Here is a 132,474-nt window from a genome sequence, read left to right on the forward strand (position 1 = left end):
AGATACTAACTATGGACCATACAATAGTCAAATGGTGAATAACATGTTTTGTAACAGTGATGGCATAAACGCCCATCCTGCAAGATGAAAAATACCTTAATCGCTATCACTGTAGTAGTCTAAATAGTCATGCATAGGTGAACAAAATCTAACTTAGCTATCTTTCTATTCATTAATTATAGAAGGCCGAAATCGAAATACAAGAACAAATCGATGAGGCCATCAAAAACGGCAATAAACAGCAAAAAGACGACGATAACGATAAGGGAAATGATAAGGATAAACAAGATGAATCCAAGTCTGCCAATGATCGAGGATTTACACATGGTTTTGTTGCTTCCCTATCCATTATTATCATATCGGAATTAGGAGATAAAACATTCTTTATCGCAGCTATTATGGCCATGAAATATTCACGTTTATCCGTATTCGGTGGTGCCATCTTTGCTTTAGCAGTCATGACAATCCTGTCCGCATTTGTTGGCCATGCTGCGGTTTTCATTCCTCGCAAATATACATATTATCTATCGACCTTGCTCTTTGTAATTTTTGGCTTAAAGTTAATAAAAGAAGGGTATTATATGTCATCGGACGAAGGCCAAGAAGAGCTAGAGGAAGTTTCCGCCGAGTTAAAAAAGCGAGAAGAAAATGTAATATTTCTCTTTTCAATTTTACTCTTTGCTTCAATCTTGAAAGTTATTCTAGATCCGTGTGTACAATACTTTTTTCCATTGCTGAACGAATCTCACATCTTATGCAATAATTGAAACGGATCCTACTGTAGATACAACTCATACAACAAAGTTTTGATGGATTGATTGATCGAATCATTCGATCGAGAAAATACGTACCTTACAACTACGACTAATTCTTATCCAAGACTTTTTACCACTTCAATACGTTGAGTCTTGCTTTCTCTAACATTGCGCCAACAGTGATAAACTTGGCGTATTCACAACAAATCACTCTTTTCCGTCAACTTTATGATATTAACCAACAGATTGAAAGAGTGACTTATAATCGAGATTAACTTTACTACTGTTGTGTAGTCATGATATATGTATGCCAATTCTATAGATACTAATGCAGTTATTAACGTGAACTCTCTGTTGACATTCGTTTACAGTAGATTCAATTTACAATCAAATGTTTCATAAGAACTTAGAATCGAAACCCTGTTATAATTGCTTGTATACGTGTTAATTACAAATTAGTGATGTAACAAATTGACTAAATTGTAACTACATTTCAAAAAATGAATTCTTGCTTAGATGAATATTGAAGTTAGTGCTGCATCTACCGTCGATGTTGAATCTGGTGCTATCCGTGGAGCTGGAAGTCGCTTACGAAGGTACTTTCACCTAATTGTGTCTCCCATCTTCATCCAGGCTTTCGTATTAACTTTCCTAGCCGAGTGGGGAGACAGATCGCAAATCATGACGATAGTCCTAGCCGCCAGAGAAGTCAGTACTGTAGACTGCATTAAATAGAGCAGAAATTTGACCTGTGCTATCATAGTAGCTAATTCGTTTACTTTATCTCTCCCACAGGATATTTCTGGAGTAACAATCGGTGGAATCTTAGGCCACATGCTTTGTACACAACTTGCTGTTGTTGGAGGACGAATGCTTGCCCAAAAAATTTCAGTTAGAACAGGTAAAATTTTTAAATGGTAAATACATTTTTAGACGGCTTGGGTTAGCTTTATTGGAAATACTCTCTAAGTATTGTATAATTTGATCAATTAAGAATTAATTGTTATATCAATGGCAACTATCCGCCGTATACTTCTTACACCAGCTAATGGCTGTCAATAACTTTCTTTAGTTACGCTGATAGGTGGTGTCGTTTTCCTGCTATTCGCAGCAACAGCATTATTTCAAGACCCCTCAAAGATTTAAGGTTATACACAAGCTACGCTTGTCGGTATTGACTTTGCAATGAAAATTGAGTTGACTTTAGTTTCTTATCGTATCTTAAACCTCCTAAAAAAATAAATTCAATACAGTGGAAGTAATTTAAAATACGGAATTAAAAATTTTAGAATAACTCATCTGCTCAATAATGATGGGCCTGGATTGCACACCGATTAATTAATTATCGTTCTTATGAATCCGATGCATGTGTACAATTATTCGTGTTAGGTGCAATTAAGTAGAATTACTGTATATTTAAATAGGTACTCAACATGTCATTATTTACCGAATTATTATTGTTGTCCTTGTATTCCTTGTTAACTTCGACCTCTTATCTCAAGATACATTAATCATTTTTTTAATTACCCTTAGCTTGCATATGCTATCAGTTATTGTTAGCGTCCATAGCAACCGCTTGGAATTAAAAAATTTTAATGTTACAAAATTTTATATTAAATATAATGTTAGCAATGATGAATGAAGCAGAATTGTGTAATTATGTAAAGAGAAGTAATCTGCGACTAACAGCATAACTCTAAAAGTCGCAAGACGAGGTAAGAGATGTTATAAAAAGGAGAGGTACATAGGTGTTGAGACATCCACAAACTTCTATTTTTTTGTAAAAGTCAATCTTAGGTTGATACTATCAACAATTATAATACATTGAGATAACAAAAATAAGAACACATTAAATGAATTAGGTTGAAAATATGACAATATTGTAATAACTTGAAGCTTCATGATTTGTTTAGTGTTGCTGTGAATTAACTAGTTACAAAACCGTTGTACTACTTTTGAATTTATCTATCTAAAATGTATGGTGTAGCAATAAAAGGCCTTCTTTATAAAGACAGAGACAACGTCAGAGCTTTCTAAATTATCAAACGATTAGACTTTATTAAAGTAATCATTGCTGTCAACAAGATCGATGATTTGATACTAAAGTAATCGATAGTCTAGAATTATTAAAAGAAATCATACCCTAGTCTAACGTAATTAAAAGGAATGTCATTGAGTTGTCGTATGCAAATAATTCGCTCGTCTATGAAGGCGTTATAGTTCGATTTGGACTGTTCAATTTCAGTGCGCAATTCTTAAAGGAACATATTTCCAATTTGTTGCCTTTCAATGGTAAGGTATCTTTATAAAGTACAATATTTTTCGCGATATCATTTTCTCTCATCAAACTACTAGATAGCAGTATAGTGCAATGTTAAAATGAATTCTAATCAGAACATGGTCTTACCAATTTCGAAAACTATGAAAGCACTATAAATTAAAATATCTAATCTGAATAAGAGTCTCTAATTTTTTTCCCCATAATAGAGCTATAAATGATCATCTTATTTAATTTACAAATACATAATTTATTGATGCACATTAATAGTTCAAATAGAAGAAAATAATTAATTTTTAGTATAACAGTTGTACCACAAGCTTTACTTTAATTTATATAATCTTCAGTAGCGTCTATCCATGTAGGCGTAATTTATTTTTATCCATGTCATTAATGTCAATACTAGAAACTGAAATGAATTATTGTATATAAATTTATCCTTCGGTTTGAACGATCCAAATAAAGAGACTATTTTTGAAATAGCAGCTATACTGTACTCCGAATATCAGGTTATTCAACTGTAGACTAAATTTCGAGTATATCTACAAGGAAACATGTAAAAATATGAATATAAGCTATTTGATTGAGAATATACGTAACAGCGTAATAGACATATACAAATTTGATATTGAGTTATTATTATTTGTAAATTTATTATCAAAATTTGATGGCGAATTAGTTTATGTTGAATGTTTTCGCTTCTACTGCAAAATCGTCCTGAAATTAAATATTCAAATGTTGACCAATGATACTTGGCGCAGTCGTATTTATGCAATTAAATAGAATAGAGAGAGAGAAAAAGTCTGTGTTAGGTATACGCATACGTGTAGATATATAAATAATGCTGCTAATGGTATATAATACAGATATTTATTTATTTAATGAGGCGTCGATGGATCAAGTGTTATTTGCTTCCCAGATGGCTTTAGAGTTGCTTTTGCTAGACACTTCTTTGGAGCTGGCAAGGAAATCTCATCATCTGAGCTAGATATAGCATACTTTATCATTTTATTCCAATTTTTTGCATCTTGAGGTATCTGAGTCTTGTAGTAGACAACACTTAATGCAGATCGACTAGCAAGATGGCATCCACGATAAAGGGGCGATGGTCGAATATCTCGCGGAAGGCAAGATCCTAAGGAAGCTCCAGTAGGAAGTATGCAGTCTATATCTGCTGTGCATCTAACCCATTCGGTTACTAATTTGAAAGCATTATTACCAGAAAATATCAGAATGCGCGTATCAATCATAGGTAATAGTTGATAACTTTTAACGCTTTGATCGAGGGCTTTAATCATTCCAGGGTGTGTGAAAGCTGTCACTGGCTCAAACATTGTTCTACAAATCAATCCTGATGTTGTTTTGTTAGCTTCTCTAATTAATTTGTTGAATGTTCGCTTGACAATGACCTCCGGGTCCACATAAATAACTGAGCCGTAAGATTGCAAGTTAGGCTATAGTAGAGGAATGATCAGGTAATAGATCAGTATGTTTACATCACGTATAAAACTACGCTATAATAGAAGTAATTCGAATGCTTGCGCAAGAGTCGATAATAAATAATTCTTCATTTTAAAATTACTTTTTATCCCAGTATTTATCATATTCTGTGGAATTGAAAAGCAACTTTTCTTTTACAATATTACGAACATGAAATAAAGTCTTACCTTAATAATAACTGATCTCCATGCTTCTAATTTCACATTTCTAAAATGCCTAGGATAGTTTGAGATAGGAAAGTCTACTAACTGAACATTGCAGTAAGTCCTGATCTAAATATCATACAGAAAAGAGCAGATAGTAAACAATATTAGCCTGTATAAATTCGTCAAATTTCTATGTTGTTGCTGATTAGAAAATATTTACAACTTGTTACTATATTAACACAACTGCCAATTCAGTATTTGCAGGTTATCAAATTAAGTGATACTAGTTTGAAGATAAACTATGGTAGTATTGCATGAAAATCAAGACAAAACTTGACTGTTGGCATTCATGGGAATAGATAAAGCATTCGGCATTGTCATATATCACATAATTTCGATTTTAGCTTAATAAACTCTTATAGGTTCTAGCTTGTATCGGATATTACGTTATTTAGGTCAGTCTAGGTCAATCGATCAAGTAAAGATAGTATCAGATTCAATGTAATTTGAAGTATGGTATTATTGATCCTATATAAGTAGAGCACCATATTCTACAAAATATCATTCTCTATATTTATCCGCGACAATTATCATATCATGACACAAATTTTAAATGATAAAAGTTCTAATAAATAGATTGTACTAGTAATAGCAGTGTCTTTCGTCATCTACTCACAACTTGATATAACTATCAGTATATCATTATAGCTTGATCAAGATAGGATAGTCAGTCAGTGAGTTCATTCAATATCTACGATTTATAAAAAGTGCCACCTAATTACGCGCCCTAATATAATATCAATACCTTCGCTTTAGTAGCTGCTTTAAGTCCTAAGTCATAAATGATAATTTCAGTCAGGGGAAGAAATTTTTGGACCGATGCAATTAATTTATCAACCCGATGCACTTGTGATTCATCAATTGCTGTTACAACCGGCGTTAGGGTAGTGCTATCCATATTGGTTGATGAATGATTACTTAAATTGTTGATGTTAGTATTGGTCGTGGACGATTTACTATAGACAAATTCACTGGGATCCCATTTCCTTCCATTTAAAGTAATATTTGCAATACAACCTCGAAAATCGTGGGCTATAACGAATCGATGCAATTTAGAATAGAATCGTTTTGGAATACCACCAACGTAAAGACCAGATGTGCTATCCACTGCATGGACATGATGGGTATTTAATTGAGTTTTAACTAAGCGGATACCATCGACACTTAGCTCGGCAATAGCCCCTAAGCGACTAGCGTTAATCCAATGCCATTGGCCATCAGTCCATTGACCATTACCTGGAGCAGCAGTTAAGAGAACGGTTCCTTGTCCGGCATTGAAGATAAATTCTATTTTTCTCTTCCTTAATTGAATTGCTAGAAAATCCTTGGTTTGCATAGTTTTATCCGCTTCATATAACATAACGCCATTTCTTGAGAAGGTACGAAAATAGAAGGAATGTTGTGAGTAATATAAAGATCGCCAAGAAGTGATACGAATTCGATTCTTGTTAGGTAATACTAAACTTCCAGCACGAATACATTCATGCGGTTTAATTTCAGGATCGCGAATTCTTTGCGGTGCTTTCCATGGAAAAACGTAAATAAAAAATAATATTACCAAGAATGAGAAAAGAATAATCCCTTTACGACGATTAGGTAATGCGATACTATGATTATTATTGGCGAGAAATGCAGAGATTTTATTCTTGGATTCGACCTTATTGGTATTTTTCAGTTTGAAATTACTAAATAACGTATTTGCCCGTGGTCGTGGAGATAATCTTGAATCACTCATGTTTTGATCTTGTCTAGACTTTATTAGCACCACATGTACTCGTAGGGTAGGATTTGATATAAAGGATGAATTCTAGTACAACATTGGATAGTCTTGCTAATCTTTTTTAAGTAGTATCTGTTGCTAGATAAGATTAACTAGTATAGACGATGGCTTATGGTTTTGAATAACGTTGAATAGGTCGCTACAGCGGGATACTGCTGGATAGCATGGCTCTGATCCGGCAAATAGTACATATGTTGTAACCTAAAGCAACAAGTTATTCTACTTTATACCGGTATATACTTTCTTTCAAGTAGCTGATTAGAAAGCTGATTAGATTCAAATCCATATATAATTATAAGACAGAAAGATTGTCATGAATAATGATTCAGTCGTTGTAAAAAGTACGATATTAGACTAACCTTGAGCAGTATTTTGATAGAACTGCTTTAATTAATGATGATAGCACTTGAGGTGATACCAAGCAGGAGAGAAGTTTTCTTACCTTACTAAATAGATTAATAGGATAACTCTAGTTTGGTAAATCTGTTACCGCAGTTTGCATCACTGTAATAAACAGATGATGAAGGTAAGAAATAGATAACCAATAAAACGATAGATAGAAATGACGTTGAAGCAACATATGGAGCTACTAAATAGTATTGTTGAGCATCATTCAATACCGCTTGTATTATTACGATCAGGCAAGATATTCTAATTCATGTTAAATAAAATTAATTTGATATTCTATTCTTTAACAGTGCATCGATTCGTATAGGCTAACCGATTGTATTTGCGGTTAAAAGATAAATATCATTATTGAAAATTTATAAATGTATCTATCCCATGCTAAATATTGATACGCGTTAAATAAATGAATAACAACCAAAGAAGTTCCTATTAATTCTATTTTTTTTAACCTTCTTTAAAGCCTTTATGCCTAATTAAAATTCTATTTATAAACTACTATTCGTACTATGGCACTTTTTTGTAGTCCAAAATGCGTAGGATAAGCACTCCGTCAAAACATACGAATCTATGTGCAAATTGGATGTACCTAATTACGTCATGGTAGAAAAAAAATCCGATTTGGACAGGAAATGGTTTAAGATATATGAAATCGATCGGACGATTCTCCATTTTTTCTCTTTATTTTTCAACCCATTCAAATTATTAATTACGTAGGTCAATATCTCCTCTCTCTATCAGCAAAAACTCACTAAATACTATACGATACTGTGGCCATTTTATCCTGTCAAGAACTTCTATCATTCTCTGCTCATTATATTTATAACTTTACGAAATGTCGGAGAATAGGAAAGTTCTCAATTTTGATGATAGATGCGGTACAGTAGTCTTGCAAACAATTTGAGTCTTTACTCTTGAGTAATAGCTCATGAGTATATAGCGAAATAGCAAAGATTGGATAGTGTAGACGATGGGTTATGGTCATGAATAAATTGTCAAAGTCCATAGGTTAGATCGGCATTACCGTCTATTAGCAGAAACTCACTAAATACGGTACTATGACCATTTCATCCTGTCAAAAACTTCTACCATTCTTTGCTCAATACACTTATGACTTGAAGCTTTCATGGCTATAATCCCAAGCTATTCCACAAATGAGTGACTGTAAGGTAGAGAGCCATTGAATTGTTCACCCCAGATCCCGAAAGATCCCTACGTCAATTCGAAATACTGCAATGGAACCAACAGATGATAATGAAAATAATAGACAATCTTTGCATATATTTATACATATTGCTGAATCAAAATCAAAATCGAATCAATTAGCCTGTAACTTTGTATTAGCGTTTTATTTTTATATTGCATTTGTCTTAGAAGCAAGTAATTAATGGATAACTAGTTTGTCGATGCGTATACTTCTACATATAACTTATGTAAGATAATAATAACTAAGCTTGTAAACATAAATCGCTAATATAAAATAGAACTTATCAAACAGATTACGGTTACTTTGAAGATAATAAACAATTTTTGCAGATACTCATACTCTTAACTGCTCTATCTGAGTTATGTGTATTTATTATCACCATCGTTATGTACTCATGTCGTATTTGCGCGTTTATGTATTACTAGGTAATTTTCCTAAACTTACATATCTATGCAATCGATATGGACTCTGTCATCGAATCAAAAATCAAACTGCCTAGATGGTAAATTTATATCAGCGTTTTACGAATATCGTATCTAGATTACGTTTGAGCAGTATTAGATTAAATTGCAAATCATCAGTGACTTGCTTGTCAAGGCGTCTACTTCTATACAACTTACACACTATAACAGCAGATGTCGTACTCTAACTATTCTATCTAAATTATGTGTATCCGTATCTTTGCGCATTCTTTCATCTATATACTGTCATATCAATATTTTGAAAAAAAGAAAGTATACTGTGAAAATCAAGGTAAGAATTTGTTTTAAGCAAATCAGGTATTACTTTAGCTACAGCCTATTCGATAGAACATTTAATAGTCTATAAATGTATTCGGTCATAACAACTATATCAGCGTGTAAAACACGGTATAATATTGCATTATCTATGCAATGCTTGGTAGCAAGACTTTATAACTCTGAAATCTGAAGAATATCCCTATTTCATAGTAACTTTTGCCACTATTCTAAGACGACATTAGGCTGTAATAATGAGTTATTAAGCTTATATAGCTAATGCTAATTGCATTTATTATCATTGCTCATTTTTGTAGGAAAAACAGCAAATTAATAACTTTCAGTTAAAAACTAGAACTACAAAATTGATCGACAAGAATTGATTCTCTCTTGGCGAATGTACGAACTTCATTAACTTTTGAGAACAAAGGTGTTATAATAAGCCATCAAGAGATAACTATAATGCTAGGATTAAACTTGCATATATGGTAGACATTTAGAGATAGAATAGCGAGTAATTTGATATTGAAAGCGATTTGCTGTAATTCTTTAAGATTTTGGGGAAGCTGCTATTGTATTGTCGATTCCTTTTAGTTAATTTGGAGAATGATAACGTACTGTTGGCTTTACGATAGTACACAATTAGAGAGCAATTATTTTTCATTTCTATCATAACTATCTCACATTTGCCATTAATCCAATGTTGATCGTATATTTTAGAAGTAAATGTTAAGAATTATGAATAAAGTAAAATAAAGCAGACATTTACAAGTTTTTACTTATTTGAGTACTATCATTTTTTATCAGTTACTTTTTAGCATATTACTAGAAATTTTCGAGCCTCACTATGAACTATGATAATACAATAATTTTAGTGATGATATTATCTTGGAAGAATATTAGTTAAAAGCCATTAAATTCGATTTTTTCTGTAGAAGTTGTATTGTAACTGTTTCTAGCTAAAACTCACATGTAATATAAGTCTTTCGAATAGATTGCACTCGAAATTTTGCTTTTCAATTAGATTTCATGCGAGTACAGCTGTAATATTACACACCCTAATTTCTTACGCACTAATATAAGCCTGATGAAGTAATTTATTTCATATAATATAATACTGCTAAGTATTACGCTGCATTTGTTAGATAGATTGTGCATTAATGCCATGTATTACCATACTGATATCAGCTACAACTTGTAATATCTATAGTGCATTTAAGATTGGTATTGTTTACTTGCTTAAATTCAATATAATCAAATTTTAGTATGTTACAGACTTGCTGTTGTTATAGGTTATGCAATAATCTTTTGCAAATGTATTATTTTATACTTGTTAATTCTACTTATTAATCGTGGAATATACTACATATATTTAGTTAGTTTTATAATATCTTTCACTACTTTTTCCATTTCGTATCTCTCGTGCTAAAACTGAGAGTAGTACGAACCTTCAATATGATTGCTAGTATTAACTGTAGATAGTGATAGTCGACAAATAAATATAGCTTGATAAGATAATAATCGGTTTGTTTTGCAAGCACGTTTATAGTGTAGATCTTGTACTGAGTTAAAAAAAATCATCTTCTTCTAGCAATAGAACAAAACATCTAAATTGCAGCATTCCGACCTTTTCTAAAATCATGTACTTTATATAACTTACAAATAGAAGTAGAATTGAACAATTGATTTTACAAATACTCGTTTATATTGGTGCGTTAAGTAAAAATAAGAAAGTTATTATATACGCTATATGTACGATAATGTATTTTATGACTTGATTAGATCTTTCACTATTAATGTACTCAATCTCAATGGTTTGTACTGTATAAGTATTACGAAATGAAGATTTGCGTTAATTATGTTTCTATCTTATAAGCTCACTACAACCTTAACCAATTCTGTTGATTATTGTAGCATATTCGCTTAGCAATAAAATTTGTAAGATATAAGTCCATTTGCTAGAAAGTAGAAGAGTTTCGTAAACGTAACAACAAGAATGAACTCTAAGCTTGTACCAAGAATGGATGTAGTCAACTTTTGAACACGATAAAATGGCCTATTTTTGATCCAGTTGTGGAGTATTAGACTGATCAGAAATGAGGTAAAGGATTGAAATAACTCATAATTAAATAAATAAAAGCTGCCCCCAAAATAGCCGACTATCCCTATAGACTACAGTACTGCCTTGTACAGTATAAATTACAAACTACTGCGACAGATTGGACATACAGACTATGTCAATAGGTCAAGACCAAGTGCAATAACTGCCGTTGCTTATTATACAATATCTTTATACCTTGGTAGCGGTAGTCAGCATTAGTCTAACCTTGACATCGAATTAAAACCTAACAACGGACTAAAATACTACTATACTGTACTAATACAAACATTTACATTCCCCGCTTTCAAAAGTACTGCAAGTTTTGAAATTCAATCTGCGATCATGGCTACTAGAAAGGTATTCACTTCTTTCTACAATTTAAAGATGTGTATGGAATTCCATCAGTAGTATTAAATGATTTAATGATCGATTATTCTAATTCACGAACTCATGCCTAGATGCTGTAGGATTACAGATCGGCGATGAAGCTGCTTTACTTAAAACTAGTAGAATTCACGCTCTTTATACTTCGCGTACTATTTATAGTTTGTAGGTAGTTCTACATTTTACTTTAAGTGGTAACTACAATGTAGAATTTTAGGAAGCTATTCTCACATTGATACAATTTAGAGATGAGTATTGAATTTTATCTGCACCATTGCATGATTTAAATGATCGATTTATTCTTTTTATTGGCACATACACAAATAGTGTAGGATTACAGACTTTCGATGGTACTGCTTTATTTACCTATAGTATGAAGGATTACTAGTAGTTTAGAAGTAGGATTAAGCAAGCTATTCGCTCCTTATAGAAAATAAACAAGAGTGGTGAATTCCATTTGTAACATTGCATGATTAAATCCTAGATTACTCCAGCTCATTAACAAGTACCTGAATACTGTTGGACTACATAGCTGCGATGAAAATTACTTTAGGTGTAGAATTAATACCATTTAATGATAAACAAATTTAATGTCCTGTCACTTCGTTGACAAGGAAGTATATTTCATTTGGGGGACTACAGGGTACAGATTCCTGCCATGAACTACCTTATGTACAATGAGGAAGTTATTAACTCCTTTATAAAATCTTAAGATGAGTATTGAATTCCATCTACAACATTGCATAATTTGATAATTGTAATAGATAATGCTAGTTCACTGCCATGTGCTTGGATAGTGTAGCAATCAGGTCTGTGAATGAAATTACTTGGCGAGTAAAATTAGTAGTGTCTGATGATAGATTACTCTAATTTATGTGCGTTTACCTAGACTATACAGAACTGCAGATCTAGAATGAAACTGCTTTAGAAGCAGATTTTATGTTGATAGTGGCTCACGAATAATACAGTTAGACTTGGATTTGTGATTAAAAGTTCACTTTATGACCAAGACTGTCGACCTATAAGGAAATTGCTTTACACGTAAAATTTTCGAGTGTGATGATGAGTCAACAATAATACTAACATTAGATATTGATTTATTATTAAAACTTTACTTTATTGCACAAATAAGTCTTTTACCAATAGATGTTCGTACTACTTCACAATCTAACTTACCTAACTTACAAACTGAATCTATTTCCGGCTTGCATAACATCAGCTATAAACTTACGCTGTGTATTAATTAATATGACGCCACCATAGTGCTATGTCGGGAACTGTAACATCTTTTTAGCCGCATGCTAACGGCTCCTACAAACGTAAAATTGGTGTAAAGCAGATCAAAATTGCCATTTTGTTTAAGCGGTGTTTATGGGATATCTTGTACGGTCCATTGCACGTTATTGATAATAGTTAACGATAGACACATCTAAATTGTGCAATTGGATCTATTTCTGTTGTTTTGGCAAGAGTTAGCTACATAGTACATGAGCATAAATGTGCTTGCATTTCTATACTCTACGCACTTTTGTGATTGGATCCATTGCCGTTATTCTGCGATCTACTTGGAATTTTTTCTGGTACAAGCTTTCTTTTAGGCCTCTTGAACTTCAATGGTCGCTGACGATTTGCGATGAATATCATAATACTAACAGCAGTGATGTTCAAATGGAGAAAACACAGCCTTGTGCAGCAATATTAACTGATTTAAACTATTCAATGCTTATCTGTTTGAGAGCTTATCCTACATGGTAGTTTTATATCTAGATACTACAGTATTTATTACTATCAAAGAGGGAGAGAAATGTGCCATGATATACAGTATGTGTACAATTATGAAAATAATAGACAAATCTTTTAATTTTTCTAAGGTTTATGAATTCAACGTAGAAATGGCTTGTGATGGTTGTTCGGGTGCAGTTAAACGTGTCTTGGGAAGATTATCAGGTACTCGTTTGATGCAAGTGGCTAAAATGTGTTATTTGAAATACTGTTCAACTTGCTTGATCATTATTTCAATGCTTACTTGTGCTGGATAACAAATTGAGTAGTATAGCCAATAATCTTAAACTTTGAAACAAACTGGATACAGTGATTTAATACTCAGTTATTATCACAGAGGTCTCTTCTATCGATATTGACATGGAAAAGCAAAAAGTTTACGTAACAACTACCTTACCTTCAGAAAATATTTTGGCCAAAATAATAAAGACTGGAAAAGCTTGTTCTTTCGTTGGAGAAAGAAGTTAATTCGCAAGATGATAATCCAACGTATAGTTATCTATATGGAAAGAAATATCATTTTAACAGAATGTCATGACTAATTTGGATTCCGGTCAATTCTATCAATATATTATTGCACTAAATCATACGCTATATAGCAATACCTTACCCACAATTAGTGGGCTTTTGAACATGTCTATCTCCATAATAGAGTAGCTGTACCGAAATTGTAGATTCTTCTCTTGATCGTAGCCAAGGGAACTTTGAAAAGCAATCGTAGTAATTATCTTTTTTTGACCATGATTCTTTCTTAATTCCTCTTAAGAGGGTATATCAATTAGCTAAAATTAATTTAATGTTAGTATACTTACTGAATTGGTAATTGCATATAACTGGTAATGTTGAATCATCACTAGTAAATGCGATTCAAGACGCCTATAGTTAGGCGTAATTTATCAGTAATTTCTCATATATGCCTGTCTGTGCCTAAGAAATTGATATAATAATTACTTTCAATCCTTTTAAAAGGATGAGGGAAAAAATAAAATTTTGATAGCGAATTACCGTAGCCAGGTGTGAAACTTCTTCATTTTTAGTGTTACAAATATCTCGCTTGTGCTATAGGATGGATGAAAGTCGAATTATTCCAAACTTGTATTATAATCACACTTCTAGAAATTTATTTTGCGGATAAATGTAGACCAATACATACTATAGAAGTAAAATACCTACCAAGAAATGACTAAGAATAGTCTCTAGAGTAGCAAATGGAATTTACAAGTACACTAGCGAATTTAACCCAATAATACCCTAATAGACCGAGTCTGCAGATTTAATAGCAGTAGGCCAAGAAAGGAAAATAATTATGTAATAACTTACTCCATGAGTGGCAAATCGTCCATGAATAAAATGATTATTTTATATTGATGTCACCTATCAATATCTTAGCATCAGTCGATGACATTACTATTTGATGATTGCCTACCGGAGCTGCAAATTTTATTTATGGTAATAATAAATGTAAAGTTGTTCTAATTAGTTTTATGATGGAACAAGTTATGGAACCCGCAAACTTGGCGGTAGTGCGAAAGCAAAAGATCGGTGTAATAACTTATCTTCAAGGCCAGCAATCATGCTCAATTAACATGGTGATATTTTATTCATCATGATGTGGTAAATGCTATGATAGAACCTACAGATTAATATCGGTATATCAACTGAGGACATTACTGCAACTATGCAATAATTATTATGAGTACCAGAGAGAGCGAGTCTGTATCTAGCATCGGTGGGTAGAATGTCTATCAAAACATTATTTCTGTTACCTAAAGACTACTTGCAAAATTGTATAAAATTCGAAGGAAAGCCGCTATCCATCTTGATAGGATAACATAAGTATGAATAGCAAGTAACGATTACCTTTAGCCATGTTAGTATAGTACTCGTTGAGCTCATTTTTATTGAGACTAGAAATAGCAAATTTATTTATTCTATAGAAAGTATTAGAGTACTATGATTTCAATCACACTTCATTGCATTATTCAGCCTTGTTAAAGTACAGCATTTGGTTTAATTGATTACAATTTGAAGTATTAAGTTATATTCAGACACTTGCGGCAACCTTGTCTTCACTACGGTATTAAATTAATGTGTTTGCATAAGGCACAAGCAAGAATTTAGCATATCGTCCAGAGTAAAGACATTCGACCAGAAGCAAGAAAATATCATCGAGTTCCAATATACAAAGTATTGGTTACATTCACTTTAGTTGTATGTTTGTCCAGCAATGTAGTAGAAGATTCAACATTTAATCGTGAACAAGACTGATCATGACAGTATGTAAAATTACCGACGCATACTCTAGTGTCGGATCGGGGTTTCCTTGAATAGGAAATAACGTTAAAAAGCTATCTGGACGAAGCATCCTGTACAAACAGTTTGCACTAATAAAAGAGAATTGAACCATTTTGGTCCTTGATCGACATGAGAAAAAATAGTTCTGGTCATGAGAATTCATGCTAGTGACAACGTAATACATATTCGTTATTTTATCAAGTTTAGAGAAATTTTTGGAAGACAATTCAATAGTATTAATTACAGAATTAGTTTCAGACTAGATTGGCATTGAAAAAAGGCAATAGGACTATTGAACTCAGTACATTGTAGTCATCGAACAATTTATAAATCAGCATTATTACAGTAGATAGGGTATTAAACCTTGAATGGCAATTATTAGATCATAACGTTATGTTCATCTTTACAAAGATCATTTAGGTCCATCGAAGGTTCTGCTGGTGAGAGTACTATCCAAGGTACATGTTGATGTTGGGTACTACTCTGTACAAGGAGCAAGCAGAAAGTAGTAAGTTGATCATCAGGCGATCGTTTCAATTTAATCCACTACAGTATAGCAGTGATTTTAATTTTCATCAGCAGGAATATTCCTAAATAAGTAAGACATCGATTCGCCATTATGGATTCGTCGAATTGACTCAGCAATCAACTGGCTGATATCGATGGTCTTGAGTTTGCTACTATTGATCTTTTGAGGGATGGTATTGGTGACAACAATCTCTTCAAGACAGGAAGCATCTAATTTAGCTGCATCAGATTGTGTAAATTGGCCATGAGTAGCTAAGGCATAGATTTTATAAGCTCCTCGTTCTTCAAGCAATTCAGCAGCTTTGAGTAAGAGATCTAAATTATCAATCATATCATCAATAATGATGGCTATCTTGCCAGTGACATCGCCGACCAGGGTCATGGGTGGCTTCTCTTTTGGTGCAATCTCAGGCAACACCGACGGCAAGACACGCGATACACTACTATCATCATATTCTGGCGGTGGCGATCCACTGCCATCTTCATCGTAATAATCGCTTTTACTTTCGCCATGGATGACAGCTAAAGTTAAATGGAGTCGTTCAGCGAAGGAAGTAGCACGTTTAGTACTGCCAGGTTCTCGAGCAACGACCACTGCATTTTTATAATCGGGAATATCTTGTTGTATATAGCGAATGATAAAAGGAGAAGCTCGTAAATTATCAACCGGGCAATTGAAAAATCCTTGTACTTCCTTATGATGTAAATCGACAGTAATAACATGGCTGACACCAGCTTTACACATCATGGAGGCCACTAACTTGGCTGGTATAGCGCTACGATTTCTCATTTTACTATGCTTCGAATAGGGTAAATAAGGCATAACGGCAACAATTCTCTTGGCAGCTGATGTCTTACAAGCGTAAACCATAATTAAAAATTCAAAGATGAAATTATTGACACCATCGGCACCAGTTTGAATAATGAAAACATCCTTTTCGCGTACAGAAACTAAAATATTCACTTTACTCTCGCCATTGGATTGGGATGCCACGTTGGCAGCAGCAATAGGCTCTCCTAACAACTCGCTAACACTCCTGGATAGAGTTGGATGCGATTGTCCTGAGAATAAATACATTCCTTTAATAGTCTTGGACATGATGATGTATTGGCTAGCGATTGGCTACATAAAGTGATCGTACAATCAATTGGAGAAAGGCAATTCGTCTTCAAGGTCTTGCTGACTAAAATCGATGCAGGAACAAGCTTTACCTCTTTCCTGACTACGGACTGTGTCCTCTTTCTGTTAGCCAAAGTGGGTGTGAGAAATGGGACGGAAGGCCATCCTAATAAACTACTACAAGTACTGCGCTGTCGACAAAGCCGTGCCATACTAGCCTACTCGACTGTTCACGGTAGAGCTGGGCACTGCTTTTGGACATTACCAAATCCACATGGGAGACCTTATGTAGTAAATGCGTCTCTCAATAACGATCTAAGGTCAAGTGGTCTTTATTTTTTAAAAGGCATTTATTACAAGGTTTTAGGAATAGTAGAGCAATAATGAATTACTACAAGAATCTGGTCTAAAATCCAAAGTATTCCTAGCTCAAAGCGAAGTAAAGTTTCCTCTCCTCCGTGAGCTCATCTCGGCAGTTCTTATAAACATTTCGTTCAATCCATTGATGACAACTTGATTCATCGACAATCAGACAGCAGTCATCAAACAAAATACTTTTCTCGAATAGTACATCATTGCCTTTTACAATCTAAATCAATCTACTTAAGATGTCACTACGCTTCTAATAACGTCTAGCCCCTTTCTCCAAAGGGCATCTTAACAACGATAGTGTTTCTACCTACATCAATTACTAGCTGATGTTAGTGCATAGTTACGACCAGAGAGAGCAACCTCTACACTCTAATGAAGACTTGCAAGTGTTGAGAAGGCTTACTCAAGATTGTGCAGACATCCTACGGTATAATGGTATAATCCACTTGTAATAAAAGTGTCTCACAATAACTATCTTAGGCAAGTGGTATTTTCTAAAAGGCTTTAGGACTTGCAAGTGTTAGGAAGACTTACGCAAGATTCTACAAATACTCTACGGCAGAGATCTGCAACATCTTGTCTACCTGATATTAGTGCAGTATTAATGACACTGAATAGCTATGCTGCAACCAGAAGGAGCAACTTCTGCAGTTAGGACTTGCAAATGATAGGAAGGCTTACTCAAGATTTTACAGACACCCTACGGCGGAGGTCTGCAACATCTTGTCTACCTGATATTAGTGCAGTATTAATGACACTGAATAGCTATGCTGCAACCAGAAGGAGCAACTTCTGCAGTTAGGACTTGCAAGTGATAGGAAGGCTTACTCAAGATTTTACAGACACCCTACGGCGGAGGTCTGCAACATCTTGTCTACCTGATATTAGTACAGTATCGATGGCACAGAATAGCTATGTTGCGACCAGAAGGAGCAACCTCTATAATTAGGACTTGCAAATGTTAGGAAGGCTTGCTCAAGATTGTGTAGGCATCCTACGGTATAAGCGTGTAATCCACCGTCGAAGATAGAAAAACCGGGAGAGGTCTGTGGACTAATAGAGGTTCCTCCTCAATACTTCACTAATGTCAGGCAGATTAGGACTTCCCAAGTGTTAGAAAGGCTTATTGAAGATTCTACAGACACCCGACTGTAGAATGGTAAATAATCTACCATTGAGGCTACAAAAGTTGGGAGGGGGTCTGCGGACTAGTGCATCCAGTCTGCACAAACAGACTTGACTGCTTGTACTGATGGTTGTCCTGACATTTAGAAACCTCTAAAATATTAGTGTAGTATTGAGAACAAAAAATAGCTTTTACGAATCCTAGTTATTAGCTTGCTCATCTCTAATTATGCCTAAATTATTCTATGTTACAACGTAGAATAATATTAGTGCAGTATTGAGAACAAAAATAGCTATTACGAATCCTAGTTGTTAGCTTGCTCATCTCTAATTATGCCTAAATTATTCTGTTACAACGTAGAATAATATTAGTGCAGTATTGAGAACAAAACAGAGCTTTTACGAATCCTAGTTATTAGCTTGCTTATCTCTAATTATGCCTAAATTATTCCATGTTACAACGTAGAATAATATTAGTGCAGTATTGAGAACAAAACAGAGCTATTACGAATCCTAGTTGTTAGCTTACTCATCTCTAATTATGCCTAAATTATTCCATGTTACAACGTAGAATAATATTAGTGCAGTATTGAGAACAAAACAGAGCTATTACGAATCCTAGTCGTTAGCTTACTCATCTCTAATTATGCCTAAATTATTCCATGTTACAACGTAGAATAATATTAGTGCAGTATTGAGAACAAAACAGAGCTATTACGAATCCTAGTTGTTAGCTTGCTCATCTCTAATTATGCCTAAATTATTCTATGTTACAACGTAGAATTATGTTACTGAGTAGCAATAGCCATGTTACGACCAGAGGGAGAACCTCTCTACGTGTATGGTTAGGACTTCTAAGGGTTAGGAAGAGTTACCGTAGCTTGTGCAGACACCCTACGGTATTCACGCCGACGAGGGTATAAAAATTGCAGGTACTAGGTAGCTAATGGACTGTTTTATTAGTCTACTATACTTTTAATTCATTCTTGATAGATGCGATAACTATTCTACAATGGCAGTATTGCAGCATGCAAATATTCTACGAAGCCAGTGGATAAGTATGCAAAGTATCACCAATAGAGTAATTTCCTTTAAATAATAGTTCTAAATTTTATTAATGTCAAGCCTCTTTATCATCATTTCCGCATTATAAAGTTTAGATTGATTGAAACAGTCATAAGTAGTCGTAAGCTATCGTATACCTATCAATCTTGTTACATTAGTGAATAGCTTAATACAGAATAATTCGAAGGAGTACAGCAGAGATTAATGCCTCCAATAATAAGTGAGCAAGTGCAAAAGAGAGTACTACAAATTACACTAATTCTAATCTATTTTTCAGCAGTCCTCCCTATATCAATTTGCTGTTTTAATACTGTAATTTCTTCCGCGCTAAACTCTAAGTGTGATACTGTATTTTTTTGTAGACCTCGTCTATTCCATAGAGACACGGACTTTGAGGCTTCTAGAGAAGTGCGGAAGTAGCTACAAACTACATTTCCTTGCCTATAAATTCCTTATTCGAGTAATCGCTATGACATCAAATGGATCTCCAATTTCTTTTTACTCACGATATCTTTTACTCTAAAAACTATGTCGACAAGAATTAATTATGATGCACATAAACATGATAAAAGTTATTTCATGTAGTCGTTGTCAGTAATATTTCAATACAGGAAGAATAAAACTGTATCAATTCTGTTCATTTACACTGACTGTAAAATACGAGTAACAACACTGATGAATGAGTTTAATCAATCAAATTAGCATTTATTATGTCAAATGATTAATTATAACGATTCGACATCAAAGCAAAAACAATTAAAAAATAAAGTAAGTATAAAACAATGTATCAAAATATTGCAATACAGCAATTCTTGCTGTATTTCTCCTGACAGACAAAGTTCAGCCTACTACTATCTTGGAACAAAGTAAGTCATGCGAGTTTAAATACTACCGCAAATCTACCACCGTCAATGCATTAATAACAGTCCATTATTAGACTACGTTGGTGATCGTGAACATACAGTAAGACTGCATTGGGACTTGAATTAGAATGCTATGAACGCCTGATAACCACATGACTACGTGTTAAAAATAAATCTACATCCAGAATATAATAATTTGATATTACAACATTCAAAAAAGGAATGTACGGCCAATAAAACTTCCATGTCGCTAAAAATTAGTAATTTCTACAGTAGTATCAATTGGCAATGCTGCAAACAACATAAACAAATTATTATCTGCACTGAGTGTTAACAGCGTGTTGCGAAAATATCCTCAACCTCCATCTTACAAATATGCATGCTATAATTAATAACTTATAATTAAGAAATTTCAAATAATTTTCAATTAAAAAAATAGGTAAAAAGCTTTCCAACTTAAACGATGAATGGTACATTTCAGAGCAGCCCTGTGGGCATTTTCTACAACGATAATATGTCTATTTTGGCCACCATAGTGTCCCAATCTTCTATTGTATTGTACATAACCTCTATAATGTTCGCTGTTTAACTTTCAATGACAGCTCGCTAAAGAACTAATTGATTATTAACTGTGATTAGACTTTGCGCGACAAGTAAACATCTCAGGAGGCAACTAGCTAGTAAAATATACTAAAGTAATCAAAGTTAATTTCTTACCTTTCTCGGCAGCATTTCCTTGCTTGAGAGTGTGTCATCAAATCTAAATATAAAAAAGCGATTCTTACAATGTACATCCTATTAAGTCTAGCTATTTATAGCCTGTAAAACTTACTTCCTAAAAAGTACTTCATGTTCAGCTATGATATCATGCAACGAGCCGAGAGCAATATCCACTTCACCTATTGCCATTTCTTCATTGGAATGCTGCGATATGATATTATCATTAGACCGATAAAGCGAAAATGTTATTCAAATCTAACTTATCTAGCTATAATGATACGTATTACAATTGCCTAATTTTTACTTCAAGTATCCTACTACCTGCAACTGAAAAAGAGTAGGCGTAAAAACCAACGCAAGGTTGTCTACCGACATCAGATTTATTCGATAATGTTCTGACACACTAAAACGTAAAATGATAAAAAAATTATTTTTAATATGCATATTGCCTATTTTGTAAATAGAATTTATTCTTTAAATTATAATAAAAAATTCTACAGGGCTAAAATTTATGATAATACGGAATAATATTATAGTACGTATAATACTGGTTTCTGTAAGGGCATGATCAAAGTTAGCTGAGTTCAATATAGCAAAGAGTATGTATTTATATTTCTAGCAGTAATACATGCAACTAACTCTCCTTCATACCTAACAAGATGTTTTATCAAGTATCGGCAAGTTCGATAATTAACTTCGGGCAAGTCATCTAAAAATCCTTTCAGAGCTTCAATCTTTTCAGATTTACTATTGATACCTACATGGAAGGAGTGATGAGTAAAAATAAGTAAACACCAAATTATAGCCTACGAAATTTTAACTATTATTTAACTTACTGTAAGTACAAATGATACTATCTGACCGCCTTTGCGTAAAGATCGATTCCGGTAATGTACGAAAATATTTCTTAAGTGTTGATGCAACATCATGTACCGAATAGACTTCTGGATCTATGACTACATTAGCAGCATCTGAAATAGAGCAAACGGTTCAAGTTTTGATCATTATTGTCACAGTAAATACAATAATACAAATTTATCAATACATATGTGTCTATCGAATACATAAAATTTGACGGCAATTCGGTACTACATGGCACTAATTCGTTAAAGCTAACTATACTTTTTACCTGCGTTAAACGCCTTACGCAGCTGCTCAACCATATTATTTCTACCACTCTTTCTGTAAATGCCTTCTTCTTGAAGGCCTATCAAAGCAATTGATGTACGTCAATTAATGTAATCTTTTAGCACAAAGAATTTCTTCAACTTCATTGTATGGCTTATTCACTAAATTCTACTTAGTATTTTGAGCTCACTAACCATATTCGGCAATGAAGCGTATACAAGTATCGACAACGTATGGAATACCGTCAGCAGTATCTTGGTGTTCAATTGGAACCTCGAAAACCTGGCCGATATCAGCGAAATTTAGAATTTAGCAGTCGTCAGTGTTATGATAAAAAAAGCAAGATCGATGCGTACTAACATCAAAAAAGGATTGCTCTCCTTACTTTACAATATAGCGTGAATGGCATTACTGTTAAATTAAAACGCAATAACCTTAATTTTCCATGTAATCGCTTCAACCCATTCTCTTGCTTCTTCCGCATTACTTGCACGACAGGTGTAACTTCTGTATCAATTCAAGGTCAGTAAATCATTAGCTCGAAACATTGAATAAACAACCTCGTGCTTGATATATATTGAACTGTAACATAAAGCTGTTTGAAGCGATATTTTACAACACTTTGACTATAATTACAAAGCATATGACTATACCGTTGTTGTGTAGATATTACAATCTCGCAATTTCCTAAAATTGAAGAGGATAAAAGTAAAAAGAGAATTTACAAATTACTTTACGTCAATGCCAAATATAGGAATGTTTTCCGTAAAGTTTTCCATGAAAGAATCTCATACCTTGTACAGATACATCAGTTATTGAGCTTACGCTGATTCTACCAGCCACCTATTGAATAAGAATGTACTATTTTTATTAGATGACTTCGTTATAAATGTGGACATGTACGCGTATATTTTACTTACGGATGCATCCTTATGATAAATGAGTTCCTTTGGTGTTAAAACAAAGTAACGTTTGAGGAATCTCTGTAAAACATATCGATCAATGTGTTTCCATTACAAAGACAGTGAGTATGCGATGAATTCAATATAGGTAAGTAATCAAAATATCTTTTTCATCAATATTTACATCATAAGTTTGGGGTCCTTTCTTGTCTAGGTATCCTTGCTTGATGATTTCAGAACTAGGTGGTAACTGTAAACATACCATGAAAATCAATAGTCAATTTCAAAAGTAGAGGAAGGGGCAACTTTTAATAATTTTGCAATTTTTTTCTGATGCAGAGCAATATTCTCTATGAGCGTCATGAACTGTTAGTAGGTCACAAAAATGGGTCAAAAGTAGCATCAATATTTGGAATCAAATACAAATTAAACATTAACTATAGAATCTAAATAGGAATAACTTTTATTAATGTCAGAACCAATTTTAGCTTGAGAATACCTTAACCGAGGATAACTTTCCAGGATTTAACATTTCACCACCCAAATCTAATATTATTAATTTAATTTAAAACCGTAAGATACTAGTACAGTTAGGCTGTCATGAAATAATAGTATGAATTTGTACCATCATAATGGGCTTGCAATAATTCCTAAAGTAAATAAAATACAGTAATTAAATGCGAGTAGCGATAGACTCTGTAGCAAAAAATTTCATTCGAGCTGCTTGAGCAATATCGTACCACTTGTAGCGGTTGATCGTGAAGAATAGCCGACTGAATGGCTGTCATAGATTCATGAGTAAAAGATGCAGGTATATATTTTTAGAATTAAAATACAACTATCGATGATTTAAATTAAATTCACGTAATATAATTTCAGTATTATCTTACGAGAAAAGCCTTCCGTGCTCACATATTTCACCTTGATGTAAAAATTAGTGATATGATGTAACAAAATGATTTCATAGTATCAAATTATAAGACTATCAAAATCAGTGTAGAGAAAAGGGATCAGCGTCACTAAAATTTTTAAGCTATCGACATTAATTTTTGCACATCATGTTACAATACAACGACATAATAGAAAAGTGAAACACTAGACTACAAAGACATTTAGGCGTCTATAAGTCGACTACACTACATCGGATACTTACATCGGCACCAGAGAGTAATAAATTAAGAGTTTCAAGGATATTATCGGTTTTTACAACCTCGCATAAAGCCTTACAAATAAATTAGAATAAAAATTAGTATATCTGCTAGCACCATGCATACTCGATATTTATTTTTTATGAAGATTATCCTTTCCTGCATGGATATAGATATGATAACTATTTCGTAAAGTTTACCTCTCCCAATCCTTTTGCATCGCCTTTGAATTTAGAAAATTGATAAAATTCTTTCTTTACGTATTTACTTTTAATAAATTCCAGCCTTTGAACACTAAAAGGTAAACGTCAAAGTTGAAAATTTGATCATGAAATTACAAAATTTTTAAATAGTGAAATTTTTTGCGTACTCATTCACATTCGGATTAATCTTATCGTATTGTGTAATGGCATATTGGAAAAATTTGTTTGAATTCTTATTGCCTATTTCTTGGAAAAGCTAATGGATTGAAGAGTAAAATATTCTTTCAAGATAAAGACTGAAATTATTGGAAGGACTATTTATTAGTTAATAACGGTCACAGCAGCCAGCCAATAATTTATTTGTTGATCTTTCATCTGCTTTTATTACCTTGATACGAGCAGGAGTCCATTTGGAATCTAAGGTAATTGATTTAACTTTAGAAAAATCGGTACTGATTTTACGATGGAAGCCAGCGCATTTCTCACATATAGTTATGCCTAAGTTAATAACGGCCCATTCGGGATCTCTAGATAGACAGTCCGCACAAATTCTATTACTGCTGTTATGGTAGATATATTTCTTAACTTCCATTGCAGGGAGTGAGCCACCATCATCAAGATTTTGTAATGCAATCTTGATAGCTCCTTGTATGGTAGAGATCCATGCTAGCATGTCTTCTTCGTTCTCTGCTTGCAACTTCAATTCTTTATCGCATAAACTCAAAATAAATTTATATTTGGCTCTGTCTTGAATTCGAACACTAGACGTCTTACTATCAATTCTTCGCAGCACTTTATTGTCTAAGTAATCTTGTTGATTGTGATAACAGCATATGTATTGATCTTTAATAACCATAAATAATTTTTTCCCACCCGATCTTTTGAGATAACCAGCTTTGGTAGGATTTTCCATGTTTCCTCCGGTTAACTCCTCCACTCGTCGAGTTTCCTTTATAATTCCACTAGTTAACGCCATAACCCACAGCTGTACATCTTCAAACGTTCCAGTCTTAAAATTATATTGTTCAGGAAATGTGTCTAAAACGAATTTAAAGCCGCTTTTGGCGTTATCGGATTTTATTTCAGCACTTTTCATTTCCGACACTGGAACGATATCTAACAATTTATTCTTTTCTTCGTTGTCATAAAACTTCAAGGTCTTTGAATCATATTTCACCCATATCTTTTCCGATGGAATTCGAGATTTAGAAACAGTTAGGTATCCTTCACGTGCCATACTACTGGCAGCTTTCTAAATTGGTAAAAAAAAAAACATCCAAGCTAGAGTAAATATTGATGATATAAAGCAATAGACATCATCACGTATCTTGTAATACTATGATGTTACCACTCTTACAATATTCATCACATCCATGGTAGACCAATAAATTGTCAGTTAATTCATAGCAATCAACTTCAAACTAATACCTTAGCATCTTCCGGTTTCGAAATGAAAGGCTGGAATGAGTGCTGCACCTAGTTGATAATTAATGATAATATTTCCTTAATGAAATACGAAATCAAATGATTAGAAATGAAATACACTACGCGTGGCAATTGAACATATTGAGAAACTTTTAAAAAGGACATTGCTGTATTTCATTCCAACGCATGGTACAGTAGTTATGAAGGCGATTTAACAGATAGAGCTACTGTAAGTTTATAAATTCAGCATTATTCGTATAATTATCGACTGGTCCTGGATTGAAAGACTATACTACAATCTTGCAACACTAAAGTGAAATATTGCTGATGGTGTTGCAATTTTGCCAGAAGTAGAATTGCCAAGATTAGCTGTTATTATGTCAATAAATTACAAAAGCAAATAACTCCATTAATTCTAAGGTAGTATAGCACAAGGACAGTAACTGCTGCCACTTTGAATATTTTTTTCGATTAGTTGGCCAATAAAATAGCCCATACGTATCAATATTCATGAACTGTAGTGATCTATACCGTAATCCAGTCTGCCGTTTCGTCGTCTTCTTCCACTGCTATAGCTTGAAAGCATGGAAGAAATGGAATAAATGATTAATCATTGATATCAAATGTCATCTAGGTAACAAAGTATTCTAATCATCGCATGGATGGGTATCAATAATGGAAAAGGTACATATAACTGTGTTGCAGTTTAGTATGACATGAGTACTGTCTAAAATGGTGAGGTAAAATGGAAATTATATGCCAACTATTTCTTGGTTGTTTTTCATGTTTAAATAATGTCGATGTACAGTAAGTTCCATGTTTGAATTGATCTTCAAGCAAGACTGTCGTATTGAGAAGGTGTTCTATACCATCATCTAGATTATTCAAATATTTATCCTCTCTATTAAATGATGCAGTACTTACGAGGTGGTTCTATTAGACTGTTAGGAGGAGCCCGAGGAGAGGATTGAACGTAGCTTGCTGGCGATGTAGGTGTCCTTGGCGAGCGGTTTTCAACAGATTTCGGCAATTCTGGCGGTAGCCGTCCGGGTCGTTGTTTAGCTGGCGTTGGATTTTGTTCAGGTATAGGCCCATGAGCATAAATATGATAGTCAGAATCAGTGCTTGAATCATCCAATTGATAGAAACTTTGATGTATTGAGCTATCGCGGATGGATTGATAGGCAGATTCTTCCGAGAGAGAATCGCGATTTCGCGTTGGAGTGGGTGGTTTGGGTCGGTAAACTTCTGGAAAACTTGATTGTCTATTCATATGGCCCACTTTCTCCTTGGGTGTTGAGCTTGTGGCATCGGCGCCATGTTCGGATGATGTCCGATGTAAGAGATCAGGTCTAGGTGGAGGAACGGGTGGTGGTGGCTTCCTATTCGGTGGACGAATATTACTATATGGGCTGGAAGAATTAGCAACGGCAGGTTGAGGCTCTGGTGGTCGACGAGCCGGTCTAACTTTTGGTTTAATATCGGTCATGATGTCCTATGAACACCAATACGATGAGAAAGTTAGAAAGCAGGCGCCCAACTACGATAGCATAACTTACTTTGTTACTATTTGATGTAGTATTAGCAGTAATAGCATATCAAAGATAGAAAACATTGCTCAAAAATGATTGCAATTATTTGACGTACATTGAAGATGATGTGAAAGCTAGAAAGTAGCGCCCAAAGGGCATAACTTATTTTGTAACTATCTAATGTAGTATGAGCAGTAATAGCATGTCAAAAGTTTGAAAGTATTACTCCAAAATGATTGCAATGATTTGATGTACTATTTCACTACAAAATAGGATGTGAAAGTTAGAGAAAGCAGCCAGCAAGTGTCCAAGTGTATAACTCACTTTGTAACTATTTGATGTTGTAGGAGCAGTAATAGCGTGTCAAAGTTAGATAGCATTGCTCAAAAACTTTTACAACTACGTATTTAGTGTCCTACTAGCATTGATAGGATAAGAAAAGTGAGTAAGTAGTGCATAGTGCCATAGCATAAAATGCACTTTGCAACTCCTTCTCACACTTCGTTTGTGAGCTAAATGCGATCAGAACAGGATGGTAACATTTACTGTCCCAGCAATAAAGTTCAGGCAGGATTCGTGGGCAAAAAACTTGGATTTGATTGACTAAATGGCGTTAATTGGATTACTGGCCATCCACTAAACGAGCGATCTTAGAAGTCATCAAGTAACTTATCACACTGGTAGAATGAATAAGTGGAAAGTTTGCCTCTTTCGTGGACACCAGTAATATGATAGTCAAGAAGTAACTAGGCTAGAATCAGAAAAGATGAACGTTAAGCTAAAGATGCATGAATAAGGGGATTTGACAGATGGATTAATAATCAATTTATTTAGACGCAATGAGAATGGTATCGCTTGAACAAACATTTAGTAATGTATTTCCGACCATTGTTGGCCTATTATTGCACTTTGCGATGCGATGATCATTTCTGTCCATTTTAAACTCATTTTCAATATCGTTGTAGCCAATACTTTAGTCAATTCGAAGTTGTCTATCAGCGCCAATGAATGTTAAAATAATCTACCATACGTATAGGAGCATTGAATGATGAAAATAAATGAACCTGATTGCAGACAACAGGAAAGAGGCAACATATGCTAGTAGAGTACACTAGATACGCATATTCAAGGACATGAAGTTGCTATTTTATTGCTGTAGGTGATTAGTCACTAAGAACTTGTAAAATGCGATTCTACTGTACGTCTAGGGCATCCGTTGGCGTATTATGCTAAATATGCTATGGTGAACTGTAAACTATTCTAGCATGCTCAATTAAATTAGGATATATCCCGTATCTGATTTGGCGACCATGACATTTTGTAATGGGTTATTTGGAAGAAATGAAGTTATTATCCCAGCGAGATTGATCGAATGTCGCTGCGATTAACATCCACTGACGAGTATTGCCGTCAAGGCATTTTGATCAATACGACATGAATGCCATCTCCATGATTTAAAGTCCTAGCCATAGAGGTAAAAGGAGAGCAGATCGAATAATCCCTTTAGTAAGAGGATTCAAGAATCGATAGAAATAATACGCTCTAACATTTACTAGCGAGTAATTAGTCGTCATGTCAAGCCATTTTGAGCAAGACTACGTGACTGCCATCTCCGTGATTGCAAATTTTAGTCATAGAAGTAAAACGAATGCAGATTTTGATACCGTAGATGGATCAAACTCCTTCACTTTGCTTGACTAAATACTTGCTATACTATACTACGAAACACACTTCTATATTCAAAAATTGGGAAATTAGTCCCATCCTCAAAAAGAGCGTTCAACGCATCAACATCACTTCACTGAATATGCGTTATACGGTACTAGGTATCCCTCGATCGAAAAGTTTTTCCTTTACTTTTGATTTGCCTTAGACGAATTAAATGAAGCTCCGAGCAGTAAAATGAGTGTTATGTTATACCTAAAAGCATAATCGATAGGTAGAAGAGCATTTGGTTTTCATGCGACATCATGGCCAAAGTAGTATTAAAATCACCCTTATCAACAGCAAAAGGGATTGAGAAAATGACTGAAAGTAAGGTACAGAACTATTGTGCTGAAAATGGTAATCAGGTAGACATGATTTCTTGGCCGCCTGCCTGCGCCATTTCCTATCATCATCTGTCATTATAGACTGTATCATGGATAGACAATACCCTACACTACGTTAATTGACGTTGTCTCCCATGTTTTTTTAATTAAGGACGCCAGAAAATGGGCGATGATATCATTATGGAGAAACTACTTGTCCTTGTTGGTTGCATGTTGTTTTTGAAGTAGTATAGCAGTGAGTGAATTTTGGCTATAAAGGAGTATATAGCTCCATCGACGATCGCTTTCGAGAGAGATATAGCAAATGGATTTGTCTATTACCGAGTGAAAATACGAATAAACCATCACCCCATCAAGACCATTTAAATTAATTAACCATGACTATTTCCTCTCCTACGGTCCAAGCCCTAGTCTACGATCGGCCTTTCTCACTCATCGCCACTCCAGATTACAACTTGATGCATTCATCGTTTTACCATTAGGCTTTTGTTTAATCTTCATCATAATATGAATTATATATTTATTCAAGATTTATGTACAGTTGATGACGAGGCTACGCCTAAGAAATCGACTGCTAACAGTGTTGTTTCTATTCCATGATGATGTCGGTGTACGGATAGGCATGAGAATACAAATGGAACAAGCGATCGAGGATAATCCCTTGTCATGGCTGAGGTTACCACACAAGGTGATAATCTAAAATAGACAATTATTTCCCTTGCTGATGCATTCAATCCATTTTGTAACTTGAGAATACAAATGGAACAAGCGATCGAGGATAATCCCTTGTCATGACTGAGGTTACCACACAAGGTAATGATCTAACATAGGCGATTATTTCCCTTGCTGATGGATTCAATCTATTTTGTAACTGGACAAGAAGTAGAATTGCCTTTCTTATACTCGTTTCTGGACTGATATCATCGGTATCATGGTTATTCCATTCGTTTTTATCTTATAGGCAATTTGGGGGATCAATCGTATAAAATAAAATGGATGGAACTATTCAGTAGTCACTACTTTAGCTGCATGGAGTGTATCTTGTGCCTTGTTGAAGTTTTTTTCTGATTTTGGACCTTTTCTAACCAACGGAAGAAGTAGGCGTGATGGAGCGATGATGACTATTTTGTATTGATGCTCATGGATAGAATTTACTGTTGATTACCATCGCTATCGATTCAAGATCGATTTTAGAAGCGAATTAGAAATCATCAGGTCGTTGGCTAACTCAGTACACTTGCCCTCCACTACCGCATAGAAATAGTATGAAAAAGGGGGAAAAGTCAAAGTGCTGCCTTACCTCTAAAATTCGGCTGCTATTGCTCTCCAAGACTGGACTAATTCAATGCCAAGGCAACTTTCGGTAAAACTACAAGAATGACAAAAATGGACGGAATATCCACGGCTTTATCCTCCTTATAGTACGGAAGTGTGACCTAATTTCAATGCTATAGGCTTAGTATCTATACTATTATGATAATCTACTCGATTTCTCACTGGGCACCTACCTCGATGTAAACTATAGTTGAAAGAAATTAACGTGCAAATATTGACTAAAGGCTTACAATGGCATGATCTCGCTATTGATGATGGCTTGAATGATTTGCATGCACAGCAGGCTTCCCGCTGTTTGCATGATTTAGATCATCTAGTGTTCAGAGCAGTAGTCTTGTCAAGACGATGATGACCATGGAATGGCGACAGAATGGATTATTGTAGACGAATATAGAACATAAAGACAGCCCAAGTAAGTAGTATACATGTAGTCAAGAAAAGTTATTGTATTCCTATGCAAATCAGATTCTTTCTTCCTTTCCAGAGGAAGGAGAAGCCATTGGTTGCCAGCGGATTTGTTGATTGATTGCTGAATGTTCATACTGCCAAAGTTATGTAATTCATGACTAGTGTCTAGTGGTGCCACACTGACAAGAGAGCCATAGATTGAGATTGGGTAAAGTGATGGCTAAACATGGATCGATATTGCTCCATTTCTGCTCCCAAAAAAGGAAAAAGTGTAAAAATGCTGCTTCTAGTAAAATAGAAGATCAAAATAAAGAACTGCAATATCAATCAATCTGCAGAGTTATGGGTCCAATTTGACAATCTTTGCGTAAAGATGCCATTCCGTTAACCACCATGATGGCAATCATAGTCATGATGATACTCCAAAAAGACTCATCATGCTATCATACAGTGTCTATTTCCAGTCGTTGAGCATGAAACAGATTATTCCAAGTTTCTGTACGCTTCAATAATTTGATTTTGAATATCGCCAAATAGTAAAAGCAATGGACGAGTATGTCAAAGTTTCATGCATGCATTATACATGTACAATATACAATAGTACAAAATACTCTGTTGACTATAAGCCCTTGTTGATGTTGCTACATGCAAAAAGTGGAGTTAGCAATGATATTATCATGCACTGTACATGAATAATATAGAATTAATAAACGTACACCAACGACTATCGTTTATATTACTATACCAGATTTTGCAGAACTGTCGTGAGTCAGTGTTCAAATCGCCTGGATCGGATCATCAAATATCAACATGAACTAGACCTTACATGTATATACATGCGCTACTAAAGAGAGAGAAATAACGACTGCTCATCTCTTTGCATAAAAATACAGAGGCTGAGATCCTTTGACTGATCTTTTCATTCAAATCATACAATACTAGACAGATTTCTAATGTAGTCAATTTCTGAAGTACAAATTTTATTGAACAAGGTGTAGTAATGGCGTTATGATTGCCATCGTTGCATGACTACAATCTTCCATTTTGTAAGTAATGCACAAGCCTGGAACACAATGTATTGAGTTTAAAAATGAAAATTCAGTAGGCAATGGAAAAGTCCTTATCATTTCCTGAATATGATGTTAAATTTACAAAATGGACTACGTTTCTGTGGGTGTACCGAAGGAACACTTTACATTGCAATTCTCAACTTTACAGTCATCAAATACAGGTGTAGCAATCGCGCAAGCAATGTGCCATGGGTAGCAGTGATATGAAAAAGTATCACAGAGTTACAACACTATTACAGTGTTATCGTGGAGAAAATGCATCATCAACTCATCCGTAGCACAGACATCCAACCCACTCAATACTAGCTACAATTTTACATGAGTAGATTGGATATGGAATAGATTCTTGAACTAGAGCTATTCAATTAACAAAGTATAATATTGATACAAATCGTTATAATACAAGACCTAGCAACATAAATAAATCAGCTAGTACAATACTGTAGTACGACATGTCAAATGCCAAGTTTGACGCATAAAATGGCATAACAGGAACAACTAAACATCACTTTTTCGTAGATCCAAAACCACTAAATCCCATCATTGCTGCCATTTCAGGATCTATATCGCCACCTTCATCATCACTATTATTACTTGGACGCATCTTCTTTTCTTTCCTTCTCTCTTTTTTAGTAGCTTTCATTTTTTCCTCCTAGAGAGGAAGGTAATGACGTGCACGATGTTAATAAAACCTACTATTTACTTCATTATTAGAGAGAATCGATCGTCATCAACAACCATACCTCTTCCTTTAATTCCTGTATTCGAGCTTCAAAATCTAATAATTCCATCAAGGTTTACACATTTGTATGTAGTCAACTGTATATCCAAGCTTTTAATAACGTACACTAAATTACGATCACTCATAAAAGCAATTACTCTAATTTGCTCGTATGGTATCACCTATGCGAAATAGGAGAGTATCATATAGCACTTTCAAATTGATCAAGCAAGGATACCATAAGTTTTTTTTACTTCAAGTTTCTTTCTCTTGTTTGATGCAAATCTATTCTTGACATCTTCAAGGGATGATCTTTCAATGCGCATTGACATACCCAAATTTCTTTGATCTGAAAAATATCCCATGCAACTTTAAAGCTCATTCAAATCGATCGATTTTTCTATGAAGATGGAGCTGATACAACATTACAACAACATCATTAGCGATGTACAATCCGTAATCATGAACAGCAAGCCAAACTCACGTTTTTTGCCATTGATATGATCGAGAAAATTCATAGAATCTTTAATAACACAGTCGCAAACATTACAGTAATACCTAAAAGTGAAAAGACACATGCCAAGCAGTTATCACTTCAAAATTAATAAACGACGATCTGCATTAGATATCAATAAAAAGCTGTGAAAAAGACCTTACCCTCCAGATAGAGATGACGGTGTTGTCTTTGTTATCACTATCGACTTGCCGACCTTAGAATCTAAATCAACCTATGTAAGCATTGTATTGCATTATAAATACTACGTTGATCACTTGCTGATTGTAATGACTCCACTACCGTAGTAAGATCTATGCTTAGCAATCAGTACATTGAATCCATGTTACTAACTTCATAATCGCGTTCCTTTAATAATTCTCGCTTGACAGGAATAGATGATTTATCATCTAAAAGCCAATCAATTTTTACGTCGATTAGGTTCAACTTTTAACCTATTGTTCCTCCCAAAATCTGATACTTTAGCAACAATGATCTATCGAAGGCATTAATTTAAACAAATTGACGAGCTCTTACTACGATAAACTGACATAACATGCTTGAAACTAAAAGTAACTCAGGGACTACTGCTGGCATTGCAGCTCAATTTCTCGATACAAGAGCCATCATAGCAAGTAAAGTAGACCCAGAATTGATGTACGTATATCTTAGGTCCTTTCAACTTTATAAGCAGGGTGCTACAAAAGATAACGCTGCAAATAAGCCTATAGATTTGTAGTTGTCGAGTGGAGTAGACCTAGTAGTCATCAACAGTTCAATTTTCAACTCTGTTCTAATGACTATTTGTTCTTGGCAAGCTAGCACTATATTACTTTCTATCAATCCTTTCCTATCTTTAGGTTATAAACTATGTGTATCAATACTGTTGACAATTTGTCAATAGTATACCCAGACGAACCAATGATGCTTACGTTTATCATCCTTGTCGTAGCCATCAGCTCTTTCTTTTGCAAGCTTTTCAAACTTATCAACATCCCATTTTCGTCTATGATCGTCTATCTTCTACATGATACATATCCAAATTGTCAAGAAAATGGTTACTTATACAGCAATAAGAATGAGTAGTCTATCATTACTCTATGATGGATTATAAATCATGCTACAGTAACCCTATCAAATCGTCCATAAAGGCAATTTGCTCTCTGTGCTAGAACCGTCATGCTTCTTCTACCATGAACAAGTTCCTTGCTAACATACCGTCAATATCCAACTAAGTAGCACTATCCATGATCATAATACTGCCATTCACTTCTAGATTGTATCAATAAACTTACACCCTTATTACTGGACGACATTTTACTGCTAATGGCCAAGGATTGACTATTCAATTGGTTATATCTCTCACAGCTTTAGCAAAAGGTAAATTGCAATTGGAAGATTTTCCAAGGCAACCGTTCAACTACAGTACAATCACACAGTACAGCCTTCAGATTGACGGTACTTTTCACTGTGCTAATGCGCTAGCACTTACTTTCTACTGTAGCAAAATGGATGATTCTAAGGTAGTTATGGCATAAAATGAAATTTTACTTGAATAAATCGAATAATTAGTTCATCTACGACACACTGGTAAAAGATGGATAGATCTTTTTATTATTTAGAGCTTCCTGGAAACGATTTTGGCCATGTGAAAAGTAACAACTCATATCGACAAACGTCGATCGTCCTACTCGCAGTATAGTGTACCGTTAGAGACGCGTAGTATAGTTGAAATGACTAACGAAACAGTGGGTGCGTATCTACTGTATAGAACGACTATTTCCGTCCACTCTGTCTGTCGGAATCAAATGGAGTACTGGACTACGCATGTTGCAGACATAGCGAGAATTTTATATGGTGGGCATACTCAAAGTTTTTAAGTTTTTATACACGATTGGTAGCGTACAATCAGCGACTGCTAAAGGAAAGAGACGGGACAGGAAACGACCACAGTGTAAAATAAGGTGGAAGCGGACCATTTATTCGCTCATTCTGCTCTATACTACCGATGAAACTGAGCTGGTAGTTCATTTGGACGCCTTTCGCAGACAGTATAGTGTACCGTTACAGATATGCAATATACTTGAAATGACCAGTTAAATAATCAGTCTCCACGTTATTAGTATAGAGAACAACCGTTTTCGGGTGTCTCTTGTTCCCAGACACAGTACAGTACTGACTGTACTGTGAGTGTACACTGTACACTGTACACTGTAGTAGACAGCCCCTTTCCCATACAGACATAGCGGACAGAACGACCTATCGGACCGATTTCCACGCGCAGACTCGAAGCAATCAAAGACCGCAGGAATCAGTCGACGCAATCAAAAAGCAAATCCAAAATGTCTTCGGCAAGCGATAGCGAAGACCAAGATTTTGAAAGTGCTGACGAAGGTGAAGAAACCCACCGCCAACAATGCCATGAGGATGGCCCAAATAAAGCAGAAGAGACATCAAAAACAAGTCTGGTCGATATTACTTCAATGCCACAAGATACTGATGGAAAGACGAGCGAAGAAGAGAATCCATCTGAACTTCTTTCTGACCAAGGAAAGGAGGACAATAACAATAGCAAAGAAGAGACGGAAACTGATCAAAAATGCCAACCAATCACTGAAATTATACAAGGATCACAAGCACAGCAACAATCACATGAAACAAGTGAAACAACTGAGGAAACAGAAACACAACAAGAATTGCATGAAACAACTTGTGATACAAAAAGTTCAACAGAACCAGCCAAGCAAGTAGAAACACCGTCGACGCCTGAAAAAATCATCCAGGATCAAAATAGCCAAGAGAAGGCACAAAATGATGAGCTAGAGGTGGTTAACGAGCCTATCGAGAAGAAGGATCCTATAGATAGATCGGATATACACGATACCAAGCAAAATAGGACTAATGATGAAATGCAAGACAAGCAGAAAAGTCCTCAAGCCAACGAGGTTTGCTTTCTTAAATGAAATACATCTTTATTGTACAGTAGTTTAGTTAATCAATTACAATGAACTCTTCAACGCTGATGCTTAATGAAGCATAATGTGCAAACAATTACTGTATACCGTACTCGATATGACATGGAAAATTAAAGTCTCATCATATTTAATTATACGAGTAGTTTCCCCTTGGATTTGAACCACTTTAACAATCGGCTCAAAGATCGACATGTTGCCTTTGGTATCAATACTAATGATCTTAATTTGCTATTGTATCATCCAAGTCGATTGTGAAGGCGATAATGAGATACCTATGAATTATTAGGGTTTTCCGCACTGGATTACTACCAACTATGCGACTTTAACGAAACAAATATCAGAACAGATTTAGTTTCAATTAGATATCATTACTATACCTATACCTATTATTGTGGATGAATGAATTAATTATGCAGTATATTATAATATATGCACAAGTATATATATATATATATACAGTAGATATTGTTAGTGTGTTGTACTAGGTTACGATCTTAGACGAATAAGCATGCAGTTCTTAGATTGCAGAATGGCATATCATATATCCACGTTATTATACTCAAATTGACTTGACTGTTCTTCACCTATAAAATTATTGATAATACGCTATTCCATTTTAGCCTCAGCAATCGCAGAAGAGTGGATGGGGTTGGGGATTTTCTTCCTGGATTTCTTCTGCTTCTGATACCGTCGCCAAGATATCACAACAAGCACACACTATAGGTAACCAATTTTATTAATTGCTCTTTTTTAAAGTTCGGATAAGACTCAACAAACAGATGATAAGTTACAATGCTGTCTGTATACCGTCTTTCATTAACTGATAGTTCACTTTAAATCTGTATGCAAAGTTGGTTCAAAATCTTCCGATATATACAAAAATTGATCTATTATAAGTACTGTTCCCATAGCATCAGGCATCAGTTTGGTAGTAGCTTGATATAAATAGGGTACATGACAATTGTATCTAATATAGCGGATTACTTTATGCACGTTAAAACTTACTAATGCTACCACTTGTTTTTAACTGTAACTTATAACAAAAATATACAAGCTTAATTATACAATGTTTGTGCCATTGAATTCTGCTTTACCCATGCTTGGCCATTATAGTGAAAGGAGTTTTAGTCAGTGCTTAAAAGCGCTATAAATTGTACCATCTTGGTGAAGGCAGTATCCAATACTTACTAATGCAACCAACTGGTTTCAGCTGTAACATAGTATAAAAATAGACAAGCTTGACTGCACAACATTTGTGCCATTAGCTTCTGGTGTTTCCACGTATTCCTCTTACAGTAAAGTAGCTTTAATCAATTCTTTAAAGCACTATAAATTGCACTACCTATGTAAAGCCATGACATTGACTTAATTACTTCGACTTTTAAGTCTACTTGAAGATTGCTTTGTTCAAACACGCATAATATAATTTTAAAAAATTCTTGACATTAAAATCGTAACCTTAATTTCTAACTGATAGTTATCGTACTTCAAAATTAGGTCACACAGTTTTAGACACAGTGGAATCATCGTTAGGTGTACCAGATCCTGAGAACCTTGCAGAGCAGAATCAATTGAACAAAAAGGATGAAGGTTGCTTATAGAAATTAAATCGGCCTAATGTAGTAGGCCACAATGCAATAGTACTCGATTATCTAGCAAAATCCATCACTTAATCGAAGGCTATCAAAATATATATAGAAGTACCAGATAACCCGGACCAATCTAAAGATACAGATGAATCAAAAGATTTTCTTTTTTCCGGAGCTACAGCATTATCAACCATGGTAAATCCTAATAGCAAAACATTGACTTCATTATTAAATGGTTATATTAATGTAGCTGTTTGTCATGTAGGGTAAGCAACTAGTTGCAACCGGAATGGAAACATTCGAAAAAATCGGTAAAAAAACCGCCAGCGTGATAACAGAACAAGAAGCAGGTAATCTGAGAAAGTTAATAACAAATTCAATACTTCCATCCAACTAAATCGAGCCCTATAGTATAATACCATTACATAGCTTATGGTTTATTTACTATAGACACAATATTCTGCATTGCTCAAAATTAGCTCAATTATATCTGTTTGTTAGGTATAACTATCAACAATACCCAACCAAAATTATCTGATGTACGTATCAATACATTCGTTTACCTTCATTATTAGTACTTTAATTTTTATCCTATTTCTGCGTGATAACCGTTTTAATTTGATAAATTAAACTTTCATACATACTGTAGTTATTAAGAGAAGCGCGGGAAAAGAATCCTGAAGTTCAACCGAAAGAGGTTAATGTTGACTTTAATTATGCAACATTATAGATATCATTTCGTAGCCTCAACTCTATCAAACTTACATTCTGGTACACTCTATACTTTTTACTAAATTGATGAACGTATCGACTCTGTTCATACTTATACTGTATTGTAGTTTCATTAATTTTTGTAGATACAACAGTATTAATATTTCGCTAAATGTGGAATACTTTGTGCTATAAATAGATTAAATTTGAAGTTTATTACAGATACGTTTTCTATACTTAAGTAACTTAATATTTGTAATCATGTTGTAATCTTTGAGTATGGTCTTTATGCGGTCTGTTATCAGTCTGACCTCTATGTTATGAAATGTTTATTCGTATCATCATGTTACACTATATTATACACTTATGAATGATATGAAATAATATCAATTAGACTCAAACGGAATTAATTACATCGAAACCTGAACCGGAGCATTTCAATTACAACAATTTGCTGGAAGAATTTCAGGGTGAATAGAGTAAACTATGTTGACTAATGATTATAATACTTCTGCAAAGAAATAATCTTTACATAACTATAACAAATTAGCCTAAAATATGTAACTACATAAATTTATTTACATTTTTAATTATAATTATTATGTTGCAGGTCATGCCCATCTAGAAGCACTTGAAATCCTTTCAAATGAGAGCGAATTTAAAGTAAATATCTTACAGCACAGTATTACGTTTCTACAGTTATTCTTGAATAATAACAAAAACAATCCATTTAAACTTATTACTTTTCTAAACATTAGACTCAATCACTATTAAAGACCCGTTCAGAGGAATTGCTCTATGATAGCATGGAAAAAGTAAAAGAATCTTTTTCTTCCGAAATGCCACCAGGTTCGTATGCGTTTGGATAACCACATCAGCTTGCAATTCTGTCCGACATGAAATACCTGTGCATCGTTTTAAAATTAAGTATTTATCAAAAACATAGGGAATGATCAAGATTTTATGAAAGTTCTAGCAGAGCTCCTGAAGGAACTTAATTTAGAAGGGATGGAACAAAGAATTGAAGAGGTTTGACTTTGGCTACCTCTCGTATTACCGTACCTTTAGTGGCTGTTATTAGATTAAATCTTAATGAAGATCGTTGTTTATTTACTAGGTGTATAATGATGCACATTCATGGATAAAAAATTGTGAACAAAGTAGCAATGATGAAAGTAATTGTAGTTCTCTAGTAAGTATGGATATTAAAGTAGCATTAACTGCGCAAATCAAATACTGAAATATTTGTTTGGCGTAGGAAGTGCATACGGTAGCAATAAAAACTTTGGCTCATATGACTGCCGAGTGTATAAACTTATTTCATAAAGGCGCAGAATGTCTGCTTCTTACCAATAAGGAAGTCAAGAGAGACGCCTCCAGAACCGGAATTAGTTTATCGAAGTAAGCTATTGCTATAATGTAGACATGTGACAGGTTTATCATCAACAGCAGATTAAACTTAGTTACTCTGATTGTGCATATATTACAGAATGGCAGCCATTATGAATGAGGAGCTATCAAATATAGCAAATCTTTATGCACATTGTATAAATAACAAAGTAAGTAGCAACGTGATAATAACAGCCACACTATGAAAATTAAATTTAGTTGTGTACGCTACAGTATAGTCTCTGCAATAACATAGTAAAAATATGATATTCATGTTATAGACTGAAGGTGACTCCGATGGTGACCAACGTCAAATAACGAATATATACTTGGAGGTCAGACACACTCGTCCATTTTCTTTAAAAAAATGGTATATAAGTAATATTCTTGATTGTCTTTTATTCTTTCTTATAATTATAGGCGGGAAATAGTTGCTCCTACGTTAGCGATGCATTAAATTCTATGGTATCAGTTGTTCAGTTTGTGGTATTGCAATCCCTGATTTAAATGCAGGATCTATTATGGTTGCATAACAGATTCGATGTACTAGAACTAGTAAATATTGTATTGGTCATCTCATAATACAGTACATATACGAGTACAATATAAATTTAAAATTTTGAATATATCAACTACAGCTCTTATTTGATTTATCTATCGAATCGAAGAATTGAGCTGCTCAAAGAATAGTGATTTGATCCTGTAATGTCGTTACGGAAGATTACAGCAACAATGACAGAAATATAATTCTATCAAAAATTCAGCATATTATAAGATTACAATTACAATTTATGTGATTGTCTATCAATAATTAAATTTGAATAAATAGTAAATCATCGTTTATATCGCAATTCAACAGTTCTTGATAATCAACTGAACAAATTTACAAGTATGCGTTGGTTGTCTATCTCAACTGAACAAACGTAAGATGTTTCTACTCTTTTATATTGATTCATTAATGGGAATACAAATTTAAATGCTATGCCAATAAATCATGTACATCCAATGTGCATAGATTTACTGATGATTATATTATCCGGTACTGTTCGGTATACTCATATAGTAATTCGCAGATACCATAAACAGTAAACTGGCAGTACAACTGTAATGCTATAAGGTCTATAAATAACATATCCCTGAAATGTTTTCAAAAGCAGAAATTTATAGAATTGCAGTAATGAAATTATAATACAGGCATCCTTTGATTTCTCGTTAATCGATCAGGGGTATTATGCATCACTAGCTGTAGCCCAGCAATAGCAACCGCCCAAAACTACAATTATAATCTTGTATGAGTAAGATCTTGCATTATATTACTCAGTAAATCCTATAAATAATGTAACGAAAATAGACCAATGTTAGTGTCAAGAATAAAAGTGCACAATAAATCAGCCAATAAGAAAGCCAGTTGCGGTACTAGCGTAGCATAGTATGAGTCTGTAATTTCTCGCTTAAGCTAAAGCCAATTGATAAATGCAACATTTTATAAAGCAGAGTAGTTTCATTTTATCTTTCATTAATTGAATATTGTACAATGAGATAATTGCCATCAGCATGTTATGCATATAGCACAATTAGCTAGCATCTTAAACAAGTCTATGATTGCCCATACGTCCGGACCGAATTGTCAATAGCAAGCGCTCAGTTATAAAATATAAACATACAGTACATACGTATACCATTCGAAATTAAGGATGGATAAACATCCATGCTGACTTATTATAGTAGTCTATGCCATACGTATGTATACCTTAGATAAGTTTATACACAATATAAAATCTGGAAAGTTATGATTACTGCACAATGTATGCAGATTTCATTTGCAGTTATAAATTGTCGAATAGTATTTTTTATGAAAAAGCACTACCATATTACCGTACTTGTAGATATGGCTGTATTTTGGCTAATATTACAGTAGGATGCAATTAAGACTAATTATTTACTATAAATTAGGCTGGATAACTTTGTATTAGCAACGGCTGTCGCTAATCGCATGAGTTAAGTAATAATTATCAACAATTTTATAGCAATCTATGAAGCAGCCTTATTTCTTTCTAGATTTTCGGCCAAGCGGAGGATTTTGCAACTGAAAAGGTGCTGAAGCTATACCTGTACCTGCTACATTTCCACCGAACAACAAACCGCTCGAATTTACAGTAACGTTCTGCTGAGGAACGGGATTAGACCCCAAAGATAGAGTATTGCCTAGCGGTTGCTGGTTTCCAAAGCTCAATGCATTATTCGCTGACGTGCTACCCGCAGGCTGAATGCCCGCAGCGTTGAAATTATTTCCAAAATTGGTAAATAGATTTGCCTGGTTTGCTGTAGTACCAAGATTATTCACATTGCCTAATCCTGCTAAAGCGGCTAATTGACTGTTTGCCATGTTAAAGACTACGTTGTTTAGGTACCCAACGTTGGTTGCCGCCTTTCCATTTGCTATACGTGAGGCTATAGTACCGGATTAAAGATCATTTTATAATCTCCAAATTAATTCGGACGAGGTAACAATATGCGTAATAAAGTATATGAACTCCAAGAAAATCGAGTAATACCTAAATACGGATTCTCGCCGGCGCTTCTCAAAATCTCAGTATGATTATGATTAGATCCAATCTTTGGCTTATCAAGATATCTCTCTAGTTATAAAAACAGTGCAACCTTAAAGAAATCACGTTACAATTGGCAAGAAGTCTCAAATTGAATATTTACGCTTTTTCTTTTTATCTTCAAAAATTCGTTCCGGATGTTTTTCTTTAAAATAGATTCGACGATACTTAATATACTGCTCGCGTTGGCTCTAATGATAGTTAACAACTCGTTGTCGTTACATACATCATATAATATAACTAATAATCACTGCAGTTACCGACAAATTATCCTGCACGAAATACCTTAACAACTGAGTGAATGTCCTGCAACTGGACGGCTAGGGAAATCATTACGTCGTGCATGTCCTTAAAGTAATCAGGAGCTATTTTAAAACAAAAATTTGATCTAGACATTAATTCGCCATCACCGATAAAGAAATATTTTCAAAGCGACATCACAATATTAGAGTCAAATAGCATCCATATTATATAAAAAAGCTTAATTACCATAGGTAGAATCGGAATTTTGATTTGTCGATGCCAATAGACTTTCGATCTCTTCAATTTGCCCTTGAAATAAATTCATACTCTCTTCAAAGTGCTGCAACATACGCATAAAGTACCTGTTGAAAATAATTTTACAAAATTATAAGGCAAGACCATCAATTTGTCATTCACGACAGTAGACACTGCTTAAAAATAAAATTTCTTTTCATAGTGATATAAATCTACAGTATCATACAATAATGATATTACAGTCATTGCTCTTACGCATTAGTTTCTTGATTTTGGTAATTGGAAGGACCGTCTATGCATTTTTGGATAATTTCCGTATTTCTTAATTCCTTCATTCAATTATAGCGAAGCTGTTATATTCATACGTAGTCAACATGGAAAAGTATCAAGGAGTTCTATTTAAAAGCCGCTCCTTTATTCATTAATAAATCATTACAAACCTGCTGCGTAGCCGCGCTCAATTTACCAATCACTGTTGAATCTCTTTGCGTAGCATTACTTAAACGACCAGCAATCTAGAACAATAAATGTCACAGCTTAACGAATATTGGAGTCATCAAAATCAAGTCTACCTGTTTCACTGAGTTATCGTAAGAGAAAAGATTAAAATACTATACATACTGCTGATGTAATAATAATCTAAGCCATCACTTATTCTTAAAGGATTACCTGGTTTAACCGTGATATTTCCTCTCTTGTCTTCTCAATTGCTTCTAGTGACATCTGATTGATTTCATCTCTAAACTTTTTCTGTTTCTTTACTTCTTGCCTGTCAATCGCAGTTTAATAGGGCTTGTCATTAATTTTTGATGATTGTTTGAGCATAATAGTTTGCATTCATACTACATCCTGATTATACGGTCTGAAGGCTAGTCGAACTTACGTGTATGCATTCACGATCGGACTAACTTCGTCTAACAAGTAGGAGTCTTTCACATCTTTTACAGAACTAGTTGAGCATCATACGCAATGCATAATTTGATTACAGGGATAAGTAATCAGCGTATTTAAATAGTGAAAGAGCATCTGCAGCTCCTACTAGTCTTAACGTAATGAATTATTACAGAAATAGAGTTGAAAAATTTACCTGCCAGAGCTTGTCCCTAAAACAATAAAATATAATTTAAATTTTTAGATATAGAATCTAGATATTAACTCTTCAATAGCCATGCATCATTCCATGTAATGTAGACATTTCTTTCACAGTAGCTGATATGACATGCAATTTGGAGCTAATGAAATGCATAAAACATGACTAAAAATTTGAACTGTAAACACTACCTGAAGAGTTCTGCTTATGCAAGCCAGTACCTCCCATTACCAAGAAGGATGGATCACTCGTTGCAGGTTTCGAAACTGCTACATTCGTGTTATTAGTAGTCAAGTTTAAATTGGCTCCAGTGGTGCCAGCTATCTGGTTACCAAGGCCAGCAAGACTGTTTGACGTTCCGAGGCCAAAACCCGTTGAAGCTGTCGTGCCGAGACCAGGGAGAGAACTGGTAGTGATTGTTGTTGGTGCATTTAACTAGAACAGAAAAATGATTTCGATACTTTAAGTGGTAAATTCGCAGGTACAGTGCTACGACTATAAGCTTGGTAGACAGAAGTCACACTACAGTAAAAGGCTATTCAGGTTGTAATCATGTATACGTAGTATCATTACAGCAAGGGCAAATCCAGTCTCTTCAGATGATTGTAAATACTCATAATCTCATCATACAAGATGTATAAATATACAGTTAAATGAAGGGCTAGGGATTGTTGTCATGGCATCGCATGAGCGGTAAAAATTTTACTAAGAGAAACATCTACCAACTCGTATTTCGCTACTGGCTTTGGCAGTGTGTATAACATGGTTATTACTCAAGCATTTTGTCTACTATGATTGTATCATTAGGCACTTGTAGCCACCACAATGCATGTATCACCAAGAATTGAAAGGTTTGTGACTGGGACCTAATTCTGCAAGTGCAAGTCAATAAGCCTGTACATACTGTATAAAGGTACTGTATTAGCAAAGCAACTTGCTCATTTCTACTCTCTCTCTCAACTCAATGAAAGCACCCATCAAGCTGGAAAGTGGACTATCGAAAATGATGTCCCATAAACTAAACATCGACTGCCATCGGTACAATACTATCATGGTGCCTTGAAAAGTTATACCAACACCATAACCATGTACACTGTCCAAGTGAACGCACGTATTCTAGTTGGCTTAGCTACTATGAGATATGCACAAATTGGAAAATATTGTCTATCAATTGTCATGTTGAACTTACAGCAGTCCCGCCAGTAGCGGATAAAGTTGATGCTGTTGTAGGCAAGGAAAGCGTTGTTAGACTACCACCAATGGACAAGGTAGAGGTTGGTTTGGCCGCGTTTAAGGGATTCATGCCCTGTTGTAGTAAGTTGGTCGATGTCGATGGCGGTTGATTGGATCCAAAAGTGAAACCGCTTGCAGGTATACTTGTTGTCGGTTGATTTTGTGCATTAGTCAAAGTAAAGCCTGAGTTTGTGGCATTGCTGACTGGTTGAGTTGTTAGCCCTCCCAATGAAAAGCCAGTCGTTGATGTTGCAGGCTGATTAGGCTGACTTCCAAATGCAAAGCCAGTTGCGGCACTTGCTGGTTGATTAGCTTGGTTTCCAAAGGATAAACCGCTTGTCGATGGTGCTGCTTGATTTGCAAATGTAAAACCCGTCGCCGATGTTGTAGGTTGATTCTGTTGGCTTCCAAATGTAAAGCTGGTGGTTGGTGCACTTGCTGCTATTGTAAAATAAGCATTAAAAATCAATCCAATATTTCAAACAACGAGCAGAGCAAAATAGAGACTAGCCATGTCTTGTAGGTACATTCATGCTTGACCATTTTGGTTGCAAATCAAGTACGTATGCTACACTACTGGAGTATGACTGGTCAATAGTCATTCCATCTCCGCTAATTGATTTGTACAAATCCTTCTCTATCCTTGGTTAGGATTAAGCATAACCTAGTCTAAAGTTCTTACTCTGTATATTGCATTTAACTGACAATTTTTGTAAAGTTCTTACTCTGTATATTGCATTTTTACTGACAATTTTTGTAAAGTTATTACTCTGTATATTGCATTTTCACTGACTATTTTTGTAAAGTTGTTACTCTGTATATTGCATTTAACTGACAATTTTTGTAAAGTTCTTACTCTGTATATTGCATTTATTGCATTGTATTTTGCATTTTCACTGACAATTTTTGTAAAGTTCTTACTCTGTATATTGCATTTAACTGACAATTTTTGTAAAGTTCTTACTCTGTATATTGCATTTTTACTGACAATTTTTGTAAAGTTATTACTCTCTATATTGCATTTTCACTGACTATTTTTGTAAAGTTATTACTCTGTATATTGCATTTAACTGACAATTTTTGTAAAGTTCTTACTCTCTATATTGCATTTATTGCATTGTATTTTGCATTTTCACTGACAATTTTTGTAAAGTTCTTACTCTCTAAATTGCATTTATTGCATTGTATTTTGCATTTTCACTGACAATTTTTGTAAAGTTCTTACTCTCTAAATTGCATTTATTGCATTGTATTTTGCATTTTCACTGACAATTTTTGTAAAGTTCTTACTCTCTAAATTGCATTTGTTGCATTGTATTTTGCATTTTCACTGACAATTTTTGTAAAGTTCTTACTCTCTATATTGCATTTAACTGACAATTTTTGTAAAGTTCTTACTCTCTATATTGCATTTTCACTGACAATTTTTGTAAAGTTATTACGCTCTATATTGCATTTTCACTGACTATTTTTGTAAAGTTCTTACTCTCTATATTGCATTTTAACTGACAATTTTTCATCCCTTTCCTCTCTTCCATCTTGATTTTCTTACCTGTAGTGGCGGCCGAAAATTGAAAAGTCATCTTGGCAAGGTTGAAGCTTGAGATTGAAGCGTAGTGAAGTGTCACCTATATACTAGGGTGACCAAAGAAGTCCGCTAGCCTAATCATTGGTGGTCCAGTCCAGTCCGGTCCGCAACGGTCCAGTCCAGTCCGCGGTGGTTCAGTACTGCATCAGCCAATTTGATTCAAAATGTCGTTCGGCTACAGTTCTAACGATCGAAGAGTGTACTGTGCAGAACACTGCTCTACCACCTATACAAACACTAGTCAGTATCATTGCAAAGTAGAGTACAGTATGAACAAATGGATCATCGCAGATTGTCCGTGCTGTCCGGATACAGGACGCTACCGCGCATGCTTAAACACCAGAGACTTGTACAGTCTACAGTCTACAGTGTACAGTACAGCAAAAGAGAAGTTCGTCTAAAATGTACTGTACGATCTTTTCTTTCCTAGTCCTTGGTATCTTAGCCACAAAATCTCTTATGAAAGCCAATCTAGTCAATCACCTTACGACAATGGTATGGTATGGGACACTATAGCCCTACTGGACAGTGCTACACGGTACAGTACCCAACGACTTCTGTCGAGTCGTCGTCAAAGCTGAAGCCTTTGCTACCATTGCAACCACCTCGACATCAACGCCTTCTCGTCCAACTGCTGCAATCCCATGGTAGTAATTGCAACATTATTGCCTTCTGCTCTTGTTTTTTACCTTGAAAATTAGCCAAAAATGGAAGAAGTCGACAATATCATCCTCCATACCCTCAGTCAAATTGGATGGTAAGTATAGATGATAAGGATAAAGCGTTATTGACAGTAGAAGAGGAGTTATGCCAAGCTCATGTTGATCACTATTTCATCGACAATGAATCGTTGGTGATAATCAATCATCATGTACTTGATCAACAAGAGTTTGCCAACAATCTCAATGTGTTTGTTGTTATGAACAGTCGATGACTGATCAACAAGATCATGTTGATCATGAATGATTGCAGCGATAAAGAATCGTAGAGGATGATGATAAAGAGATTGATCTAAATTGATCAGCCACGGTTTGTCATCAGGCTTCAATGGATCTCTTCTTCTGTTGATATTCTGTAGTGATCTGGAAGACGATGTCCAATCATTGAAACAATTCAATACGGATATGATCGTGCATGCCGTTGTTCGTTGTCTAAGGGTTATCCGTAATAGTGATGACTACTTACAGTTAAAATTGCCGTCAAACATGTCAGCAAGATTTCGCTTGGCATCCAGTATAGCTCAAACTTGTCAGGTATGGTGTTGAATTGCTCATTTTATCGTACACTACTCTACTAGTCGTATCTCTTCGCGAAAGACCAAACAGTGATCTCAAGCGTAATATTATTGTTTAGGAACTTGGCTATCGAAGTGATATCGGATACCAAACCTTATTGTATCCTAATGATGCCGACGTCAGAAGATTATTCATGTTCCTCGTTGAGAAATTACCTAAAGTGACTAGTGCAGCGGATGATGGCAATCAAGGAGGAACGTCATTTATAACGCATGAAATTGCTTCCAAGATTGAAGCTAGTTTATCTTTGCCTTGGTTGGCATCACACTGCAAAACTCATGGCGCTCGATGGTATAGCCAATCGCAAAATCATTGGATGCGAGAAGTGAGTAATCACAAGCAATAGATCAATCTTACTTGCCCTAGTTATAGTCAACGGCTAATACTGTGGTAATGCCTTGATGTCTGATCAATGTTATTTGTAGGGCAATCAAGATAGTTGCGTATTCCATAATTGGCCTGTTATTGCTCCGGAAGGCGTTGGAGATGTAACGGTGGATATTCCATCTGGTAAATGAACGTTTCATTGATATGCTTTGTGCTAGTTAGTACCACACAAAGAGAATAGATACATTCAGGATTCTTAATTAGAAATATTTCAAATATTTAATTGACCTTGTTCACATAAAATCAAAATCAAAATCTTGTCTTTCGTAAAGTAGAATTGATAAACATTCATTAATCTCTCAACAGAAACCAAAAAATTTTACCAAGAGGTTCTACCCTACGTTACTGAACAACCTCTACGTCGTCGAGATATTCCGGCTTCTTTGCTAGCAACAAATGCAGCTGATTTAGCTGCAGAGTCAGAAATGGATATTTTAGCCGAAAAGAATTTTAAAAACGATCCTGACAATGTATTAATTCAATGTTGCAATACTATCATAATACAGTTTTGTTATCAAGCCCATTCACCGCTTCTTAAAATATCGTTCATTACAGTCAACTGAAATTCTTCATGAAAAAATAAAGAAATTAATAGCAGATCGGTTGCGTACAGGTATGGACAAGACCAACATATCGACCGGCAATCGCGTATCTGGTAATGATCTATCAAAAGTTATTGAAGTATTTAGCGGTAAGTCAGCCAACGTTCGCCATTGGCGGATAGATATCATATCAAAGTATTGTGAATAACCATTGAAATCATGACTTGATGTTTGAACATGAGTTGAAATATTGTTCATTTGCTTCAGATAAGATAGCCGAGTCTACTGCAAAGGGATCCCGATTCACTCGTTCTGAAAAGCTTCTATTTGCGAAGGTTAGTGAGATGGAGACTTCAAACTATTTTCAAATTTCGCCGCAATTAGGCAATCAGTAATAATCTTACGTAAGACAAAAACTTTTTTAAGATACTATCTTGTTATTTCCACTGCAGGACACAGAAAATGCAGCATCACAAGTTGGTGCTACAAGAACTGACATTGGCACAACATCCATCGAAACTGTAAGCTTAAACACCTTGTACTTTAAAATCTTGCATTAATGAAAACAATTTTAAATAGCACTATTTATTATATAGCAACAACAACAACGTGAAGAAGAGGTAAACTCTTTGAAAACTCAGCTGGAAGAATTAAGATTTAAGATAAAATCTTTGGAGGAAGGATCAAAGAATATTGCAAACAATATTTTAAAGGTCTGCTTGGCTCGTATTTTGTTAAAGTAGATTTCTTCACAAATTGCCTCACTAAATTATCACCAAGGTACTGATAATTAATTTCCAATTTTATGATATCTTATTGCTACAAATCGATAGACCGATGAGACTATTGAAAATATAAGTGGGGAAATTACAACGCACCAAGAAATTTATAACATTAAAAAGAAAACAATCGATTTATTGCCAGAAGCAGATAAAAATATGGCCATTTTAAAGGTACTGATCGCTACAGTATTCTTGAAATTACATGTCAACCTTGGCTGTACCTAAGCTGACCTCTAATGAAACGGCATTTATCCATTTCCTAATAAAATTTAGAAAATGATAGCCAACAGCTCCCAGCGATTAATAAAACTAACGGAGCAGTGGGAACAGCATAGAGTACCACTTATTGAAGAGTACAGGACATTAAAGAGCGCACTCATGAACAAAGAAATGGTATTAGTATACTTTCCAAATGTCGCTTGTTTAATATGAGGGTAACCTTATCTTTTATTACTGTTCAGTCTGAAACACAGCAAAAATTAGAAGACCTGAAAATATATCGCAAAAAAATGAAAGAAATGGCTGAAGAAGCTAAAGTTAAAGACGAAGTTTACAAACAGCTGGTATGTCTTCCATTGCAATAAAAGCAAACGTTTATTGTACTTACGTTTGGAATACAAAGTAGCATCTTCAGTAACATGCTTATACACCTTTAGATGAGCGAATACAAGCGACTGAATAAAGATGTCAATCGGTCTTCTTATACACGCCGTATCATGGAAATTGTCGGTAATATCAAAAAGCAGAAGGACGACATCTCAAAAGTAGGAAGTGATAGAGATGAATCAAGAATTGCTAATACTAATTTATTTACCAAACATGCTAGCACAGGCCAGTCATTGACTTGTTTAAATATTTTAAGATTATTGAAGATACAAAATCTATTCAAAGAGAAATCAATTTATTAAATGGGAAATTGGAAAGAACTTTTGCCGTTACAGATGAGCTGATATTTAAAGTTAGATTTTAATTTATGAATTAACTTATGTAATCGAAAGTAAGATCGATGAATTAAAATTGTTTAATGAGTAATTTTTAATCTCAAAGAATGCCAAAAAAGATGGAGCAGGAAAAATGGCATACAAACAACTAGCAACAATTCATGAGGTTTGATATCTAGATTAGCACATCTCCCAGCGGTACTGTAGTTGTAACCATGTTACTTAAATTTCATCGCCGTAGAATTTTAGCACATTAACTACTATAATTGAAGAGACTGGAGTTATTTCAAGAGAAATAAGGGATTTAGAAGACCAGGTATGTTGATTTATTGGTATTGAAAAGATCTTATACGGTATAAAATATTCAATATACATGTAGATCAGATCTTAGAATCTGTAGTTATGGACTTTATCTTATCTTATTACGATTAGATTGAAGCCATATCTCAGGATAATACGGTAGCAAGTTTGGAACAAATAACGCAAGATTATAAACAAATGAAGCATGAAAATAACAGTATAGAAGCCAAGCTGGGGAAACGTTAGGCTTTGATTCAAAACTACCCTTGTAAACTGAATCTATACCTATAGTAATAATAGAGTTTTAATGGTACATCGAAAGAAAATTAAGGATGGATATTTTGTGAGCGTTTCTGATACTATGTCAAATATTTCAATAGTGATTTTTAGAATCAGCGTACTGTATCATTTACGTAAGTTTCTTGAAATATGTTTCTTTATAGATCTACTTTCATCAGTAATTCTACATGACAAAACTTAGATTTTTTATAGATGTATGTGTGTATATGACAACTATAGTGACTGATATCTTAATCTTTATTGGGCACGTATAAATCGAAGCGAATAATATAATTCTATATTACGAAATGAAAGTTGTAATTCTCTTTTGTATAAGCTTTTTGCTTAAAAATTAACGTTACTAAATGAAAACGATCAGTAGGCAATTTTTTTATGACAACTGCTGAATCAGCTGATAGTTAGTCACCTGAAAACGTACATTACTTTTTTAACATGACTCTCTTATAGATGGTGGATACAAAGGCCGACTCCTTTAAAATGGGAACTTCATTAATTGACTTCTATAATGCAAATTCCTCTACGTTGATTGATTACGCACGGTATGAGTGTTTGCTCCTAATTAATTTGTGGCCTTACCGCACAAAGTTGTGAATCTGTCATTACGGTCAAAGGATTTTATTTTCATTGTGTGCATGGTATGACAATAAATGATACTGATTTTCACAGCTTGTCGATAGTATAGAAAGTGTAACGTGTATTTGTTATATCTAATTCGTAAGGTTAAGCTGTTCTAAAATTTTTAAATTTAATTGGTATGCACTAATTTTACTGTTGTAGACTAGTTATTTGACTAATGTTGGTTTTACTCTGACTTGAATGCGATAGCGCACACAGGTCAGCTTAGTGTAGGCATCAAATAATTAATTGCTATGAGACTTCTTTAATAGGTGAACTCGAGCATCAGCAAATAAACCGCATGAAAATATTGTACTATGTGCATAATTACTACATATTTAAATTTGATACTACAATAGTTACGCTAATATCTGCGTATTTACTTCCTCATCTTAGTTAATGCTACAAGCCAGAGATATTGTTTAGGATATCGTTAATTTTTCTTCTTTAGGTTGTACCTAAATTTCCATATTCCACGATCTTGGTAACCTACCAATATTTGACAGTTTAGCTAGCGGCATATTTCTTACAGTATGTAACGTAATCTTGAGTGCAATTCTTAACGATTTCAAGGCAGGAAATCCGCCTGGAAATTTATATGCAGCAAACGCAAATACTGACTTCCTCTTAATGTTATTAGCATAGTTAAATACAGCATAAAGTTTCTGTCGAATGATAGTAAGCAATTCATTATACTCACTAAATTGCCGAACTGCCGGCAAAATTATTGCAATTCTATACTCAGTAAATTGGTCAATCCTAAGCCAATACTCATGTAAAAAGCTTGAAAATCATCAGTTACTAGTACTAACAGATGAGTATTGATTATACAATTTTATACTCAATCCTTTTATTAAACCCTCCTCTTTAGTGGATAAAACTAAGAATAATTTCACGGTAAATTCTCACTCAATCTTCAGGCAAGAAGTTTGAAAAATCATCAGTTGCTAGTATTGATGAAGGAGGAAGATCCATTAAACACTTCTGTACTAAATCCTTTTATTAAGCCTCCGGTAAAGTGCTTGAGACTTAGAATGGCTTCATTAATAGCCATTAGATATTCTAAAACGTTTCGTGCAGAAGTAAATTAATAGAGATCAAATTATCACTCCATTTAATCCTTTAGTAATTAATTGAGCCAAAATAGAAACTTATACCAGACGAAAGTTACCACACAAACAGCCGTAACTATTTTAATGGTATTCAGACTACGAGTATATTGATGAACCTTGAAAAATAAAGAGTGATAGAGCTACATAATTAGTAGACTGATGATGTTATTGATTTTAAAATCGGTTCTAAGACATTTATTTTACTAGAAGTGTTGACTTTCTACTCTGCGAATAGTTTTGTAAGTTAAATGATGATTTGCAATCAATCTATGTTCTAAGATACACCTTTGCTTGTTCTTAATGGCCCAATCAAGAAAGTATAGAATCGTCACTATTTACGCACCCTTTGATGCTATTGAACTATGTGTTGGAATGAAAGTTTGCCATTAAAGTAGAAGTAAAAATATTTAATGTCGAGCCCAATGTTATTAGTATATTTCAACTCATAATTAGAGCCAACATGTCCGTTTTATCCCGTTTTTAACAATAGCTATCTCGGCGGAATAATCATTGTCATTGAAATGGCCTTCTGCAACCATAGAATCCGTAGGATATCTGTACAGAAATGTGAAATTCAATAAAATATCCCAATCTCCTACGGTAATTCATTATATTCAGTTTAAGCTATAGATGAAGGCATGTTGCTGAGCATGGATTATAGGTATCTCCTTCCTATTACAGCAGAAAGTAGAACAAAAATGGAAACTTTGTAAATTTTCTACGTGTTGTCTACTCTTTCCATCAAATTCGATCACATTAGCATTGGCATAAGTGGCCTATCGACGCACTTTGTAAGGCATACAAACTGGAGAAGAAAAGACCAATTAAGACTTCCTTATTGATTTCATTAGACAGCTTAGTTACAATTCAAATTTTTGAAGTAAGTCAATCAAGGCAATCATAAACGTGTTATCCAAGTATTCATTTCCAAGATTTCTACTTCCCTTATTCACTTTAATCAAGGTATAAAATGGACAACCAATCCAAGACTACGGGTAGCGTTCATGCTGCAGTCAATGGATAATCACACGCTGCTAATCTTATAATAGAGGAAGGATAAAGCTAGCTAGGGGGTAAAAGAAACAACCTTGTCATCCGGAACATCAACTCGAATCCAACTATTCGATAATCTTAGATGAAAGAATAAGTTATTGTTTTTATTTTGATCTAATTGTCAAGTCTTGAATTTAAGAGAATAAAAATATCTTGATGATTATTCATTGTTATCCAGAATGAAATAACCATCATTCTATTCATCTCCATCAAGATTTATGTTAACAATGTCAATTTGTCAACAAGGAGTTAGCAAGATTTGTTTACTTAATCATTGTAAAAGTACAAATCACGCATTGATGCTAAAGCAACTTTTGATGCCTTGGTTGCTATTCTAGGGGATGTTTATTATTGTCGTTGCTATTGATCGCATTATGTTGCACCATACTTCATAAGAAATTCTTGCTTATGATAGAATTTCTTATAATAGGATACATCGTTTTTGAAAGTGAATTTATTCAAGTTGAGTAATCACTGGAATTAAGAATGATCAGAACTGATCATTCATGGACTCCTTAAATCATTGGCTCTCAGGTTTTCCCCATTTAATGGACTAAATCATAGGTAAATCAATCACATCCTATGAGTGGATAACTCTCCATTTCCACAATGATCCATAAATATATTACCGCAAATTCTATCAATAATTATCAATTAGGATAGTTTCGTTGCTCATAACTTTATTGCTTCCAGTATAAAAATAGAAAGTTTGACGAAATCAATCACTCTTTTCAACGATCACGATAGAATCACTTGTTATTGAACTAATTCATCTCCATTTTAATGGCTATCTAAATCGATAGGGTTAATTCTAGAACAGAAGAGTACCATCACATTTTAAGGTAAGCGAAATGATTGTCTTCTACACTAAATAATGATAAAATTATATCATCAGAAATGAAGACATAACGGCGATTAACATCGACAACTTTGACGATTAAACAGTGGTATCCTGCAATCTTAAGGGAGATTAACTAAATCTTCCATAATGCAAAGTTTTCCCAAAATTGATCCTATGTTACTGCTTAAGTTATTGAGAAAGGATAACAATGACAATTTACTTTATAAACAGTTGAAAAAAGCTCTTCCATATGGAATTATCCTCTATCTCGCTGCAGTTAACTTATTGCAATACTATATCGACAGCTAATACCATGTTGTGGCTTGATTTATTATCGTAATGGCGATGTTATAGATCCTTACTGATCATTAAACATATCTTTCAACACAAATAGAATAAACTCATCATCAATTCTAACAATTATTAAGCAATCCTAATACATGAATGATAGAAAGTAAGTCGAGGTAAGAGAAGGAAGTAATTGTTTAGATTTTATGGTTTTGTTTTATTCGTGTTTAAGCTTTGGCCATCATTTCCATATGCCTTCTTTATCCTCCCACTTGCCTATACAAATAATTTTCGATCCAATTCTTTAAACTATTCTAAAATCGCTATCAATACAAATTTATTATTCTAATAGTAAACGAAAGTGTTTGTCAATACGACTAAATTAAGTTTCTCCGTATTTTCAATTAGTCCACCCAGTAAGACAAGCTTTTATTCGTAATTAATGAGATTATTTCTTGTACGTCCATCTAATCTACTTAGTAACTTAGTAGGACAGTCTTTTATTCGTGATAAATGAGATTATTTCTTGTATGTCCATCTAGTTTACTTAATAAGACAAGCTTTTATTCGTGATTAATGGGATTATTTCTTGTATATCCACCTAGTCTACTCTGTAAGACAAACTTTTATTCGTGATTAGTCCGATTATTTCTTGTATGTCCATCTAGTTTACTCAGTAAGACAAGCTTTCATTCGGGAGATTGTTTTTTGCATGATCTATTTTCTCCATCTTTTCAACTAATCCTCTCCATAAGACAAGCTTTTATTCGTAATCAATGAGATTATTTCTTGCATCATCCATTTTTCCTGTCTTTTCAACTAATCCACTCAGCAAGACAAGCTTTTCTTCATAATTTATGAGATTATTTCATGTATCATTATTTTTCTCCACCTTTTCAATTTTCCACTCTGTAAGACAAGTTTTTCTTCATGATGAATGAGATTATTTCTTGTATCATCAGTACAATTTAGTGATGATGTTGTGTATTTAGTTGTTTTAGCTATTTTACTCTTAATTTATTAATCTCTTTATTCCATTGAATGTATATTGATTTCATTTTATCCTTATCCACATTTTGAATATTATTCTACGCTATTCTTATTCTTTAGTCATCATCAATAGTAGATTATTGATGAGTTCCGTCGTTATTTTAAGACTATAGTGTTAGTTGACATCCAAATCTAAATTGTATAATGCATCAAATTCTTAATTGATGGTTGTTTAAATGGGAATTAAAATTACTACACTAGTGCCTTACTCGATGAAAGAAGAGTTATTGAAAGATTTTCAAAAGGAGTCAAAAAAGATATTGAAATAGTGTAAGTAAGATTTTATACAATTGTGAGGTGATATCTTAAATTTGGATTTTGAATTGATATCGATCCCATTAGTGATTGACTGGATTGATGGTGAACGAATGATATTAGTGAGAATGAAAGATTAAAAGTTATTCCTAATGAATTCAAGACCTTTACTATCGCCATTAAGTCGATCACCTAATCCATCTTCCAATCGGAAAAGTCCTCGCCTCGATAAAAATCATCATTCTGGCTTACGCCGATCATTAAGGCCACTTTATAACCCTACTTCCGATATCGATAGTGCTGAAGTTCATCATCATCTTCATCATCTTGATTGGTATCGCAATCAAGAATTATCCACGCCAACAATCATACGAGGCTCTTTCTCCAGTTCACATCGAGGTAGTGTTAGATCGATAGCGGATGACTGTAGTACCGATGGAGAAGAGAAAAAGAAATTAATCAAGCCTTTGCGATCCATTAGCAAACACCATCGTACAAGAAGTGGCACATTACCTTCCAATCCAAAGCGTTTTACGGTATATTATATTCATTGTACATGTCGACTTGTTTTATAATAGATCAGTATTGCAAACAATTTCATCTTGGGCAATTTTTAAATTAGGGAAGGAATGGTGTATAGTAGTACAAATTTCCACCAGTCTGACATATTCAGTTGATCTTGTTTTGAAATAGTTTGCACAGATAGTTTATGACGCAGAATAGGGAGATTTCAATTTGCATAACGTTCAAGCTAAAATCGTTGTCCTATTTGAAATGTGGTAGAATGAGTTATTCCATAGCAAGGAGTAGGACTCTAGTAAACCATAAAGGACAAACATCAATATTCCGTAGTCTATCGACAGAAAAAAAATAGTACAGAAACTTAACATAGAGAGATTTTGAGACTACTAAGAAAATCAGCGTAAGAATCAGATGGGATAATAGAACGATATTGAAAGAACGTCTATGATCAAGATGGCAAGATCGATTAGAAGAAATTGATTAAAGAAATACACACAACGGCGCTAAAAAATGGCTATGATATGAAAAAGAAAAAGTTCGAGATCAGACAGGAATGATTTTCTAATTCAGTTCGAAAGGATTCTAGCAGCTAGAATGGTATTGACGGATGCTTCAAAGTAGCACATTCGATCCAATATATAGAAAAATTGGATAGATGACTGCTTTTCTGCTTTTTTCATAATATAATATTATTGTTGGTTTTGAGATTCCTGTAGATCCAACTTGCTCACTACGAATCCATTCAAGGATTCTGTAGCCAACAGGAATGCCGACTACATTTCTCTAGTAGGGTAGAAACTTTAAATAGCTACGGTAAAATAGCATTTGCCACCTTCTATAAAGGTGTGAACCATGTAAGAATACTTTATTCAACAAATAAATGGCTAAAAAAAGCTTCAGAAAATCGAAAATGCCATCGACCGTATTCGATAAACTACTTATGCAAGCTGAGAATCATGAGCATGGCGAATATGAATTCGTCTATGTCAACATGCAATTATTTTTTCAATAAACACCGTCGCTATGGAAAGAATAAGAATTGATTTTTTAAATCATTTTATCTTCTACAAAGAGGTTTGATATTTTTTCCAGGAAATTTGGGCGATAAAAAACAGTATCTAAACTATATCAGAAATAGTATTGCTAGGCACTCGCCAAAACTAATATTACCTTGTCAGAAATCTGTTGAGCACAGCTACGAATTTGTTTATTTTAATACTGTGAAGAAATTGTCGATGCAAGGTGTTCTACTTTGGCAAAATAAAACTACTCCTGATCAATATCATGTATCGATACTTCTACATATCCTGAAAGAAGAAATGGCCATGATTAATTTAATATTGTCCAATACTACTTCAATTCAGTCTTTTATAGAGGAGCTTGAACTTAAATAATCATAAAATAACTTTTTTTATTGTGGCTGGCATTTGGCTTTCAAATAATCATGACGTCAATAATTATTTCTCGGCTTATAATTAGTAATTTCATGGTTTAATATTTATTCCATTTTAATCATTTTTAATTTGCTGTATCACTAAAGGAAAAAATTTTTTTCATTTTTTGTCGGAAATGATATCAAGACGGAATACTAAATGGATTATTGTTGTTGTTAGGCTAAGAAAAGATTTCGCAAAGCAACCAGATTTGTGTTAATGGTAATCAAAATTAAATATGCAGCGATTCAAACCAATAAGTAAGTTATGTAGAGAAGATTATTTTACTTCAGCAAAGATCTTTTGCCGTTTATTACACTATTTTCCGGCTATTCCATTATCATTCTCAACGTCTGGTACATTTCTATGCAATATTAGTCCTTTGAATTTTAGATCAATATTGGATTTTAGGCTTTAAATCAGATTGAAAAGAAATTATTAGAATAATATCAATCATCTATACTAAAATTATTCTCTTAAGAAGATATTAATTAGTAGAGATTTTAAGCCAACATCGACCTTTAAGATTAGTCAGTATTATCTTGGCTGCGCTAAAACCAACAGAGTTATAAGAGTTGATAATTTAATTTCTCTCTTCATTAATTTATTTTCTCTTCTAAGCCAATCTTTAGTGCTAATATCGCATGACATCTCCATAGCTGAGATCTTTTCAAGTGCTCTTCCATTGAGGTGGTAGTATTCTGTGGTTTAATGATGCTAATACGAAGGCAATATTCTAACTTTATAAATTTCTATCCGTCCTTTAGTCGTATTTTCTTAGCAGTAGTTTAACAACTTAATCTAGCAGTATCCTTTCTCCTCTGTTTGATGGTCGTAATTTCTCCCTATCTTATTATTCATGATTTAGTTTTTGAATTGACTAATTTACGTTGTTAAAATGTTCTAAATCGCTTACCATTATTAATTATTTATTTGAGATCATTAGTCGAAATGATAACTGTTTTTGCCGATATTTCCTTCATGAAAAATTAAAATTAGCTCTATGCCACTTGAAATTATTATTGATTTGAAATAATATTAGTTTTTTGTAGACTTTGCCTTCATTCAAATTTCAATTAGCTCTTTGGTATAAATGATATGACAAGAATAATTTACATTTTGACTTCGAGTAGAAGTGCAATAGATAGCAAACTGAATCACGTTGGTGCTTGTAGTCAAAGTTTCCTTATAAAATCAGTTATCACTTTGATTAATGACCCTTATACAGCTTTCCGATGTTGAAATCCCTTCGAATTTTACTTAAAGGATATTAGTTATTCACAGGCTTTTCCTTTATCCAAAATGGAATTAATTCTAAAGTGTCAATCATATTATAAGAATAATTCATCGTTTTACTTCGCCTTAGATACAGTGCAGATTCTGATGAATTACCAATGGAGAATCAATTGGTCAAGAAACCAGTCAAAGAATTAATTCGCACGCCAGGCTATTTCGTTTCTACTGGTAGCAGTTCCAAGCGAATGCCTACATTTGTATCGACAAATCGCCAAGTAACATTTGACTTTAAGCAATACAAGGCGAAGAGAGAGGTTATACAATTCCATTTCAACATTTTTTTCCTTAACGACTAATATCTCCAATCATGAAGCATAACATGCGCTAAAGTAGCGCCAAAATAGGATCATTTCTAACTTTCAAAGTTCATGACTAATCTTTCCTATTTTATTTATTGGATTATAGATGGTGCTTAATAAAGAAGTCAAATTGGCCTTAAGTCAGTCACCACAGAATAGAGGCAAAGAACAACTGCAAATGGTCAGTATTTTTTCCGCCATATTAATCTTTCCCTTAGCCAATTGCCGCTTAACATTATATTAGTCTTGATTTCGCGGATAAAATACAATAATGATTAAGTTAATTGCGAAGTCACTTGATTTCTAGTTCTATTATAACCCGCCATTTTATGGGATAAGTATAGCGTTCTAGAGAGCAAATGAATTAATTCGTTACCTATATGGTCCATTCCGATTAGTTTTTCATTTTATGGAATAAAAAAAATCACTTTTTTATTGTCGGGATTTGGAATAGATTTTATTTGCGCTTCAAACATTGGAATGTTTTTCCGAATATCCTCTTGATGTCCAACGAGAAATATGCCGTGTTGGCTGGCTATTAGAGTAAGTGAAAGAGTTTAATTTTATTTCATAGCTTTTACTGCACTTACATCAGTTAAGATGCTTCTCAAGTATCTAATGATGAATGATGAAACTGAAAGCGAAAGTCTTGAGGTGAAAACTGAGCAGTTTTTACTTTGCCAAATGAGACCTTGCGAAAAATTTATTTCCAAACTTTCCCACATCACTGCAGTCTATTAGATATAGGTATTAATGTTCATATTGGAATACTACTCTACTCCAACTTGAGAAATGTCATTAATGACCGTCTGCAATTTACCTGTAAGGAAACAGCGAGAAAGAATTAAGGCATTATAAATGCTAAATTTTTATATTAAATTAGCGGGATGATCAATTATTCAATTTCTGCCGCCTCAGATCAGATCTTGAGAACGAGATTACGGTTAATAAAATCTTACTTGAGCGTAGGAAATTTATTATTGATTTCGTGCTAAAGTATATCTCCAGTTTTTAATCTACAATCATAGCCTAATTTCGAGGTAGAACTAAGCCATAGCCTACCAGAGAACCATGAATCAAGCTATTTTAATGAATCCGATCGATAGTAAAGTTTGGATAATAACTAGCTATCAAACTAACCATATATGTAGAGTCGTAATCGTAAATCTGTATCATAGACTAAATGTTGAAAATAAGACCATCAATTACTGAAAATCGATCGAATTATGATATGAAACTTGAGTAATCATTATTCGTGCAGTGTCACAGTTTAGCTAATAAGTGCTACCCGTAGATGGAGATTAATATCGCTCATATCAAATTGATTTTGTTATGGGAGTCTTCTTAGCTAAAGATCTAGCGAGATGGAATGAGTCAAGAATTTGATTTTCCATGTGAAATGTAAAATATTCAGATAATTCCTTATACAATTGACTTAATTTTAATAGAAATAGAAATTGAGTTAGAATACACATAAATCAAGCATTGCTCGAAAAGCAAGTTATTTTAAATTAATTGCTAACCAAATTCCAATGGGCATTATAGAGTTTTACCGGAGCAAACACTCATCCGTCAAGGATATCCAGCGAGCTATTTTTATATCATCATTTCAGGAATGGGTTTGTATCATCATCTTATTCGAATTAATTTATAGTAGCCTAAGTAAGCAACCTATCTTGCTTTTGAAAATTTGAACAGTATAGTTATACCGGTATATCATAAGCTTTTCAGTTTAGCTAGCGATGTTAATAAATTGTTGCTACATCTCAAAATTTCGCAGTTACATTTAGTTCTATACTTGCTTTGATAATAATAGATATTTCTTGTAAAGTGGATAGCATTTAATTGCTATTTAATTCGCTATACTGCAATATAGATCGATGAGGTTCAGTATCACTAACTTTCAGTAGATACGTAAGAATTAAGTATAACAGTAAGATGGTACATCATTGCATAAATCCATAAATTTGATAGACTTTTCTGCTGCAATGATTTAGCTAAAGTCACGCAATACAAGCCTAATGCCCTATTTCAGGGAGGAGGATTATCAGCTGATATTGCAACTTTATCGCGAGGGCAAACTTTTGGGGTAAGGTCTGATTTATTGGAATTTTGTTCACTTTATCATTGCAACCATATATTTAAGCACCAAGAATTTGGCTGTCTACTTTTGCTATAGACTATTTTCCTACGAATTAATCGCATACAGTTATAGTGTACATCAGTCGATAAATTACATTCATTATCCAATACTATCTTGAATAGTTTATTTTAAAAATTTTATTTCAAATTTCATTGATGGGTTAGGAAACTGCTTTATTATATCGAAGAAAGCGAGAATATACAATTACATGCGTAGAAAAAATGCAGCTAATTGCAATTGATGGCGATGTAAGAGATAATTGATACGTGCTCTACTAAACTGATAGAGAAAATAGAATTCGACTTGATTAGATTTTAGTGCACATTATTATACGAACCCCTAATAATAAGTGTCACAGTATCATTAGTAGTGCAGGTTAAATTACTCTACTTATTAAAAAATGATAATCCTTAAAAATTAACGGCATAGAAGGGCTAGTAAGGCAAAAGCTATGCTATCCTTATATTTAACTATTGCAGTGTATTTATATAATATGCTATTATTTACTCGACAGGATTTTAACGCCATCTTTTTGCGAGAAAAGGAAGGCCAAGCTGCAGAATATATCCAAATTTGCTCGTAAGTCGTTAAGATATTAGTTATGTGGCTATAATTTTGTTTGGATAGAAGTCTATCATCGCTTGTAGGTGATTGCATTTACTATTGCAACGGGGCTATTAAAGTGTCCCTTACTAAATTACATTTTGTTAACTAAATTATACTTCTGCTACTGTCAATACTCCGTTATTTATGTTGTACGATAGCTCATTCGGATGGCATTATACTTGATAAACCTTTATTCATTGATAGGAATTCGGCTTATTTTCCTTTGAGAATTTCTAATGTTAATGCTTCTTCTACTTTATAATTCACTTTTGATTTTCTATTCCTATACTATTTAAGTTGCTGTCATTGCCTCCATATAATAACATGCCCTCAGTTAATAAGAAATAATACTAGACCATCTTTAGCTTTGCATATTTAAGTGATTGAAAGCTTTAACCTCAGCTTTAAAACTAATATTGCGCCTCGTAATTTCGTAATACTTGTAAGTAAGCATTAGTTTAAAATAGAACGGCTATATTATGACTTGAAAATGCGATTATACTCTGGCAATTCTTGCATCGATCGCTGATTCAAACAGCTAATGGATAGTTTTAGATTTCTAAGTTAAGGATAGGTATTATTACAACTTTTAACATTCATGACATCATCTTTTACCAACCTAGTCAACTAGAATGTATGAAGAACTGGCCAATCGAAAAGTTAACATTGCATCCAGATAACTGCAAGCTTCATTACTTTAGGTATGGCTCTACTGTTGATGATTAATTATTATAGAAACTGAACGGATTTTAATTTTGCAATTAAATTTTGAATAAACATGATCAGAAGAGGATGTGTGATCGTTGAGGATAGCAAGTTATCGGATTGGATCTATGTTATTCGTTCGGTAAGTTATGAAACATTTATTGTTTCTTTCCGTTAAATAATAGCATTGAAGTAGTGGTAACCATATAATATTATATTTTGAAATAAATCAAAGTAATTTTAATGGAAAAATGGGTTGCGTAATACGTATTGGTAGTGTATTAAAATAATTAAATTACATATGCATAAATTAGCGTTATAGTTACTTATTTATTGCATGTTTGATAATAAGTATTACAGCTGTATAAGCTTATCGCAGTTAATTTTCTTTCAAGAATTGGTAACGTTATCAGTTAAAATAATCAATAAATTACGGTAAAGTAATATTATAATATGTTCGATCTACTTGGTGTGAAAATTTTTAGCTTAATAAGCATCCAAAATTTCATTATTTAGGGATCTTGTAGTGTTGTCGTTAAGATGAAACCGACAAAACCATACTTTAACAAGAAAAAGACAAACAATAACCAACTGAATAATCTCGGAGAATGCTTGCTACCAAGCCTGCTGCCATATTTAAAAAATAATAAAGGTAAAAATAACGCAGATAGCTTAAACATCAATTGGAAAATTTCAGCAGTGTATTTAAGGATATAAAATTTTTATTTAAATTGTTAACATGAACGCACGGTGTGTCTATTTTCATCGGTTTTAACCAGTATTATGAAGCTACTACTTTCTGACCATTTTTTAATGGTTAATTTTCTTAATATATCTTACCGTACAATCATGGAGTTAATATTGTTTGCCATCTAAGCTATTATGATTTAGTTTCAGCTACAATTATCATCATCATAAAATTTAGCAGGCAAAATACCTAGGCAATTAAAAAATAAATAATTTAATGTCTAGTATCATTTATGTCATTTGCTATTATTATTTGAACATATCAATCTGGCAATAATTAAAATGTGGACATGAAAACCACCTCAAACATTATTTTAAATTTCCAAATTGAGTCATACCACTACTCATTTAGTAATCCCGTCGGATAGTAATCGTAACGGTAAACTGCATGCTGCATAGTTTAAAGTATGCCTTACTGACTGTTCAAGTAATATCATATAACCCTAACCCTAATCTAAAACTCAATAAAAACGTAGAATCACCAAAAGATGATGAAGACGAAGCCCTTTCGGAGAAAAATGCTAATTATCCTGCTGTTACGAAGATATCATCGTTACAAGATAACCAAATTGATAAAACTGAAAAGGTCAGTATACAACTTTGGCTAGTCTATTAATTTAGGTAATTTCTTAAATATTAACATTTTGTTGCAGCCCAAATTGAGCAGAATGAAACCTTCTAGAACATTAAATGGTTAGTTTTTATGATATAAGTGTAAGGTGTCATTATAGTGATAGATCTATGCAATGAAAAGGTATAAAAACAGCTTAAAATATTACTAAGAAAAACGTTAATGACAGATATTAGCGTTGCCATCGGCAAGCCAGTCATTGGCACTGGAAACGATGATTCGGAAAATAACCAGGCCGTTCATCATGCTTCATTACATGGAAGCTTTTATCATACTCAAATTAAAGGCGATTCTTTTGATAATGGTATTGTAAGACAAACTAGTGTAGAGCATACGGCTAAAAATGAAGGCAATAATACACGAAAATTGAATCGAAGGCGTGCCTTGAGCTTGAAGGTAATGCGATCAGTAAAACGTATTCTAATCGTAAGTAATACTAATAATGAATATTCACAATTAATCTATTTACACATTCTTTTCTGTGTTATATTAGGCTATAAAAACCTGCCCTGAGGTAGATGAAATAGAAAGCGAACGAAATTTTATCAACAGTCAAATTAATAACAACGAACGCCATATTGTCGTTCAAATTGAGCTGCTAAAGCCTAAGGATTGCTTTGTGAGTTGACTTTACTGCGCATTCTTTTATTGAATTCCGAGTTGCATAAAGTTTTTATGAGCTTGGCTTTATGTATCAGTTCAATTTTAATCATATACTTCATTTTCATTAATATATAGAGAAGTTGTAGTACTGTAACAATCTTTCACCAAATCGTTGCTTTTGTTAGCTCTTAGTATTAATCGATTAATCAGACATGGAATGTTGCGTTGACTGTTAGGGATTATCTACTCTGGAGGTTGACAAGGGTGTAATAATTGATAGACCATCCTTATCGCTTGTTAGTAATGGTTCCGAATGTATTATGATATCGAAAGAATTCTACCTGCGTTATGCCAATGACGACGTTAAAAGCTATTTAAGAAGTCAAGTGAGTAAATTAAATATTTCTAAAATTTTTATCTTCTTACAGCTATTTGCGAACTTTTCATGCAGCCATTTCGAAATATTTTGCTATTTATACAGTAGACTACATATATACAATACGATAAATATTTATGGAGTGCAGTTCATTCTAATGTCTAAATTCTTTAAAATAGATCGAGTCATATCCGAGTGAGGACAGCCTCCAGCAGATGTGGCAAGATGCAACAAACTGGAAAGCTTATAAGAACAAAATGCTGGAAATTTCCAGATGCCACCAATATAAGCGATTATATTAATATAATAAGTTATTTCTCATTTATGCTGTACTCTATCACATTGTATTATATGTATAAAATGAACCACAGCTGAACCAAGACAGATATAAAAGTGTGTTGATTAATCATTTCTCAATATATTTTACAGCAACTAAATTATTGAAACTCGCTTAAGTCAATCATTAGATTTGATAGTCTAACAGTCTTCTCCCGTGTTGTAATTATTTATTTCTCTTTGACTTTATTTTACAAGTAAATAAAAATTGGCTTTTACAGATACAACATTATCAGCTAGCTTCTGTTCTTACATTCTCCTTTATATCAAATATTCCGGCGAGCTAAAATAGATAATATATATCAAACAAATTTTATTTCATCGCGTTCCAATTCATGGAATATTTTAAATCTGTAAATTATTCGCTGGAATGCATTACTACATATTGTCACTACCTTGGCCTTATGTGTTTTCCCTATGGCTAATTTAGGAAGTCCACGATTTAGACTTTCCAACATAACACAGGCTTTACATATGCTTTGACTAGAAATATAGCCGCATTTTGAGCAAGTTCCTAAGATAAGAAATATCATTTATAACGGTCAGGGTTGCAAAAATGTCACATTTAACACAACGGCTTTAACTTCTAATATGCGTACCTTGTTCTGGCATTTTAACTTCCTTTTTAATGGACATTCTTTCTCCAGAGTGAATTATATCTAATATACAAGATGAATGATTCGCTTACCAAAAATATAAATTTCAGTTCATATATAATTAATGCTCAGAAAAACATTCTAGTAAACAGACCAACAATCGAAGATGGACGAATAGATTCCAAGTCTTTCAAATAAGCCCTAGCGTAGCCTCTAGAAATCAAGAAAAACTTCATAGTTAATAAATTTTGAAAAGCCTTCAGACTTGGATAACCGTCAATTTATTTCATAGTTGTGCCTACCCTACCTATAAGCATTTGGTGAATAAACACATTCGGTGGAAAAATAGTCTAATTTTTTAAAATATGCATACCTAGATGGAAAATTTTTTAAATATACAGTACACTTAAGGTTTTGAAATCAATAGCTATTGATTCACCTGTAGATTTTCAATACTACAGTAGTTATCGTTGTTATTGTCGTAGCAGTTAAATATATGTCAAGTAATCTCACTGAACTCACATAACGATTTCCTTTTCGTAAGTATATTTAAAAGGTTTGCATCTGGGAAGTGCTCCTTCAGTCCCCTATTACCATACAATATATTAAATTCTATTTCTAATTTTCACCATAAACGGTGTGACATATCAGAGACAACATTAGCAAGTATTTGCAAAAAATTTAGACCAATCAAGTTCGTCTTTCAACCCGTAGCAATCAAGTGTAATTATGAAATTACTACTTACTGTCATGATCGCTGTACATCTTCGAAGTCTTGCAATATCGCCTCTCAAAACTATATAGATGTCATAAAATGTTAAATCCATTATTATTAGAGTAAATGTTGGAGTTTAGCATAATCGTGATTAGCCATGCTCCTAAATATGCAATGATTATAGTCATCTAAACTTCCGAATACTATCATGGTGTGCAGATATACAAAGCTAGTAAAAGTGACGGTACTACATTAAGCATAGATAAAACAAGGTAGTAGTCCAAGTTTATTTTAGGTTAGCGGTAAAGTAAAACTTGTCATACCATTCATTAATACGGTTTCAGCAACATCGTCGGCGTTATGACCTATCAAATCAGTTTTAGCTCATTTTAGTGGTTATTAAGTAATGGACTATCATACTAAGGTGAAATATTAGCATACCTGTGACGATTTTATCTGCTTTTACAAGCATGGCACCCCGATCAAGAGCTTGCCTACGAAAAACACCACAGAAAGTACAGTTGTTTTTCATGCCAATTTTCTGTACAATTGCATCCATGGTCCATCCATAAAGCTCCTAGATTTTTGAAACAGAGAATGAATAATTGATTAAACTATTGTAACTAAGTAAATGAATACTAATGTAGCGAGATTTGCCTTGCTGAAGATAGCATCGAATGTGTCATATTAGAAATCATAATCTATTACCTCATAAGATACAATTTTCAAGGGTAACTGATATTGCTGCTGATTGCGTTTGACTGTCTATCGTCATAAAATATATAAAAGCAGAAATTTACTCGTCCCAGCCTACTATACAGTAGAGATTTCTTTGACCTACTGGGTATATCAGGATGTACATAAAGAGTAGTAAAAGGATAATGTTGCTTTCAAGATAGTTACCTCAAGCGAATCATCTCTATATCCAGTGATACCCTCATCCACCGAGAGTAAAACTAAATTGATTCCATAATTGTGTCTTTCATTTAGTAACTTTAGAACGTAGGCCAACACAGTAGAATCTATCGCATAAAATCAAGCAAAGTATTGATGTATGAATTTAAAAATCGTGATCTTCGCCAACTAAAAGGATTCTAAATCCAAACTTTTCTATCCTTTCCTTAATTAACCTTTTCCTCCAGAAGCTCCAACAGCAACAGACTCCCCAGGCTGAAATAATTTATTATTGACTATAGTACGATGGATTTCGTCTTCAAACGCCTGATAGAAACATTCTAAGCATAATTTTTCAGCCTACCATTATAAACGATCGCAAATGCGTTAGTTCTCCAATCTCTTTAATCAAGATTGGTTGTAAAACAGCTAGATTTTATATACATTCTTCACTTCCAATTCTTACCGTTTTGGGCCTTTTTAATTTTGCTCTTCGATTGCAATCGTTAGTACAAGTCACAGGCATGATCGATGCTAGCCGATTATATAATTCAATTTAACCAGATTAAACACGGTTAATCTCTTTCTTTTACGATTCTCCAATGAACTAACTCCTAAGAGAGCGAGTATGGTAGGTAATTTCGCAGTATTCACTATCTGATGATGGATAAATTCATTAATTTACAGCATAGTCCATCTTAACTCTGAGCTCGGCACAGCCATTCTGGTTCTCTCTATGGTAACATCAGCTTCATGCAAGTTCTTCTGGTCATTTTACGGTTAATAGACGCATTCATGAGTTTATAATATAGGGCTTATTATGGGTAGAGGGGCACATCTTTCGGTTTTTACCAATGAGCCTTGACAGAATGTCCATGGACGCGTGTCCGTACGTCCGTATCGGGAAAAAGCTGCATGAAAATGGCTGCATTTCTTGCTAGCTTTGAATGAACTTCCATTGCTTATATTGAGTTTGTAGTGGAATCTATAAATATATTATGATATCTGGTAGTATATTTAGATGTATAAAATGTAATTGCATGCTGCTCTAGTGAAAAGTATGGTACTAGAAGTGGAGATTATGCGATGGAAAAGAGAGAGGACATTAAAGGTTCAACAAGCTGATTGTGCTTGCACGAGGACTTGTTGATTAAGGAGAATTTCCACTACGATATAAGTATCACGGATGCACAGTAGCCTTAACGGCCGTAATTTTCATGCTCTTTAATGTAGTAGAGTTTGAAAAATAAAAGATTAAAATTTGCACATTGATAATCTTGTAAATGTGGATAGAAATTGACACGTCATTTTCTCATCCCGAAAGTGTTAGAAAAGAATGATTCGGCCTTTCTTTCCAGACTGTATGAAGTACTTTATGATGAATGGACGTTGTAGATACTTGGATTTAACTGATCAGATTAGGCAGTTGCATAGATAAATCATCATATTTGAAGGGAACTACTCATGCTGGCTTCTGTAATAGCTTGAAATTCATATCTTGGTACGTAAAAACAGTTCAAGAATTATCGTAATTGACACATGCAGCTCTAGCTCGTTTATGCTCAATTTCATTGCGGTAATAACTTTTACATCATATAATAGCATCCGAATTTTAATTTATTTAGAAAAAATGAACAATACATCAGACACAATTGAGGGGCATGGCATTAAAGTACCAGTAAATATTATCGCATGATAATTAAATCTCATTAGTCTTTGCAATTAAAAGATAGAGATGGTAATAGGGATACTAACATTAAATTGAAAGCTTGCCGGTGTAGTAAGTACACAACGTAGTGGAAATAAATAAAACCGTTAATTATAGCAATTTGACTAAAATTTACCTAGAATTAATTTAAAGATGGCTTTTGGTGATCTGTAATGATGGAATGATGACAATTCATACTTATCACCGAAGTAGTATACATTTAGAAAAAGAATTAGCGGTCCATGCGAGTAACAACTGATTCATCTTTCCTACTCCGAAATACACATGATATACTCTTGACCTTTCTGAAATCTTTCATCATGCAGCATTTAATACTTTATAGTGATGGCCATTCGTATGTATGCGGAACGAAAGACTCATAATCAGTGGAGTAGATAAATGAGTCAATCAATTCAGCTGTATTTGCAGGTCTGGGTAGTCGATTTGATAAATGAATGTTGTAAGAGTAATCCGCGACATCGATGGCAATTTTACGTGAGACTTTGCGAATGTCTGTTAATGGTGGATAAACTCTGCCTTGTTTCAAGTCTTCGTCCGTAACTTGATTGGCCAAAGACTGTAAACCAATGTTGTTATTGGTAAAAAAAGATGAATAAAGAAACCAATCAAAAATCTGACAAATCTGAATTAATAGGTATAACGAATTTTCATGAGCATGGCAACATCGATACAGTATAAATTGATTGCTAATTAATCTTGTTCTACATACCTTTGCGGCAATTAAAAACGTCGATTCAGGGATAGTTTTAGAAGCAGCTGCTATGACTCCTAATGCAACTCCGGGAAATATATAAGCATTATTTCCTTGTCCAGGAATAATCTGGCTTCCATCTTTTTTGGTAATTGGAGGGAATGGGCTACCACTAGCAAAGATGCACTTGCCATTAGTGTACTGATAGGCCTCTTCAAAGGTGCATTCAGACTTTGCAGTAGGGTTACTTAAAGCAAATATAATTGGATTTTCATTTATTCTTGCCATATCTTCTATAATTTCCTTAGTGAAAGCTCGACTAATGGCTGCGACACCTTGTAGTTTAAAAAAACGATAATAATTTCCTCAGCAGACATCTTTATGTAAAGGGGTATATTTCTTTAAAATCATAGCAAAATTTTATATTTATTTTACACTATTCCTATACCTATAATTGCTGTCGGTTTTATTACTTTTACTGCCTCGGCTAATGTAGGAATGTATTTGTGATCATGAGCAAATGGCTGCTTATGTTCATTAATGCCTCCTTTGGAACGATTCTGCAATTAAGGTAATCAATCAAGGTAAATTATAGCATACACTAGTTACACTGTCACAGAGCTGGACTACATTAAATAAGAAAACAGAATTTCAACTAATATTTAAAATGATATCGTACATTGACAACCAGGCCTTTGGAGTCTACTAGCCATACTTTCTTTCTAGCATCGCTTTCAGCCAGTCCTTCTTCCATTAACGCACTAACAATCAAGTTTGCTATGCCAATAGCAGCCTTGTGTATAAAAATCATTTAGCAATTATTATCGCACTAAGATTGTATTGTGAAATTGAACCGATTTCTTGCGTATAAGTTTAGTTCTAGATGAATTTCTTATGACTCGATTAAGAAGAGATCATTGCTATTGCATACTTCTCCAGCTCCTTGAAACAAGAATACATTATCAGCAAGGCTTTTCTTCGTTATTCGCATAGCACCTAGTAAACCAGCAACCGTAACCCCAGCAGTTCCTGCAACGAGATATGAATATCATGCCAAAATTATTATTCACTATTAGAGTAATCGGATAAATAATCTTGGAGGCACACTACCTTGAATGTCGTCGTTAAAAGTACAAAATCGATTTCGAAATTTATCTAGTAATCGAAAAGCATTTCTATTTCCGAAATCTTCAAATTGCATTAGCGTTGTTTCACCATATCTGGAATTTAAACGTTTTTGGAGTAGTTATGCTAGTGTTAGATGCTGTTAGAGATAATCTATTTTTTTATTAAGAGTAACCTTTCGACGACTGCCTGCATAAATTCTTCAATTAGTTCATCATATGCTGGCCCTCTTTCCCGTGGACGTCGGATTCCAATGTAGAAAGGATCATCGAGTAATTCCTATTGCGAGTACAAGCAGAATAAGTTCATAACTAACTGATTGCTTTGCTATTTTCAATTCAATGTAAATACCTTATTATCTGTTCCAACATCTAACATTACTGGTAAGCATTGAGAAGGTTTCACTCCGGCACAAGCTGTATATAAAGATAGCTTGCCAACAGGAATTCCCATTCCGTAGCAGCCTAGATCTCCTAGACCTAGAATACGTTCACCATCCGTAAATACAATAGCCTAGAGAAATTGCGTGAATTTTGGCAATATTTAATTACTTGTAGACAAATAACTAGTAAATTTATATAACTAAAAAAACAAGATACTTAATATATTACGCGCATTATCTGAACAGCGTTATTTTAATCAGTAAAAATTTATAAAGTGTTCAATTAATCATGTCTACTTGTCTGAAAGGTAATATTACCTTAACATCGATTTCTGGCCAAGATCTTAATATCGATTTGACGTTTCCTTTATCATAAATAGATATAAAAAGACCCCTACAATTGAAGCAGAAAGTATTCATTTGTAGTTGATTGATAGTGTAGTTATGACAGTATTAAGAGTGTTTATAAAGTAATAATCTTGTATTGACTTGCCTAGGTCTTCTGAATATATGACCGTATTTCTGACACGCTAAACCGACAACAGGTGTATAGATTATAGGCATTAATTCTTCCAGGTGATCTTGAATTACTCGATAAAATAATTTTTCATTTCGATCTTGCAAACTCATCAAGTAGATGAATCTCTCTAAATCATTAGGCTTTACTTTAATACTATTCATTACACGCTGAACTTGCACCTCTTGAGTTAATACTGTAGGTGGTAGCAAACCATGGATTCCAATCAGCTGGCGCTCTTTCAAAGTAAAAGCCATTCCCTATTTATAAGTACAGTAGATGTAATTATTGCATTAATATACTATGGGCAAAAATATTACGAAAACTGGTTAATGCAACATGAAACAATTGAGTATATACGAAAATAAACTAATGCTAGCTATTATACAAAATCGGTAACAATTCTAAATGATGAATTTACTAAACTTTTAACTATAGTTTTTTTATTTTACATGGTGATAATATGTAAGTTGTATATGAATGTTATGTATTGACTAAAGTAATTTAATTTTGACATCGACAATTAATAATTCCAATATCAAGAGGTCTAATAAATGCCTTAGCAAGCTGCATTGAAGTTTACTTCAGTGCAATACATTTATTGGAAGGTCTGCTATTCGTTTCATGTAGCATTTGTGTAAGACCCGAAATATCTGTAATTTGTTAATTTTTATTGCTAAAATTTAGCCTCCAAATGGTCATTCTGTTGCACAAATATCTATTTAATAATAGCCTTACTGTAATACTAAATCAATTGGGCTGAATTAGTGGTTATATAAAATTGATAATTCAGTAAATTTGACTTATCAGTGTGGTAGACTGCGGATAGTAGGAGTTTATGAACACGCAAAGTATAGCTGTAGATCTTAATCATACGCAAGGGATTCTTACTACCATGTCAAATTTAATATAATATCTATTGCAAAAAACAATTTTATTATTTATGTCATTGCAAAATAGAGCAGAAATAGAGTAATTTACATTATATTCTACATAAGATATATCTATAGATTTCCGTCGTTTGCATTCAAAGTATCATGTTTTTTCCATGATTACATATGCTGGTAGTATCCATTGCAAAGAATGGGCCTCAAATACAAATATCCTTTAGCAGCTCCTATCGATATTTACTTTATTATAAAGAATGATAAAGATAGAATAGTAGTAATTGAGTAGATGTTTATGAGCAGTTATTATCGGATGCAATAGCAAAATAAATGTGTAATAATGAACGCAAGGTAAAGGCTTAAAAATACTGGAAATTTTAAGTCAGGCTTTCAGCAACTTACTAAGCTACAATTATTAAAAGAAGAGCGAAAAATTTTATCTGGCATATTGTCGAACTGTTTATAAAGCAGATATACTCGCATACGCTACACCTTTTTGCCTGTTAATCCTCTCCTAATTTTATTCAAAATAAGTAAATTTGGGCAATTAGTGTGATAAAGAAAGCATAGAGTGAAAAAAATGAAAGCTGATGATTTAATTAGGTAATGATTCAGATAGCTATCATAATCATCCTATCTTCCGCTAATAGAACAGTGACTAATTCATGGAGAATTCTCATTAAAGGGGTTTATCATCAAGTCATATGCTTGATGAGGTGGGAGGAGGCGATTAAATATCCAGTAGAATATGGACTATCTTGCAAACAAAGTATAAGAAATCTTTCCTAAATGCTGCTTTTTCTGGAGCATATTAGGAATATTCTACATAACATAAATTGGGTACAGGGTGGCAAAAACGAAGAACAATCACGAAATCATACGTTCTACTGCATTTCTATCTGGATATTCATAGCTCATGCATTTGAGCTTCCCTTGTGGCTGTACTTAAATTTTTGGCAAAGAAGGCATACCGGAGGCTGATTTAAAATTATTCTCCTGGATTTACCCCCTCTTTGTGACAAAAAGTTAATACCTTATCCTACAATATCGATTAACTTGATAACCTAGATGGCTTTTAAAACTAGTTTGCTCCGTTTTGTTTTATTTTCATGATTAAAAGTTTCTAGATTTTTTCGTTTATATCCTAGTTTCCTACTGATTACACACTAGGTAGAACAACAAATTAAGAGGATTACATGCTTGCAACAGAACTATCGTATGGATCTACAACCTAAAAGAGTATCACCGAATAGAAACAACTACAGTATACGAAAGAAAACTATGTAATAAATTAGTGCATAAAGGTCGTTGCTTTTGTACGTGCATCGCAGATTACTGGATGATAATTGGCATATATTAATCACAGGAACACAAATGAAATTAAACTGGCAAAGTGAGATAGAATTTGGTTGATAGTATACGCGCTCTTCAAGTTAAGTTACAGCACCTTGTTAAATTTTGGATTACGCATGATGTCGACGCCCTTACTGGAGCCTTCGAAGCCACTTGGATGAAAGATCCATTCACCGCTGTTTGATTTTTGAGAAGACATGTTTCAAATTTTTCTACACTATTCTTACAGTAGCAGACTGATTGATAATGACAACGCTAATAATTAATTAATATAAGTAACAAAGTGCTATAAATTCGAGTAGATCTGCGGTAGATGAAATTGAACTATCAAGATTTCTGTATGTACTCAGAGCTTTGTTAATTTTTTTCAATGCTGTCATAATTGAATAATTTCCAGTTGGTGTAGCAATAATAATTGATAGTTAATTAATGCATATGGTAATTGCGACCTATGAATTATTCATAAACTGGAATATTATTGTCTTAGTGGTTAATATTGACTTTAAAGCATACGGCAAATAAATCGCGCTACTTTAACATTGCTTGCATGCTAACGGGTATGGATGCAGTTAAGTGTTCGAAAGGATGGATTCGAATTCATGGATTACAGTCGGGATTTGGTGTTTAATCGTATTAAGCTGTTGCGGAGTATAAATACAAGTTAAAAGTGCAACGAACTAAAAACAACTTGATTCACAAGCATGATGCAATCTATAGCAGCATCCATCATGAATAGCTGCTGTTATGTTATGGCTACCATATCCTACCCTTTAATTTACTGGTAGCCATTTTTAAAGCAAACTTAGTAGAGAGACAAGCTAACATTGCTGCTTAAAACTCCCATTCTATTGCTGTACATTTTATATGCAACATACGTCTTCCTGATTGATTCAGTGATGATGCCATTGAACCGGTTGAGAATTTGCATAACCGGTTGTACCCAATGTACTTTATTCATATTATTTTAAATCGATCCATTAATGTTGTTCATTAAAACATCTCTCTCTGTGATCATGTGCAAAATTGTTATGATTATCGATTTGCAGCGTGCAAAAGCGATAGCTTCAAAACAATAAATATTCAAGAGGTTATGAACTGAGTTTATTTAGAAGCTAAGCCGGCTCAAGGACTTGTAAGAGGCAATTCTCTCTAGTAAGCCCTGGCTGGCCACAACTTCTTCTCATGTCTGGGTGAATTATGTGTCATTCTTGTTCATTTTACGTTAGATCAATGGTAAAATTATTCGTTCCTGGTGCCGTTTACCACGATCAAATACAAAATTTTGATGGTTGTCAATTTGTTGCACATAGTACAAATTAGTCTATGTTGCAATCGTGATTCAATTTACTTATACTTAGCAAGTTATTTGGATGATTTGTCTTCTCATGCTTGCATGTTGAGGTAGATTTCTATTTATTTCGTTTCCTTACGATAGCAAGTTTATTTAAGTTATGTTAAGTCAAGTTATCTAAGTTATGTGGATAGCTCATATCCTAGAATGAGCTTGAAGATCAATATCTCTCTACTGTAATGACTCTAGCTCATAACGAAGGCTACTCGCCGATTGATTCTAAGAATACCTAGAAGTTGGCCAGTGGCTTTTGGATAGCTCATATCCTAGAATGAGCTTTAAGATCAATATTTCTCTACTGTAATGACTCTAGCTCATAACGAAGGCTACTCGCCGATTGATTCTAAGAATATCTAGAAGTTGGCCAGCGGCTTTTGGATAGTTCATATCCTAGAATGAGCTTTAAGATCAATATCTCTCTACTGTAATGACTCTAGCTCATAATAAAGGTTACTCTCCCATTGATTCTAAGAATATCTTGATGTTAGGCAGCGGTTTTGGGATTGCTCACATGCTAGAATGAGTATTGAGATCAATGCCTCCGTATTGCAATGTAGTTTAGCGCTTAGCTCAGGCTACTCTCCGATTTATTCTAAAAAAATGATCTCCACACTATAGTAGTTTCAAAGTAAGGGCTCATTCCTACACTGGTCAAAGTTTTTTGTCTTGTTTCAATTCAATTTTGCCGCTAGAACTAGGAATAACCCAATGCATCGGTCAAAGCCTGCTTTAAATTTTCCAATTGAAATAACATCGCTTCAAATCAAGTAGTGATGGAAACAATTGGGTTAGCCGTGATCTTGCCGTAGAACCCATGTTAAGCTTAGCAAGCAGTACCATGAAAGTAGTTTAAGTGTGCCAAGGTATATCTCAACACCATTTATTGATGAGAACGAGCTAGGTAAAGTTGTAAATAGCTTGAACTGGATTACTTGAGGCATAATATTGACGATTTTCAATGACTACTTTGCACATAGGATGCTTATTTAGCATTGGATTTTTGTATATGCAAATGGTTGCATATTAAAATAAGACTTTGATCCAAGCATAGCTAATGGAGAGGATAACATACTGTGTATTCTAACTTGTACAAATGTCAACAGTTTGGGTGGACAGTACGCTACTTTAGCTCCCTGCAGTGTAGGAAGACACAAGAACTTTGATGGGTCACAATGTGGCTGAAATCCTATCATGAGCGCTTACCCATTGGACGCATTGGATGTCATAGCGAGAGCGTTGTCCACACTTTGGACAGGTTGCTGCACTGGCTGAACCATGGTGTATTTTTATTTTTACCTGTATAGGTTAAATTATAATATGCACAGGAATTGTGAATAGCCTAATAGAAGAAATGTCTTTGCTATGTCGGGTGTTCACTGGTAAGACATATCATTTCCATTTTGGATTGCAATGCGATAGTCTTGGTCAGTGCTCACTGGTTGTTTTTACCCTTGGCTTTTTCTTTTACCCCTATGCTATCGACCCGTATAAGCTTTCCATTTCTTCTCATTGAACAAGAATTTCACTTCCAAGTCTGTGGTTGGTAACATCACGATTGGTTGCAGACTTGTTGTGAAGGTAAAATGGAGCTGGTCTATTAGCGAGAGCTGGCTGTGCCTAGCAGCTCGATCGCCATTTTAATTTATTTATTGGCAGGTAGGGACAGTAAAGGGATACGCCGTCGATCGTGCGAGTTTCAGTTGACGTGCTGCACACTGAGTCCACTGTACAGGGTGACGCGTCGTAGTTGACTGTACAGTACGACGATACTCTGCGAGTGGGCGCTACACTGACCGTACCGTACAGTACCAACCAAGATCGTGACACTACAGACAGTACAGACGTACGGTACAATCCCTCAACCAGGCCCAGAGTGACAAGGAGTTTAATCTTTGAATAGAAAATAATGAGACCGACTATTTTACTGGTCATTTCAACTGTATCCAAAGCCTGCAACGGTACCAATTCCAACTGCATGGCTTGACTCGGCTACGGACTACGGACTTCGGACTGTTGCACGTCAAGGAAAATACCACGTCAAGCGCAGTACCACTGACGTGTTACAACGTTACATACCAGATCGTCGCCTCCCTCTATTTCAATGATTCTCATATAGAAGCTTGTAAATAAGCGCTTGCAAGGCGGGTTGTGCTACAGTTTCCAGCCTATCGTCGACAAGATTGGCAGCCATTGCTTCTCTTTGGATTCAGTGAATTAGTCGTTCTTGCCAGCTTGTGGATATCCTTTAGTGCTAAAATGAAGAGCATCATACCTTGCTATGGCTGAGAATAATCAATCGCCGTTATTACAATGTATGTAAGAGGTTATTTACACCTTTTCAATGCATCAATGATAGACAAAATGGAGGTATTTCACTGAGCAGCAAGTTATTTCACTCATTTTCTCTTGGATCTATTTGTTCATGGTTAATCCATATCCATTATTTCTGGTCCTCAAAGATGGTTACTGCATGATGTTCATGCTAGGGACTTTAGTCTTTCAACTACTTTTTTTTTTTCACTGGACGTACTTTAGCAATGGTGTCAATCCGTTTTATAGCTTTGTGCTTATTCATGGCTAATCCATATCCATTATTTCTCGTCCTCAAAGACAGTTACTGCATGATGTTCATGCTAGGGACTTTAGTCTTTCAACTACTTTCTTTTTTTCACTGGACGTACTTTAGCAATGGTGTCAATCCGTTTTATAGCTTTGTGCTTATTCATGGCTAATCCATATCCATTATTTCTCGTCCTCAAAGACAGTTACTGCATGATGTTCATGCTAGGCCCTTTAGTCTTTCAACTACTTTCTATTTTTCACCGATACAGTGTCCAACTGGACGTACTTTAGCAATGGTGTCAATCCGTTTTATAGCTTTGTGCTTGCTTGGCCATAGCCAATAGTTTCACTTGAGCTCTTGTCATCTTTCATTGCTCTAGTGCATTCTTGATGGATAACCCACCAACGTAGAATCGATCAATCAACCCACAGCACTATATTAGTCGTTGTAAGAATAGTCAAACCGTTCAAAGAAGTTGGTCGGTGTCTATTTCATCGATGGAAAGCAGTTGCAAATGCGCCTCTTGTTCGTACCAAGTCAGTTGTACTTTGACGACAAGAGTCAAAATATTCTCTAGACGAAGCAGCCTGTGCAGAAGGAGATAGTAGTACTGTAGTATATTATTACTGTAGGCTAGCAAGGAATGGACGGCAAATTGCATTCTGTCACCATAAATTCTCTACTTTGATTCATTTCAAATTCATCGACAGTTGATAAATCAATGTCATCATCAACATTTCTTGATCAATGATAGACAAACATGGATTATCGACAGTATAGACTACATCGATATACAATGATGATAAGGCATAATTCTACACAATCAGGCAGAGAAAGACTGTATTAACCTTGATGCTTGTTGTTTGTTTCTACTAGCACTTAACGCTATTGATGATTCACAATCGGAACCCAGCTTTGTTATTAGCTATTCATCAAGCGATAGCCTGTTAAAGTAAGTACAACGAAAATCCATCATGATTGTAACAAGTTGTTGCAGTAATGACATGATTTCATCTCATGGAGACAAGCTATGCAAGCAATTGTGGTAGTTGTTTCAACGTCAACAAACACATTAAACCACAACTTGTAGTAGAGTTTTCATTTCAATTAGTAAAGTAGCACTCATACAGGATCATTCGATCATTGGTAGATGTGGAATCATATCGAAATGGTTCAACATTGGCATCCTATTCTATCATTCTTAATATCTTGACATCATACATTTCTTTATTAAACGTAGGATGCATTCTTTTATTATAAACGTTGCTACTGCTGTGCTGCTGATAGTATCTTTTTCTGCTGGCAATGCCAAGTTAACGTTAACCAGTCTTTATTATGGACTCGAGTTCAGCTTACTTTATTAGTTGATGCAATTGCCCTAATATAGTTGTTTACTTCGAGCAATAGGTCGATATTGAAAGCGTGCTGTTCATATTAGTCTTTTCTAATAGCAATCGTAAAAATCAGCGGTAGTCAAGAGTGATTGATTGACTTGAACTTAGTTTGCTTACGATAATTAAATTACTATTCTAATTTTAATACAATAAAATGACTATTGTACGTACGTATGTTGGCGAAGACAGCCTACAGTTAATAGTCAACTATCTGGTGGCAATGCCCACTTTCTTTCATGAGACTGTAGTTTGTGTTAAAAGTGTGGATGCTAAACAGCGTGGTTTAAGCAATTTAATGACATTGTATCATTTTACCAAATCAAAATGAATCAATATGGACAGTCTGCAAACGGTTGATCATTGACTTGGAGAATTAACCCAACTCTTTCTTTTTGCCTTTTATTGCTATACATTGTGATCAAATTCGCCTTAGGAACAAGAGTAATGAAAATGGTAGGAAATTGGTTATGATTAGTAAATGTCTATTATTGCGAACCTTTTCAGATGATGTCTACAACCATAGACACCTAATTTGTAATCTCAAGTACACGTTATCATTCAGTACTATCGTAGTGTGGGAAATTTAGCGTACCTTGATTTCGTACTTTGCAACTGTACTGTAAAATAATGTTAAAGTGATCATGTGAGGAACTGTTTATTTATAGTAGGCTATTTCGATACAAAAATGCCTATTGTACGACAGTGTTGATTTATACAATCTATCTATGATGAACATGAATACTAGCAATGTTGCAACATTCATCGACGCCAAAACATTAACATTTTCTTCATGTACAGGCACACCAACTTCAAAAACGCAACAACAATTCCTGCAGCGAACTTCTATGGATCTAGACGGTCATCAAGTCGCAGTGGTGTAAGTAAATCATTTTATTGTCAAGTTGTAAGTGGTTCTATTCCCATTCTAACCGCCACTACCTTTCCCACTGCTATTGCGTCAAAATTCATCTCTTATAATCTTGTTACATTGACTTCAAGTGATTGATAGTTTATCAAGACATGATTGTTTTCGATTCTTAACTGTACCCTTAGTGGCTTTAATGAATAACGAATTGATATTTATTCAATCACTGTATTTAATAGTGAGTCGGCCCTGATGCGGAACTTGTAATTAGATCTTGCGTCATAATCACTACGTGTGTTGAAAAGTCTCATATTTAAAAAATTTTCATCGACGTCAAAGTAATTAACTGCTATTTTTTGATCTATTTTTTAGCTTTCTAATAGCCATGGTAGTCCTTCACGAGAACGTAGCAATAGTAATAATGACGATAAAATGACCATGCTACGTACAAAAAGAAAAGTTTCGCTGAATTCGAGTAAGATAAACAATATCTCGATTAGCTTACTGACTACGAAGTTTTTCGATGTAGTATCATTGACGGTAGTGAATACTATCGGTGTAGAACGGATAAAAAATAAATTCAATTTCATTCTAATGCTACCTTCGATCGTAGGTTTGAGAAGAAATTTAGCGATTTGTGTAAGTAGTATATGTTTCATGAAAAGTATTTAAATGAAATATAAATGTATGGTTGCTTGTCACTAATTGCCGTGCCGTTGATTAATAGCGCTGCTGTAATTCTATCGCTTCTCTATTTCAAAAGATTAAACGCTCAACCTCAAGTGAAAATTCTGGAAATACTCAGTTAAAGATGGATAAGTTTGGTAATAAGGCTTATGGTTCATATCAGTTTTAAAGTTGTGTATGCATATATCTTCAATGACTGCGTAGAGTCTATACGTGAGCTCATGCTAAATGTTAATATTGAAACTTTTACGTAATGAGGTTGTATTTTATCTGCAGACGCTATTATCCCACCTAAAAATACTAATACTCCCTCAGCAATGCAATCACCTTCGGTCAGTTCATTAATTTAATAACTTGGAATTTTTATTTTAAATTTTAAATTGCGCTGTGATAACGAGTCTATCGCCCTTAATTAATAAGCCACACACAAGTAAATGCAATTTTGCGAATAGTAAAATACTCAGTAAATCACCACCGGATATAAAAGTGTCAGCTGGAAAACGTAGAAAAATATTAATAACGCTGTTATAATTCTATCGCTTCTCTATTTCAAAAGATTAAACGCTCAACCTCAAGTGAAAATTCTGGAAATACTCTGTTAGAGGTGGATGAGTTTGGTAATAAGGCTTATAGTTCATATCAGTTTTAAAGTTTTAAAGTTGTGTGTATGCATATATCTTCAATGGCTGCGTAGAGTCTATACGTGAGCTCATGCTAAATGTTAATATTGAAACTTTTACGTAATGAGGTTGTATTTTATCTGCAGACGCCATTACCCCACCTAAAAATACTAATGCTTCCACAGCAATACAATCACCTTCGGTCAGTTCATTAATTTAATAACTTGGAATTTTTATTTTAAATTTTAAATTGCGCTGTAATAACGAGTCTATCGCCCTTAATTAATAAGCTACACACAAGTAAAGGCAATGTTGCGAATAGTAAAATACTCAGTAAATCATCACTGGATATAAAAGAGTCGGCTAGAAAACGTAGCAAAATAGCCGAATCCCCCCAAAATGGTGAGAATCAAAGATATTACATTTTACGGCGAATAAACTATCGTAGCAATATGATATTGTTAGCCTTTGATCTCGTAAAATCAAATTATGATTAAAGACATCGCTTTAAAGAAGTTGTTTGCCAAGCACACTTTCTATTTGTCATACTAATACCAATTTTTTTAAAGAATTTTATTACGCAGAATGCATCGTGATAAATTCTTCGGACGATGACTGCGATAAAAATGACGAATTAGTGTATCGGAAAAGTATGAATTCCGAAGTTGACACGAATGAAGGAAGCGATAAAAGCTATTATACTGTTAATAGTAGTCTGACAAGTAATTCTGAACAAATGAAAGATCATAAATGTGACTCTGACGTTCAAAAGTTACCATATACGGTACAAATTTTTTACCTTGATAAATGCTTTGAAAAGCGATAGTTACTTAAGCCAAACAAGTTTAAATTCAAATCAATGTCACATTTTGTAGATTAATACAAACTTAGTGGATCATAATCATCCCATAAAGGTAAGTAGATCGATATTGGCTAGGATTTGAATGTTTTTTCAATTATATTTGGCTATATCTCATGAATATGGTCTTGACTGCCTCAATATTATATTACATGAAAACGGTAAGACGAAGGAATGTAACCCAAACGATTGTAAGTTTACCATTGCAGTGAAAGCGATACGAATTGGTATTCGTAAATGGCCATCGGAAATTCCCATCACTGTATGTAGATATTTTGAGTCGGTTGAAGTGAATGAATATAACTAAATTAGCTGACATCACATAATATTGTATCTTTTAGATTTCTAGTGAAAAAATTACAATTACCATAGAAGGTAAACTAGATATGCTATGGTTATTGATTCACTCGTACTACAAGATTTTAAAATTACACTTGGAATCTTTCAGATTTAGATCTCAAATACCCTGTAGATATTCCAAATGAAGACATAATAGAATGTAAGGCTGCCTTGGATCTTCCTTACTTGATCATGAGAACATCACAGAAAATTGCAAAGGAAATAAATGAGAAACTTTTATTGTATGATGATCAACAGGATTCATGGCTTTATGATCCTGTTTCTACGGGTATTTAGAAGCATACTTGATCGTAATATGAAATGCGTTTGCGTTTTTTCTTTTGTTTACATAGTCTATTTGTTATAATTATTTATTAGCGATACTATCGTTAAAGTATCTTTAATATACAAGCAATTATATACAATTTTATTATCATTGACAGCAAGTTACAAGAAGTATATTTGGATTGAAAGTCAAAGTAGCCATGATTTCTATAAAGTAAGTAATCGGGTAGGTTGCTCAGCAATTTATAAATGTAAACAAGAGTAACTCGTGTATTCTTTTTCCTAGGTAGTCAAGGCTTTAGGGCTAAAGTATGTAAAAGTGGAAGGAAAATCGTAAGCTAAAATTATCATCGTCAACTTTTATCTGTTTATTAACAATTTTAAAAGTGGATAGCGATTGATTTACTGATGATAAGGCGTCTATTTCATAACTGTATAGTTATTTTCTGAAAAAATTACAAGAACTTTCCAGCCCGAACTATATGGGTATTTATACGTTGGTTACTTTCTTTATATTTATTTATTATGTACATACGTACATTAATCCATATTCTTCTATACCGCTGTAAATGATGTACTATCGGTAGCGAAGCCAAATAAACGATTATTTGAACAGGTATTGACATCTTTGGAGTTAGTTAGTTCTTAAACGAATCATCTTCCCAAAATAGTTGTGTCACGAACGGAGCTATTAGTTATTGATTAATTGACTTTGGTTACAGAATACAAGTTCGACAGCATCAGCGAATTGTAAAAAATCCGTATTCACGTGTACGATTCAAGTTGGGTCCTATGAAGCCATTTCCCTTCGTTATATTTTGGTAAGGTTATAGAATCACATTCTATGTCGTAGATATTTTCATAATCGAAATAAATTTGTAATGGTTACTTGAGCTAGTGTTATTTTGTATTTCTGCAATGAAATGTAATTTTAGTTTGAAAAAAATGCAATAACACTTGAATCGTGGAATCCTGACTTTCGTGGAGGTAAAAAATTGATGATTTCACTGTTTCTGAATCCCGTTACTTAGTATTTATGCTGTTTTCTAAACTACTAACCACCTGTTCTTATTTGATTCTGATAGTATCTATGACTAGATCTTCAGTGAAATTTAAAGTTTTCTCTCAAGAAATTACTGACTGTCAGACCTATAAGCCTCCAGGAATATTTTTTATTACGACAACTTCTTGTGTTGCTCATCGGATTTCTGCTCGTTTAGATATTTCAAGATACAATAAAAAGTTTGATCCGGGTAGCTTAGGTATCAATCTTTAATTATATTCTGTATAGCTAACTTATGTTTGTAAATAGAATATATTTATTAAGGTAACATAGTCTTATTGTTATGGTCGTACTTATTCTGTCCTTGGCTTTCAAAAAATTTTTTCCTTCTTCAGCCACCTATGAACGCTACATTGTCTTAAGACTAAACCACCCTTCTAGCGAATTACCGGTAATGCCACTTATTGCGATTGAACTGTACGATTATTCATGATACTGTAAATAACTTTTTATTTATATTTGCTCCAAACCAAACCTGCTGCACTGTTGTTTCACGGTAGACATTATCAATATTGAATGACGCAAAGGAGTTAAGGTAAAGTATTTCTTTTAGGTCTACTATATAGACGGTTTAAATTGTATTTAACAGAATCAAATTTAGTAATTAAATTTATCATCTTAACCTATTTTAAAGTAAGGAAGAATACGATAAGTTAACTAAAATGACCAAAATTCCCAAATTTAAAGAACAGATTATTATTGACAAGCCGAAATGTAAGTATTTCACTTTACTTAATGTTTATTCAACAAGGCTGCTGATGTACATTATCCTTAACTTTATTTCGCAGCACCATCTTCTAGATATCTATCTGCTGCCGAATTTCATCCAATTTTTTCGCAAAGTTTCTCTAAAGAGTGGGTATTTACTTTACCGTATCTCTTTTATAAATATTAAATTATCATATTATTAAAATAAATACGATATTTATCAGAGTTACATTTCCGGAAGACGGCATTGGTGCCATTAATATCACAAAATCCGATTTGCTTTGCCTCCAACCGGGAGAATTCCTCAATGATGTTATTATCGAATTTTATTTAAAGTAATAGCTTTAAAATTTCTGTATACTTTTTAGCTCTTAAAGTTATTAATGAGTATCTTCATCTTATAGATACATACATAGACAGATACTAAATGAGGAAGATAGAAATCGCACGTTTATATTTAGCTCATTCTTTTATAACCGTTTAACTCAGCGCCCGGTGTCACCCTCTAAAGATAGGTTTGTAAATTTATACATGTATGATCATGAAAGCTCGTTTGAATATATTTAATATACCCATGAGTTACAACTTAACTCTACGTATTAATTTGACGACAGACTCACCTGTATGTACGAAAATGTCAAAAATTGGACTAGAAATGTTAATTTATTTCAGAAGGACTTTATCGTTATACCTATCAATGAAAGGTATACTTCTGCTTTTTAAGGATTATAGCTACGTAATACTATCATTAAAATTATGTCGAAACTTGACAATCGCTTAGATCCCATTGGTATTTGGCCGTCTTATGCTATCCATACTTGGAGAAGGCTGTACCTAGAGAAATTATTACAGTTTCAGATAAGGTATATATTCTTACGCCTCATTTTCTAAAATTATATGTACTGTATATATTGTATTTAAACTAAATTGATTGGTAACTGATGATAATACTTCAGGATTCAAATCCAGACGATGAATCATCGTCATCAAAGATGACAGGTAGATCAAGGCATACTGGTGATTCATCAATCAGGATCAGTAAGAGGTAAAGTTGTTGGTATTGAGGATAGTAAATAAATAAATTTATAAGCAATAACTGTCACAGTTGTAATTTTTATCGGTTTATTACGACTTTTGATAGATCTTGTATTTTGGTCTTTGATTCCCTTGGATGTCCAAGACCGGCTGTGTTTAGAAATTTAAGACTGTGAGTAATAATGCGTATTACTTAAGATGTCAAAATACAAAAATGTAATAATCTATTACACATTTCCATGGCTTTCATCGATGATGAACTAGTTTTATTGATGCCTATTACTCTAGTTATTTATCATTGGAATGGAAAAATAAAAATGAGGTCAGTAGAAAGTTTAATTCGGAAACTGTACCGGGATATTGTCCAAAGGTAATAACTTATTTGTAATGTAATGATACCTTTAAGAAATCATTTGAAATCAAATTCTGCAATGCATGCAATTTTACTGAAATACAGCTGATATTATTGTACATGAGATAGATTCCTCACCAGAATAACGATTGTGATTGTGGCTTATATCTTCTGCAATATTTCGAAAGCTTTTTCAAGGTACTCTTTAGCTTAGTATTTTAAATCGTTGTTTAAATTATCTAACATGTTTGGTCGTGGGTTACTAATGCATGTTGTCCTAATTTGTGTAGTTTCTTAATAATATTTATAATATTCTACAGAATCCCTTCAATGATTACACTCCCCCTATCCATTTACGCAAGTGGTTCAATCTCGACGAAGTTAGCAACAAGCGCTACGATATATTAGAAGTCATAGATCAGATAAGGAAGAAATAGGAAGAATCCAGGCAGAAGATGACTTAAATAATTTATACTGCGTCCGCAAATTTTGGTTTAGCTGTAAATTTATGACGATACTCGTATTTTAGTGTACAGTTATAATCTTTCATAGTTGTAGGCGCTCTACAGTGAGAAATTGGTTAATATATATTTATGGTGTCTGTTTCTGTACAGTGTATAAAATTATATACCTTTTTGGTGACGTTATTTTTTTTCCCGATTAGAACTTTACATTTCTCTATCGACAGCATACTATTGTATTCTTCTCAGAAATTTAAGAAATTCAAATACAGTGAAGTGGTGAACTATTTCAAATTGATAATCGGATTTAATTCGATATAATATTGTAAAGTATTCCTACAGCTGTTGTTATTGGTAGGATTTTTGAAAGGTGTTCCTATAAGGCATTAACCTAATCACTGGAAAGATCAATAAAACTCTTAACCGATTTCAGTCCTTTCCTGATATGATGTAATTTCAATAGTTTTTCAAGAAAACCCTGAGTTCTAAATACAATCAAGTTCAATCGTATTTTAAAATTTTATTTTTGTAAGATAAGACGTCCTATGTATTGAGACTGTTCCAGAATGATGAGTAAGAGGATTTGGTAGTACGCATGCATAGGAATATATATCAGTATATGATACTCGAACATCTTTATTTGTGAATTTTCCGTTAAGTTATCCAGTTTGCAATTTTATGTGACAATGAATAACAACAACTTATTCCAAAATGATGCCAAAAAAATGATTAAATCATACAATTATGGCATTGTTGAATTTTTGATGACTTTTATATATAATTAAATAAGATGATCTTTGTAAGATCTACGAGTTTATGCAGTGCTGGTGTGGCGCTGCAGTTGTTAGAATAAGGCTGTCAATTGACTATTAACTTGTTTTAACCTATTAACCGATGAAGTCGACAGTAACTGCCTATTAATTTTAACTAGTTCACGAACGATTGCTTTGGTGTCGACTGAGTCACCTTTGAATGATTTCATGGTTATTTGATTAAATGGGAATATTTTAACGTAATTGCCAATTTGATTAATTGATCTTGCTTCACTACGCCATCGGTCTAGTATTGATCGTATCTTTTGATTTTGTTGTTCTCGGTGTTTCCTTTTCTTATTGGTTAAACTATTGACTAAATCATTTGGAATATCTTGAAGTTTGGAAAATAATTGATATTTTTGGGTGCTTTGATGTGTAGCTGTGGTTAGATATTGATGACTTGGAGTTATATAGGGCAACTTTGTTGATGTTGATTTATGTTGACGAGATTTTCCTTTAATTTTTGACACTGAGTGGGATTTACTTTTTGATAGACGATGTTGATGTCTTTTATCCCGCATAAATATCTTTTTCTTTCGTCCTTCATTAATTTCTACTTCATCCTGTAAATCATTATCTTCACTATCACGACTATCAGAATTTGTTGAATAGTAATTATTATTTTGAGTCGTTAAATTAATTGTTTTGTTGTCATTCTGTTGCTGGTGCTGCTTATAACCATCAGATCGATCAGTTTCATTCATTGTTTTACTAACTACTTTTTCAACTTCTCCAAAGCCCAAGATATCGAATAAATCATTTAATAGTGGCATTTTCACTTCGAGATCAGCCTGACAATCAAATGATAGAGCAGGTGAAAAATTGACTTCTAATAGCCAAGGTTTTAAATTTTCATCAATTAAGACATCAAATCCATACAGTTCGAAACAGTTGGATACTTGCGGTACTGTCGGTGCTTGGGTTAATAATGTCAAAATGACTAAAGTATTAATTTTAAGCCAGATGTCGTTGCTATTGATATTGCGATTATGCAGATAATTCCATAATTGGCTAAATGTCCATTTACAACCTGGGCCGACTATATCTTTATCCTTAGAATAAGATGGCCCATGCTTATTAATTGACGTATTGGTTAAATGAGAATAAACGTTATTTAAACATAATAAGTTGAATTTATCCGTACTAAAACGTACTAATCCCTCACGATAGACATAAACTGTTAATGGATGAAAGGATGTAACCACAACATATAATCGTAAATCAAATTTATAACCGGAAATTAACAGTGGATTTGTAATATAATGTTGAACAACTGCACTACAATCGTATGTTAAATCATTTAAATCTTTAAATATAAAAATGCCACGACCTCGTGATAAATCGGCCGGTTTACATATCCATAAGTTGCTATCTTGTTGTGGCTGTAGCAAAGCTTGCTGTTGCTGTTGTTGTTGTTGTTGCAACTGTTGTTGATGATCAAATGAACGACGACGTGAAAATTCGTTAACAAATCGTGTATATTCATTGGGTAAATTAAATGTAGTAGGAAAGAAATCAAATATGTTGCCATAGGTTGCTTTCATACGATTTAAATTTCTTGTTAATGTATCCTTTCGTGTAATAGCGTTAGCATTCGGGAAATGATTAAAATATTGCCATGGTAGAGCATGCTGAATATCATTTAAGCGAAATCGTGCAATTTTCCACCATAAATGGCAAACTTGATTTTCATCGTCTTCATCCAATTCTTGCCACCCTCGTGATAATAATAAATTACGTATAGCATCGGGAGCATTATCGCTAATTTTGAATGTTAAAGTTGACATGATTGATAGTTTTTTTGTTTTTACAACATCCAATATAATTTTGATGCTTCATCAAGTTTGTATCAGGAAATGAAATGGAAGAGTTGAGCAGCAATCGAATCCAATTAATTCAACAATATTAAGATTGGTTTATTTCTGGAAGGAATATTGATAAGTTAATCATCAACCAATCAGGAGGCTGTCTGGGTCTTGTTTCTAGCGTTCTCGTCGCTATGAAACGACTATAATAGTCCTAATGTTGAATATGTTAATGAGCAAAGGTGAATAGTCGACAGCAGGACTTGCCAACGACTGCGATTTACTGTTAATTACATGCACTGGATAAAATAGAATCAATTTTTTGCCTTTTAAAAATTACTTATTTAAGCTGTACGATGATGCATACACCAACGTAAATAGTAGTAAAGAATGAGAGACAGGTGCTAATAACTGAAAAAAGAAAAAAGAAAGAAAGGAAAAATAGTAACGTAAGATGTCAGAAACAAAGCAATACCAATCTAGGGCGTAATCTATACTCGGTTTATAGATTTATTTTAGCATACGAAGAGTAGGCAATAGGTCGATAGTAAAATAGTCATCACGAAACCATCAATTCCTTTTTCAACAAGCTATTTCAATTGGATGTTTTGATGGAGTGGAAGACTTATCCAGACAAGTTATTCAAGCAATACAGAAGAATTTTCTTTCTGTCTAAGTAGCAATAACAATTAACATGATATACGGATATCAATAATATCCAATTAGAATAGAATTTAGTCAATCATGATTAAAGAAAGACGGACAGAAAAGGAGAGCAAGATTATGGATGGGTGCAATTAGTGTCCATCTATTCACTATTAGTCTTAATTTGTATTAATCGATATCTACTGTATGGGTATCAAGACAATTTATAAATCAATGATTGAGGTTAATTCTTGAAAGATAACAATGGTTAAACAATCAAATTGTTATCATAATTTGATAACAAATTATCTTCAACAATAGAATAAATTACCTCCAAGCTTAGATAACAAAAACGCTTTGAATTGAACTCATAGTTTAGAAATGATTCTCAATAGAAAATTAATTTACCATAACAATAAGATTGCATCCTAATACAGTTATTATGTCATTAAGGACTTGTTATTGCATCCAAGAGGGACGATAGAATGATGGTCATTCTTGCTAAGTAATAGTGGAGAAATAATAGTAATAAATGAAATTGTTTTTGCTATGGATTCTAGTTGTAATTTGCGTACAAATACTCCATGCCAGTGCATCATGACAGTATGAGGAGGTTTGTCATCATCGACTTGTCATTCCACCCTAGCGACACGGTGACATAATTATCACGATTGAGAAATAGGAGTAATAAATAAAATTAGTTTTGCTATAAGGTAAATTCTAGTTATAAATCAGGTATAAATGGCGATACCAGTTCATCATGATAGGATGAGGAGGTTTGCCATCAATGACTTGTTATTCCACGTTACAGACAGGGTGTCTTAATCGTCATTCTTGCTAAGCAAAGATTGAGAAATAGAAGTAAGAAAAGAAATTGCTTTTGCTAAAATAAATCTTGTTACAATTCGGGTAAAAATGCCCAATACCAGTTAATCATGACAGTATAACGAGGTTTACTATTTAGGATAATATTTGATAATCATAAAGGTTCCATTACTTGTTATAATGTAGAAATTGAATCGTAGAATATGATAGTTCTTCCTATGAATTACACCCTCTATTTAGAATATTTTTCTTTTTTATTGGTGGATTCTTTGTAAAATAAATGTTCATTATAGTCTATTTTTATACAAGAGAAAAATATGACATTGTCATTAATCATTAAACGCCTATTTATTTCTTATATATTTTATTATGAAAGATACAATCTATTTCTGCTATTCGTATTTATTTTAGAATATGGACCATTTTTATTCATGGATTCCTGACGGGATAAGAGTTCGTAATGTTATACTATGATGTCAGCAACAAGATACGGTAGTTTACTAACTAGAAAAATGACCTTGTTGTTAACGATCAAGTGGCCATTTATCTTTTATACTATTAAAGGTACGGTGTGCTCCTACTATTCCTACTCAGTGAGGAATATTGGGTCATTTTACTAGTGGATTCTTTACAGAAGACAAGAATAATCATTCTAGGTAGCTGCGAGTATTTAGCAACAGTAGTTTACTACCGTGCTTGACAGGAGAATCCAAAATCAAGGTCAAATACGCATCCACGTAAATGCTTAGAGATGAAGCATTTCATCGATGGTCTGACGGCATAAAGCAGTCGGCAAACGCTGCAATACGTTATATCCAATCGAGGCTAGATTAAGGCTAAATGCATGGAAAAGGTCAAAATGATAATTTAAAAGATGGTCAGATGCCATAAAGTAGGTGGCAATGCCTTAACTATTTGTGTGTATGTTGAAAATCAGGAGACTTTTCTCGTCCTTATCGAGGGAGATCGAGGCTAGATTAAGGCTAAATATGTGGAAAAGGTCAAAATGATAATTTAAAAGATGGTCAAATACCATAAAATAGGTGGCAACGCCTTAACCATTTGTGTGTATGTCGAAAGTCGGAGACTTTTCTCGTCCATATGACACGATTAGAATGCTTAGCTGAGTTTATTTATGTGCTACTACTATTCATAGTACTTTAATTAAATGCTGCACTACGTTTGCTCAATCGAGGCTAGATTAAGGCTAAATACGTGGAAATGGTCAAAATGATAATAATTTAAAAGATGGTCAGATGCCACAAAGTAGGTGGCAATGCCTTAACCATTTGTGTGTATGTTGAAAGTCGGAGACTTTTCTCGTCCTTATCGAGGCTAGATTAAGGCAAAATACGTGGAAAAGGTCAAAATGATAATTCAAAGATGGTCAGATGCCACAAAGTAGGTGGCAAAGCCTTAACCATTTGTGTGTACAGTACAGTATATCGAAAGTCTGGAGACTTTCCTCGTCCTCTTAATACGACTAGAATGCCTAGCTGAGCTCGTGTGCTTCTACTATCCAAATTACTCTAATTAAATGCTGCAATACATACAGTACAGTATGCTCAGTTGAGGCTAGATTAAGGCTAAATACGTGGAAAAGGTCAAAATGATAATTTAAAAGATGGTCAGATGCCACAAAGTAGGTGGCAATGCCTTAACCCTTTGTGTGTATATTGAAAGTCTGGAGACTTTCCTCGTCCTCTTAATACGACTAGAATGCCTAGCTGAGTTTATGTGCTACTACTATCCAAATTACTTTAATTAAATGCTGCAATACGTACAGTATGCTCAGTTGAGGCTAGATTAAGGCTAAATACGTGGAAATGGTCAAAATGATAATTTAAAAGATGGTCAGATGCCACAAAGTAGGTGGCAATGCCTTAACCATTTGTGTGTATGTTGAAAGTCCGGAGACTTTTCTCGTCCTTATCGAGGGAGATGCTAACCTTCTCTCGGCTCATACAACACGACTAGAATGTCTTGCTGAGCCTATTTATGTGCTATTCATGTTGTAATTACTTTTATTATGGGAGTTCAGAGCATGCGCAGTGGTATTGATGATTACAGATGGCGGAGGCACAGACTTCTTGCCCATCTTTACAGTAAAGTGTAAAAGGGAACATGCATGCGATATCTTGATATAGAGGAAATTCCAGAAAGTGAAAAAGAAATCGAGTTGGCCTGCGAACGATTACAGCTGTAGACCTCGAGTGCTTACACATACATATGCAAAATATGCAGGTTTCGACTACTACTAAGCCAGTTGAACTGTCATCCCTTTACCTTTCCATCTTTACAGCATAGAGTAGTGGAAATAGGATTGATCAATGCACAAACTAATCGCAATATACAGTTAGGTGCGAACGATTGATCAATCAGTCTAATTAAGAAAATTTTAAATTATCAATTCCTTGGTCAATTTCCTATCTCAAGATGCAAGGCATTTGCACAGTCTATTACTACAAGTCAAATGACAATAATGATACGTGTATAATACATAATGACTACGGTATATTGTACTTTGACGTGGTTATAATTCATCAATACGTCAAACACCATTTCCAGATATACATTGAACTAGAATTTAATTGGGATATTATAAAAAATACATCAGCTCTCCAATGTTTCTGCTCACAGTCACTTTCAATAGAAGCCAGAAAATGACTAAACGACATCTTATAAATAAGCCACGTTGAGTATAGTCGGGTTAATATGTTTAATGAATTAGCCAAGGATTAATATATCACAGTCAGATATTTTAAAAAGCGTAAGGAAGAACAGTGCTAAATAAACTGAAATTGTAGTAGTAATAATAGCATCAAATCCACGCTATAGTACACTATCATCAAGATATACTCCGTATAGATCAATTAAAATGATTTATCCAATAAATGTTTGATTCTGTAATCGGAATAATTACCAACTGTCCTCTTTCTTGATCACTGTCAAATATAATTATAAAGCGCACTATTCCTGTCAAATCAGTAACAGTTTACAAATAAAGTGAAAACGTTCGCAAAATTTGACGCTGTAATTTGAATAAGCTTGATTCTTGTTGTTTATTAGATGTACCACTCTAGTCTTTTAGCATAAACTTGTTGTATAAAGTAATATAAAGTAGCTATAAAACATTAATAGATTTTTAAGCTAGTACTACTGGACGAATCTTTGGCTTTCTTATTCTTATTAATTGTTTTAGGTGGCTTGATAGGATCTATTATCGTTCCCATTAACGTGGAAATACGAGGTCGTGTCAATTTTTCTACCGTAGATTGAGAGTTCCAATGTCGTCCGATAGGTTTATTCATTGTATTATTCCAAGCTCTATAATTTCTACAAGAATGGGGTAACTGAGTAACTTGATGCTTTGTAAATCTTTCATCGACAGATTCATTAATGATGACATTCTTCAAGTGATCATCTTGTCGACGGGGAGGAGGAGGTACAGGCTTGGTTTTCTTTTTACGTTTTTTAATTCCAGCACCACTCCAAGCTCCCCAACCAGGTAATCTCAAATCGGTCTCCTTTGGTTTAGAAGCTTCTTTCGATAATTCCTTTTCTTTTAGAAATTCTTCAATTACATCGTCATCTTCAAAAGCTTGTTCTACATTAAGTTGATTGTTTACAATTGAATCATCACTGTCTTCACTATCATTGCCATCATAAGTGAAATTTAATGCATTCTTGCTACGATCTTCAAGAATTAAAAATTTATTAGGATTAATGGATGCTTCTTCAGTTATGTGAAAAGATTTTTTACTCTTCTTTGAATTTGTCTCCTTAGCAGAGGTAATATTGGGCTGTGCATCCTGCTGATCAATGCTATTATTATCCACATCGTCATCTATTGCAAACTCATCTAGTTCATTTTTGGCGTCCAATTTATTCTGATCAGGATTAGTTTTTGTGATGTCGATATCGTCGTTGTCATCTGTTACACTAGAATAGTCACTATCAGATTCAATAGCACGAGGTTCAAGGGCTGGTTGTTTACTTTGTACAGTTGTATTTACATCTTTATGTGACGATTCTTGCTTAGAGCTATTTGTTGAAGCTAACCATGGATTATATTGGTTAGGATTAATAATTTTTGTTAAATCCACATTGTTTTCATCAGGGCTATCTCGATCATTTTCATCTTCCTTGGCTGTATTTAGATCAAATTCTTTCTTCTCTGTAAGTTCACGGCTTTTCTTCAATTGTTCAGTGAGTGCTTTACGAGTCTAAATAATTCGCCAAGTATTCAAAATTTTATTCCTCGTCATTTTAAAATGAATAGTGTTTATGCATAATGTATTCAATCTGTATACACACATATGTATAGAACGCAGGTACGTATAGCAACATAGTGATTGTTAATCGAGACATTTATTGGATATACAACCTCAGGATTGTTACGGCCTTTGGCAGCTAAATATCTCGCCCACTTGGAGGTATTTCGATGCCTTAAAGAAACACGTTCCTAAAAGCATTGCACATTGTATTCAGTAAGGCAAACGTCAATGTAGTGTACTATATTATAAAGCATGGATTGAAACTTTAGCTTAAAGACTTTTATCAGGACAATGCTACTAATTGTTTACCAGGGCTCTTGCTCTTTCTTCCTTTTCTAAATCATCCTTGATTGTTTCTGGATCTTGTTTCATTAACTCCTCCATTGACATCTTGGTAAGTTTTTTTTTTTCTGCCTTTTTCTTAATTCTATGGTACCTATATTGGAATTGATTCAAGGCATTTATTCCATTTTTCTAGAATTGAACGATATGGAATAGATAAAGCAGCACAAGAGATATGTATTTTCGTACTTTTTACTCTTAATTTTCTTTTGTCTTTTGCATTTTTGCTCATAATGGGATTGCAAAGCTCGCATTTTTCTCAGTTCGGCCAATCGCTCTTTTGCCTTACAATAGTATAAGAAATTGACATATACTATTGGTTAAATTATGTATAGTAGAGTGTAAAGGTATTTATTAATATCGATTGGCAAAATGTTTAACCTCTTCTAAGTCCATGGTTTTTAAAGCTTCTTCCTCAGCTTCAGTCAACTCTTTGTTTCGCGATTCAATATTTTTCTTGCTTTTATTAAGGATTGTCTCAATTTCTTGTTCCAATGGCGTACTAACCTAATGGGTTATAGTTGGATAAACTTACAGCCAGTATTCATCGAAATCCGTTTTCCGGGCTAGAAGCACTTACCTTGAATTGAACAGAATCTGTAGAAAGTGACGATTTCGTCGGTCGATAGCGATTTAGCGGAAAGGATAAGTGTTCAGCCTTTCAACAAGTTCCAAAAATTATTCATAATGTGGGAAAAGGGCGATATTTGATTAATTTTATCACTTATGTCTATCTTTCTGCATAATTATCAACTTGAATAATGACTGTGATATAGCAATAGTATTTCATGACTACAAGATGGAACCAAAATAAAGTAAGAATTATTACTTTGCGATTTTGTCTGATTGTATCAGTCCATTTCGAGATATCTTTCGATGTGTCTTGATATAGAACTGTCCTTTGAAACTGTAATAAAAAATTACAATTTTTGGAGGTGAAAAGTTAAACTTGGTAACTTGTAAGGTTTTCGAAAACTCAAATAGTAAGAAAATCATACTCTTTCCAATTGGGGTTTAGGTATAGGCGGTTCAACCACGCTTTGATCGACTTTAACTGTGTTCTATATCAAGTGTATTGTAAGATATCAGAAGATTGTCGACGGTGACAGTTTAATCTACTTTAATAGCGCTACAAACGCATTATTCCAATAATACCAATTGATCTTTAATATTTTTAAGTTTTTTGGATTTCTTAATAGAAGCCACAAGGTCTTGGAATACAATTTTTTGTCCCTTGCCTAAGTTTATTAGTGTATTATGATAAGGGTTAACGGTAGTATCCATGTGAAAAGCACGTTTACTTTTAACGTGACTGTCACTTTGTTTTGATAAATACCTGAGCCAGCTGAAATTCCGAAATCAGACACATTAGGACTTGGCTCTGTTCTGACTGGTATTTTTCTGCAGGTAAAATAGAAAAGAACACCTTTATGGTTAATCCTTACCTATATAAGTAGGTCGCTGCGAATATGCTCTATATACGCGTAAATTCAAGGTTGGAATGGTTAGAGTATCACTTTCAAACTAGTATATAATTTTTCATGGTACTAAAGCTCAACAATTATGCAATTTTATACTCCAATTTAACAAAGTCTAGAATACCACATAATCATTCATAGAAGCAAAGGGGTTATAACAAGTTTGTATTATACCTTTTTTTCTTTTCATTTCCCATAGCAGTTATTTCAGCTAATAATTTGTCATGGTTTTCATCTATTTCATGGTTTTCATCTTCACTTGACTGTAACATTAGAATTTTGAAATATTCACAGTTAGTATCATCAAAACGATTCCAAATACTGTATACAATATATTCTACATCAGTCAGTATTGGATAAACTATGAAGGGTCTATTTGCAGAGAGATCTCAAGGGGGAGAGTTGATATTTTACAATCATTACCGACTGGAAGCCTAGTTTACTCGATCAGATTAGCATTACTGCATTAGATAGGATATTAATGAGTGGTTAATAAAAATTACGATGGATAACTATCTTTATCTGTGCGTATATTTTATGGTTTGATAGAAACTTTTTCTTGTACGTGTAGGTGAGTAAAACTTTATCCTTGAGATTATGATGCCTAGTAGATATTTCCTGTCCAATTCTATTCAATATTGAATATCTTATTGTCGATTTTTACTCTTTCCTTGGAAATATCACGAGCTAATGTAGATCTATTACCGTAACAATATTTACTTGTTGAACTTTTGCATGAAACATTCTGTAACGGTGCAATAACAGTGTAGGCTTGCATTAGGGGTTGTAAGCCTATTGATTAAAGAGTTTATTGGATTCATTGTAGGTAATTCAATGCTAGTTTCTTGTCCAATTTTAAGTATCATGTAATGTAACGATGCAAGATTGCATTCCTAGCTTAATTTATTGATGTAATCATTTCATTCTATTTGGAGTGGTCATAACTGGTCCAGTCTTTGCTTTGAATTGTTCACTAGGGAAGGCTGTTTTATAGCAATGGACATTGATTCCAAAATGATGACTGACAGAAAGTTGCAAGCGATCGTACAGTCTGCATTTTGAAGGTATATTGTAAGGTATGTGTACTTTTACTAGGCTAATACTGGTCGATTCCGAGCCAATAGGAGTATGTGCATTGTGCAATCGTACAGTCTGCATTTTGAAGGTACGTTGTAAGGTATGCACACTTTTATTGGGCTAATTCTGGTCGATTCCGAGCCAATAGGAGTATATGCAATCGTACAGTTTGCATTTTGAAGGTACATTGTAAAGTATGAGCACTTTTATTGGGCTAATACCGGTCGATTCCGAGCCAATAGGAGTATGTGTAATCATACAGTCTGCATTTTGAAGGTACGTTGTAAGGTATGTACATTTTTATTGGGCTAATACTGGTCGATACCGGGCCAATAGGAGTATATGCAATCGTACAGTCTGCATTTTGAAGGTACATTGTAAGGTATGTGCACTTTTACTAGGCTAATACTGGTCGATTCCGAGCCAATAGGAGCATGTGCAATTAGTACCAAAGAGCAAGAGACCGAAATTACTCTATGCCGCGGTGTTCATGTGGTTAGCTTGAGCAACTGACTACTGTAGTCATGACTAATTCAGCTACTTGCAGCATGTATACTGTACTACTAGTAAAGCATGAGGTATAAATTTGGACATTGAAATTTGTCTACAGTTGCAATATGCTTTTACTGTAGCCTATGCTATTAATACTTTGGACATAGGATACAGCAAGTGCTCGTAGGTTGTGTGATAATCAAATCGACAGTACAGCACTCTACAATTTTATATCCATTTGGATTTTGGAAGCTATCAAGAAACTCGCATAATCGATTGGCCCTTTGCAATTTATCATTGATTGGGCGATCATCTAGTGCAACATTATTACAGGCATGAATTAGCACAAGCGACAATAACGTAGTCTTGGTAGGTCAATAATATCAACTCGAATGAATAGGAGTTCAAATTGTTCATCATTGCTGTCCTTTGGGCCACGAATGGGAGATGACTAACATCAATTACTACCTTCATTAAGGTTCTTACCGAGTCCTCGTTTATTCCCTGCCTGGATTCATTGACTTCAAGGCGAAATCGGACTTTCTTACTCTTGATAGGCATTGTAAAATGTCAATTTAGCCACTATTTGCTTTGAATGTCGTAGATTGTAACCGAGTACTTTCCTTTGGTTGCTTGTATAAGCGTTAGAAATGGATTAACAAGACAGATATTTGTGGATGGCGGCCATAGCAAGAGGGTCTGCGGTCGCGGTACTCGTGGAGAAGCTGTGACAGACAGCGCGACACCTGTAGACGAGCGCACAGACGCATAGACATACGGACGAAATGCTAGTTTGTTTCTTCAATTGATTCAATTTGGTTGACTTACTCACTCTATTATGTCTTATACATGAATCAAGATTCGTAGTAGAGTAGAGCAATGTCGAGTTGAAATGATCCCCTAAGGCAAGAGGCCATTTTGCTAGTTTGCATAGCAGTTTGCTCATTTCCTTGCGGTATTTGAAGAGTAGTTTGCGTAGTTTCCCATGTATTTACGATAGAAAAACGCTGACTTATGACGATGCAATGGTAGTAGTATTGTACACTAAGGCTAGAGTGGGTTTGAAGATTAAAAGACAGTATATAGAAATCAATCTATCGTGCAATTGTTTTCCTAGCCATGATTGGCTTGCAGTTGGATCAAAGACTAACCCATGGCGTAGAAATGAATAGTAATCTTTTACGAAAAGGGTAGTGGTACATGCTAGATGGACAGTACAACACTGCAGACAGTCGGTTTCATGGCAGGTCTCAGCTACTCGTCATGAATATTTTTGCCATTCATGAATGAACAGTCGATTTATTAATTCGATTGAAGAGTAGAGTTAGAGATGGCATTGCCGATGGATAGTATGGTATTGTGCTATACGGATGGAAGGACAGCAGTTTTGGCAGGGAAGTTGGAGGCACGATTGTCGGGAGAAAAATGGAGAGTGTTACTATAACGCTTTGAGTGGATACAATAAGTGGATACAGTTACTCTTTTTATCGAAGCATCATGCGGGATATGGAATTGGAAGTTGTTAAAGCGGCGCGTTGATGTTGGCTGCTCAACCAATGGATTGATTGTTTCAATCATGAATTGAATGATGGAAAGTAGCGACCGACTAGAGTACAGTACAGCAGAATATCCTGCTTGTTGATTTCAACTTTGTTGTTGAAATTGATGATGGCTAGTCGGACCGAGAAGATGTTACTCGATGTTGAGTTTCATCTGTATTGAAAATAGACACAACCAAGGTATTTTGAAGCGTCTTGCAACAGGAGAAGACTGTTTAGCAATAGCAAAAATAGTCTTTGCAATGATGCAGCAATGATTTTTGGACAGTGTTGACATGGACTCGTCCTGTCGGTAGCATGGAATGGGTTCTACCTGTAGTAGAAGTTGCGTAGTCATGGCAGTTTCAGCAATACTGTAGGTAGTAAAGTACAGTACAGTAGAATTGCAAGATGGCGGAGACTAGTGTACTGTACACTGTACACTGTACGGTACTGTACTGTACTGTACTGTACATTGTACAATACAAGGCAGCAGAGTCGCATACTGCATACTGTACTGAGAAGCGCTGAGTCTACAGACTGACAATTGGATGGGACAGGACGTTAGTGCTCCCTCAATGTACAGTACTGTATAATACAGTAGTGTGTATCAAAGTACTGTATTTTGTCACTTTGAAAAGCATCAACCAGTGCTCTTAACCAGCAAATACTGATTATCAACCTAATATAGCAATCTATCATAGCTTTACTGTATTTTTAAAGAAAAATATTGCCCGAAAGTGACAAAATGTTATGGTACTCACTGTATGAGGCAGTAGAGTCGTGTTACTGAGATGCGCTGAGTCTACAGACTGACAATCGGATGGGACAGTGCAGTACTGCTCCCTCCATGTACTGTACTGTACTCACTATAATATAATATGAGGCAGCACTGCAGCAGAGTCGTGTACTGAGATGCGCTGAGTCTACAGACTGACAATCGGACGGGACAGTACAGTACTGCTCTCTCAATGTACTGTACTGTACTGTACTGTACACTGTACAGTACAGTATGAGGCAGCAGAGTCGTGGACTGAGATGCGCCGAGTCTACAGACTGACAATCGGATGGGACAGTACAGTACTGCTCCCTCATTGTACTGTACTGTACAGTACACTGTACAGTATGAGGCAGCAGAGTCGTGGACTGAGATGCGCTGAGTCTACAGACTGACAATGGGATGGGACAGTACAGTACTGCTCCCTCATTGTACTGTACTGTACACTGTACAGTATGAGGCAGCAGAGTCGTGTCGTGGACTGAGATGCGCTGAGTCTACAGACTGACAATCGGATGGGACAGTACAGTACTGCTCCCTCATTGTACTTTACTGTACACTGTACAGTATGAGGCAGCAGAGTCGTGGACTGAGATGCGCCGAGTCTACAGACTGACAATCGGATGGGACAGTACAGTGCTGCTCCCTCATTGTACTGTACTGTACAGTACAGTACAAGGCAGCAGAGTGGTGTACAGTACAGTACTGTACTGAGAAGCTGACGCCGCTGGGTCTACAGACTGACAACCGGACAAGACGGTAGAGTACGTGCACTCAAGTGTATCGTTTTTGAACTCTGACTTGACTCGATTACATTGTATTCAGATTGATTATCTATTCCTGGACAATCATTAATTATTGTTCTGATTTACACGATACAGGCCGAAATAATTGGAAAAGAGAGGCAGGCGAGCAAGAGCCAAGAGGGCAAAAAAAAAATAAAAATTTGATTGATCGTCGTTTAATTCAACATTGATTATTGGAGAGAAGGGGAAAAATACAGCTACTACGGCAATCACTTTAACGATCGTCAATTAGACTTGAAAGTGGTGGACACATTGGATCACTCGATCCAAGCAAGAATCGTATGACATTGGTGGTGTCGATGCAAGGACATTGGGCATCCGTTGAAAAGTGTTCTTCTTCATTACTCCAAGTCCAATAGAGAGAGGGGGAAAAAAAATGGCCAACCACTTGTCTTTCCTTTGCTTTCTTCTAGCCATCGTCTTGATGATGGCTAGTATCGTCGATTGTAACGATGGGCAAATCAAGAAGAAGAAAGCGACAGGTAAATAGCATAAATTGATTTGCCATTCTTGTTGCCCATCCAAATACACCACATAGTCACATACACATACAAAACTCTCATCATCAACAAGGAGGATTGTTTACTCAATGCCGAACATTCATATCGGTCGACCGATCTAGGCAATCCTCTCCTCATCCATTGCATGTTGTCGTCTTTACCTCCATTTGCATTGCTTTATCTTCACTCTACAAGACATACAATTCTAGCGTTAGCGATGGTCCTATCCGAGAGAGACAGGACTTGGCCAATCAATCAATCGGTCTCTCGTCCACTTTCGAAGGGCTACACCATCCTAATGCAATCCATTCGTAGCCGCGTAAATCGCTTGCAATTCAATAACTGCAAACAAGCAATGAAATCATATTTCTTCTCTCCACCTCTCCTACAGTATCCATCGTTGTTGCTCATGTTGTCTTGATTGAATATTTAGCGAACATCAATGGCTATCATTTCCACGAGATGCCTTTTGCAATGGCTTTCTGTCATTTTACATTGTGTGTGTAGAAAATGGTTTCATTTCTTTTCCCATTTTTTTCCCCCCTAGATCAAGCCAAAGATGTCAAAGATCGAGGCACATTTGAGGCCATTGTCGCCATTCATGCCCATTTAGATGATGATCGTAGTGGTAATGTCGATATTAACGAAACACAAGAGGTAAGCAATCTTTCTTTCCCTTTCTATCATGACAGTCATCATGTTGACGCTAGCCTCCCATGATATTAGTAGTCAATACGTCAATCAATACACCCATTTTGACCTTGATGATGGAGTAATAATAGGGCAGAATCTTGGCTATAATATCGTATTTCTATTCCATGCCAAGCCATTGCAAATAATAATTTGTTCAATCTGCTTAGCCAATCGATTTTAACACCACCTTATTTCCACTCGTCCAAATCATCATCATTGTTGCTCAAATCGAATGCAACCGCCATTTGCTCGTTTTGACACAATACACTAGTTTGCTAATTCTATTTTAATCAAAATCAATGTTAGCGTAATTAAATTCTAAAAATCAATTGCTCGCTCACAACCTCTCGTTAACGAGGTGTATTTTCTATTATAAACTCAATTTGCATCCGTCTAACCAACATTACAAATGATGATTAAAAATACAACATCATGGTTATCATCACTTGACCGATAATCATCATCATTATCCAGTATGTGTATTGGGCACAATTTCTGCTCTTGTTAATTTTCCTCTTGGTCATCTATATCATCCAATAGTTTCTACGCCAAGAATTACACTTGCAAAATGACCATGATCGAGAAGAAACATTGCATGCCAATGATAAATTTATCTCGGTTGAAGATTTATGGAATTCTTGGACTAAAAATGAAGGTAAGATTCAATGAACGACGGTACAACAATTTACAATGCATTAATTGTCATGCAAGCTTTCATGTCGATCCTATCCATCCTTTGGAATATGATTATGACTAGTTGTTTAATCCAACCAGTGGATACTATCCTATTTTCCAGTGATCGTTTGGCGATTATTGATCTTGTTAATACGATAGAGGGTATCATTTCTACTGCTAGTGATTGATTCATTCTTGAAAATCATTGCTAGCATCGTTTCTATCCATTATTCTTGATCGTACATTAATCATCAAATGATCTACGATTAACTAGAATACAGCTTGAACAAGACGAGTCTACAGTAAGTGATGATTGTCGTTTCATTCAAAACAATATCCAATACGTTTATCGTAGTTCTTTCCCCTATCCCCCCTCACCTAATTTATCAAGCAAGCATCCATCCTTCCACTTGAACTGCCTATTGCTAATAGCAATAAGATTGATTATGAGATTGTTCAGGCTAATCCGTTTGATCATTTTGATTTTACAAAGCTCGTCAAAACGACTTTTGTCGTTACTACGAGTTCAATCTTAACTTGAACTTTTTTGATTTTCTTTTTTCTTTATTTTTGCTCCATACCGCAAGTAGAAGCGTAGAATGTCCATGATTACAATTGAACATTATTTGAAAGCAATTGATGCTAGTCCTTGTTCATAATCATTTCGGCACCTATGGATATTACTGTATATTTATTGGACAATAGTAACGACAACAACAACGATTACAAAGTGGCAACTTGGATAGTAGTTAGTGTAGTGTCTGTGATTGAATTCCTGCACTAGGCGGCTAGGCCATGTTGATGCATGAATAAATTTGGACCATACCATTTCAATTCTTATTTTGCCTGCCAAGAGTGTTTGTTGTAAAGCATCGGTAGAATGATAACAATTATCCTTTCTCTTGAAGAGTGGGGCAAATGATGGCCTAGTTTCGATACAGTTTCCATTGGATGGATGAGTTCATAATGGGATTACTGTGATTTGCTGCTGATGGTGAAATTTCCAAAATATTAGATGGATTCCCTTGCAACCTTCCATTACCCTCCGAAGAGGGGGAAAAAAAAAAACATTTCTCTTGATCAAACCTTTCCAAGTCATGATGAAATGTTGTCAAAGATGCTATTGATAACAATTCTAAATAGTTATCACGAATACTGAATTACTTTGATAATGTACCCCGAACGAGTTGATGATGTCCATCAAGTACGGGATATCCTTGACGATAATCATGTTGTATCTCAACACCAGCCCATTTTGCGGCTTTTCTCTCATCTTTTCAATGGCTGTCCAGATTAACCCTAATTTTCTACAGTATACCCCCGACATCATCATTGGACTAATCCATAGCGTCCACATGTTATAAATGGAATTGAATTGCCCTTGTATTGCAAAAAAACAGAGATGCCAACTTAGGCTATTGATTACTTTTAATGTTCAATCCAATTGATCATCATGCAATATCATAACATGCACCCAACTGCTTTCTTTTCCTCTTGACTACCCTTCCAGTGTCAATAAAATCTCTCATTAGTTTTGTTCCATGGCATTTATTTCCTGTTGATTATTTTTGCTCTTGATCGATATTTTACAAAGTGGCAGACATAAACCTTTTCGCTTAAAAAATTCCCAATGTGTGGACAAGGTTACAACGTTAATAGCAATGTATAGTATATATATTTATACTGTATATTAAAAAAAAAAGGAAAAAAAGAACATGAACCCGATAGCTTTTCACATTAGACCTTATTGATACAATGCAATGGTTTTTATTTTTATTTTCATTGACTTGAATTACAATATTGTATTTTGTTTTATCTTTTTTACTCGCATCCTTTTGCAATGTTGGAAGAAAGAGTCGGTTTGAAGGACAAAGTTAAACAGGAAATTGAACATGTCAATAACCAACTGTGCTCAAGAATTTCATTTGTGTTAAATCACCTTATGACAAACAGGACGATAACAAAAGTACTTTGTCTTCCAACTCTCTACATTATCCACAGTTAAAACAGTAGCAGGGGGGATGATGGAGATCAAATTGTCTCTGTCGACCTACAGTACGTCTATGTGTCTTCAAGCTAATTTACAACAGCAGATTAACCTCTTTAAATTTGTCCATTCATAAATGGACGACAAATTGCCAGGTTAACTACAGTACTTTCATGTCCGATTGGAGAGAGAGAAGAAGTGATTTTTTGAATCTTCCATTAGTAGAGAGATAATATTGAATCTCCGATTGGAGATGCCAGAGATGAGAAAGTTTTCATCTCCCGTTAACAGATACACAAGATGATGTTGAATTTCCGATTGGAGGTAGTAGATAGATCAAAAGAGATAATTGTATCTCGAATCGGAAAATGATGATAATATTGCACCTGATTGGAAATGGAAGAGATCATTCTGAACGTACAGTACTATATCAATTCAACAAAAATGCCATAGCAAGCTTGATGGATATCTTGCTCTACTTAATTGTAAACTAGATGGAGTTTACTGGCCTGAAAAACAGAAAACCAACTCATGGTGTTTTTACATAAGGGGAGAATGAATATGAAGAGTATCTCCAGTTTACATTGCACCAACACATTTGTAGTGGGTAATATAAAACTCAATCTTCTCTTATTCGTCTTCATTTTCTCTTCTTCTTATGTTTACAATAATCATCACCTTGTCCAACATTGCTTTTGCTATCTTATGGAGATTACAGATGATGATGTGAGAATTGTTTATCCTTAAAGCGATAAATATGCAAGAGATAATCGCCATCTTTACTCATCCATTCTATTCTATCGATGATGTCCAATAAAATTGGACATCATCAACTTGACTATCAAGTTGTCAAGGAAAGAATGAGGCTAACTATTCTAATGACCAAAAATTCAATAATGAAAAGGGTACCCTAAACCCTAATTTGATCAGGATTATGGACAGACTGTGACACTGCAGTATTCATCAACGACTTACAGTCAATTAATGAATGATGATAATTATTTTATCAAAATAACAACTCGACACGCACATACTTGTACATGGCTAGAAAAGATAGATGCCTTCCTTCCCTGGCTACAGTATCAAGTGCAAAATAATGTCCTACAAAAATGTCGACGATTCCTTCACTAAACTTAATATTCGTAATGACTTTAATTGCAATTGCTTTTGAATAAAGCGCTCCATTTCGCTAGTCCTAAGCGATGGCGTTCGATGCTTGAAAAAGGTTCAACTACTTTGATATTTTCCTCTCTAGTTGCAAACTTATTTTAGAATCCTTAGCTATGGCGTTTGATCCTTGAAACAAGGATTACGCTTTCGTAGTCCCTGCTTGAAAGAGGTTCATCGACTTTGATATTTTCCTCCCTAGTTGCAAAGTTATTTTAGAATCCTTAGCTATGGCGTTTGATCCTTGAAACACGGATTACTCTTTCGTAGTCTCTGCTTGAAAGAGGTTCATCGACTTTGATATTTTCCTCCCTAGTTGCAAAGTTATTTTAGAATCCTTAGCGATGGCGTTTGATCATTGCAACAAGGATTACGCTTTCGTAGTCCCTGCTTGAAAGAGGTTCATCGACTTTGATATTTTCCTCCCTAGTTGCAATCTTATTTTAGAACCCTTAGCGATGGCGTTTGATCCTTGAAACATGGACTACTCTTTCGTAGTCCCTGCTTGAAAGAGGCTCTACTACTTTCCTATTTTTCCACCCTAGTTCTATCCTTACTGACGATATTGATTGCATTGCAACTTGAATTGGGTGGGTTTAAAATGATCAAAGACTTTATGATCTCTACAACACGTTTACTTTTGAAGGATCCTACTTGGTTAGCCTCCTTTTGCATAGCAAGTCCATACGATATTGGATGACATTGCATCAACATCATCATCATGTTATGCTTGAAGATAGGATTCAATGACAAACGATTAGCCTTTCGATGAATAATTAGACCTATGTTGAATGCTTCTGATTCTTAAGTATGTAAGAATATTGACCATTAAAAGGTTCGATAACCTACTTAGTGGAAAACATTCCAGATGTCATGGCTATGAATGTGCAATGGAATTAGTCATCATTGTACAACATCATGATGGTGAAGGTCTTCAGGAAACTATGGACATTTAATAAATCATATCTAACTTAACCAGATACAATATGATCCGCTGTCATTAAGAGAAACTACGCGTATCTAATTTACATTCGTGATTTGTATTGACCATAGCGTAAAATCTTCAAATCATGAACTCGATTACTATGAATTCTAGATATTAGTAACTCCATGAAGAGATCAAGTAGTTGTGGCGACTATGGAGAGGGGAAAAACAGGCAAACTTGTCATATCGTCCAATGTCAATATTTTATTGTACTCGTTTCTAAAAAGAATTGATCTTTCAAGAAAGAGTCAATATTGGAGTCTATAAATTACACTCTTTCCAGGCAACCGAAATTCAGGTGCAGAATATCATCTCCCATTTTAATCAAGTATACCTGCCCTATGTTCAATAATTAATCAAATACAAGGTATTGACCCAAGCTGAGATCTTTATCATTTCCTCATTAAGAAAGAAAATCACCTTGTCAACATCCCAAGACTGTATTCCATGGGACAATTCTCCACCATTGGATTACAATATTACGCTTTCATATTAAATTAATCAATGCAGAATTTCTTTGTTTTACCTCCCTTTCTCCGATACCATCTGTAGATGGTTTTAAATTAATTTCCATCACCTGTCGTTTTACAACACATGGATTCTATTTCCTTCAAATCATCGACACCGTCATGGAGACAAACGTGTACGTAGGGCATTGAAATAATTTACTGGGGACGAAAGGGAAAAAAACAATTTAATGGCGCTCTCTTACGGAAATAAATGAATTGTTAAGAATAATTTGATTATAACTTGACTTGCGCTAGCGTTAGAGAGAATATTGAATAAAACGAATTCATCCATGATTGCGGAAAGAAATGGATTGCTATGAGTAGAGTAAACATTTTGCTTTCGCTACTGGTAGAGAAAACGACTATTGGACACGTCCATGATAAAAAGGGAATGTGCATTCTCCACTTGATTGAATTCATCGATGTTCACGGAAGTAAGCTGATTGCTACTAATAGAATGGACAATAACTTTATTTTGGCTACGAGTAGAGAACAATATTGTACAAGTCTATCATCAAAGGGGAATGCTAATCATTCAGTAAACTAAATCCATCTATGTTGGCGGAAATAAATCGGTTGTTACGAGTAGAAAGACACTAGCTTTACTTTCGCTACCAGTAGAGGAAATAGTGGACAAGTCCATGTTGGAAGAAATGAATCGGTCGCTATGAAAAGAATGACAATAACTTTACTTTCGCTACCAGTAGAGAAAATAGTCGACAATTCCATAAGATGGAAGACTTTAATCAGTCGTTATGAATAGAATGATAACAACTTTACTTTTGCTACCAGTAGAGAAGGACAAATCCATGATGGAAAAAATAAGTCGGCCGCTATGAATAAAATGATGACAACTTTACCTTTGCTACCAGTAGAGAAGGACAAGTCCATGATGGAAGGGGAAGGGGTATAGCCGTACTTTCTGTAGACTAAGCGATCGATTGGATACCTCCATGAACTGAGTTGGAATTCATTTTAAAAATGCTATAAACTAGACGAATTGATTCTATTACATTGCAAAGTATCCATCGACAATAGAAATCGATAGTAGGACTATACAAGGATAGTAGCAATCGATCACTTTGGATTATTTTACTCCTAGTTTTGCAATGGTTATTTTTCTTTCATGCTTTCATGACATGATTACTTTGCGTTAATGAAGATTGTCTTCTATAATACTGTTATAATGGAGTCCAATGACATTGGGGCCATAATCATACAACATGATAAGCTATAAGCGTAACTTTTTATATCGTTTATCCATCACAAGATTGATCGTATCGATTCTATGTCATTGAAACAACAATCATGGATGTTATTCTGTCTATCAACATGGGAATTGTAATGGAATTGGATTTGAACTTGTGTACGCTATGCTTACAAAGCATCGATTAGTCAAAAGATAGTTCTATCTCTCAACATCATAAGGGGCAAATTTCATGCAACAAAAGTCAACATAGTCATGATTTTCACGATAGGGAGGGGAATAGAACAGTTCGACGATCGCTGACATCATTTATTATTATTTTACCAAGTGAAAATAATAATTCCAATATAAAAGAGTAAAAAGAAACAAGTCGAAAAATAAATAATACATATATCAAACCACGTCAATCATGGATCAACATAATAAATAGGCATTGAACAACGTTGTGCATAATTTAATTGGGAAAGTATCAGTTCCATAGGCATATTTTGGATACTTTTCAAACTTGGATAGATGATGAAAATAAGATTTAGTGGCTACATACTCTTAATAGGTTATTGCCTTTGCTAATAGAATGACAAAAGACATTAGACTCCATGTTACATGATTTCTTATAGAAAATCTCAGTTACTTTGACATAATCTGCATACTTTTAAAATTGCAGTGGATGATAGAATCATGACTTAGTGGGTATATACTCTCAATGGGTTATTGCCTTTACCAATAAAAGTGATCAAAGACATTAGACTCAAAGTTATATCATGATTTATTATTAAAAGTCTCAGTTCTTCTGACATAATTTGCATACTTTTGAAATTGCAGTGGATGATAGAATCATGACTTAGTGGGTACAATGGGTCATTGCCTTCGGAAATAAAATGATTAATGCACACTAGACTTCATTAGACTTAATGCTGTATGATTGATTCTAAAAAGGATCACTTACTTAGATGTAATCTGGATATAGTGAAACTTTAATGGATGATGAAAAGATGATTTAGCGGTTACAGTGGGGTTAACCGAATGACAAATAGACATTAAATTAGACTTAATATTGCATAATTAATTGTGAAAATAGCAGTTACATAGACGTAACTGACCCTTGCCTCTGGAAATTAAAGGATAAATAGACATTTTTTGGACAACATTAGACTAAACGTTGTATCATTTTCTTCTAAAATGGATCATTTGCTTAGACATAATCTAGATACTGTTAAGATAGTAGCATCGATGGGTCATTGTCTATGGAAATAGAATTTTGCTACCGTAATTCCAGCAGTCTCAGTCAGCCATATCTAAATTGTATAAACTATTCCAAATAGTGCTCCATCTGTCTATCGTTAATCTCTTCTAGTGATCATGTTGCCAATATCAAGCGTATAAAAAGTATTCGTAATTGTTGGCAATCTCGCTCGCTGTCTTTTCCATGGATAAGAAAACGAGCGCTAGGGAATGCATTATCGCATTTTGGATAACGTTAACTTTTATCCATGACAGGTTAAGAATCAGTTAGTGACTGAATTAAGTACTAGGAAAGGATGGCACATTAAATATACCTATGCTATACTGCAGATAAATTTCTTGTGCTACTCTAGATGACACATACAGGCATATTGCACTGTAAAATGATCGACTACTAAAATGAGATAATAATGAACCAAATGAATCCACTGTAGAAAGACAAAATGATTTTTGCAGACGAGATTGACGAAAGTATTGTGTCCACGCTCTTCCATGCAAATTGAATCAATTCTAAAAGATAAAATCATGATTCTGCTTTTGGTATACTATCGTAGGAATGGTAGGGAAAAGTGTTAGTTTATATAGTCTAGTAGGAAGGAATCGAAATTTTGGAATAATAATTAGAATAATTAAATTAAATAATTAATCATCCCTCAATTTCTACTCTTAACAAGTACAGTGTTATACATATGTAAATTGTTACTTTTATTAAGTTGGAGATAAAAAAAAAAATCAGTTTTAAAGCATTTACGCAAGAGATGATTCAAATATTGGGTAGACATAAATAGAGATAGAGGACAATTATTTCCCATCAAGTGAAATGAAAGTACATCAACTTAACTAGTAATTTATCTTAGTATGGGAAGATCTCGTTTTTTGCTGGTAATTCCCGTTATCATTAACATAGCTTTGAGTTATTAAATTCAATTTAAAAATGCAATACCGCCTTATGTAGTCAATGGTAGACCATGCTTTTATACTACTATTACAATGCTGTCTTATCTATTGATGTCAAGGAACTAAAAATATTAACAATTAAGTAACTTTTTATGCTACATAGCTTTACGCTATTGGATAGCATAATAAAGTATCTCAATTCTTTACTCTACTTCACTTTAGATTATATCTATTTTTATATTGGATATTACTTGTATAACATGGGATTTAGTTTATTTCGCACTTCTTACTTAATTAATCCACTTGTAAAGCAGTACTATTGTGGTTTTACTTTATTGGGTAGTATAACGACCTATTTCCATTGGCTATTCCAGTTCAGTCCATATTATATCTATTTTATATCGGATCTTACTGGTATATGAACATTGAATATTGGTTTCTTTTGCAGTTCTTACTTAATTAACTTGGAAAGGCAATACTGTAGTAGTTTTACTCTATTGGTTAGCATAACGACATATTTCCATTCGCTATTCTAGTTTTGCTCATATTATACTTATTCTTATTGTTATGAGATATGGCTATTTCCATTTGCTATTCTAGTTTTGCTTATATTATATTTATTATTATTTTTATGAGATATTGCTTGCGTATGAATATTAGATACTGGCTTATTTCGCAGCTTTTACTTAATAAACTAGTAAAAATAACACTGTGGTAGCTACTATGGTATTCAATAAGACTGATTTTATTCTTTTCAGCACGAAACTGGTCAAGCGATGATGTTATCTTTTGGCTTGAATGGTCAATTGGTCTACCGGAATATTCCAATATTTTTGAAGAAAAACGAATTAATGGTAGCCATTTACCAGCGTGAGTTATTGATATCGTATATATGTAGATAAAAATGGGAATAAACGCGTATAGTACTTGTACATTGCTAGACTCTAAAAATTAAATAGTAGATATTTGTCGATCTGAAAACACCTCTTCATCATTTGGAACTTTCCTATAGGCTAGCTACAAATCATCATAGTATAATTACGTCGATATTGGGAATAAAAGATTTACATCATCGTCAAAAAATTACCCTTCGTGCTATGGATGTCGTTTTATTCGGACCACCATCAGGTAATTTTAAATTCAATTATGACAATAGTTATTGCACAAATATAAACTTTTCTTTAACAGTGAGTTATGTAAACCGCTCTATTAAATAATAATTAATCGTATATGGGTATTATGTCTTCTTTACCATTAGGATCTAACCTAATTAAAGATGGTATTGTTACCATATCTCTCTTGGCAGTTATCATTGCAGTAATTTATTCTAATGTACAACAAAGAAAAGTTAGGAAACAAAGAGAGCGCATGCAAAAGATGTTAATGGATGTAGAATCTTTACAAGATGCTGAAACGCGACATCGTGATACTTTAAACAAGTAAACTATTATCACAAAATCACTTTTTTTATATTAATAAATTAGTTGGTTTCTTGATGATATAAATTTCAAATACCTAAGTAGTTATCTTGCTGTACTGATAATTTGTTCTATAGGCTTAATCAAGCTAATGAACAGCAGCAACATATTCTAGCTGAGAAGAGAAATATGGAAAATCGCTTAAAAACCGAAGTAGATAACGCAAAGGTAATTTATCCTAGCCAATTTACCTTAAAGCAGAGTTTAGTGTGTACATCTTGTAACTGTTAGTTACGTAAGATAGTTAACGATGAAACTGTTTCCTTTTCAAAATATTGAAAAAACTTGGTAAAATGTATTAGCATATTTACATAAGATTACAATAATATGGGAAAGAAGTTTCGATATTAAGTACCGTTTTATTATACTCTATTCATGTAAAACGACTTTTATGTATATAAAAATTTATATTATCCTATCCTATTCCTACAATAGGCTGCATAATAATACTAAGATGTTTCATTTTAGGCGGAAGCAACACGGTTGAAAGAAGAACGAGAACATTCTGAAGAACATAAGGTTAAACTTATGCTTGCTGAAAAAGAACTGGAACAGGTATGATTAGCCATTTATACTAACTGTAAATCATAATTAATTTTATTGATCAAGATTATGAATAAAGTTTTCTGTTAAATTTCTCATAGCTACTTATGTTATTAACATTTTAAGTATTGATGTTGTTTAATAGGTTCGTGAAGCATTGGAAAATGTAGAGAAAGAACTGGAATGGAAATCATGGAATGCTCCTGCTAGACTTAAAGAATTGCTGCGAAAAAGTTATGATATTGAAGAGCGTTATTATGACGGATTGGAAGCATCGACTAACCAACAACTCCAGCTAACTGTAGAAGAAGTAAGTGTCTGTTCTAGTTATTTCATTTGTAGAGATATAGTAAAGTTATCCCTACCGATGTCATTTTTACAGTACTACACCTATGATATACAATTTTAAAATCAGTCAAGGCTGCCATTAGAGCATAGTGTAACTAGTACTAGTGTATTTGCCATTTTAGTAATGCTACTAATTAATTTTCAACGATTCAACGATTAGTCCGAGAAAATACAAAAAATGTATAAAAAACGAATGGCACTACTTGGAACAGTGCGTGCTGTTCATGGCAATCAAATGAACGACATTGAACGTAAAATATTATCTGCCAGGTATATTTAGCAATAATGATAACAATAGGATACGTAGATTATATGTATGTGTAGGTATAAGCCGTGCGTTATAATTTCTAGAGTATCCTTCTATAAGTATTTATAAATGTGTAGATTATGAGCTTATCTTAAAGAATACCATTATACTTAACAATTAATTAATTTAGTATCGTCCTCATAATTAAGAATATCGCCTGTAAGAACGATAATGAGATGAGAACGATACATTGTATTGAGAAGGAGAGAACAATATTACCATAATGTTCTCATGTATTGTATTTGTATCGTTCTCATGAACGATAATAGTGCCTGTTTAATGGCAGATTATCTTATCAATAATGTATCTTAATTATAAAAATTTTTAGGAAAGCCTTGAATGACTACAAAATTTCTGTTGAAGAAAAATCGAAGCGATGGGATGAAATTGAGTTAATTTGTGGATTTCGCATCCGTGATGATTCAACCGTACTAGTTAAAGATCGCTTTAATGATTTTAACCGCTTATCGCAAAGTAAAGATAGCTATAGCAGCAAATATACTGATGACTATGTTGCAAAGTTACAATATGTAAATTCTGGCTCATTTAGCTCCGGTTCAAGTGGTGCTTCACAAAATGAATTGACAGATTTAGTAAAAGCTAAAACAGAGACTAAATTAGAGCGCGATAATGAAATATATAAAAACGAAAAAAGTAAAGATTTATTGGCGGCGTCTCTACCACTAACATCTAGGGGCCATTCATCGAATACAGTAAATCGGCCAAACTCGGTAATCCATGATGAAAAATTAGACCATCATAATCGTACCAGTCATTTACCACATTCAGGATCACAGGAATCATTTTTAATTTCTAGCAAACATAGACAGCCTGGACAGGGCAATGATACGCACAATGCTACAAATGATAATGGGAAATCATTAAAAAATAGACGCGTTAATAGTGTATTAGAAGATGATAATGAAAGTGTAAAGTCATTCGCTACTGATAGTAGTACTTCAGAGAAAAAGAAAAAGAAAAAGAAGGGCTTTAATAAAATTTTTAAGTCATCATAGTTGTTAACACTACAAACTATATGTGATGAATATAACAATTTAAAGCGTACATCAATATATTTTGCAATAATTTGCTACTTGCTGATGTAAAGATTTTCGTCTTCTTTTTTTATATTTCCAACTAATTCTATGACAGCAAATTATTGGCTAATCTTATAACGCGGTCACAATACTATCATTTATTGTTCATACTTGTAATCTTTATAATTATTTAAGTTATTATCATTCATCACGTTATTTACTAACGCAAGTGGCACTTATCCACTATGATATTGTAACTAGGAGTAAGTTGTGCGCGTGATTGAGGTACTTTGTTGCTGATATAGGTATATCAGTTGCATTTTGTCGAGTTATTACCGTACCTGCGAAAACAACTCAAATTAAAATTGTTGTAATGGAAAATGAGACCTATTTAATAATTTATGGTGACTAATTCTCAATGTACAATTTTGATTATTAGCTGTTACGCTATAAACATTTCACCAACACTTGTTAAGTATAGGTGCTTTATTTTAAGAAGAAAAAATATTGGTTTAACTAAAAGAACGGGTTAATTCAAAGATTTATTAGTTGTTTACTTCTTCATCCGTGACTGCACCATTTCACTTTGGTCAACGTTTAGATATACAATTCCTATAATGTACTATAACTGAAAGTTATTGTTATATTGTACAAATGGCTTGCTATCAATCTTATTTGTTTCGTTACAAAGTTTAGACAAATTAATTGCATCCTTTCTAGATTGTAACAAAAAAATTTTGCAAACTTCTTTTTGGTATACAATGAATTAATGGATTTAATTATCAATTTATAATTGAAATAATTTTTAAGGTCTATTTTTTACACCTTTTGCTTAAGATGAAAATAAAAAATGGCCATAGTTTGCAACTGTTAATGAAAGTGCTTCAACCTCAAATTTGCTCCATTAATAATCACCGAAAAAATCCAATATTTTACGAATGTCAACTACTGCACGTTTGCAATGGTGCTTTTCTACTTAGAATTAAAGTGGACATAGAGCATCTAGTTAAAACAGTAAAGCGCGCGTGTTGCTCGTGTATAACTGTTGCCAATTAATTGACTGTAAATACTGTACTGCACGGAAATTACACATGCTTTGCCGTATCATTGGCATTAGCCGTAAGGGGTTTGAAATTGCAAACAGAATAAAAATGAAAGATCATTAATTGTTAATAGTCTAATATTGCGTCAAGTTACACTGAAAGGACAAAAATTATCATCTCTTCTCTGAATGTATTACAATTATAAAACTTTCCACATAAAATTACACAACAGCTTTATTTGCTAAGATTGTATGACTGGATATTCAAACCGAACTAGGTACAATTGTTGTAAAAGTTAATTGTATTATATGTCATGTATAGTTAGCATTGGCGATATCGATACTATAGCATTGTTTGTTAGCCTAACCATAGTTTTCAATTTTTCATAAAAATATATCATTCAACAATTGACGAAAAAGTACTCAAGATATGAGTATATAATACCATTCATAATTTAGCATTTCATCAATTCATTCACGACTTTCAGGAAAAAGGAGTCAAAAATTATAAAATCAATAAGTTGTACTAACCATAAGTTGATAATATCCTAATAATTGTTGAACAAATCTTATGATATTGACAAAGACTACAATAAATTTAAAATTTTTAATTATTTTATTAGTAGAGTAATCTCTGAGATCAATTTTACCTATAATGGTAGAGAGCTCTCTATGCCAAATACGTATTACATGAAGTTAAAATCGTAATTGAAGATCATTTATTTATTTTTTGCCTCTTCTAAAGAAATACTTTGGCGTTGACATATGGTAGTGATGATCCATACCAGAATAATGACCGTGAAAGACTTCACCAAATCTAGTTTAAACCATTCAACATGAGTTACTACACTAACAATGACCACCCCAATACACGTTTTGGATTAAAGCAATATTTGTATACTGGATTATGTTATAAAAGTACTAGTTATACTACCTAGTAGGATATCTAGCATCAATTGGAACTTTCTTGCAATCATGAGTAGTTTCACTATTGTCTTCATAATTAGCGGAAGATGGTATTTCAAATTTGGCAGTTTGTACTTCGGTATCACTAATAATACCCCTGGAAATGCGGGCGTAACCCAGCCTATATCAAGAGAAAAGTTTAAATTGTTGATAAAAGTTGATACAGGAAATATTACTATCTATCAATTATATAGCTATCAATTATATAGCATTAAAGGTGAAATTATAGCTAAGTATAACTAATTTACTGCATACCTTATCAAATCTCGATAAAGAATATATAAGCACCATCTATCATTGTCTGTCGAGTCAATATCCTGCATTTTATTAACGATAAATTTTAGTAAAGAAAATCGTAATATTTCCGGTATTATGATAGTAACGATTTTGTATTATAGCGTTACATGAGTTTATTAGCAGTTAAATTAAGTAAGGCCTTACTTTCATCCTTCCAACCCTGGTTAGTTGTTGATAATCGCGATTGAATGGCGCTGATGTTACATAACCAAGAAATACGACAGGCAATTTACTATATAAAAATATGATAAATTCATGTAAGATCGTTTATTTACTCAATTCCGTTTAAAATATCGTCATGTAACAACCTTTTTCTCATAACTTGTGCAAGTTTTTCAGCTTGAAGTTTTCTATCCAAATCGTCTCTATAGGGTACGCAAAATCATTGCGGATCACATACATTGTAAACTAAATAATATTGTTATTTCCTTCATGACGTTACATTTCACGATAAAATAACAAATAGCGGACGGGAGTCAATTTTGACTTACCCATCATTCCCCATATGAGTTACAACAATATCGACGAGATCGCCAGAAATATTCACAGTCGATCTTAAAGCTGGCGCTAATTCACCTAGTTTTGAATACAACGAAAACTCAATGTAATATCTACGCACATTATAATGTTTTTTAGAGTTCGAATGAGCATTACCTTGAGGTGATGGTAATAGAAAATGTTCAGAATTAACAATTGGATACTTTGATAACAGCATCGAGCTACAGAAGAAATTTCAATTCGAATATGAGCACATGCTGCAGTAGGACTTCATTAAAATTGGTTAATATTTAGATCTAACCCCCATGTATGATCTCGAGTTGCTGGACCATAGTCCACATACATCCCTAACTTTTCCCCTAAGAATACCCCTAGGTCGTTATTTCCAACAAATGGTCGGGCGCAATCACATTCCATTAAACCAACAAAGTCGGATCCTAGAGTTAGCAGCAATTAGGATTTGATCAGTTTATATGGTTCAAATACTATGCATGCGTCATTGCGACTTTTATGAAAAGATTAATGAAGTAGTTTTGTATTTATAATTACACAAACCTGTATTATTAATCATGTCAACAATTCTGTCAAAGCTTTGCCAACCATTATTGTCGAATCCATAACGTATATTCCATATCATAGCCGTAAATCTTTTTGGCTCATTCTGTATTAAAATTGAAGTGCAAAGTATTCATTTTTAAAATTGCGAATGCGAGGACATAGTTGGCACAAAAATCTCAACTTACTAATGAAGGTCTTTCGTAGGCGGTTGGGTTATACCTAGCTCCGAAACCAATTAGAGAGGCGATGAGGATTAGAAAAAGGCCTGAAAATGGTTCATGTGATTAGAAATTTGTTCACTTTTACTTGATTTTAGTTAATAGTCGATATCATTTAATGAATACATTTATCTCAGATCACCTTTGTGAACGTTCTTATTAAAGGATGTCCAGGGAGATCGTTTGCCATCGTTTCCAACAAGACTTGGAAAAGCTGTACAGCTGTAGCTATTTCCACTCTTTTCTAGCAATGATGATGAGGCTATAGTAATGATACCACATTTTAATAAAATTATGGTTTAATATAACCAATATAACCAGCATGGTATAATATTCAATAAAGAATTATATGTTTATAGGATATGTGTGTGTTTGTGTATTTACCTTGAGGATATTTGTAATGGATTATCGTTAAACCAATGCAGACCAGAATAGCAATGATTTTGTAATGGTAAGTTTCTCTGGTATATTCACCTCCTGGAACAAAGTTAAAAGCAATAGTCCAAACTGTGTATAGAACAAAACATAGATATGTAACCAGAGATAATCCATATGTCCGAGCTGGTGGGCACAGAGTTAATAAATCAAATAGGTATGGCCAAATAGAAAAGGCAAAAACTCCAAGAAGTAGTCCAGCACCAAAGGCAACATAGGTATAGGTCAGATATAGTCCGGTAAAAGCAGCACAACCTACAAGCCACCATAGCAAGGTGATACCAAACCAAGCAAAGGAAGGTGAAGTTACGGGAGTGAACTTTGTTGAGAGGAGGACACCAATGGTTAAGGCCAAAAGTACCAAAGCCCTAAAATATATTAGAATGCCATTGATACTCAATATTCTTAAATGGATGCCGTAAATGGTTATAATGGCTACAACACTTAGTATTATCAACATAGAAATAAATTAATAGAAATCAAGTATTTACCCCCATGGGTACGGCTGCGGTCCATGATCCGGATACGGACGTACACCCCATCGCGCAACTAGGGATGCTTCACTAAAGATCCAATGTATCAAATATAGTAATGATCCATAGCCAAGAGAGACTAATGGCCAAAATGGTTTTCTCGAGTGCTACAGTATTACAGAGATTTACATTGCATTAATCAGTTTATAAGCATAATTTAAAATTGTATTAGCATATATAACTTTTCTACAGCAAAAATAGTTCATTCCAAGTGTACTACTATTTTGGCGTCAGCTAACTTGGCATAACCGTGTCGTTATAATTATTAAATTACAAATTAAGCGTTATTAGAATCTAAAGACAGTCATTATCTAAACATTTTTATTAAAATTTCTTCACATTTTAGGTCTGCAATCGACTATTGGATATTTTATCACGTACTTCAATTAGATGCAGCAATTGCTAGTGTTTACAAACTATCCGCTATACTGCCGTATCCAAAATTATTTTACTATCACAGATCTAATATTAGTAATTTTTGTGAAATATTTTGTACTTTATATGCGATATTCACTTTAGGAGTAGTGGCTTTTGGGGCGGATCTATAAGTGTTACTAACGTTGGATAGTTGCTATACATTTATTATATAAAATAATTTTTTGAAGTTCGCATGGATGCACCATATACCTTTAACGTATGGTCGACAGGGGGATTTACAGTCATTGTTGATCGTCGATCGAGGGTAGCTATAATTCCTAAGGCAATAATAACATTTCTTGCTGATGTATAAGCCAAAGCTGGAATGAGTGATTTAAAATAGACGCGTGAAGCATGCAAGGCTAGAAATCCTAATACTTTACCCCAAAAGGCTGCAGATCTGTAATTAATACGAGTAAACATTTACCAACGTAAGGAAAGCATGAAATACTTGTATTGATCAAGTTCAACAAAACAAGGTTACTTATTGGTATCGTTTTTTTATCTTTCAGTTCTACTGTAAGCTGATAAATTTGTTCTATCTATGCTATACTGAGTAACTGCTAGTAAGCAGATGACTTTTATAATTTGAGCCATGCATGCTATCGCTATCATCGTCACCAGTACCATCGCTTACTGTACAGTACTATACCTATCAATAGCTGATTGCGCGTAGAATGATCCACAACTTGCAAGCATAGCAATTCCAGTACCGATGGAGAAAGCAATCAAACGTGACAGTGTTGTTGGTGCTTCATATGATGTCAGTGCTAATATCATCATTAATCGTAGCACCATTAAGCCATTCAGAGAGTGTACAAGACGTCGAATTGGGCCCAAACCAACAAGAATAGGCGAGAATAAACATACAGCAAATGCTTCATAACCACTAATACCCAATACTTCTAACGGATAGAGCCAAATGGTAGGTGATATACCTTGTAGAAAAGTCCACCATATATAACCTACCAGCGTAATACAACCGATGCATGAGATCCATTGCAAATGATGATGCAAAATTGAAAATTTTGCTAACAACGAGCTACTACTGCATTCTACCTACGATGATACATATACAATTCTAGACATTTAGTGTATGAATAAGCTAAAGCCTGACCTAATATTGTTTCAGCTATTAAGCAACGACCAAAACTGGCCTTGACCACGGTCTCACTGCTCATCGCTATGTGGCTAGTTGATAATGATGGCGTCTACGAGCAATTAATGGACGATGCAAGCGAAAAATGGAGGTTGCCAAGACAGCCAGCTATCCAATCAATCGAGCCCTAATCAGGTGGTCCACCAGCCGTGTCAAGATTACCCATGGTCCCAGCCGAGGCAGCCTTGTTTTTCAATATACTGTATCATACAGTGTTATGAATGATTAGCTACAGTATGGCCCGAATCGCTAGCCCCCGCAGCATGACTGGCAAGATTTGTGGCAACTGTGCCCTATCCAAGTATAGAGCTCTATACTAAAGCACAGAATTGTACCTTGTCTTTATTACAGTATAGGCATAATCACTTGCTTGCGCTGTATAACTCTCAAATCTTTCATCTGCTGCAAAATGCTAACCAGCTTGAGCTCTCACCTCAGCTATGCTGCATAGCTAAGCAAAGCCAAAGCAATCAGGATATTCGTATGATGTTTATTATATGATGTAGAGTTTCTTAGCACACGTCAAGAAGATTAGTAAATAGGATCGCAGTAATACGGCTCCAATTGTCTGATTTGTTAATACTGATACATGTATGCTTCGAAAACACTTGCACTTAGAAGCGGTTGGTTACGATAGCTACAATCACGTATCATGCATATTATATATGAATTCCCTAATAGCCAATCCATCAAGATGACGAGAGAGATCCTTCCTCTATTAGCTGTCGTTACATTATGCAGATCTTTTTGTTATGTACAGTAAAGGCACGACTTAAGTATCAAAGCACTACCCGACTCATTGCATCCAGCTCATTGCTATAGAAGAATCCATATCTATATATGAGTAGATATTATTAATCTACATAAAGCCATGTACAGTAATAATAATATTTATTTATTTAAGGTTAGGGTTAGGTCCAGCCAGCACTGCACCACCTTTGCTCTTTACAGTATAGACACAATTGGTTACTTGCAGTCTATCGTCTACTACAAAACAAGCTTGGGCTCCAACCTCAGCTATGCAGCATAGCCAAGCAAAGCATTCAGGATACGCAACTCACTGATGTTTTTGTTATGTATGAGCGCAACTTTATTACTCATTGCATCCAGTGCATTGCTATAGATAGAATACACATCTGATGTACGAGTATCAATCTACATAATGCCATGTTAGGCCACAGTGTTGCATCTTGTTATGTGTTGTGTATATAAATATGCGTATGTTAAGGTCAATCCTGCATGTATACTCGTATGTCCAATTAGTTCTATCATGGTTGCAAAACTGTACAAAGCGCTATAGCGATCTATAATATGAGATCTTCCCTCTATTAATCACATCCTACTGCACTGAGCCTTAGTTACAGTATGAGCATAATCACTGATCATAGTTGCATTTTTCACTAGCCTACGGCGAGTGCCATAGCTTGGCGCATCAGACTTTACCCTCCATAAACAATACTATCCATCATGTTATAACATCGATGTCAGTGAGTATGTACGTGCGATATTTATAATTATAGAAGCGAAAGGGATTGTAAGCCAGTGCACTATCTTACGATGCTGTCTTGCGGATTTAATCTAATCCATATCAAAGCATATTCGATAAATCAATATAAACTGGTATTTGCTAGCTTTATTATGATAGAATTAGTAGATAACCGGAGGTATGGCATTGCCGTGCGATTATAGATCTACTTTAAGCTTTAAAATTAAGCTTTAACAAACTTATTCGTTAAAAGTGCTATGTATAACAAGTGCTAATACTAGCTAATAAAAGAAATGGCAATAATTTGTTATAATTAAAGTCTTGGAGTCATGGTTGCTGATCGATGCACATCTTGAAGCCAGTCTCCTAAAACTTGATTCAATTCATTCGGACTATAAATAAACAACCCAAATATGAATATTAGTAAGGATATTCGCTTCATCATAATCAATGATATCTTATTACTGCATACTGTATACAACGACTAAATGTTGCCATTGTAGAATATCAACGTAACTGCCATGTGTTGTATTAGTATATTGATGGCATTATTCGAATTCAGTAAAGATATTAGAAAAATAGTCTGCTACGATATGGTATGAGATGGACCGTAGTATCCATTTCTTAGATAATTATTCATAAATATACATATAGTCGGTGATATTGCACACAAATCAATAACGTCCATTTCGGCCAAATATGAAATCTCGTAGCTAACATACCATTCCAATTGCGTCCAATGGCCACACTCAAGCTCCTTTCTAGTTAAATTAGGGACCCAAGGCGTCATCAGTTTGCTAAGCGCGGGATACAGCACTTTATCATACTTAGCAGTAACCATTAAAGATGGCTGCAAAATCTTATAATAAATCAGCAAAAGATTGACTTAAGTACTCTCAAGTTATGGTCATTTTCCTACACATAGCAGTACAACTATGACAAATGATCATACTTTACGATTTGCAACACGACAATTCCATTCCCAATTTCTATCCAAATTACGATACCAATTTATTCCACCTCTACATTAAGTAAAGGAATAATTAATCGATTAGTCACGATGATTGCTAGTTGACTAAATACCTTATTTAGACTGACAACTACAATACGAGTATCTATAGATTTATAATTCCAGGAGAAATTATGATCTAGTGGCATACCTGAATCCAGTTCGGGTAAATTGATCAACGTAAAACTTTAAATCCTCCTCCGAAAGTATAACACTACGACGAGGCTTCTCGGGAAAACCTACTAAAAATCCTCCTAAAGTATAAATCACATTAATTAATTCAATAGCCAATAAATATCATAGACGTGTTGATTGGATAATAAGTCTTATAAGTTATTGCCTCGTTCCCTGACGTTGCTGGTATCTACTTTGCGAGTTAATGACAGCTTATCCTATAAACAATTTATAATGAAGCATGAATCATTGCAATAATGAATTACTCTACAGGAATTAAACCATGATTGCTTTTTAATACAATGATGCTTGAAATATCTATACTAGATTCATTTAGAAGTTAAAAGCGGACGAAATGGAAAAGCATAATTCAAATAAAAGTGATTACTAACTTCTTCCGAAGTACCCCTAAATAAACATAGGAAAGTTCGTTCAATATCTTTCTCAAATTCAGCTTCAGCTACGCCCTATATATAAAATCATACAAGCAACAATTGTAAAATTACTGATGATTATCATAGCAATCAATGAATATATTTTATTTTAATGACAACTCTACAATTGTTCGTAAAAATGAACCTCATCCTGGAAGTAAAGTTGATAGTCGAAGGTATGCGGATTTTTCTTCATTTTAGTTAGTGGACTCGCTGATACATCGATTGGAATGTATGGTGTGTTTACACCTGCTACAGCTCTACAAATTGATTTCATTAAATGAGACATTTTAATAATACCATTATATATACACTGTATACGTGTCCTGACTAATATATGTATAACATTAATACGTGACAATACCTAATACGTTCGGGATAACGTAGAGCACAAATCCAAACAATAAAACCGCCCCAATCGTGGCCAACGAGTGTCACATTCGGTAAGCCCTATTTAGTAGAATAACGCGCTTATTTACCCGTACCATAATTAAGCTATTTCTTGCTGGTCAAGCTGTATATACATACGTTATACCATGCTATAGAATAAGTTGACTTACAAGAGTGTCCATCAAGTGCAGTAAATCCTATAAATTATAACATAGACATATAGTTTGATTTATAATCAGACATGCTAGTTATATTTAACATGATTCATGAATTAAATATAGTTACCGAAATAATCTTTTCAGTTGTATATTCTTCAACGGCTATTAATAACAAATGATGATAAGGTTAGCGATCGCTCATGCTGCATTAAGATAATGTGATTATACATTCCAGTAAATAGATCTTACAAATGACAGTCTAATGCCTACTGGCAACATGAGAATTTGCGATAATTATTAAGATGTCAACTGATAATATTAAATCAAGGCCTTGCTATTGTACTAACCTCGTGGACAACTCGATTCTCCAAATCCACGTTGATCGAGTGCAATAGCTCGATAGCCTAATTCAGCTATGTGTGCAAGCTAAGTAAAATAATTTTTTAAGCAATCTATTAATTATCTTTCACATTTACTTGCAATATCCGATTCGTTCTAGATTGAAATACGATACTAACCTGGTAACGCCAAGAATACCAACACTCAGGCCATCCATGGCAAAATATGACTGGTGGACCATGACCGCATTCAACATAGTGAGTTTTTATACCTTCCTGAAGGAACAACAGTAATAACAAGTGAACAACATCGCAGTTGTATTTTTTAAGCCATTATAGCTAGGATAGTTATTTAACTTAATGTCTATATTCTACTATTCTAACCTTGCTAACAATGTAGCCATGAGCAAAACGACTGATATCGCAGTATGGGACAACCTTACGATTGAAGTCGATGTTTAAAAGCTCTGCCAAATCTTTAAGCCCTTGAAAGGAATTCTTAACAATTATAGTTTTCATGCCCAACTTTTCTGCACCAACACAATTTTTGGTGGAATCATCCAAAAAAATGACCTGAAATAAAGTTGCGAATGTTCATAAATACAAATAGCCGTCAAAGCATTACATCAGCCGATATCAAGTGCAAGCATTGATAACTACACCATGGCTTGTAATCATTTACAAAATGAACAATTAAATCAATTTTAAAGGTATATTGTTTTTTAAGCTGAGAAAAATCTTAAGTAAACTGGGCGCGCAATTATGCCAATGGTAGCTGATAGATATTTGTTATTGTAATAATGTAGATACACTAGTCAGAACTGCATCGGCATTGAGATCTTATAGGTGCTACTTATAATATGAATGTTGATACGTATGTAATTAAGACACGGAAGGAAGTAGACTCCTCTACACCATAGTTACAAGTAATCATAACTTTAATCAATTAACTGCATTACTCTAAATTAGAATTCAGATAATTAATTTTAGCTACTTGAAGGTAAATCAGTATTATCTAGTCAATTTACTACGCGTATATAGAGGAAGCTACATTACTTCGGATGGTTGAACGTTCATCTTATTGCAGACATATTCATACAATTTAGCATCAGGTTTTGCCATGCCAATGTGACAAGATTCAAATACATAATCAAAGCGGCGACGAAATTTCAACATAATTGCAGCAATAGACAATCTTCTTTCAGTATCATCAGTCCAATTATTAGTTAATAATGCAACCTTGTAGCCTAAAATGTAGTTAAATATCGAGAGAAACCAATACCAATGTATCAAAACAACACCTGTCAAGGCATAGTCATGCAACTAGGAATATTAAAATTTTTCATTACCATTATGATGTAAACAGTCAATAGCTTTCATAACGTTTTCCATTATTGAACTATTGCTGAAGCCGCTTGTAAACAATTTCTTTACGGAAAAACCTTCAGGCAATTGAAACTTTTTCTCTTCAGCATACTTTTCACATTCTTTATCGCACTCTTGATAAAACTGGTTGAGAAGCAATGATAACGTTGAATACTAAGCATAAGCATGACGGGTCTGCGTGTAGACTAATGTGTATAAATATAATGCTATGAATAGAACGAACTAATCACCATGCATCTCTTACATAATTCTCTACTCTTAATTACCTGAGATAGGGTAATTTCACCTTTCATAACTTTACCAAATGAATAATTTGAATCATCTTCCTTGAAAAGCTCACTAAACATTCCACTATAGATCAATTTGGAAAGTATATACACGTATAAAGAAGAATTTACAAACATGAATTGCTGCCAAAATCCGTACGAAGTAAATCAATATACAGTACAATATTTAATTGTGACACTATAGTATCAAGGTCATTCATTAATTATATTATCGCAACAGCTGGGAATGCTATTAATGACACTTAATAAGATCGTATGAGTTATGATACGAAAACAAATTAAATCTTATCTATAGTATAGTAAGAATACTACAGATTATATTATATACTTTAGGAGATATTTAAATGATAATTATTATTCATACAATCATTACCTAGCTAATCCATTTTCCCACTCGTATTTTCGGAAACCAAATTGTAACGGTGTTAGAAGGACACCACCCATGTCGAACATGACAATTTTCCACCTGTAATTGATATGAAATAAAAAATTATGTATTAGTGACAGAGTAGATTAAAAGAAGTTTACAGATCATAGCTAACACACCCAAGAGGGGTTGCACTTGGCCATCGGCCCCACATATAAAACGGATCAGCTCACAATGTAACTCATTAAGAATAAATGCTTTCATCTATAACACTATATAATGATATCCTACTGTATCCACAGTTGTCATCAGGGCTAAAAATGTCGACAAAATACAACCCTTATCCATAAGCAGTCATAACCAATTTCTCATGTCATTAATAGTATCTTAATTTGTAATATAAATTTCGAGTACAATGCCGAGAAAATTGCTATCAAATATGAGCTTTATGCCTGTCACGATTTATTCCATCATTTTTTAAAATGCGTACGAAAACTGCAGGATTAACTACCTCATTGATGGTATGATAGAAAAAGTTGTTTGATTGCTATAGCATTTCTCGTAATAGTTCGCACATAAGCAAAAGCCTCTCCTTTGCATAACCTAGGTACTATTTTCACTGTATGTGTGTGTGTGTAATGAGTAGTCTCTAGCTAAGACCAAGACTGGCATTATACGGTATTTAATATCTATCATAAAACAGAGCAGACTGATGCTTAAACTTGAGGTTTATGAAATAAGCATATAGAATTGCTCGTATAAACAGCAAAATTTAACTTACTGATAATATTGACTCGTGTCGTAGAGTAAATTTTAGTATGCATGATACAGACAATTTATATTCATCATTTATATAACGGAGTCAATAGAATTGATCAAAAACTACTGTAAATCTGCAATAGCAGCTTGCGGTGTATGTCCAGTATTTAGTATTTATGATGCGGGCTATTTTATTCATCCTCTACATGATGGAGTCAATTTTATTGACTCAACCCTACTGCAATTCTGTAATATCCACTTGTACTGTGTAACTAGTATTTAGTATTTATGATACTGGCAATTTCTATAAAATCAATAGCCCTGCATCATTGACATGATGGAGTCAATGGAATGGATTAAAATCTATTGTAAATTTACAATTTCAGCTTGTAGTGCATACCCAGGACTTTGTATTTATGATATAGGCTATTTGTAGAATGTAAATACTGTCGGCTGTATCATTTCCTTGATGGTAGCAATAGACTTGGCTACAAACTATTGCGAATCTACAATATTAGCTTGTACTGCATATTTAGGATTGAGTATTTACAGTATGATGGGACAAAGCAGGCTAATGTACAAATTTATAAACCAGGTATCTAGAATTCTATGTAGCGGAATTGAGCCTGCCCTTACTATTGATTTATATCACAAAATAAATAAAATAAATAAATGTCCAGGCAAGTTATGAAACAACTTTTATGCTGTACGTAATAATAATAACAGTAGTGACAGTATCTATCCAGTTAGTTAAGATTTCAGTCTAGCTCATGTCATCAGTAACTAAAACTCCTCGCTTTTTATTGATCCAACTAAGAAATAGGTCTGATGGATGTACTAAACCTACCACAGTGCATGATGGAAGCAATGAAATTGACTAAAAGCTACTGCAAATCGACACTATCCGCTTGTAGTACACACTCTTGCCTCTAATTACAACGTCAACATTCAAGCTAGCCAACAAGCACAATATGAACCAGTCGATTGTAGCAAGATGTAGCAATTCAACTTGTAATCAAGATGTAAATGAACCATTGATTGATCCAGTAGAACTTTGTAATGTGTATTTATACCTCTTTTGATCGCTCATCTTTGTCGTGAAATAAAATTGATCCGATTTTTTTCTTGAATTCAAGGGTTTCTTGCTTGAAATTGTGCTTGTTATGATAGATTATGGTAATGAAATGTTGTTATGATTGAATCGCCAACTCCTACAGCACTCTTTAATGATGATGGGATATCAAGGGTATACTGATTGGATTTGTTATTCCACTTTTCCAATAGATGGACGAGATGTGCCTATGCTTGTTTCACCGTTGCCACTAGCTCAAGCACTAGCTGCACTACTAAACTGCTATCTAATTTATAGAAAAAATTCTCTCCACGCCTACCGCCAATAATATTGCACAATTCTGCTACATCGCGGGGTAACAGTGGTGTTTAAGATACACTTTATACTGTCTCTAGGTGCTACCATCCATCCTCCTTGTTCAAATTAAATGTCACTCTGTCAATATTTCCTTCCGTAACTAATTACTCTACTTTATTGTATAGTAGATTATAATTTGACCTCTGTCCATTGCCTCTTTCAAAAGATCTCCTCGCGTCTATTCGAGGTCGCAGTATAACCTTTAACCTTTTCCATTACAGTATTACTAGACTTGTCATTTTGTAGTAGACTTTTCCCTGTTTCTACAGTACCTCAATTAATGTTAATGCACACTATGCTAACTGCAATGCCATTCGATGTGGTTTCTTTACCTTTCTTGTACTTATCATACCACTGTTGCAGTCACGTGTTGGAAAAAAAAACTGATGATCATGATGTTATTATTTTGAATTAGAATTAATTCTATAATCTTGATCATGGCATGGATGATCCACTGCTAGAAATCATCAACAACAACAGGTTGAATTGTTGATCCACTGTTGAGCTGATGATATTATGATCATCGTTCGAGATCCTCGATAACTGCGTAGAAATCGTACTTTCCAGACCTTATTAGGGGCTCGAAACAAAACTAGAACGCCTATCCAATGTAAACTAATCTGTCTTACCAATATTCACCTACAGTCATTAAAATTAAAATTATCGGGTGGATCATCATGCGAGATCAACTGATTACTATTATTAAACTATCATCGACAACAACATGCTGATCAACTATTGATCTCATCACCATCCTATAGATCATGCATAGATGCTTTAAAATAAAGCTAGAACGTCTGTCTACTGTAAATTAACAACTCTCGCTACCTACAGACATTGTCCCGTTGATCATCTTATTCGATCAACTAATTGCTATCATCAACAACAACATGCTGATCAACTGTTGATCAGATCACTATCCTATAGATCAAGTATAGATGCTTTAAAATAAAGCTAGAACGTCTGCCTACTATAAATTAACAACTCTCTCCATCTACAGATATCGTCCCATTGATCATCTTATTCGATCAACTAATTGCTATCATCAACAACAACAAAGTGATCAACTGTTGATCCGATCACCATCCTATAGATCATGCACAGATGCTTTAAAGCAAAACTAGAACACCTGTCTACTGTAAATTAACAGCTCTATCCACCTACAGACATTATCCGTTGATCATCCTATTCGATCAACTAATTGAAATCATCGATCGATGACAGCAACATGCTGATCAACTGTTTGCCCGATCATCATCGTTAGGTGGTCTAAAACAAAGCTAGAAAGTCTGTGTACTGTAGACTAATAACTCTATCCACCATTCCACTATCATCATTGTCAATAGATCATCAGGCTGCATCAGCGCCTTAAAATCATCGGCAGCAACCTACTGATCAACTGTTGTTCATCCTTATCGTTGAAGATCCTCG

At 34.2% G+C, this 132,474-nt stretch overlaps 19 protein-coding genes across 19 annotated transcripts; 8 read left to right on the forward strand and 11 right to left on the reverse strand.

Annotated features, from left to right (window-relative positions):
- Nucleotides 1-290: 290 nt before the first annotated feature.
- Nucleotides 291-1,901, forward strand: TRIADDRAFT_30261 (uncharacterized protein; the record flags this gene model as incomplete). The annotated part of the gene is made up of 4 exons (XM_002115957.1): nucleotides 291-650; nucleotides 1,272-1,463; nucleotides 1,551-1,656; nucleotides 1,828-1,901. Coding segments are annotated over 4 exons (732 nt in total), but the record flags the coding sequence as incomplete, so codon positions are not given.
- Nucleotides 1,902-3,911: 2,010 nt separating this feature from the next.
- TRIADDRAFT_59976 (uncharacterized protein) lies at nucleotides 3,912-6,474 on the reverse strand (the record flags this gene model as incomplete). The annotated part of the gene is made up of 3 exons (XM_002116039.1): nucleotides 3,912-4,487; nucleotides 4,701-4,805; nucleotides 5,485-6,474. 3 exons carry the CDS (start codon nucleotides 6,472-6,474, stop codon nucleotides 3,912-3,914), a joined length of 1,671 nt encoding a protein of 556 aa, XP_002116075.1.
- A 6,714-nt stretch (nucleotides 6,475-13,188) lies between these two features.
- TRIADDRAFT_30441 (uncharacterized protein) lies at nucleotides 13,189-13,603 on the forward strand (the record flags this gene model as incomplete). The annotated part of the gene is made up of 2 exons (XM_002115958.1): nucleotides 13,189-13,306; nucleotides 13,473-13,603. 2 exons carry the CDS (start codon nucleotides 13,189-13,191, stop codon nucleotides 13,601-13,603), a joined length of 249 nt encoding a protein of 82 aa, XP_002115994.1.
- Nucleotides 13,604-15,995: 2,392 nt separating this feature from the next.
- TRIADDRAFT_50794 (uncharacterized protein) lies at nucleotides 15,996-17,036 on the reverse strand (the record flags this gene model as incomplete). The annotated part of the gene is made up of 1 exon (XM_002116040.1): nucleotides 15,996-17,036. The coding sequence occupies one exon, from the start codon at nucleotides 17,034-17,036 to the stop codon at nucleotides 15,996-15,998; it is 1,041 nt and encodes a 346-aa protein (XP_002116076.1).
- Nucleotides 17,037-20,626: 3,590 nt separating this feature from the next.
- On the reverse strand, nucleotides 20,627-27,518 carry TRIADDRAFT_59978 (uncharacterized protein; the record flags this gene model as incomplete). Its single annotated transcript, XM_002116041.1, has 22 exons — nucleotides 20,627-20,659; nucleotides 21,221-21,263; nucleotides 21,336-21,427; nucleotides 21,545-21,626; nucleotides 21,875-21,980; nucleotides 22,060-22,194; nucleotides 22,353-22,430; nucleotides 22,546-22,633; nucleotides 22,786-22,858; nucleotides 23,005-23,038; nucleotides 23,146-23,194; nucleotides 23,272-23,334; nucleotides 23,438-23,503; nucleotides 23,753-23,799; nucleotides 23,879-23,903; nucleotides 24,407-24,475; nucleotides 24,602-24,695; nucleotides 24,772-24,860; nucleotides 24,993-25,856; nucleotides 26,033-26,080; nucleotides 26,561-26,604; nucleotides 26,954-27,518. 22 exons carry the CDS (start codon nucleotides 27,516-27,518, stop codon nucleotides 20,627-20,629), a joined length of 2,787 nt encoding a protein of 928 aa, XP_002116077.1.
- Nucleotides 27,519-32,930: 5,412 nt separating this feature from the next.
- TRIADDRAFT_59979 (uncharacterized protein) lies at nucleotides 32,931-34,955 on the reverse strand (the record flags this gene model as incomplete). The annotated part of the gene is made up of 8 exons (XM_002116042.1): nucleotides 32,931-33,077; nucleotides 33,169-33,203; nucleotides 33,385-33,495; nucleotides 33,631-33,704; nucleotides 33,804-33,874; nucleotides 33,994-34,049; nucleotides 34,572-34,662; nucleotides 34,935-34,955. The coding sequence occupies 8 exons, from the start codon at nucleotides 34,953-34,955 to the stop codon at nucleotides 32,931-32,933; spliced, it is 606 nt and encodes a 201-aa protein (XP_002116078.1).
- A 1,026-nt stretch (nucleotides 34,956-35,981) lies between these two features.
- TRIADDRAFT_59980 (uncharacterized protein) lies at nucleotides 35,982-38,215 on the forward strand (the record flags this gene model as incomplete). The annotated part of the gene is made up of 3 exons (XM_002115959.1): nucleotides 35,982-36,584; nucleotides 37,235-37,337; nucleotides 38,112-38,215. 3 exons carry the CDS (start codon nucleotides 35,982-35,984, stop codon nucleotides 38,213-38,215), a joined length of 810 nt encoding a protein of 269 aa, XP_002115995.1.
- Nucleotides 38,216-38,492: 277 nt separating this feature from the next.
- On the forward strand, nucleotides 38,493-41,563 carry TRIADDRAFT_59981 (uncharacterized protein; the record flags this gene model as incomplete). The annotated part of the gene is made up of 13 exons (XM_002115960.1): nucleotides 38,493-38,553; nucleotides 38,705-38,742; nucleotides 38,853-38,900; nucleotides 39,309-39,384; nucleotides 39,525-39,577; nucleotides 39,673-39,763; nucleotides 39,861-39,943; nucleotides 40,032-40,106; nucleotides 40,173-40,315; nucleotides 40,404-40,473; nucleotides 40,585-40,638; nucleotides 40,724-40,789; nucleotides 41,528-41,563. 13 exons carry the CDS (start codon nucleotides 38,493-38,495, stop codon nucleotides 41,561-41,563), a joined length of 894 nt encoding a protein of 297 aa, XP_002115996.1.
- Nucleotides 41,564-42,347: 784 nt separating this feature from the next.
- TRIADDRAFT_59982 (uncharacterized protein) lies at nucleotides 42,348-47,316 on the reverse strand (the record flags this gene model as incomplete). Its single annotated transcript, XM_002116043.1, has 10 exons — nucleotides 42,348-42,754; nucleotides 42,859-42,942; nucleotides 43,402-43,517; nucleotides 43,666-43,739; nucleotides 43,851-43,925; nucleotides 44,080-44,179; nucleotides 44,498-44,513; nucleotides 44,692-44,935; nucleotides 45,690-46,174; nucleotides 47,286-47,316. 10 exons carry the CDS (start codon nucleotides 47,314-47,316, stop codon nucleotides 42,348-42,350), a joined length of 1,632 nt encoding a protein of 543 aa, XP_002116079.1.
- A 712-nt stretch (nucleotides 47,317-48,028) lies between these two features.
- On the forward strand, nucleotides 48,029-51,814 carry TRIADDRAFT_30331 (uncharacterized protein; the record flags this gene model as incomplete). The annotated part of the gene is made up of 17 exons (XM_002115961.1): nucleotides 48,029-48,078; nucleotides 48,400-48,574; nucleotides 48,675-48,941; nucleotides 49,042-49,126; nucleotides 49,310-49,473; nucleotides 49,559-49,708; nucleotides 49,827-49,880; nucleotides 49,998-50,066; nucleotides 50,142-50,258; nucleotides 50,379-50,498; nucleotides 50,601-50,720; nucleotides 50,789-50,890; nucleotides 50,984-51,091; nucleotides 51,190-51,285; nucleotides 51,375-51,434; nucleotides 51,510-51,584; nucleotides 51,701-51,814. 17 exons carry the CDS (start codon nucleotides 48,029-48,031, stop codon nucleotides 51,812-51,814), a joined length of 1,926 nt encoding a protein of 641 aa, XP_002115997.1.
- Nucleotides 51,815-57,234: 5,420 nt separating this feature from the next.
- Nucleotides 57,235-66,745, forward strand: TRIADDRAFT_59984 (uncharacterized protein; the record flags this gene model as incomplete). Its single annotated transcript, XM_002115962.1, has 18 exons — nucleotides 57,235-57,618; nucleotides 58,321-58,458; nucleotides 59,218-59,297; nucleotides 60,404-60,587; nucleotides 60,739-60,813; nucleotides 61,087-61,175; nucleotides 62,178-62,251; nucleotides 62,630-62,721; nucleotides 62,940-63,023; nucleotides 63,290-63,354; nucleotides 64,168-64,228; nucleotides 64,603-64,738; nucleotides 65,310-65,419; nucleotides 65,487-65,526; nucleotides 65,634-65,860; nucleotides 65,958-66,083; nucleotides 66,304-66,453; nucleotides 66,623-66,745. 18 exons carry the CDS (start codon nucleotides 57,235-57,237, stop codon nucleotides 66,743-66,745), a joined length of 2,238 nt encoding a protein of 745 aa, XP_002115998.1.
- Nucleotides 66,746-67,081: 336 nt separating this feature from the next.
- TRIADDRAFT_30260 (uncharacterized protein) lies at nucleotides 67,082-69,510 on the reverse strand (the record flags this gene model as incomplete). The annotated part of the gene is made up of 12 exons (XM_002116044.1): nucleotides 67,082-67,293; nucleotides 67,379-67,438; nucleotides 67,530-67,588; nucleotides 67,683-67,748; nucleotides 67,898-67,962; nucleotides 68,122-68,171; nucleotides 68,414-68,455; nucleotides 68,532-68,667; nucleotides 68,799-68,855; nucleotides 68,994-69,112; nucleotides 69,221-69,344; nucleotides 69,451-69,510. 12 exons carry the CDS (start codon nucleotides 69,508-69,510, stop codon nucleotides 67,082-67,084), a joined length of 1,050 nt encoding a protein of 349 aa, XP_002116080.1.
- A 1,519-nt stretch (nucleotides 69,511-71,029) lies between these two features.
- On the reverse strand, nucleotides 71,030-73,685 carry TRIADDRAFT_50795 (uncharacterized protein; the record flags this gene model as incomplete). The annotated part of the gene is made up of 10 exons (XM_002116045.1): nucleotides 71,030-71,269; nucleotides 71,423-71,739; nucleotides 71,853-71,964; nucleotides 72,084-72,197; nucleotides 72,336-72,433; nucleotides 72,515-72,624; nucleotides 72,705-72,808; nucleotides 72,881-73,042; nucleotides 73,230-73,305; nucleotides 73,441-73,685. 10 exons carry the CDS (start codon nucleotides 73,683-73,685, stop codon nucleotides 71,030-71,032), a joined length of 1,578 nt encoding a protein of 525 aa, XP_002116081.1.
- A 13,341-nt stretch (nucleotides 73,686-87,026) lies between these two features.
- Nucleotides 87,027-88,226, forward strand: TRIADDRAFT_30401 (uncharacterized protein; the record flags this gene model as incomplete). Its single annotated transcript, XM_002115963.1, has 7 exons — nucleotides 87,027-87,106; nucleotides 87,184-87,265; nucleotides 87,359-87,447; nucleotides 87,493-87,609; nucleotides 87,726-87,807; nucleotides 87,919-87,987; nucleotides 88,110-88,226. The coding sequence occupies 7 exons, from the start codon at nucleotides 87,027-87,029 to the stop codon at nucleotides 88,224-88,226; spliced, it is 636 nt and encodes a 211-aa protein (XP_002115999.1).
- Nucleotides 88,227-89,787: 1,561 nt separating this feature from the next.
- Nucleotides 89,788-90,852, reverse strand: TRIADDRAFT_30320 (uncharacterized protein; the record flags this gene model as incomplete). The annotated part of the gene is made up of 2 exons (XM_002116046.1): nucleotides 89,788-90,433; nucleotides 90,491-90,852. Coding segments are annotated over 2 exons (1,008 nt in total), but the record flags the coding sequence as incomplete, so codon positions are not given.
- A 4,622-nt stretch (nucleotides 90,853-95,474) lies between these two features.
- Nucleotides 95,475-99,181, reverse strand: TRIADDRAFT_59989 (uncharacterized protein; the record flags this gene model as incomplete). Its single annotated transcript, XM_002116047.1, has 12 exons — nucleotides 95,475-96,566; nucleotides 96,728-96,805; nucleotides 96,927-97,053; nucleotides 97,149-97,243; nucleotides 97,341-97,466; nucleotides 97,540-97,617; nucleotides 97,789-97,866; nucleotides 97,958-98,020; nucleotides 98,115-98,197; nucleotides 98,296-98,360; nucleotides 98,612-98,700; nucleotides 99,143-99,181. The coding sequence occupies 12 exons, from the start codon at nucleotides 99,179-99,181 to the stop codon at nucleotides 95,475-95,477; spliced, it is 2,013 nt and encodes a 670-aa protein (XP_002116083.1).
- A 5,011-nt stretch (nucleotides 99,182-104,192) lies between these two features.
- Nucleotides 104,193-114,111, forward strand: TRIADDRAFT_15307 (uncharacterized protein; the record flags this gene model as incomplete). Its single annotated transcript, XM_002115964.1, has 4 exons — nucleotides 104,193-104,285; nucleotides 104,862-104,976; nucleotides 113,749-113,860; nucleotides 114,003-114,111. Coding segments are annotated over 4 exons (429 nt in total), but the record flags the coding sequence as incomplete, so codon positions are not given.
- Nucleotides 114,112-118,468: 4,357 nt separating this feature from the next.
- TRIADDRAFT_59992 (uncharacterized protein) lies at nucleotides 118,469-122,848 on the reverse strand (the record flags this gene model as incomplete). Its single annotated transcript, XM_002116048.1, has 15 exons — nucleotides 118,469-118,562; nucleotides 118,680-118,832; nucleotides 118,967-119,028; nucleotides 119,153-119,240; nucleotides 119,500-119,584; nucleotides 119,663-119,727; nucleotides 119,808-119,943; nucleotides 120,062-120,167; nucleotides 120,250-120,329; nucleotides 120,425-120,544; nucleotides 120,667-121,085; nucleotides 121,209-121,357; nucleotides 121,878-122,067; nucleotides 122,320-122,632; nucleotides 122,785-122,848. 15 exons carry the CDS (start codon nucleotides 122,846-122,848, stop codon nucleotides 118,469-118,471), a joined length of 2,124 nt encoding a protein of 707 aa, XP_002116084.1.
- A 1,777-nt stretch (nucleotides 122,849-124,625) lies between these two features.
- On the reverse strand, nucleotides 124,626-130,704 carry TRIADDRAFT_64238 (expressed hypothetical protein; the record flags this gene model as incomplete). The annotated part of the gene is made up of 18 exons (XM_002116049.1): nucleotides 124,626-124,704; nucleotides 125,035-125,162; nucleotides 125,265-125,334; nucleotides 125,473-125,575; nucleotides 125,662-125,713; nucleotides 125,888-125,962; nucleotides 126,075-126,189; nucleotides 126,294-126,379; nucleotides 126,490-126,516; nucleotides 126,605-126,639; nucleotides 126,825-126,903; nucleotides 126,996-127,091; nucleotides 127,200-127,388; nucleotides 127,872-128,062; nucleotides 128,165-128,324; nucleotides 128,468-128,552; nucleotides 128,862-128,954; nucleotides 130,688-130,704. 18 exons carry the CDS (start codon nucleotides 130,702-130,704, stop codon nucleotides 124,626-124,628), a joined length of 1,680 nt encoding a protein of 559 aa, XP_002116085.1.
- Nucleotides 130,705-132,474: the final 1,770 nt, after the last annotated feature.

Source organism: Trichoplax adhaerens, genomic scaffold, assembly GCF_000150275.1.
Source record: "Trichoplax adhaerens TRIADscaffold_13 genomic scaffold, whole genome shotgun sequence".
Lineage (NCBI taxonomy): Eukaryota > Metazoa > Placozoa > Uniplacotomia > Trichoplacea > Trichoplacidae > Trichoplax > Trichoplax adhaerens.